At 44.6% G+C, this 144,179-nt stretch overlaps 1 protein-coding gene and 4 pseudogenes across 5 annotated transcripts in view; 4 read left to right on the top strand and 1 right to left on the bottom strand.

Moving 5' to 3' along the window:
- Nucleotides 1-4,036: 4,036 nt before the first annotated feature.
- On the bottom strand, nucleotides 4,037-33,499 carry LOC145338718 (perforin-1 pseudogene; annotated as a pseudogene). The gene is made up of 4 exons (XR_013885872.1): nucleotides 33,267-33,499; nucleotides 32,937-33,073; nucleotides 20,307-20,689; nucleotides 4,037-5,986 (listed from the first exon to the last, which is right to left on the bottom strand). The product of XR_013885872.1 is annotated as a perforin-1 pseudogene (transcript).
- Nucleotides 33,281-61,619, top strand: LOC145338719 (perforin-1 pseudogene; annotated as a pseudogene). The gene is made up of 2 exons (XR_013885873.1): nucleotides 33,281-33,321; nucleotides 59,832-61,619. The product of XR_013885873.1 is annotated as a perforin-1 pseudogene (transcript).
- A 29,466-nt stretch (nucleotides 61,620-91,085) lies between these two features.
- Nucleotides 91,086-93,104, top strand: LOC145338723 (perforin-1-like). Its single transcript, XM_080183115.1, has one exon. It carries the CDS (start codon nucleotides 91,167-91,169, stop codon nucleotides 92,958-92,960), a length of 1,794 nt encoding a protein of 597 aa, XP_080039241.1. The 5' UTR covers nucleotides 91,086-91,166; the 3' UTR covers nucleotides 92,961-93,104.
- A 16,285-nt stretch (nucleotides 93,105-109,389) lies between these two features.
- On the top strand, nucleotides 109,390-114,455 carry LOC145338722 (perforin-1 pseudogene; annotated as a pseudogene). Its single transcript, XR_013885876.1, has 2 exons — nucleotides 109,390-109,433; nucleotides 112,607-114,455. The product of XR_013885876.1 is annotated as a perforin-1 pseudogene (transcript).
- Nucleotides 114,456-124,581: 10,126 nt separating this feature from the next.
- LOC145338721 (perforin-1 pseudogene) overlaps nucleotides 124,582-144,179 on the top strand; it is a 20,424-nt pseudogene continuing 826 nt past the window's right edge. The window contains exons 1-2 of the transcript XR_013885875.1: nucleotides 124,582-124,600; nucleotides 142,563-144,179. The exon at nucleotides 142,563-144,179 is cut by the window's right edge and continues 826 nt beyond it. The product of XR_013885875.1 is annotated as a perforin-1 pseudogene (transcript). The remainder of the gene's footprint in view (nucleotides 124,601-142,562) is intronic.

Genomic DNA, 144,179 nt, shown 5'->3' on the forward strand with positions numbered 1-144,179 from the left:
GCTAAATTGTCCCTTAGTGTCCCAAAGATGTGTAGGTTAGGGGGGATTGGCCGTGCTAAATTGTCCCTTAGTGTCCAAAGATGTGTAGGTTAGGGTGGATTGGCCGTGCTAAATTGCCCCTTAGTGTCCAAAGATGTGTAGGTTAGGGGGGATTGGCCGTGCTAAATTGTCCCTTACTTTCCACAGATGTGGAGGTTCGGTTGGATGCTCCCTTCCTCCAAGCGTAACTGATTCAGAAAAGCTTTGTGCACCCACCACCCTCTCCGACTGAGCCTCCATGTGTCACCCGGGCACCCCACACAGACTAATCACACGTCATAAGAACATAAGAAATAGGAGCAGGAGTCAGCCATCTAGCCCTTCGAGCCTGCCCCGCCATTCAATAAGATCATGGCTGATCTGTCATGGCTCAGTTCCACTTTCCCGCCCTCTCCCCATAACCCTTAATCCCCTCTCTTATCAAAAACCCATCAACCCGCGTCTTAAATATATTTAGCGAGGCAGCCTCCACCACTTCAACGGGCAGAGAATTCCAGAGATTCACCACCCTTTGAGTGAAGAAGTTCCTCCTCAACTCCGTTCTAAACCGCCCCCCTTTATCTTGAGGCTGTGCCCCCTAGTCCTACTGTCCTTTCTGAGCGGGAAGAGTCTCTCCACCTCTATCCTATCCATCCCATTCATCATCTTATACGTCTCAATGAGATCTCCCCTCATTCTTCTAAACTCTAACGAGTACAAGCCCAGTCTATTCAGCCTCTCCTCATAGCTCAACCCCCTCAACTCCGGTATCAGCCTAGTAAACCTCCTCTGCACTCCCTCCAAGGCCAAAATATCCTTGCGTAAGTACTGCGCCCAAAACTGCACACAGTACTCCAGCTGCGGCCTCACCAATGCCCTATACAGCTGCAGCAAGACCTCCCTACTTTTATATTCAATCCCCCTCGCTACGAAGGCCAGCATCCCATTCGCCTTCCTGACCACCTGCTGCACCTGCAGGCTGGGTTTTTGCGACTCATGCACAAGGACCCCGAGGTCCCTCTGCACCGTCGCCTGCTGCAGTTTTTCGCCACGTAAGTAATAGTCCTTCCTACCATTATTCCTACCAAAGTGGACCACCTCACACTTGCCAACATTAAATTCCATTTGCCAGTTCCTGGCCCATTTGCCCAGCCTATCTAGATCCTTCTGCAGACTCTCCACACCCTCCGCACAATTTGCCGTTCCCCCAATCTTGGTGTCATCAGCAAATTTCGACACCATACACTCGGTTCCCTCCTCCAGATCTATATAAATGGTAAATAGCTGAGGCCCCAGCACTGACCCCTGGGGCACTCCACTAGTCACCAACCGCCAATCCAAATAGCACCCATTGAACCCCACTCTCTGCCTCCTATTTGACAACCAATCCTCTATCCACGCTAACACCCTACCCCCAACTCCATGTCCCTTGACCTTCTGCAATAACCTCTTGTGAGGTACTTTGTCAAACGCCTTCTGAAAATCCAGAAAGACCACATCCACCGGCTCTCCTCTATCCACCGCCCTAGACACATCCTCATAGAACTCCAGTAAGTTTGTCAGACACGACTTCCCTTTAACGAAACCGTGCTGCGTCTGCTCTATCAAGCAATTCCTCTCAAGATGCCTCGCTATTTCCTCCTTGATGACGGATTCTAACATTTTACCTACAACAGACATTAAACTAACCGGCCTATAATTCCCTGCCTTTTGCCTGGCACCCTTCTTAAACAACGGCATAACATTAGCCGCTTTCCAATCTTCCGGCACTTCCCCGGAATCCAGCGACGTCTGGAAAATAACCACCAAGGCATCCACTATCACCTCCTCCATTTCTTTCAGAACCCTCGGATGCATTCCATCCGGTCCCGGGGACTTGTCCACAATCAGCCCCCTCCAGTCTGTCGAGCACCACCTGTCTAGTAACAGTAATGTCATTAAGACCCTCCAGTCCTACCACCTTTCCATCTCTAACACCCGGCAAATTATTCATGTCCTCCTCCGTGAAGACAGAAACAAAAAAGTTATTCAGAACCTCAGCCATATCCCCATCCCCTACCACTAAGTCCCCCTTCTCATCCTCTAAGGGACCAACGTTCACCCTAGCCAGCCTCTTCCTTTTTATATATTTATAAAAACTCTTGCTATCCTTTTTTATATTAAGCGCTAGCCCAGCTTCATAGTTTCTCCTACCCTTCTTTATCAACTTCTTTGTCAATCTTTGTTGACATTTAAACCTCTCCCAATCCTCTTCTCGCCCACTACTCTTTGCTACTCTAAACGCCTCCGCTTTTAATTTAACACTTTCCTTCACCTCCTTCGTTATCCACGGCTTATTACCTCTCCTCCTACTATCCTTTTTGACCATCGGAATAAATTTCTGCTGAGCACCAAGAAAGATCTCCTTAAAGATCCTCCACTGCTCCTCAGCAGACCTACCTTCCAACGCGCTCCCCCAGTCCACATTCGCCAATTCTTCTCTCATCCTACCGTACTCCCCTCTGTTCAAACAAAGGACGCGTGTCCGGGAACCCACTTTCTCCTCCTCCATCTGCACCAGAAACTCCACCATACAATGATCACTCTCCCCAAGAGGATCCTTCACCGCAAGGTCCCTAATTCTACCCGCCTCATTACATAGCACCAGATCCAAGATAGCTCGTTCCCTCGTCGGCTCCAACACACACTGTTCGAGGAAACTATCCCGGCAGCGTTCCAAGAACTCCTCCTCGAGCCCACCGCGTCCAACATGGGTCGACCAATCTATATGTAGATTGAAATCCCACATAACTACGGCCGTCCCATTCCTGCACGCCGCACTTATTTGCGCGTTAACAGCCCGCCCCACCTCCAGATCATTATTTGGGGGCCTATAAATAACACCCACCAGCGTCTTCCTCCCTTTGCTGTTCCTAATCTCTACCCACAACGATTCCACTTTCTGCTCCTTGGCTCCAATATCATCCCTTGCTACTACCCTGATGCTATCCTTAATCAGCAGAGCTACACCCCCCCCCCTTTTCCCTCCTGTCTATCCTTCCTAAACACTTGATACCCCTGGACATTCAGCTCCCAGTCCCTGTCACCTTGCAGCCACGTCTCTGTAATGGCCACCAGATCATATCCATTTGTGCTGATCTGCGCCACCAGCTCATCCACTTTATTCCGAATGCTTCGTGCATTCAGGTAAAGTGCCTTCATCCCAGCCTTCACCTGGACCCTATTTGCCGTAATGCCACCAACCATACTCACGCCCCTTACTCCCTCTATTATTGGGACATCCTCGGCCTCTTCCCTTACCTGTACCCTCTCAAGTTTAGCCCCCGTAATGTCACCTACCCTCGCACCCTCCCCCCCCCTAATTAGTTTAAAGCCCTGTCTACAGTCCTCTTTACTCTATTCGCCAGCACTCTGGTCCCAACACGGTTCAGACCAACCCCATCCCGCCCGAACAGGTCCCATCTACCCCAATACTGATGCCAATGCCCCATAAATTCAAACCCATCGTCGCAGGCTAACTGCCTCTCAATTGCATTTATTGGAAAATGTAAGATTATACAGATGCAAGAGCAGTTCAGCATGCCTTCATGTTTGTCGCTGCACCGCCTGGTGTGCGGAATCCCTTGCTTTACTGTGATTCATTCAAAGCGTCTCTTTAGGTCAAAGCTTTTAGCATTGCTGCTGCGATAGGGAGCCTCCACTGGAATGCTGGTTGAGGGAGTTGGGATCCGGGCCTGGAGGAGTGTCTGGAATTGGGTGACAGACAGTTCATTCGAACCTGATTGGCCTCTGGACCGAGGCTGATCGTGGCACCTCCACCCGGGTGTCATGGGCGATTCCGGAACCCTTGACGGGGTGTTGAGACGGTTGGGGGGGATGTTTGGGGGCGGGGCGTCCCTCTGATCGACCCCATTATGAGGTGACCTGGTGACAAAGTATTGTCCTGATTTATTGTACCCGCTCCGCGGAGATCAGAAGCCAGTCTGGGGGGTGGGGAATGGGAGTTTATCTCGATCCCCTCCGGTCAAATTGAGGGGCTGGTACCTTGGGCAGGCTGGCAGTTTTGGGAAGCAAGGACCAGGATTCTCCCGGAGGCAGGATCGGGACGGAGCAGAGGGGAGCGGGCACCGCTCTTCAGTGGGTGGGGAGAGGAGAAGGAGGTGGGAGGGGAGGGGTAGCCACAAACGGGGACAGGGGGCAAAACCCCAGATCTCAGGCCAGTACGACCGAGGGAGGGGCCTCTTCCGCTGGAGGTGGAGTGGGGAAGACCGGGAGCAGGGTGGAATTGGCGGATCCCAGGTCGGGGGTAAAGGCAGGTCCGTCAGGCCGGGGTGTGTAATCCTGGCAGGTGGAACCCTTGAGGTGGGGACCACAGGTGAACGTGTAGGAGTAGGTCACCTTGCCATACTTGAGGTTACAGGTCTTCTCGTGAGTCCCGGAGAAGAGGGTCTCTTTACACTCGCCCAGCAGGTCATCCGCGCTGGTGGAGTCGCTGTCCCAGACCTCAATGATTAATCTGAGTCCATTTCCTCCCATGACCTCCCCCAAGTCCAGCTTGGTGTTCCAGGTGGGGTTGTTGTTGCCGGAGATGACCGAGGTGTGGGCTTTGGCTAGGCCGTAATTGGCAACGACATAGCCATCCGTGCCACCAAAGACGTCACCCCAGAGGTCGCGGCCTTGCTTGACCATCACCGTCAGCCTCCCGATGCCCTTCTCCTTGGGGCAGCACTGCCTGTCCACTCTCGTGTTCCCTGCACAATAGCAGGAGCAGGTCTTCCTGTCCCGCCGGAACGAGCCAGCGGGGCATTGTGTGACCGCGCAGCTCTGGGTCAGGGCGTTGGTTCTGATGTACTTGCTGATGTAGTCCCTCAGGGTATCGTAGCGGGCATCGTTGGTGGGCAGGAGGTGGTGGAGGGGCTTCAGGCCGTAACTCACCACGCCCGGCTCGATGTTCAGAGTGTCCATCCAGTGGGTGAAGGTCCTCCCAGCCCCCGGGGAGAAGATGTCGACCCGTGTGGTGGAGCCCCCAAATACTTCAATCTCCCGGTCAGAAAATACCTGGCTCATGCTCGCTTGGTGCGCCATCGAAGTGGCCAGTTCTTTGCACCGCTCATAGCCCACCGACGCGTCTATAAATCCCAACTGGACACCGGCTTCTGTCTTGAGGCAGTCCTTTACCTCCTCCACAGTGGCGCCGGAGGATACCGCCTTGCAGGTTTGTATGGCCGTCACCTCCCTGATGCGCCCGCCCAGAGTAACGTCCTGGATGAAGTGGGTGCCATAGGTTTGCACCAGGTCCTTGTACTTGGCATCGTTGTAGCCGTCCCAGGTTTTCGGCAGGACAGCCAGGGCTTGGGCAAATTCGGGACTCAGGCGTGGCTTAGTCTTCACTCGATACCGATATTTACGGCACAGGAACTCCTCTCTGGTGAAGCTGTAATGGTCCGACTTGGCCCGACTGGTGCTGAAGCCGGTCAACTTTGATTTGGACCCGCCGATCATCCAGTTGACGGTGATGCCGGGCTTGGGGGTGACCTTGAGGTCCATCTCCCAGCCGCTGGATATCATCGAGGTGGCAGACTCCAGCAGCTCTGCGGCCGAGCGGTAGAGGCGGCTGGACACATCGTGCCGGCACTGCCGCTGGACCCTCCAGTCCACCAGCGAGAGGGGCAGCCGCTGGCGGGCGCCAGAGAGCAGCTGGTTGCGGCAGAGGACGCAGCTGCCATTCGCGTTCTTCCAGGTGTTGACATCGATCACGGAGGCCGCCTTTGTCTGTAGGGTCACCATGTCGTAGCCGGACCCCGCCAGGCTGGCCCCCGGCACGTTGCGGGCATAGCGGCACTCCTCAGCATTGGCCGTGGTGCAGCCGCCAGAGACTTTTCCTGCCAGGAGGCAGAGGAGGAGAAAATGGGTGACCCAGAGTCTTGTGACTGGCACCATGGCATCGACGGCACAGCTGCAGAAAAACCTGAGAAATGGAGAGAAGATTGTTAGAGTGAGTCTCACCTTCATTGGTGCCTATTGAAGAAGGAATTTTTGAATGCTTGGCTGAGCTGCTAATTTGACCAAAAGATTCTGCTCAGCAGGGGTTGTTGCCATAGCTATTGAGGGGAATGTAAACTCCATTTTGATTTGATAATGGGCTGTTCACATAATGCTGCTTTTGCCAAGGGGTGGAGGGTGGAATATAGTCTTTGTTTTTTTTTGACAAATTTTTGAGCATCCCAATGATATCGTAGGACAAGGGTGCTGAGGACAAGCTTGTCAATGGGTCGGTGATGGGGTATTCGTGAGAATGAGATGGTGCAGGCGAGTGACAGTGCAATGGGGAGTGACTGGTGGATATTGGGAGTGAGGGGTTAAAAGTGAGAGAATGCTTTGAGAATTGTGGGGGAGGTGGTTATGGGGGAGGTACGGTAGGGGTAGTCCAGCAGAGTGAAACATGGGTAATGGGTTCTGTGGGTGGTTTGTAGAGTAGAGCAAAGAGTTCTGTCTCTCCAGGAGCCAGGCAGGGAAGAATGGCTATTGGGGATTCAGGAATATTCGGGCTGTGTGGAACCTATGAGGTGGGTAGAAGGTATAGAGGGGGCATGAGGTTTATAGATGGGTTGTCCGGGGACCTGAAATGGAAGGAGTATAACAGGGCAGTAAGGGGCTATGGCAGGGTGAGTGATGGATGGTGTCTGAGGTGAGTGGGGGGATGGTGACGGTGGAATCTTTGATTTTGATTTTATTTAAGTTTTTATTGTCACAATTTACTGAGATTCCCAGGAGTGACGTACAGACACAATCTCACAGTAAAACACCAGGTTAAAGAGCAGACACAATCTCACAGCAAAACACCAGGTTAAAGAGCAGACACAATCTCACAGTAAAACACCAGGTTAAAGAGCAGACACAATCTCACAGTAAAACACCAGGTTAAAGAGCAGACACAATCTCACAGCAAAACACCAGGTTAAAGAGCAGACACAATCTCACAGTAAAACACCAGGTTAAAGAGCAGACACAATCTCACAGTAAAACACCAGGTTAAAGAACAGACACAATCTCACAGTAAAACACCAGGTTAAAGAGCAGACACAATCTCACAGTAAACACCAGGTTAAAGAACAGACACAATCTCACAGTAAAACACCAGGTTAAAGTCCCGTGTGCGTGTTATTCTATATAAACCACCCTGAACCCCTCGATTAGATTCCAGTCTGTAACTCACTCCCGGGTATCTGATATTCTATATATAAACCACACCGAACCCCTCGATTAGATTCCAGTCTGTTGCTCACTCCCGGGTATCTGTTATTCTGTATATAAACCACCCCGAACCCCTTGATTAGATTCCAGTCTGTAACTCACTCCCGGGTATCTGTTATTCTATATATAAACCACCCCGAACCCCTCGATTAGATTCCAGTCTGTAACTCACTCCCGGGTGTCTGTTATTCTATATATAAACCACCCCGAGCCCCTCGATTAGATTCCAGTCTGTAACTCACTCCCGGGTATCTGTTATTCTATATATAAACCACCCGGAACCCCTCGATTAGATTTCAGTCTGTAACTCACTCCCGGGTATCTGTTATTCTATATATAAACCACCACCAAACCCTCGATTAGATTCCAGTCTGTAACTCACTCCCGGGTATCTGTTATTCTATATATAAACCATCCCGAACCCCTCGATTAGATTCCAGTCTGTAACTCACTCCCGGGTATCTGTTATTCTGTATATAAACCACCCCGAACCCCTCGATTAGATTCCAGTCTGTAACTCACTCCCGGGTATCTGTTATTCTATATATAAACCACCCGGAACCCCTCGATTAGATTTCAGTCTGTAACTCACTCCCGGGTATCTGTTATTCTATATATAAACCACCACCAAACCCTCGATTAGATTCCAGTCTGTAACTCACTCCCGGGTATCTGTTATTCTATATATAAACCATCCCGAACCCCTCGATTAGATTCCAGTCTGTAACTCACTCCCGGGTATCTGTTATTCTGTATATAAACCACCCCGAACCCCTCGATTAGATTCCAGTCTGTAACTCACTCCCGGGTATCTGTTATTCTATATATAAATCACCCCGAACCCCTCGATTATATTCCAGTCTGTAATTCACTCCCGGGTATCTGTTATTCTATATATAAACTGCCCAGAACCCCTCGATTAGATTCCAGTCTGTAACTCACTCCTGGGTATCTGTTATTCTATATATAAACCACCCCGAACCCCTCGATTAGATTCCAGTTTGTAACTCACTCCCAGGTATCTGTTATTCTATATATAAACCACCCCGAACCCCTCGATTAGATTCCAGTCTGTAACTCACTCCTGGGTATATGTTATTCTACATATAAACCACGCCGAACCCCTCGATATTCCAGTCCGTAACTCACACCCGGGTATCTGTAATTCTATATATAAACCACCCCGAACCCCTCAATTAGATTCCCATCTGTAACTCACTCCCAAGTATCTGTTATTCCATGCACAACCGATCCCGAACCCCTCGATTAGGTTCCAGTCTGTAACTCACTCCTGGGTATCTGTTATTCTATATATAAACCACCCCGAACCCCTCGATTAGATTCCAGTCTGTAACTCACTCCCGGGTATCTGTTATTCTATATATAAACCACCCTGAACCCCTCGATTAGATTCCAGTCTGTAACTCGCTCCCGGGTATCTTATTGTTTACATAAACCACCCCGAACCCCTCGATTAGATTCCCATCTGTAACTCACTCCCAAGTATCTGTTATTCCATGCACAACCCATCCCGAACCCCTCGATTAGGTTCCAGTCTGTAACTCACTCTTGGGTATCTGTTATTCTATATATAAACCACTCCGAACCCCTCGATTAGATTCCAGTCTGTAACTCACTCCCGGGTATCTGTTATTCTGTATATAAACCACCCCGAGCCCCTTGATTAGATTCCAGTCTGTAACTCACTCCCGGGAATCTGTTATTCTATATATACACTACCCCGAACCCCTCGATTAGATTCCAGTCTGTAACTCACTCCCGGGTATCTGTTATTCTATATATAAACTACCCCGAACCCCTTGATCAGATTCCAGTCTGGAACTCACTCCCGGGTATCTGTTATTCTATATATAAACCACCCCGAACACCTTGATTGGATTTCAGTCTGTAACTCATAAGAACATAAGAAATAGGAGCAGGAGTAGGCCATCTAGCCCCTCTAGCCTGCCCCGCCATTCAATAAGATCATGGCTGATCTGTCGTGTCTCAGTTCCACATTCCCGCCCTCTCCGCATAACCCTTAATCCCCTCGCTTATCAAAAACCCATCAACCCGCGTCTTAAATATATTTAGCGAGGCAGCCTCCACCACTTCAACGGGCAGAGAATTCCAAAGATTCACCACCCTTTGAGTGAAGAAGTTCTTCACAACTCCTTTCCAAACTGCCCCCCGCTTACCTTGAAGCTGTGTCCTCTCGTCCTACTGTCCTTTCTGAGCGGGAAGAGCCTCTCCACCTCTATTCTATCCATCCCATTCATCATCCCATTCTCAATGATATCTCCCCTCATTCTTCTAAACTCTAACGAGTACAAGCCTAGTTTATTCAGCCGCTCCTCATAGTTCAACCCCCTCAACTCCAGTATCAGCCTAGTGAACCTCCTCTGCACTCCCTCCAAGGCCAAAATATCCTTGCGTAAGTGCGGCGACCAAAACTGCACACAGTACTCCAGCTGCTGCCTCACCAGTGCCCTGTACAGTTGCAGCAAGACCTCCCTACTTTTATATTCAATCCACCTCGCTATGAAGGCCAGCATCCCATTTGCCGTCCTGACCACGTGCTGCACCTGCAGGCTGGGTTTTTGCGACTCATGCACGAGGAACCCGAGGTCCCCCTGCACCGTCGCATGCTGCAGTTTTTCGCCATGTCTGTAACTCACTCCCGGGTATATGTTATTCTATATATAAACCATGCCGAACCCCCCAATATTCCAGTCTGTAACTCACTCCCGGGTATCTGTTATTCTATATATAAACCACCCCAAACCCCTTGATTAGATTCCAGTCTTTAACTGACTCCTGGGTATCTGTTATTCGATACATAAACCACCCCGAACCCCTCGATTAGATTCCAGTCTGTAACTCACTCCCGGGAATCTGTTATTCTATATATACACTACCTCGAACCCCTTGATTAGATTCCAGTCTGTAACTCACTCCGGGGTATCTGTTATTCTATATATAAACCATCCCGAACACCTCGATTGGATTCCAGTCTGTAACTCACTCCCGGGTATCTGTTATTCTATGTATAAACCACCCCGAACCCCCCAATTAGATTCCAGTCTGTAACTCACTCCCGGATATCTGTTATTCTATCAAAAACCACCCCGAACTCCTCGATTGGATCCCAGGCTGTAACTCACTCCCGGGTACCTGTGATTTGATATATAAACCATTCCAAATCCGTCGATTAGATTCCAGTCTGTAACTCACTCCCGGGTATCTGTTATTCTGTATATAAACCACCCCGAACCCCTCGATTAGATTCCAGTCTGTAACTCACTCCCGGGTATCTGTTATTCTATATATAAACCACCCCGAACCCCTCGATTAGATTCCAGTCTGTAACTCACTCCCGGGTATCTGCTATTCTGTATCTAAACCACCCCGAATCTCTCGATTAGATTCCAGTCTGTAACTCACTCCTGGGTATCTGTTATTCGATAGATAAACCACAGTGCACCCCTCAATTAGGTTCCAGTGTGTAACTCACTGCCAGATATCTGTTATTCTGTATATAAACCACCCCGAATCTCTCAATTAGATTCCAGTCTGTAACTCACTCGTGGGTATCTATTATTCTATATGTAAACTACCCCGAACCCCTCGATTAGATTCCCATCTGTAATTCACTCCCGGGTATCTGTTATTCCATGCACAAACCATCGTGAACCCCTCGATTAGATTCCAGTCTGTAACTCACTCCCGGGTATCTGTTATTCTGTATATAAACCACCCCGAAGCCCTCGATTAGATTCCAGACTGTAGTCACTCCTGGGTATCTGTGATTCTATATATAAACCACCCTGAACTCCTCGATTAGATTCCAGTCTGTAGCTCACTCCCGGGTATCTGTTATTCTATATATAAACCAGCCTGAACCCCTCGATTAGATTCCAGTCTGTAGCTCACTACCGGGTATCTGTTATTCTATATATAAACCACCACCAAACCCTCGATTAGATTCCAGTCTGTAGCTCACTACCGGGTATCTGTTATTCTATATATAAACCAGCCTGAACCCCTCGATTAGATTCCAGTCTGTAACTCACTCCCGGGTATCTGTTATTCTATATATAAACCACCCCGAACCCCTCGATTAGATTCCAGTCTGTAACTCACTCCCGGGTATCTGTTATTCTGTATATAAACCAGCCTGAACCCCTCGATTAGATTCCAGTCTGTAACTCACTCCCGGGTATCTGTTATTCTGTACATAAACCAGCCTGAACCCCTCGATTAGATTCCAGTCTGTAACTCACTCCCGGGTATCTGTTATTCTGTATATAAACCACCCCGAACCCCTCGATTAGATTCCAGTCTGTAACTCACTCCCGGGTATCTGTTATTCTATATATAAACCACCCCGGATCCCTCGATTAGATTCCAGTCTGTAACTCACTCCCGGGTATCTGTTATTCTATATATAAACCACCCCGAACCCCTCGATTAGATTCCAGTCTGTAACTCACTCCCGGGTATCTGTTATTCTATATATAAACCACCCCGAACCCCTCGATTAGATTCCAGTCTGTAACTCACTCCCGGGTATCTGTTATTCTATATATAAACCACCCCGAACCCCTCGATTAGATTCCAGTCTGTAACTCAGTCCCGGGTATCTGGTATTTGCGTTGAGTTCCCTTTACCTCCCCACCCCTCGGCGTCCCTCACCTGAGGAAGCTTCGCACTCAGTCAGGGGGCTGGCGATCGGTGTCTGAGACACGAGGCTGTGTGATATTTATACGAACTCAATCCCTGACCACAAGACAGAGCAGATAGCAGTACTCACTCAATGATTCAGACATGTGGTGTACTTCTTAAGAGACAGAGAGAGAGAGAAAGAGAGAGAGAGAGAGACAGAGAGAGAGAGAGACAGAGAGAGAGACAGTGAGATGGAGATTTCGAGAAAGAGAAAGACAGAGAGAAACAGATGGACAGAGAGAGAGAGAGAGACAGATAGAGATTTTGAGAAAGAGAGAGAGCGAGAGACACAGAGAAACAGAGGGAGAGAGACAGAGACAGAAAGACAGAGAAAGAGAGAGGCAGAGAGACAGTCAGTGAGGAAGACAGATAGAGAGAGACAGAGGCAGGGAGAGAGAGTGAGAGAGAGAGAGAGAGAGGAAGAGAGAGACAGACAGAGATAAACAGTGAGGGGGAGAGAGAGAGAGGCAATAACAGAGAGACAGAGAGAAACAGACAGACAGTGAGAGAGACCCAGAAGGAGAGAGAGAGAGAAGGCGAGACAGAGTGAGAGAGAGAGAGAGAGAGAGACCGACAGACAAACAGATAGAGAGAGACAGTGAGAGATATGGAGAATTTGGGAGGGAGGGAGAAAGACAAAGGGTGAGAAAGAGGGGAAGAAAGAGGAGGTGAAAGCTGCCAAGCCCTATGTGCTCAGATCCAGCTGACAGCAGAACCCAAATGGACAGATGACGACACTGGGGTGTTTCGTGATTGGGAGTCAGTCAATTGGGAGGCACTGAGGCCCTTGCAATGGGCTCGAGTGCCCAGAGTCGCTCAGTGCCTCGCCAGCTCTGCAAGGGTCGCCAACCTAGCTGGTGCTAAGTGTAAGAGCCCCGAGGAACTGCCTCCACTGTTCGGAGAATGACTCGAGCTCTGAGGCGAATGGGAGTGAATTGCTGAGGGCTGTGGCACACCATGTATTGATGGCTGGAGAAACAATCACAGTCTGAAAGGCTGGAAATGAGAGGGAAAGTCTTGAGCGGGGTATAAACGTGGAGTGGAGTCCCTGTACTATCGAGATATTTGGGCTTGGAGAGTTAACATTGCTGAAATACAGTTATTTTGACCTTCAGTTAACTCTTGGACAGTAGAAGTGTTTGATGAAGACATTCGTCCTGAGTGTGACAATTACTGTTAAAGAGGATGTTAAAGATCCCGGTTAAAGAGGGATTCTCTCCGTCAGCGACTCCACTGTTAAAAAGGGAGTCTCTCTGTCAGGGACCCCTTTTAAAGAGGGAGTCTCTCCTTCAGGGACTCCTGTTAAAGAGGGAGTCTGTCCTTCAGGGACTCCTGTTGAAGAGGGAGTCTCTCCATCAGGGACTCCTGTTAAAGAAGGTGTCTCTCCGTCAGGAACACCCTGTTTAAGAGAGACTCCCTCCCTCAGGGACTCCCTGTTAAAGAGGGAGTCTCTCTGTCAGGGACCCCTGTTAAAGAGGGAGTCTCTCCGTCAGGGACTCCCTGTTAAAGACGGAGTCTCTCCGTCAGAAACTCCCCTGAAAAAGAGGGAGTCTCTCCGTCAAGGACCCCTGTTAAAGAGGGAGTCTCTCTGTCCGGGACCCCTGTTAAAGAGGGAGTCTGTCGATAACTTTGGGATCTGAGCTATCAGGAGGATGTGACAGAGTTTATGACTCATCAGTTTGCTTGATATGGGACAGAGTTGAGGTTCTGCTGACCACGGTGAGGAGGACAGATACAGTTCCAGCATCTGTATCGAGAGTGAGAAGGAGAGAGGAGGGCGAGAGCCCATGGCAAGGTGTCAACCACTCTTCTCCATTCCTCTGTCCCTCCCTCAGAGTCCACCATCCTCCCGTGCAGGAAACTGAGAGAAACCTCAGCCACCATCAGAAGCTGACAGAGACACGGATAGAGGTTTCACACATCAAATATATCTCTGCGTCAACCTATCCCTTCACTTCACACCACCGGTGCCTGCCTGGACCCCACCAGTAAGAAGTTTCACAACACCAGGTTAAAGTCCAACAGGTTTGTTTCAGAGCACAAGCCACAACTTTCGGAGAGCTTGCTGCACCGACGTCAGGTGAGTGTGAGCTGTGTTCACAAACAGGACAGAAAAAGACACAAACACATAAAGACACAGACACAAACAGAACAATGGTTGGAATGCGAGTCTTTACAGGTAAACAAGTCTCAAAGGTACAGACAGTGTGAGTGGAGAGAGGGTTAAGCAGAGGTTAAAGAGATGTGTATTGTCTCCAGACAGGACGGTGAGTGAGATTTTACAAGCCCAGGCAAGTCATGGGGGTGACAGATAGTGCGATAGGAACCCAAGGTCCCGGTTGAGACTGTCCTCATGTGCGCGGAACTTGGCTATCAGTCTCTGCTCAGCGACGCGGCGCTGTCGTGGGTTCGGAAGGCCTCCTTGGAGAACCCTGACCCAAAGGTCAGTGACGAGGGACGCTGCAATGTGCGATGGTCAGAGCTGAGGGAGTGCCGCACTGTGAGAAAGAGAGGGGACTGAGAGACACCAGTCAGTGTACAGATATCTCTCTGAGAGAGAGAGAGGGGACTGAGAGACACCAGTCAGTGTACAGATATCTCCCTGAGAGAGAGAGAGGGGACTGAGAGACACCAGTCAGTGTACAGATATCTCCCTGAGAGAGAGAGAGAGGGGACTGAGAGACACCAGTCAGTGTACAGATATCTCCCTGAGACAGAGAGAGGGGAGTGAGAGAAACCAGTAAGTGTACAGATATCTCCCTGAGAGAGAGAGAGGGGAGTGAGAGACACCAGTCAGTGTACAGATATCTCCCTGAGAGAGAGAGAGAGAGAGGGGACTGAGAGACACCAGTCAGTGTACAGAAATCTCCCTCAGAGGGAGAGAGAGGGGACTGAGAGACACCAGTCAGTGTACAGATATCTCCCTGAGAGAGAGGGGACTGAGAGACACCAGTCAGTGTACAGATATCCCCCTGAGAGAGAAAGAGGGGACTGAGAGACAGTAGCGCACATGTTTCTCCCTGAGAGAGAGCGGGAGGGGACTGATAGACACCAGTCAGTGTACAGATACCTCCGTGACAGAGAGGGAGGGGGCTGAGAGACACCAGTCAGTGTACAGATATCTCGCTGAGAGAGTGAGACGGGACTGAGAGCCACCAGTCAGTGTACAGATATCTCCCTGAGAAAGAGAGAGGGGACTGAGAGACACCAGTCAGTGTACAGATATCTCCCTGAGAGAGAGAGAGGGGACTGAGAGACACCCATCAGTGTACAGATATCTCCCTGAGAGAGAGAGAGGGGACTGAGAGACACCAGTCAGTGTACAGATATCTCCCTGAGAGAGAGAGAGGGGACTGAGAGACACCAGTCAGTGTACAGATATCTCCCTCAGAGAGAGACAGGGGACTGAGAGACACCAGTCAGTGCACAGATATCTCCCTGAGAGAGAGAGAGGGGACTGAGAGACACCAGTCAGTGTACAGATATCTCCCTGAGAGAGAGAGAGGGGACTGAGAGACACCAGTCAGTGTACAGATATCTCCCTGAGAGAGAGGGGACTGAGAGACACCAGTCAGTGTACAGATATCTCCCTGAGAGAGAGAGAGAGGACTGAGAGACACCAGTCAGTGTACAGATATCTCCCTGAGAGAGAGAGAGGGGACTGAGAGACACCAGTCAGTGTACAGACATCCCCCTGAGAGAGAGAGAGGAGACTGAGAGACACCAGTTAGTGTACAGCTATCTCCCTGAGAGAGGGGACTGAGAGACACCAGTCAGTGTACAGATATCCCCCTGAGAGAGAGAGAGGGGACTGAGAGACAGTAGCGCACATGTTTCTCCCTGAGAGAGAGCGGGAGGGGACTGATAGACACCAGTCAGTGTACAGATACCTCCGTGACAGAGAGGGAGGGGGCTGAGAGACACCAGTCAGTGTACAGATATCTCGCTGAGAGAGTGAGACGGGACTGAGAGCCACCAGTCAGTGTACAGATATCTCCCTCAGAGAGAGAGAGGGGACTAAGAGACACCAGTCAGTGTACAGATATCTCCCTGAGAGAGTGAGACGGGACTGAGAGACACCAGTCAGTGCACAGATATCTCCCTGAGAGAGAGCGGGTGAGACACACCAGTCAGTGTACAGATATCTCCCTGAGAGAGAGGGGACTGAGAGACACCAGTCAGTAGACAGATATCTCCCTGAGAGAGGGGGGTGACTGAGAGACACCAGTCAGTGTACAGATATCTCCCTGAGAGAGAGATAGAGGGGACTGATAGACACCAGTCAGTGTACAGATACCTCCCTGAGACAGAGAGAGGGGACTGAGAGACACCAGTCAGTGTACACATATCTCCCTGAGAGAGAGAGAGGGGACTGAGAGACAGCAGTGTACAGATATCTCCCTGAAAGAGAGGGAGGGGACTGAGAGACACCAGTCAGTGTACAGATACCTCCGTGAGAGAGAGGGAGGGGTGTGTGAGACACCAGTCAGTGTACAGATAACTCCCTGAGAGACGGGAGTGACTGAGAGACATGAGTCAGTGTACAGATATCTCCCTGACAGAGAGTGAGGGGACTGAGAGACACCAGTCCGTGTACAGATATCTGCCTGAGCGAGAGTGAGGGGACTGACAGACACCAGTCAGCGAACAGGTATCTCCCTGGGACAGAGAGGGGACTGAGAGACACCAGTCAGTGTACAGATATCTCCCTGAGAGACAGGGGATTGAGAGACGCCAGTCAGTGTACAGATATCCCCCTGAGAGAGAGAGAGGGGACTGAGAGACACCAGTCAGTGTACAGATATCTCCCTGAGAGAGAGAGAGAGAGGGGACTGAGAGACACCAGTCAGTGTACAGATACGTCCGTGAGAGAGAGGGAGGGGGCTGAGAGACACCAGTCAGTGTACAGATATCTCCCTGAGAGAGAGAGGGGACTGAGAGACACCAGTCAGTGAACAGATATCTGCCTGAGAGACAGAGAGAGAGGACTGAAAGACACCAGTCAGTGTACAGATTTGTCCGTGAGAGAGAGGGAGGGGGCTGGGACACACCAGTCAGTGTACAGATATCTCCCCGATAGAGTGAGAGAGGACTGAGAGACGCCAGTCAATGTGCAGATATCTCCCTGAGAGACAGAGAAAGGGGACTGAGAGACACCGGTCAGAGCACAGATATCTCCCAGAGAGAGAGAGAGAGGGGACTGAGAGACATCAGTCAGTGTACAGATATCTCCCTGAGAGAGGGAGAGGGTAAAAAGTCTGACAACACCAGGTTACAGATAGTGTGACATGAACCCAAGATCCCTGTTGAGACCGTCCTCATTTGTGCGGAACTTGGCTATCAGTCTCTGTTCAGCGACTCTGCGCTGTCGTGTGTCGTGAAGGCCGCCTTGGAGAATGCTTACCCGAAGGTCAGAGGCTGAATGCCCGTGACCACTGAAGTGTTCGCCAACAGGAAGGGAACAGTCTTGCCTGGTGACTGTCGAGCGATGTTCATTCATCCATTGTCGTAGCGTCTGCATGGTCTCCCCAATGTACCATGTCGCACTATCTGTAACCCCCGTGACTTGCCTGGGTTTGCAAAACCTCACTTCCTGTACTGTCTGGAGACAATACACATCTCTTTAAACTGTGATCAGTGCTCCTTCCACTCACATTATCAGCCACTTCAGGTCTTGAACAGCAGGTTAGGTGTAAGGATTCGCATTCTAATCAGTCATCTCTAAACTGTCTGTGCTTTATATGCTCTGTCTGAGGCCAGAACTCTCCATTCACCTGACGAAGGGGCTAACCCCGAAAGCTTGTGAGTATATTATCAAATAAATAGGTTGGACTAAAACCTGGTGTTGTCAGACTTTTTACTGTGTTTACGCCAGTCCAACGCCGGCATACCCACATCAGAAAGAGAGGGGACAGAGAGACACCAGTCAGTGTACAGATATCTCCCTGAGAAAGAGGGGACTGAGAGACACCAGTCAGTGTACAGATATCTACATAGAACATAGAACATTACAGCACAGAACAGGCCCTTCGGCCCACGATGTTGCGCCAACCAATTAAAAAGCAAAGACCCTCTCACCTTAACCAATCCCTTTCCATCCATAAACCTATCCACGGATCTCTTCAACGCCCCCAAACCAGGCGCATTTACAACTGCAGCAGGCAGGGCATTCCAATCCCTCACCACCCTCTGGGTAAAGAACCCACCCCTGACATCCGTCCTATAACCACCACCCCTTAATTTAAAGCTATGCCCCCTCGTGCTAGCTTTCTCCATCCGAGGAAAAAGGCTATCACTGTCCACCCTATCTAAACCTCTAATCATCTTATATGTTTCAATAAGGTCCCCTCTTAGCCGCCTTCTTTCTAACGAAAACAACCTCAAATCCCTCAGTCTCTCCTCATAGGACCTCCCCTCCATACCAGGCAACATCCTGGTAAACCTCCTCTGCACCCTCTCCAATGCCTCCACATCCTTCCTATAATGTGGGGACCAGAACTGCACACAATACTCCAAGTGCGGACGCACCAGAGTTTTGTACAGTTGCAACATGACGTTGCGGCTCCTAAATTCAATCCCCCTACCAATAAACGCCAAGACACCAGTCAGTGAACAGATATGTCCCTGAGAGAGTGAAATGACTGAGAGACACCAGTCAGTCTACAGATATCTCCCTGAGAGAGAGTGAGGGGACTGAGAGACACCAGTCAGAGTACAGATATCTCCCTGAGAGAGAGAGAGAGAGGGGGGGACTGAGAGACACCAGTCAGAGTACAGATATCTCCCTGAGAAAGAGAGAGGGGACTGAGAGACAGCAGTGTATAGATATCTCCCTGAGAGAGAGAGGGAGGGCACTGAGAGACACCAGTCAGTATGCAGATACCTCCGTGAGAGAGAGGGAAGGGGCTGAGAGACACCAGTCAGTGGACAGATATCCCCCTCAGAGAGAGAGAGGGGACTGGGAGACACCAGTCAGTGTACAGATATCTCCGTGAGACAGGGCGGGGTGACTGAGAGACACCAGTCAGTGTACAAATATCCCCCTGAGAGAGATAGAGGAGACTGAGAGACACCAGTCAGTGTACAGATATCCCCCTCAGAGAGAGAGAGGGGACTGAGAGACAGCAGTGCACATGTATCTCCCTGACAGAGAGAGGGAGGGGACTGAGAGACACCAGTCAGTGTACAGATACCTCCGTGAGAGAGAGGGAGGGGGCTGAGAGACGCCAGTCAGTGTACAGATATCTCCCTGAGAGAGAGAGAGGGGACTGAGAGACACCAGTCAGTGAACAGATATCTCAGTGAGAGAGAGAGAGAGGACTGAGAGACACCAGTCAGTGTACAGATATCTCCCTGAGAGAGAGAGAGGGGACTGAGAGACACCAGTTAGTGTACAGATATCTCCCTGAGAGAGAGAGAGGCGGGACTGAGAGACACCAGTCAGTGCACAGATATCTCCCTGAGAGAGAGAGGACTGAGAGACACCAGTCAGTGTACAGATATCTCCCTGAGAGAGAAAGGACTGAGAGACACCAGTCAGTGTACAGATATCTCCCTGAGAGAGTGAGACGGGACTGAGAGCCACCTGTCAGTGTACAGATCTATCCCTGAGAGAGAGAGAGGGGACTGAGAGACACAAGTCAGTGTACAGCTAGCTCCTTGAGAGAGAGGGGCTGAGAGACACCAGTCAGTGTACAGATATCTCCCTGAGAGGGAGAGAGGGGACTGAGAGACACCAGTCAGTGTACAGATACCTCCCTGAAAGAGAGAGAGGGGACTAAGAGACGCCAGACAGTGCACAGATATCTGCCTGAGAGACAGAGAGACGGGACTGAGAGACACCAGTCAGTGTACAGATATCTCCCTGAGAGAGAGAGAGAGGGTACTGAGAGACACCAGTCAGTGTACAGATATCTCCCTGAGAGACAGAGAGACGGGACTGAGAGACACCAGTCAGTGTACAGATATCTCCCTGAGAGAGAGATGGGACTGAGAGACACCAGTCAGTGTACAGATATCTCCCTGAGAGAGAGAGAGGGTACTGAGAGACATCAGTCAGTGTACAGATATCTCCCTGAGAGAGAGAGAGAGGACCGAGAGACACCAGTGAAGCAGGAAAAGGGTTGATGGATTTTGTACGTAGAATATATCACAAACATAACCCTTCGTCGTGACTGATCTCCTCAAGCTTATACTGCTCCTGGCAGTGATATAAGTTATTTGTTCATGTCTTACATGCTTTAACTCATTATTTTATGAAGACAGATAGTTTAACGTGGCTGTTATTTTGTAGACTTTGTGAATCTTACCTGTTTGTGTTAGTTGGACATCGTTACAGAGATGACACTTTCCGATACCGGCTGTTGACAGCTGCTGATGGCGGACGGCGATACCGGATTTGAACAGGAAGACTCCTGCTGGGACAGTCACGGTCACACAAGTAACTTCAAACACAGGGATGCCGTTACTCGCTGCAGAAGGGGTTTCAAATCGCGACCAGATTGAAGACTGTGTCATGACTGCAGGACTGTGATTCCTGATTAAATCTGAGGCTGTGTCACAGCCGATGAAGGAAGAATGGGAAATTTGTACGGTGACTGACACTCAGATTCCTGATGGATAAATCCCCACGTGTGTTTGTGCTTAATGAGAAATCTGGCAGTCCGTGTTTCGAACCAGTTCTCCCAAAGCTCTGGAATAAAAGGCTTCACTTTGAAATAAAAACCACAGCAATTTGACTCACTAACAGTCTCAGAGACACCGGGCGTGATTCAGATCTGACTCGGAAATCTGCTTTCAGACACCCCCAGACACACTCAGCCTGAAAAAAAATATCGTGGGTCCCATTCGCACAGTGGGTGGGGGTTAGCGCTGCCGGAACGATCGGAGCTCTGAACCGCGCACGCACAGTTAGATAATAATGTGAAAAACAAGCCATCACATCACTCCCGAGCTGCAGAAAGCGGAGAGAGCAGCCGGGGAAACAAAGGGGGAGCGATGGCCCCACCACCCCAACATCACTGTCCCCTTTATCCACCTCCCCCACTACCCACACACATCACTGTCCCCCTTATCCACCCCCCCCACTACCCACACACATCACTGTCCCCCTTATCCACCCCCCCCACTACCCACACACATCACTGTCCCCCTTATCCACCCCCCCACTACCCACACACATCACTGTCCCCCTTATCCACCCCCCCCCACTACCCACACACATCACTGTCCCCCTTATCCACCCCCCCCACTACCCACACACATCACTGTCCCCCTTATCCACCCCACACACATCACTGTCCCCCTTATCCACCCCACACACATCACTGTCCCCCTTATCCACCCCACACACATCACTGTCCCCCTTATCCACCCCACACACATCACTGTCCCCCTTATCCACCCCACACACATCACTGTCCCCCTTATCCACCCCCCCACTACCCACACACATCACTGTCCCCCTTATCCACCCCCCCCACTACCCACACACATCACTGTCCCCCTTATCCACCCCCCCACTACCCACACACATCACTGTCGCCCTTATCCACCCCCCCACTACCCACACACGTCACTGTCCCCCTTATCCACCCCCCACTACCCACACACATCACTGTCCCCCTTATCCACCCCCCCACTACCCACACACGTCACTGTCCCCCTTATCCACCCCCCACTACCCACACACATCACTGTCCCCCTTATCCACCCCCCCACTACCCACACACGTCACTGTCCCCCTTATCCACCCCCCAATACCCACACACATCACTGTCCCCCTTATCCACCCACCCACTACCCACACACATCACTGTCCCCCTTATCCACCCCCCCCCACTACCCACACACATCACTGTCCCCCTTATCCACCCCCCCCACTACCCACACACATCACTGTCCCCCTTATCCACCCCCCCCACTACCCACACACATCACTGTCCCCCTTATCCACCCCCCCCTACTACCCACACACATCACTGTCCCCCTTATCCACCCCCCCACTACCCACACACATCACTGTCCCCCTTATCCACCCCCCCATTACCCACACACATCACTGTCCCCCTTATCCACCCCCCCCCACTACCCACACACATCACTGTCCCCCTTATCCACCCCCCCACTACCCACACACATCACTGTCCCCCTTATCCACCCCCCCACTACCCACACACATCACTGTCCCCCTTATCCACCCCCCCCCACTACCCACACACATCACTGTCCCCCTTATCCACCCCCCCCTACTACCCACACACATCACTGTCCCCCTTATCCACCCCCCCCACTACCCACACACATCACTGTCCCCCTTATCCAACCCCCCCCCACTACCCACACACATCACTGTCCCCCTTATCCACCCCCCCCACTACCCACACACATCACTGTCCCCCTTATCCACCCCCCCCACTACCCACACACATCACTGTCCCCCTTATCCACCCCCCCACTACCCACACACATCACTGTCCCCCTTATCCACCCCCCCCCACTACCCACACACATCACTGTCCCCCTTATCCACCCCCCCCACTACCCACACACATCACTGTCCCCCTTATCCACCCCCCCCACTACCCACACACATCACTGTCCCCCTTATCCACCCCCCCACTACCCACACACATCACTGTCCCCCTTATCCACCCCCCCCACTACCCACACACATCACTGTCCCCCTTATCCACCCCCCCACTACCCACACACATCACTGTCCCCCTTATCCACCCCCCAATACCCACACACATCACTGTTCCCCTTATCCACCCCCCCCACTACCCACACACATCACTGTCCCCCTTATCCACCCCCCCCACTACCCACACACATCACTGTCCCCCTTATCCACCCCCCCCACTACCCACACACATCACTGTCCCCCTTATCCACACCCCCACTACCCACACACATCACTGTCCCCCTTATCCACCCCCCCATTACCCACACACATCACTGTCCCCCTTATCCACCCCCCCCACTACCCACACACATCACTGTCCCCCTTATCCACCCCCCCACTACCCACACACATCACTGTCCCCCTTATCCACCCCCCCACTACCCACACACATCACTGTCTCCCTTATCCACACCCCCCACTACCCACACACATCACTGTCCCCCTTATCCACCCCCCCCACTACCCACACACATCACTGTCCCCCTTATCCACCCCCCAATACCCACACACATCACTGTCCCCCTTATCCACCCCCCCACTACCCACACACATCACTGTCCCCCTTATCCACCCCCCCATTACCCACACACATCACTGTCCCCCTTATCCACCCCCCAATACCCACACACATCACTGTCCCCCTTATCCACCCCCCCACTACCCACACACATCACTGTCCCCCTTATCCACCCCCCAATACCCACACACATCACTGTCCCCCTTATCCACCCCCCCCACTACCCACACACATCACTGTCCCCCTTATCCACCCCCCCACTACCCACACACATCACTGTCCCCCTTATCCACCCCCCCATTACCCACACACATCACTGTCCCCCTTATCCACCCCCCAATACCCACACACATCACTGTCCCCCTTATCCACCCCCCCACTACCCACACACATCACTGTCCCCCTTATCCACCCCCCAATACCCACACACATCACTGTCCCCCTTATCCACCCCCCCCACTACCCACACACATCACTGTCCCTCTTAGCCACCCCCCCCACTACCCACACACATCACTGTCCCCCTTATCCACCCCCCCCACTACCCACACACATCACTGTCCCCCTTATCCACCCCCCCACTACCCACACACATCACTGTCCCCCTTATCCACCCCCCAATACCCACACACATCACTGTCCCCCTTATCCACCCCCCACTACCCACACACATCACTGTCCCCCTTATCCACCCCCCACTACCCACACACATCACTGTCCCCCTTATCCACCCCCCAATACCCACACACATCACTGTCCCCCTTATCCACCCCCCCACTACCCACACACATCACTGTCCCCCTTATCCACCCCCCCATTACCCACACACATCACTGTCCCCCTTATCCACCCCCCCCACTACCCACACACATCACTGTCCCCCTTATCCACCCCCCCACTACCCACACACGTCACTGTCCCCCTTATCCACCCCCCCCACTACCCACACACATCCCTGTCCCCCTTATCCACCCCCCCCACTACCCACACACATCACTGTCCCCCTTATCCACCCCCCCCCACAACCCACACACATCACTGTCCCCCTTATCCACCCCCCCACTACCCACACACATCACTGTCCCCCTTATCCACCCCCCCCACTACCCACACACATCACTGTCCCCCTTATCCACCCCCCCACTACCCACACACATCACTGTCCCCCTTATCCACCCCCCCATTACCCACACACGTCACTGTCCCCCTTATCCATCACTCCCCTGATAAAATACTGACCTCTGAGAGACAGTGAGAGAGTGACAGAGAGAGAGAGAGACAGAGAGGCAGAGACAGAGAGAGACACACACAGAGACAGAGAAAGAGAGAGACAGAGACAGAGAGAGGCACAGAGAGAGAGACAGAGACAGACAGAGAGAGAGTGATAGAGACAGAGAGAGAGAGAAATAAAGAGAGAGAAATAGAGAGACAGAGAACTAGAGAGACAGAGAGAGACACAGACAAAGCAAGACAGAGAGACAGAGAGAGAGAAAGAGAGAGACAGACAGAGAGAGAGAGATGTGTGTCTCCTGTCTGTACTCTATGAACGGTATGCTTTGTCTGTGTAGCACACAAGAAACAATACTGTTCACTGTATCCCAATACATGTGACAATAATCAATCAAATCAAATCCTTTTCCTTCTCCCCTCTGTACTCTGTGAAATGTATGCTTTGTCTGTGTAATGAACAAGAAACAATGCTTTTCACTGTATCCCAATACACGTGACAATAATAAATCAAATCAAATATTAAGCTGATCTTTCTCTACACCCTCGCTGTGATGTAACACTACATTCGGCACCCTCTCCTTTCCTTCTCTATGAACAGTATGCTTTGTCTGTGTAAGCACACAAGAAACAATACTTTTCACTATATCCCGATACATGTGACAATAATAAATCAAATCAAATCCAAATCAGTGTGTGTGTGTGTCTGTGTGTGTCAATATATGTGCGTGACAGTGTGGGTGTGTGACAGTATGTGTGCGTGTGTGTGTGAGTGTGTATGTGTGTGTCAGTATGTGTGTGTGTGTGTCAGTGTGTGTGTGTATCAATGTGTGTGTGTATCAGTGTGTGTGTGTGTCAGTGTGTGTGCATGTCAGTGTGTGTGTGTCAGTGTATGTGTGTGTGTATGTGTGTGTATATGTATGTGTGTGTGCGTCTATGTGTGTGTGTGTATGTGTGTGCCACTGGATCCCGCAGGGATCTGTTCACATTATGAATGGTTTGGGAGAGGGAACTGAATGTATTATCACCAAGTTTGCCGATGATACAAAGTTGTGTGGGAGGGTGAGCTGTGAGGAGGATACAGAGATGATTCAGTGTGATTTGGACAGGCTGAGTGTGTGGGAGATACATCATCATGTGGATCAATGTGAGGGGATCCACTGGGGGAGCAATAACAGAGAGACAGATTATTACCTGAATGGGTGTAAATTGAGAGTAAATTGAGAGAGGCGGGTACTCAGCAAGACCTCGGAGTCCTCATCCATCAGTCACTAACAGTAAGTGCGCAGGTACAGCAAGCAGTAAAGAAGGGAAATGGTCTGTAGGCCTTCAGAGCGAGAGGATTGGAGTATAGGGACAGGGATGTTTTACTGCAATTGGACAGGGTGAGGCCACACCTGGAGTATTGGGAGCAGTTTTGGTCTCCGTATCTGAGGAAGGATGTTCCTCGCTACAGTGGGAGCACAGCGAGGGGTTTCCCAGGCTGACCCCTGGGACGGCGGGTCCATCAATATGAGGAGAGACTGAGTGGGTTCGGATTATATTCACATGAATTTAGAACAGAGAGAGGGGGATCTGATAGAAACTTATCAAATTCGAACAGGGACGATTCAGAAAGAATGTTCCCCATGGTGGGGGAGTCCAGAACCGGCGGCGGGGGGGGAGGAGGTCACAGTTTGAGGATAAGGGGGTGAATCTCTTAGGGACTGAGGGTGAGGGGGAAATATCTTCACCCAGAGGGTGGGGAATGTGTGGAATTCACTCCCACAGAAAGGAGTTGGAGCCGGGGGTCACAGTTTGAGGATGAGTAACCTTCGAGTAACCCTCTCTCTTCCAGGCCCCCATTACCTCTCACCGTCCCGGGGCCCTTGGTTAACCATCTCCTGTCCCAGGCTTCGAGTGACCCTCTCTCCTCCAGGCCCCCATTAACCCTCACCGTCCCAGCCCCTCGAAGATCCCTCAGCAGCCCAGCTCCTTGGACACAGAGCCATCAGCCTTTTACCCTGAGCTCTCGGATAAATTGCTCGAAACTGCTGCCTGCTAACCAAGGCCCTGCCAACCACAAACAGCATGACAGCAACAAAAGCACAGGCCAGGGATGTCAAGAACACCAGGCAGCAGCAGGCAGCGAGCTGACACGCTGTGGGGACAGCGAGTCACACCTTGGTCAAGGCAGATAAGGGATGATCTCAGAGGCCAAGTTCCCACATCTATTCTGGGATACCTGTGAAAACACAAGGCAGCTTTGCAGCTTAGAGCAGAAAGAAAGCCTGGGGTTCCAGGCCTACTAAACTTCTGTTTGAGCCCCACAGGCGACAGGCCTCAGGCTACGCAGCAGGTCACTGAGAAACAAGCCCTTTTCTGCAGGGACGCACACAATGGTGGCAGCAACACAACGAGGCGAAAGGCCCACTCACATTCTCATGAAGGATACCAGCATTCAGAGAGACAGGGCAGTGTATCTGTACACAGGAACTGTCTCCCTGAGAGAGAGAGAGGGGACTGAGAGACACCAGTCAGTGTACAGATATCTCCCTGAGAGAGAGAGAGAGGGGACTGAAAGACACCAGTCAGTGGACAGATATCTCCCTGAGAGAGAGAGAGGGGGCTGAGAGACACCAGTCAGTGTACAGATATCTCCCTGAGAGAGAGAGAGGGGACTGAGAGACACCAGTCAGTGTACAGATATCTCCCTGAGAGAGAGAGAGAGGGGACTGAAAGACACCAGTCAGTGGACAGATATCTCCCTGAGAGAGAGAGAGGGGGCTGAGAGACACCAGTCAGTGTACAGATATCTCCCTGAGAGAGAGAGAGGGGACTGAGAGACACCAGTCAGTGTACAGATATCTCCCTGAGAGAGAGAGAGAGGGGACTGAAAGACACCAGTCAGTGTACAGATATCTCCCTGAGAGAGAGAGAGGGGACTGAGAGACACCAGTCAGTGTACAGATATCTCCCTGAGAGAGAGAGAGAGGGGACTGAAAGACACCAGTCAGTGTACAGATATCTCCCTGAGAGAGAGAGAGGACTGAGAGACACCAGTCAGTGTACAGATATCTCCCTGAGAGAGAGAGAGAGGGGACTGAGAGACACCAGTCAGTGTACAGATATCTCCCTGAGAGAGAGGGAACTGAGAGACACCAGTCAGTGTACAGATATCTCCCTGAGAGAGAGAGAGGGGACTGAAAGACACCAGTCAGTGGACAGATATCTCCCTGAGAGAGAGAGAGGGGACTGAGAGACACCAGTCAGTGTACAGATATCTCCCTGAGAGAGAGAGAGGGGGCTGAGAGACACCAGTCAGTGTACAGATATCTGCCTGAGAGAGAGAGGGGACTGAGAGACACCAGTCAGTGTACAGATATCTCCCTGAGAGAGAGAGAGAGGACTGAGAGACACCAGTCAGTGTACAGATATCTCCCTGAGAGAGAGAGGGGACTGAGAGACACCAGTCAGTGTACAGATATCTCCCTGAGAGAGAGAGAGGGGACTGAGAGACACCAGTCAGTGTACAGATATCTCCCTGAGAGAGAGAGAGAGGACTGAGAGACACCAGTCAGTGTACAGATATCACCCTGAGAGAGAGAGAGGGGACTGAGAGACACCAGTCAGTGTCCTTGGACCTGTTTCCATCTCTCTGCGCCATTAGTTCATCCACTTTGTTGCAAATGCTCCGCGGGTTAAGGCACAGAGATTTTAAGCCTGTCTTTTTAACATCATTTGCCTTGCTCCTGATCTCTTTGTCTCTCGTCCTGTGTCCTTGGTTTCTCTGCCTATCAAGTTTCTTATTCCCTGTTCTACCTTGAGAGAGGTGACTGCAGCCAGAACCTTTCCTGATGTGCTGCAGTTTCATGTGTTCACATTTACAAACTTTACAACCATTCTGACCAGCAACTGGGTTTCTGATAAGTTCTTTTGTCAGAGCTTTCTTCACAAGTGAAGATAGAGATCTGGCAGTGTTACCACTGCAGTGTTACCAAAGATTCACACCTACATGCAGACAGAATTGTCTCTTTCTATACATCACTCCATTTCATTCTGCAAAGCTCGAAACATTACAGACTGTCTGAATATCACAATTCCACACACTGGACACATTGCAGGCAGTGGGAGTGAACGGGAAGGGGATTGGGATTGTGTACAGTGGGAGTGAACGGGAAGGGGATTGGGATTGGGATTGTGAACAGTGGGAGTGAACGGGAAGGGGTTTGGGATTGGGATTGTGAACAGTGGGAGTGAACGGGAAGGGGTTTGGGATTGGGATTGTGTACAGTGGGAGTGAACGGGAAGGGGATTGGGATTGTGTACAGTGGGAGTGAACGGGAAGGGGATTGGGATTGGCATTGTGTACAGTGGGAGTGAACGGAAAGGGGTTTGGGATTGGGATTGTGTACATTGGGAGTGAACAGGAAGGGGTTTGGGATTGGGATTCTGTACAGTGGGAGTGAATGGGAATGGGTTTGGGACCATTGGGATTGTGTACAGTGGGAGTGAACGGGAAGGAGTTTGGCTCCATTGGGATTGTGTACAGTGGGAGTGAACGGGAAGGAGTTTGGCTCCATTGGGATTGTGTACAGTGGGAGTGAACAGGAAGGGGTTTGGGATTGGGATTCTGTACAGTGGGAGTGAATGGGAATGGGTTTGGGACCATTGGGATTGTGTACAGTGGGAGTGAACGGGAAGGAGTTTGGCTCCATTGGGATTGTGTACAGTGGGAGTGAACAGGAAGGGGTTTGGGATTGGGATTCTGTACAGTGGGAGTGAATGGGAATGGGTTTGGGACCATTGGTATTGTGTACAGTGGGAGGGAACGGGAAGGAGTTTGGCTCCATTGGGATTGTGTTCAGTGGGAGTGAACAGGAAGGGGTTTGGGATTGGGATTGTGTACAGTGGGAGTGAACGGGAAGGGGTTTGGGATTGGGATTGTGTACAGTGGGAGTGAACGGGAAGGGGTTTGGGATTCGGATTGTGTACAGTGGGAGTGAACAGGAAGGGGTTTGGGATTGGGATTGTGTACAGTGGGAATGAATAGGAAGGGGTTTGGGTCCATTGGGATTCTGTACAGGGGGAGTTAACGGGAAGGGGTTTTGGTCCACTGGGATTGTGTACAGTGGTAGTGAATGGGAAGGGGTTTGGGATTGGGATTGTGTAGAACATAGAACATAGAACATAGAACACTACAGCACAAACAGGCCCTTCGGCCCACGAGTTGCGCCGATCACATCAACACCTACCAATCTATAGACCTATCTATAACCCCCAATCCCATTAAACCCCATATACTCATCCAGAAGTCTTTTAAAAGATCCCAGCGAGTTCGCCTCCACCACCACTGACGGCAGCTGATTCCATTCACTCAACACCCTCTGAGTGAAAAACTTACCCCTAACATCACTTCTGTACTTTCCTCCCTGCACCTTAAATCTGTGTCCTCTCGTAGCGACCATTTCAACCCGGGGAAATAGCCTCTGAGAATCCACACTATCTATTCCTCTCATCATTTTATAAACCTCTATCAGGTCGCCTCTCAACCTTCGTCTCTCCAGGGAAAAGAGTCCCAGCTCCCTCAACCTAACTTCATAAGGCATGCCTCCCAGTCCAGGCAACACCCTTGTAAATGTCCTCTGTACCCTTTCAATCGCTTCTACGTCTTTCCTATAGTGAGGCGACCAGAACTGTGCACAGTACTCCAAATGAGGCCTGACAAGGGTCTTATAAAATTGCAGCATTACCTCCCGACTCCTAAACTCAATCCCTCGATTACAGTGGTAGTGAATGGGAAGGGGTTTGGGATTGTGTACAATGGGAGTGAACGGGAAGGGGTTTGGGATTGGGATTGTGTACAGTGGGAGTGAACGGGAAGGGGTTTGGGATTGGGGTTGTGTACAGTGGGAGTGAACGGGAAGGAGTTTGGGATTGGGGTTGTGTACAGTGGGAGTGAATGGGAAGGGGTTTGGGATTGGGGTTGTGTACAGTGGGAGTGAACGGGAAGGGGTTTGGGATTGGGATTGTGTACAGTGGGAGTGAACGGGAAGGGGTTTGGGATTGGGATTGTGTACAGCGGGAGTGAATGGGACGGGGTTTGGGATTGGGATTGTGTACAGTGGGAGTGAACGGGAAGGGGTTTGGGATTGGGATTGTGTACATTGGTACTGAATGGGAAGGGGTTTCCTTGTTTGTCTCCATGTGTGTAACTACAGACAGTTACCCATATATTCAACCAAAAAACACACCCATGAACTCAACAGACTGATCAAGACCTTTGATCCTGACCGTCAGAGCACACTCTGTGCTCTCTTCCCACGTACTCACTGCACTGGAGATCTCTACTGCCTCCCGAAGATACACAAGGCAAACACACCCGGCCGTCCCATCGTATCGGGCAATGGGGCCCTGTACGAGAACCACTCCAGCTCCACTGTACAAAGAACCCCCAGCTTTTGTTGTGACACTACGGACTTCCTACAGACACTCAGCACACATGGAGCAGTTGAACCAGAAGCACTCCTGGTCACAATGGATGTCTCCGCACTCCACACCAACATCCCCCACGACAATGGCATTGCTGCAACTGCCTCAGTTCTCAATACCGACAACTGCCAGTCTCCAGATGCAATTTTACAACTCATCCGCTTCATCCTGGACCACAATGTCATCACCTTCAACAACCAGTTCTTCAGCTAGACACACTGAACAGCCATGGGGACCAAATTCGCACCTCAATATGCCAACATCTTCATGCACAGGTTCGAACAAGACTTCTTCACCGCACAGGGCCTTCAACCGTTGCTGTACACTGGATTCATCGATGACATTTTCTTCCTTTGGCCTCATGGTGAACAATCACTGAAACAACTATATGATGATATCAACAAGTTCCACCCCACCATCAGACTCACCATGGACTATTCTCCGGAATCGGTTGCATTCCTGGGCACACGCATCTCCATCAAGGACAGTCACCTCAGCACCTCACTGTACCGCAAGCCCACAGAGAACCTCACGACACTCCACTTCTCCAGCTTCCGCCCTCAACATGTTAAAGAAGCCATCCCCTTTGGACAAGCCCACCGTATACACAGAGTCTGCTCAGATAAGGAGCATTGCAACAGACACCTTCAGACGCTGGAAGATACGCTCAGAAGAACAGGATATGGCGTTCGATTCATCGATCGACAGTTCCAACGCGCCACAGCGAAAATTCACACTGATCTCCTCAGAACACAAACACGGGTCACGGTGGACAGAGTATCCTTCGTCGTCGACTACTGCCACGGAGTGGAGAAGCTACGACATCTTCTAAAAAGCCTTCAACATATCATTGATGAAGATGAACATCTCGCCAGGGCCATCCCCACACCCACTTTTTGCCTTCAAAGAACCGCACAACCTCAAACAGACCATTGTCCGCAGCAAACTACCCAGCCTTCAGGAGAACAGTGACCACAACACCACACAACCCAGTCACAGCAACCTCTGCAAGACATGCCGGATCATCGACAAAGATGCCATCATCTCATGTGAGAACACCATCCACCAGGTACGCGGTACAAACTCTTGCAACTCAGCCAATGTTGTCTGCCTAATACACTGCAGGAAAGTATGTCCCGAGGCATGGTACACTGGGGAGACCATACAAACGCTACAACAACGGATGAACGAACACTCGACAGTCACCAGGTTCCTGTTGGCGAACACTTCAGCGGTCACGGGCATTCGGCCTCTGATCTTCGGGTAAACGTTCTCCAAGGCGGCCTTCACAACACATGGCAGCACAGAGTCGCTGAGCAGAGACTGATACCCAAGTTCCGCACATACGAGGATGGCCTCGACTGGGATCTTGGGTTCATGTCACACTATCTGTCACCCCCATGACTTGCCTGGAGTTGCAAAATCTCACTAACTGTCCGGTCTGGAGACAATACACATCTCTTTAACCTGTGCTTAACCCTCTCTCCACTCCCACTGTCTGTATCTTTGAGACTCGATTATCTGTAAAGACTCGCATTCCAACCATTATTCTGTCAGTTGAGTTTGTGTCTTTATAGAAGAACAAAGAACAAAAACAGCCCGGGAAACAGTCCCTTTGGTCCAACGAGCTCGCGCCGCCATCTTAACACCACCAGTGCCCCCCCCTCCACTCATGACCCTTGTCTAATGTTTTATGGCCATCCAGACTGAGGAAACTAATTTAGGGACAATTTATTACTGCCAATCAGCCGAATACCACATCTTTGGGGTGTGGGAGGAAACCGGAGCACCCGGAGAAAACCCACGCAAGCACAGGGAGAATGCGCAAACTCCCACAGACCCCAGCCCAAATCCATGTATCTGCACAGCAATCAGTGATAGTCACTGAGCTGTCGTCTTGCCCAGTATCTGGTCCAGTTTAGGCACAAATATGCCCCGTTTGTGAACAGAACTCCACTCACCTGATGAAGGAGGGAGCGCTCCGAAAGCGAGTGGCTTGTGCAGATGGACTTTAACTGGAGTTATGAGAATTCTTACTGTGTTAACTCCATGTCTCCAAGATTGTCCCAATCTCCCGGTCTCTCCAGGCCCTCCTGCTGTGCAGAGAAAGACTCCGATGTATCACGTGTTAACGCATTCACCCTTTGCGAAAGAGGAACCACCATCTGATATCCCTGAGTGTGAAACACACAAACATTTAATCTCACACCTCAACATACCCCAGATGGATGATTTTCACCACAACATTGGAGATCATAGTTCCCACATCAAAAACGTGGCTAACACCTTGAAAGATCGGTCACTGCAGCATCCTGGGATGCTCAGTGGTCATCAGAATGTCTGTATTAAATCCGACGCAACACGTACCTTTAGCATCTGAACATCGGAGACTGAGACGGGGAGCGCTGAACTTTCCGTGCAGGTGAGTGGTGAGATATCCCCCAGTCGAAACAGCAAAAACAGGAGAAGAGGTTTCATTAGAAGCAATTCTTAATCCACATTACACATGTTAGCAAGGCTTCAAAACAACAGACAGCACAGACAGTTCAAAAGAAATGATGAGTTACAGAACAGAATAACAGATACCTGGGAATGAGACACAGACTCAAAGCCAATCGAGGGATCAGGGAAGTTTATATATAGAATAACAGATACCCGGGAATGAGTTACAGACTGGAATCTAATCGAGGGGTTCGGGGTGGTTTATATATAGAATAACAGATACCCGGGAGTGAGTTACAGACAGGAATCTAATCGAGGGGTTCGGGGTGGTTTATATATAGAATAACAGATACCCGGGAGTGAGTTACAGACTGAAATCTAATCGAGGGGTTCGGGGTGGTTTATATATAGAATAACAGATACCCGGGAGTGAGTTACAGACTGGAATCTAATCGAGGGGTTCGGGGTGGTTTATATATAGAATAACAGATACCCCGGAGTGAGTTACAGACAGGAATCTAATTGAGGGGTTCGGGGTGGTTTATATATAGAATAACAGATACCCGGGAGTGAGTTACAGACTGGAATCAAATCGAGGGGTTCGGGGTGGTTTATATATAGAACAAATACCCGGGAGTGAGTTACAGACTGGAATCTAATCGAGGGATTCAGGGTGGTTTATATACAGAATAACAGATACCCTGGAGTGAGTGACAGACTGGAATCTAATCGAGAGGTTCGGGGTGGTTTATATACAGAATAACAGATACCCGGGAGTGAGTTACAGACTGGAATCGAATCGAGGGGTTCGGGGTGGTTTATATATAGAATAACAGATACCCGGGAGTGAGTTACAGACTGGAATCTAATCGAGGGGCTCGGGGTGGATTATATATAGAATAACAGATATCCGGGAGTGAGTTCGAGACTGGAATCTAATTGAGAGGTTCGGGGTGGTTTATATACAGAATAACAGATACCCCGGAGTGAGTAACAGACTGGAATCTACTCGAGGGGTTCGGGGTGGTTTATATATAGAATAACAGATACCCGGGAGTGAGTTACAGACTGGAATCTAATCGAGGGGTTCGGGGTGGTTTATATATAGAATAACAGATACCCGGGAGTGAGTTACAGACTGGAATCTAATCGAGGGATTCGGGGTGGTTTAAATATAGAATAACAGATACCCGGGAGTGAGTTACAGACAGGAATCTAATTGAGGGGTTCGGGGTGGTTTATATAGAGAATAACAAATACCCGGGAGTGAGTTACAGACTGGAATCAAATCGAGGGGTTCGGGGTGGTTTATATATAGAAGAACAAATACCCGGGAGTGAGTTACAGACTGGGATCTAATCGAGGGATTCAGGGTGGTTTATATACAGAATAACAGATACCCTGGAGTGAGTGACAGACTGGAATCTAATCGAGAGGTTCGGGGTGGTTTATATACAGAATAACAGATACCCGGGAGTGAGTTACAGACTGGAATCGAATCGAGGGGTTCGGGGTGGTTTATATATAGAATAACAGATACCCGGGAGTGAGTTACAGACTGGAATCTAATCGAGGGGCTCGGGGTGGATTATATATAGAATAACAGATATCCGGGAGTGAGTTCGAGACTGGAATCTAATTGAGAGGTTCGGGGTGGTTTATATACAGAATAACAGATACCCCGGAGTGAGTAACAGACTGGAATCTACTCGAGGGGTTCGGGGTGGTTTATATATAGAATAACAGATACCCGGGAGTGAGTTACAGACTGGAATCTACTCGAGGGGTTCGGGGTGGTTTATATATACAATAACAGATACGTGGGAGTGAGTTACAGACTGGAATCTAATCGAGGGGTTCGGGGTGGTTTATATACAGAATAACAGATACCCGGGAGTGAGTTACACACTGGAATCTAATCGAGAGGTTCGGGATGGTTTATATATACAATAACAGATACGTGGGAGTGAGCTACAGACTGGAACCTAATCGAGGGGTTCGGGGTGGTTGACATCGAGAAAAACAGATACCAGGGAGTGAGTTCAAAACTGGAATCCAACTGAGCAGTTCGGAGTGGTTTTTATGTAGAACAACAGATACCCGGGAGTGAGCGACAGACTGGAATTGAATCGAGGGGTTCAGGGTGGTTTATATGAAAAATGACACATACCCGGGACTGAGTAACAGACTGGAATCTAATCGAGGGGTTTGGGGTGGTTTATATATAGAATAACAGATACCCAGGGTGAGTTATACAATGGAATCTAAGCGAGGGGATTGGGGTCGTTTATATAGAGAATAACAGATAACCGGGAGTGAGCTGCAGACTGGAATTTAATCGAGAGGTTCGGGGTGGTTTATATATAGAATAACAGATACCCGGGAGTGAGATACAGACTGGAATCTAAGCGAGGGGTTCGGGATGGTTTATATATAGAACAGATACCCGGGAGTGAGTTACAGACTGGAAACTAATTGAGGGGCTCGGGTGGTTTATATATAGAATAACAGATACCTGGGAGTGAGTTACAGACTGGAATCTAATCGAGGGGTTCGGGATGGTTTATATATAGAATAACAGATACCCGGGAGTGAGTTACAGACTGGAATCTAATCGAGGGGTTCGGGATGGTTTATATATAGAATAACAGATACCCGGGAGTGAGTTACAGACTGGAATCTAATCGAGAGGTTCGGGATGGTTTATATATAGAATAACAGATACCCGGGAGTGAGTTACAGACTGGAACCGAATCAAGGGGTTCGGGACAGTTTCTATACAGAATAACAGATACCGGGGAGTGAGTCACAGACTGGAATCTAATCGAGGGATTTGGGGTGGTTTACATCGAGAATAACACATACCAGGGAGTGAGTTACAGACTGGAATCCAATCGAATAGTTCGGGGTGGTTTATTTACAGAATAACAGATACCCGGGAGTGAGTTACAGACTGGAATCTAGTCGAGGGGTTCGGGTGGTTTATCTCTAGAATAACAGATACCCGGGAGTGAGTTACAGACTGGAATCCAATCGAGGGGTTCGGGGTGGTTTAAATATAGAATAACAGATACCCAGGAGTGAGTTACAGACTGGAATCTAATCGAGGGGTTCGGGGTGGTTTATCTCTAGAATAACAGATACCCGGGAGTGAGTTACAGACTGTAATCTAATCGAGGGGTTCGGGGTGGTTTATACATAGAATAACAGATACCAGGGACTTTAACCTGGTGTTTGGCTGTGAGATTGTGTCTGCTCTTTAACCTGGTGTTTCACTGTGAGATTGTGTCTGCTCTTTAACCTGGTGTTGTACTGTGAGATTGTGTCTGCTCTTTAACCTGGTGTTTTACTGTGAGATTGTGTCTGCTCTTTAACCTGGTGTTTTACTGTGAGATTGTGTCTGCTCTTTAACCTGGTGTTTTAATGTGAGATTGTGTCTGCTCTTTAACCTGGTGTTTCACTGTGAGATTGTGTCTGCTCTTTAACCTGGTGTTTTACTGTGAGATTGTGCCTGCTCTTTAACCTGGTGTTTTACTGTGAGATTGTGTCTGCTCTTTAACCTGGTGATTTACTGTGAGATTGTGTCTGCTCTTTAACCTGGTGTTTTACTGTGAGATTGTGTCTGCTCTTTATCCTGGTGTTTTGCTGTGAGATTGTTTCTGCTCGTTAACCGGGAGCTTTACTGTGAGATTGTGTCTCTACCTCACTCCCAGGTATCTGTTATTCTTTCTATAAATCACCCTCAACCCCTTGATTAGATTCCAGTCTGTAACTCACTCCCGGATATCTGTTATTCTATGTATAAACCACCCCGAACCGCTCGATTAGATTCCAGTCTGTAACTCACTCCCGGATATCTGTTATTTCCTCTATGAACCAGCCTGAACCCCTCGATCAGATTCCAGTCTGTATCTCACTCCCGGGTATCTGTTATTCTATATATAAACCATCCCGAACCCTTCAATTAGATTCCAGTCTGTAACTCACTCCTGGATATCTGTTATTCTACGGATAAACCACCCCAAAACCCTCGATTAGATTCCAGTCTGTAACTCACTCCCGGGTATCTGTCATTCTCTATACAAACTACCCTGAACCCCTCGATTAGATTCCAGTCTGTAACTCACTCCCGGGTATCTGTTATTCTATATATAAACCACCCCGAACGCCTCGATTAGATTCCCGTCTGTAACTCACTCCAGGGTATCCGTTATTCTATATATAAACCACCCCGACCCCCTCGATTGGATTCCAGTCTGTAACTCACTCCCGGGTATCTGTTATTCTATATATAAACCACCCCGAACCCCTCGATTAGATTCCAGTCTGTAACTCACTACCAGGTATCTGTTATTCTATGTATAAAGCACCCCAAAACCCTCGATTAGATTCCAGTCTGTAACTCACTCCTGGGTATCTGTCATTCTATATATAAACCACCCCAGACCCCTCAATTAGATTCCAGTCTGTAACTCACTCCCGGGTATCTGTCATTCTATATGTAAACCACCCCGAACCCCTCGATTAGATTCCAGTCTGTAACTCACTCCTGGCTATCCGTTATTCTATATATAAACCATCCCGAACCCCTCGATTAGATTCCAGTCTGTACCTCACTCCTGGATATCTGTTATTCTATGTATAAACCACCCCAAAACTCTCGATTAGATTCCAGTCTGTAACTCACTCCCGGATATCTGTTATTCTATGTACAAACCACCCCGAACCGCTCGATTAGATTCCAGTCTGTAACTCACTCCCGGATATCTGTTATTTCCTCTATGAACCAGCCCGAACCCCTCGATTAGATTCCAGTCTGTATCTCACTCCGGATATCTGTTATTCTATATATAAACCATCCCGAACCCTTCGATTAGATTCCAGTCTGTACCTCACTCCTGGATATCTGTTATTCTATGTATAAACCACCCCAAAACCCTCGATTAGATTCCAGTCTGTAACTCACTCCCGGGTATCTGTCATTCTATATATAAACCACCCCGAACCCGTCGATTAGATTCCAGTCTGTAACTCACTCCCGGGTATCTGTTATTCTATATATAAACCACCCCGAACCCCTCGATTAGATTCCAGTCTGTAACTCACTCCCGGGTATCTGTTATTCGATATATAAACCACCCCGAACCCCTCGATTAGATTCCCGTCTGTAACTCACTCCAGGGTATCCGTTATTCTATATATAAACCACCCCGAACCCCTCGATTAGATTCCAGTGTGTAACTCACTCCCGGGTATCTGATATTCTATATATAAACCACCCCGAACCCCTCGATTAGATTCCAGTCTGTAACTCACTCCCAGGTATCTGTTATTCTATGTATAAACCACCCCAAAACCCTCGATTAGATTCCAGTCTGTAACTCACTTCCTGGTATCTGTTATCCTATATATAAACCACCCCGAACCCCTCGATTAGATTCCAGTCTGTAACTCACTCCCGGGTATCTGTTATTCTATATAAAAACCACCCCGAACCCCTCGATTTGATTCCAGTCTGTACCTCACTCCTGGATATCTGTTATTCTATGTATAAACCACCCCAAAACCCTCGATTAGATTCCAGTCTGTAACTCACTCCCGGGTATCTGTCATTCACTATACAAACTACCCTGAACCCCTCGATTAGATTCCAGTCTGTAACTCACTCCCGGGTATCTGTTATTCTATATATAAACCACCCCGAACCCCTCGATTCGATTCCAGTCTGTAACTCACTCCCAGGTATCTGTTATTCTATATATAAACCACCCCGAACCCCTCGATTAGATTCCAGTCTGTAACTCACTCCCGGGTATCTGTTATTCTATATATAAACCACCCCGAACCCCTCGATTAGATTCCAGTCTGTAACTCACTCCCGGGTATCTGTTATTCTATATATAAACCACCCCGAACCCCTCGATTAGATTCCCGTCTGTAACTCACTCCAGGGTATCCGTTATTCTATATATAAACCACCCCGAACCCCTCGATTGGATTCCAGTGTGTAACTCACTCCCGGGTATCTGTTATTCTATATATAAGCCACCCCGAACCCCTCGATTAGATTCCAGTCTGTAACTCACTCCCAGGTATCTGTTATTCTATGTATAAACCACCCCAAAACCCTCGATTAGATTCCAGTCTGTAACTCACTCCCGGGTATCTGTCATTCTATATATAAACCACCCCGAACCCCTCGATTCGATTCCAGTCTGTAACTCACTCCCGGCTATCCGTTATTCTATATATAAACCATCCCGAACCCCTCGATTAGATTCCAGTCTGTAACTCACTCCCGGGTATCTGTTATTCCATATATAAACCACCCCAAACCCCTCGATTAGATTCCAGTCTGTAACTCACTTCCTGGTATCTGTTATCCTATATATAAACCACCCCGAACCCCTCGATTAGATTCCAGTCTGTAACTCACTCCCGGGTATCTGTTATTCTATATATAAACCACCCCGAACCCCTCGATTAGATTCCAGTCTGTAACTCACTTCCTGGTATCTGTTATCCTATATATAAACCACCCCGAACCCCTCGATTAGATTCCAGTCTGTAACTCACTCCCGGGTATCTGTCATTCTCTATATAAACCACCCCGAGCGCCTTGATCAGATTCCAGTCTTAAATCACTTCCTGGTATCTGTTATTTTATATTAAACCATCTTTGTCTCTTCACTAGACACAGGTGAGGTCCCAGATGATTGGAGGATAGCAAATTTGTTCTCTTATTTAAGAAGGTTAGCAACGATAACCTGGGTAATTATAGGCCGGTGAGCTTGACGTCCGTGGTAGGGAAATTGTTGGAGAAGGTTCTTAGAGATAGGATGTATGCACACTTAGGACAGAATAATCTCACGAGCGATAGACAGCATGGTTTTGTGAGAGGGAGGTATGCCTCACAAATTTGGTTGAGTTCTTTGAAGAGGTGACAAAAACGCTTGATGAGGGAAGGGCCGTGGAGGTCGTCTATCGGGATTTTAGTCAAGCACTTGACAAAGTCCCTCGTGGCAGGTTGGTGCAAAAGGGATATAAGGTGAGGTGGCTCGATGGGTGGAGAACTGGCTTGGTATAGAAGACAGAGGGTAGCAGTGGAGGGGTCTTTTTCCGGCTGGAGGTCTGTGACTAGTGGTGTTCTAGAGGGCTCTGTACTGGGATCTCTGCTATTTGTGATCTATATAAATGATTTGGAAGAAGGTGTAACTGGTGTGATCGGTAAGTTTGCGGACGACACAAAGATGGCTGGACTTGGGGATAGTGATGAACATTGTCAGAGAATACAGCAGGGTACAGAACATAGAAAAACTACAGCAAAAACAGGCGCTTCGACCCACAAGTTGTGCCGATGACATCTCTACCTCCTAGGCTTACCTGTAACCATCAATCCTATTAAATCCCATGTACTCATCCAGAAGTCTCTTAAAAGACCCTATCGAATCCGCCTCCACCACCACCGGCGGCAGCCGATTCCACTCACCCACCACCCTCTGAGTGAAAAACTTACCCCTGACATCTCCTCTGTACCTCCTCCCCAGCACCTTAAACCTGTGTCCTCTCGTGGCAGCTGTTTCAGCCTCTGGGAATCTACTTGATCAATACCTCTTATGCACCTCTATCAGGTCACCTCTCATCCTTCGTCTCTCCAGGGAGAAAAGACCGAGCTCCCTCAACCTATCCTCATCAGGCATGCCACCCAATCCAGGCAACGTCCTTGTAAATGTAGATAGGCTGGAAAATTGGGCAGAGAAATGGCAGATGGAATTTAATCCAGATAAATGCGAAGTGATGCATTTCGGTAGAACTGATGTTTGGGGGGGTGGGAGGGAGCTGTACAATAAATGGCAGAACCATCAGGAGTATAGACACAGAGGGACCTTAGGGTGCAGGTCCATAGATCCTTGAAGGTGGCAGCGCAGGTGGAGAAGGTGGTGAAGAAGGCATGCTTGCTTTTATAGGACGGGGCACAGAATATAAAAATTGGCATGTGATGTTTCAGCGTTGGTTAGGCCACATTTAGAATCCTGCATCCAGTTCTGGTCGCCGCACTACCAGAAGGACGTGGAGAGAGTTACAGAAAAGGTTTACCAGGATGTTGCCCTGGTTATGGGGGGTCTTAGCTATGGAGGAGAGATTGGGCAAACTGAGGGGTTGGTCTCCCTGGAAAGACAGAGGATAAGGGGTGGGGGGGAGTGACCTAATAGAAGTGCATAAAATTATGAAGGGCAATAGATAGAACAAAGACGCCCTGCAAAGCAGAAAGAGTCCCTTCGGCCCATCAAGTCTACATCAACTACAATCCCACCCAGGCCCTACCCCCATTTCCCGACAAATTATACCTGCTAATCTGTCTAATCTACACATCTCAGGACACTAAGGGACAATTTAGCACGGCCAATCCACCCTAACCAGCACATCTTTGGACACTAAGGGACAATTTAGCACGGCCAATCCACCTAACCAACACCTCTTTGGACACTGAGGGACAATTTAGCACGGCCAATCCACCCTAACCTGCATATCTTTGGACACTAAGGGACAATTTAGCACGGCCAATCCACCCTAACCTACACATCTTTGGACACTAAGGAACAATTTAGCATGGCCAATCCACCCTAACCTACACATCTTTGGACACTAAGGGACAATTTAGCATGGCCAATCCACCCTAACCTACACATCTTTGGACACTGAGGGACAATTTAGCATGGTCAATCCACCCTAACCTGCACATCTTTGGACACTAAGGGACAATTTAGCACGGCCAATCCGCCCTAACCTGCACATCTTTGGAAACTAAGGGGCAATTTCACATGGCCAATCCACCCTAACCTACACATCTTTGGCTACTCAGGGACAATTTAGCACGGCCAATTCCCCCTAACCTCCACATGTCTGGACACTAAGGGTCAATTTAGCATGGCCAATCCACCTAACCGACACATCTTCGGATACTGAGGGACAATTTAGCAATGGCCAATCCACCTAACCTACACATCTTTGGGACTGTGGGAAGAAACAGAAGGACACGGAGGAAAACCACGCAGACACGGGGAGAAGTTACAGACTCCATACAGACAGTGACCCCGAGGCTGGGAATAGGGTGAACAGTGGGGAAGCGTTTTTTTACCCCACGGTCGGAGGTGACGAACACGAGGAGAGGCGGGGGTGTCACAGGTTTCAAGGTGAAGGGGAGGCGAGGTTTAACACAATATCAGAGGGGTGTATTTTACATAATAAAAATTTTATAACACTTATAATACAGGGAGATGTATTTTACAATATAATGTATTTTACACTATAATAATAATTTTATAATGTTTATAAAGCAAGGCGACGTTTTCTATAATATGATATTTTATCATGTAATAATAACTTTATCGTATTTATAATACATGGAGATGTATTTTACACAATAATATATACTTTATAATATTAGTTTTATCATGTTTATAATAGAAGAGTATGTATTTAACAATATATTACATTTCATAATGTAATAACTTTATAATATTTGTAAAACATGTGGATGTATTTTACAATATTTTATATTTCATAACATAGTAATAATTTTATAGTACTTATAATACAAGAGAATGTATTTTATAATATATCATATGTTCTAATATAAGTTTATAATATTTATAATATAAGGAGATGTATTTTATAATATAATCATAATTTTATAATATTTATAATACAGGAATGTATTTTACAAAATGTTATGTCTTATAATATACTAATTTTAGAATACTTATAATACAGGGGATGTATTTTACAACATATTACAATATATTTTATAATAAAATACTAATTTTAGAATATTGATAATACAGGGAATGTATTTTACAATATATTATAGTTTATAATCTAACAATATTACAATATTTACAATACAAGGGGACTTATTTTACAATATATTAGAACATATTTTACAATATAATAATAATTTTATAATATTTAAAATACAGGGGATGTATTTTACAATATATTGTATTTTATGATACAATAATAATATAATAATAATTTTATAATATTTGTAAAACAGGTGGATATATTTTACAATATATCATTTTATATTTTATAATAACAATTTTTTAATATTTATAATACAAGGAGTATATTTTACATTATATTTTATAAAATAATAATAATTTTGCAATATTTATAATACGGGGTTGTATTTTACAATATATTGTATTTTATACTACAATAATTTTATAATATTGATAACACAAGGGGATGTATTTATAGTATAATTTTATAATATTTATAATATGGGGATGTATTTTACATTATCTTACACATTACAATATAATAATAATTTTATAATATCTATAATACAGAGGAATGTATTTTACAGTATAATATATTATACAATGCAATAATAATTTTATAATATTTATAGTACAGGGGTGTATTTTACAATATATTAATATATCTTTATAATATAATAATAATTTTATAATATTTGTAATAGAGGGATGTATTTTACAATATATTCTATAGTATAATAATTTTATAACATTTGTAAGATAGGCGATGAATTTTACAATACATTATACTTTATAATACAATAAAGTTATAATATTTATCATAGAAAGGTATGTATTTTACAATATATTTTATAGTATAATAATTTGTTAATATTTATAATATAGGGGATATATTTTACACTATATTGTACTTTACAATGTCATGATAACTTTATAATATTTATAATACAGGGGAATGTATTTTACAATATAATAATATTATAATATTTATAATACAGGTGTGTGTATTTTACAATATGATATTTTATAGAATAATAATTGTATAATATTTACAATACAGAGGGTATATTTTACAATATATTATATTTTACAATATCGTGATAATTTTATAACACCTATAATACAGGGGAATGTATTTTACAATATTATACTTCACAATATCATAATAATTTTATAATATTTACAGTACAGGGGAATGTATTTTACAATATATTATGCTTTATAATATAGTAATAATTTTCTAATATTCATAATAGAGGGGGTGTATTTTACAATATATTATACTTTACAATATAATAATAATTTTATAATATTTATAATACATGTTGTATTTTACAATATATTACATCTGACAATATAATAATTTTAGGAGGTAAAGGAAAGTGTTAAATTAAAAGCAGATGCGTTTAGAGTAGCTAAGAGTAGTGGGCGAGAAGAGGATTGGGAGAGGTTTAAATATCAACAAAGAATGACAAAGAAGTTGATAAAGAAGGGTTGGATAAACTATGAAGCTGGGCTAGCGCTTAATATAAAAAAGGATAGTAGGAGTTTTTATGAACATATAAAAAGGAAGAGGCTGACTAAGGTGAACGTTGGACCCTTAGAGGATGAGAGGGGGGACTTAGTGGTAGGGGATGGGGAAATGGCTGAGGCCTTGAATAACTTTTTTGTTTCAGTCTTCACGGAGGAGGATGTGAATAATTTGCCGGGTCTTAGCGATGGAAAGATGGTAGGAGTGGAGAGCCTGAATGACATTATTGTTACTAGAGAGGCGGTGCTCGACAGACTGGAGGGACTGATTGTGGACAAGTCCCCAGGACCGGATGGAATGCATCCAAGGGTTCTGAAAGAAATGGCGGAGGTGATAGCGGATGCCTTGGTGATTATTTTCCAAACCTCGCTGGATTCCGGAGAAGTGCCGGAAGATTGGAAAACGGCTAATGTTACGCCGTTGTTTAAGAAGGGTGGCAGGCAAAAGGCAGAGAATTATATGCCGGTTAGTTTAACATCTGTTGTAGGAAAAATGTTAGAATCTGTGATCAATGAGAAAATAGCGAGGCATCTTGAGGAGAATTGTTTGATAGAGCAGACACAGCACAGTTTCGTTAAGGGGAAGTCGTGTCTGGCGAATTTATTGGAGTTCTATGAGGATGTGTCTAGGGCGGTGGATAGAGAAGAGCCGGTGGATGTGGCGTTTCTTGATTTTCAGAAGGCGTTTGATAAGGTGCCTCACAAGAGGTTATTACAGAAGGTCAGGGGGCATGGAGTTGGGGGTAGGGTGTTAGCGTGGACAGGGGATTGGCTGTCAAATAGGACGCAGAGAGTGGGGTTCAATGGGTGCTATTCGGATTGGCGGTTGGTGACTAGTGGAGTGCCCCAGGGGTCGGTGCTGGGGCCTCAGCTATTTGCCATTTATATAGATGATCTGGAGGAGGGAACCGAGTGTATGGTGTCGAAATTTGCTGATGACACCAAGATTGGTGGAACGGCAAATTGTGCGGAAGGTGTGGGAAATCTGCAGAAGGATCTAGATAGGCTGGGCGAATGGGCCAGGAACTGGCAAATGGAATTTAATATTGGCAAGTGTGAAGTTGTCCACTTTGGTAGGAATAATGGTAGGAAGGACTATTACTTACATGGCGAAAAACTGCAGCATGCGACGGTGCAGGGGGACCTCAGGGTCCTTGTGCATGAGTCGCAAAAACCCAGCTTGCAGGTGCAGCAGGCGGTCAGGAAGGCAAATGGGATGCTGGCCTTCATAGCGAGGGGGATTGAATATAAAAGTAGGGAGGTCTTGCTGCGGCTGTATAGGGCATTGGTGAGGCCGCAGCTGGAGTACTGTGTGCAGTTTTGGGCGCCGCACCTGCGCAAAGATATTTTGGCCTTGGAGGGAGTGCAGAGGAGGTTTACTAGGCTGATGCCGGAGTTGAGGGGGTTGAGCTATGAGGAGAGGCTGAATAAACTAGGCTTGTACTCGTTAGAGTTTAGAAGAATGAGGGGAGATCTCATTGAGACGTATAAGATGAAGAATGGGATGGATAGGATAGAGGTGGAGAGACTCTTCCCGCTCAGAAAGGACAGTAGGACTAGAGGGCACAGCCTCAAGATAAAGGGGGGGCGTTTTAGAACGGAGTTGAGGAGGAACTTCTTCACTCAAAGGGTGGTGAATCTCTGGAATTCTCTACCCGTTGAAGTGGTGGAGGCTGCCTCGCTAAATATTTTCAAGAAGCAGGTTGATGGGTTTTTGATAAGAGAGGGGATTAAGGGTTATGGGGAGAGGGCCGAAAAGTGGAACTGAGCCACAACAGATCAGCCATGATCTTACTGAATGGCGGGGCAGGCTCGAAGGGCCAGATGGCCTACTCCTGCTCCTATTTCTTATGTTCTTATGTTCTTATAGTATTTACAATACAGGGGTGTGTTTTACAATATATTTTACAATGTAATAATAATTTTATAATATTTACAATACAGCGGGGGTATTTTACAATATATTATATTTTACAATATAATAATAATTTTATAATATTTACAATACAGGGGGTGTGTTTTACAATATATTATATTTTACAATATAACAATAATTTTATAATATTTACAATACAGGGGGTGTGTTTCACAATATATTATATTTTACAATGTAATAATAATTTTATAATATTTACAATACAGGGGGTGTGTTTTACAATATATTATATTTACAATATAATAATAATTTTATAATATTTACAATACAGGGGGTGTGTTTTACAATATATTATATTTTACAATGTAATAATAACATTATAATATTTACAATACAGGGGGTGTGTTTTACAATATATTATATTTTATACTACAATAATAATTTTATAATGTTTATAATACGGGGGCGTGTTTTACAATATATTGTATTTTACAATATAGTAATAATTTTATAATATTTACAATACAGGGGATGTGTTTTACAATATATTATATTTTACAATACAATAATTTTATAATATTTACAGTACAGGGGATATGTTTTACAATATATTATATTTTATACTACAATAATAATTTAATAACATTTACAATACAGGAGGTGTGTTTTACAATATATTATATTTTATAATACAATAATAATTTTATAATATTTATAACACAGGGGTGTGTTTTACAATATATTATATTTTATAATATAATAAAAATTTTATAATATTTATAATACAGGGGGTGTGTTTTACAATATATTATATTTTATAATATAATAATAATTTTATATTATTTATAATACAGGGGGTGTATTTTACAATATATTATATGTTATAATAAAATAATAATTTTATAATATTTACAATACAGGGGGTGTATTTTACAATATATTATAATTTATAATATAATAATAATTTTATAATATTTATAATACAGGGGGTATATTTTACAATATATTTTATAATATAATAATAATTTTATAATATTTATAATAAAGGGAGTGTATTTTACAATATATTATATTTTATAATACAATAATAATTTTATAATATTTACAATACAGGGGGTGTGTTTCACAATATATTATATTTTATAATATAATAATAATTTTATAATATTTACAATACAGGGGCTGTGTTTTACAATATATTATATTTTATAATACAATAATAATTTTATAATATTTACAATACAGGGGGTGTGTTTCACAATATATTATATTTTATAATACAATAATAATTTTATAATATTTACAATACAGGGGGTGTGTTTCACAATATATTATATTTTATAAACAATAATAATTTTATAATATTTATAATACAGGGGGTGTGTTTCACAATATATTATATTTTATAATACAATAATAATTTTATAATATTTACAATACAGGGGGTGTGTTTCACAATATATTATATTTTATAATACAATAATAATTTTATAATATTTACAATACAGGGGGCGTGTTTTACAATATATTATATTTTATAATATAATAATAATTTTATAATATTTATAATACAGGGGTGTATTTTACAATATATTATATTTTATAATATAATAATAATTTTATAATATTTACAATACAGGGGGTGTGTTTTACAATATATTATATTTTATAATATAATAATTTTATAATATTTATAATACAGGGGGTGTGTTTTACAATATATTATATTTTACAATATAATAATAATTTTATAATATTTATAATACAGGGGGTGTGTTTTACAATATAATATATTTTATAATATAATAATAATTTAATAATATTTATAATACAGGGGGTGTGTTTTACAATATATTATATTTTATAATATAATAATAATTTTATAATATTTATAATACAGGGGGTGTGTTTTACAATATATTATATTTTATAATATACTAATAATTTTATAATACTTACAATACGGGGGTGTGTTTCACGATGTATTATGTTTTGTGACATAATAATAATTTTATAATACTTACGATACGGGGGCGTGTTTCACGATGTATTATATTTTATGACATAATAATAATTTTATAATACTTACGATACGGGGGCGTGTTTCACGATATATTATGTTTTATGACATAATAATAATTTTATAATACTTACGATACGGGGGCGTGTTTCACGATGTATTATGTTTTATGACATAATAATAATTTTATAATACTTACGATACGGGGGCGTGTTTCACGATGTATTATGTTTTATGACATAATAATAATTTTATAATACTTACAATACGGGGGCGTGTTTCACGATGTATTATGTTTTATGAGATAATAATAATTTTATAATACTTACAATATGGGGGCGTGTTTCACGATGTATTATATTTTATGACATAATAATAATTTTATAATACTTACAATACGGGGGCGTGTTTCACGATGTATTATATTTTATGACATAATAATAATTTTATAATACTTACAATACGGGGGCGTGTTTCACGATGTATTATATTTTATAACATAATAATTTTATAATACTTACAATACGGGGGCGCGTTTCACGATATATTGTATTTTATAACACAATAATAATTTTATAATACTTCCAATAGAGGGGGCGCGTTTCACGATATATTATATTTTATAACACAATAATAATTTTATAATACTTCCAATAGAGGGGGCGCGTTTCACGATATATTATATTTTATAACACAATAATAATTTTATAATATTTACAATACAGGGGGCGCGTTTCACGATATATTATATTTTATAACACAATAATAATTTTATAATATTTACAATACAGGGGGTGTATTTTACAATATAATAATAATTTTATAATATTTACAATACAGGGGGTGTGTTTTACAATATATTATATTTTATAATATACTAATAATTTTATAATATTTATAATACGGGGGTGTGTTTTACAATATATGATATTTTATAAGATAACAATAATTTTATAATATTTATAATACAGGGGGTGTGTTTTACAATATATTATATTTTATAATATAATAATAATTTTATAATATTTATAATACAGGGGGTGTGTTTTACAATATAATAATAATTTTATAATATTTATAATACAGGGGGTGTGTTTTACAATATATTATATTTTATAATATAATAATAATTTTATAATATTTACAATACAGGGGGTGTGTTTTACAATATAATAATAATTTTATAATATTTATAATACAGGGGGTGTGTTTTACAATATATTATATTTTATAATATAATAATAATTTTATAATATTTACAATACGGGGGTGTGTTTTACAATATATTATATTTTATAATATAATAATAATTTTATAATATTTACAATACGGGGGTGTGTTTTACAATATATTATATTTTATAATATAATAATAATTTTATAATATTTACAATACAGGGGGTGTGTTTTACAATATATTATATTTTATAATATAATAATAATTTTATAATATTTACAATACAGGGGGTGTGTTTTACAATATATTATATTTTATAATATAATAATAATTTTATAATATTTACAATACAGGGGGCGTGTTTTACAATATATTATATTTTATAATATAATAATTTTATAATATTTATAATACAGGGGGCGTGTTTTACAATATATTATATTTTATAATACAATAATAATTTTATAACATTTATAATACAGGGGGCGTGTTTCACAATATATTATATTTTATAATATAATAATAATTTTATAATACTTACAATACAGGGGGCGTGTTTTACAATATATTATATTTTATAATACAATAATAATTTTATAATACTTACAATACAGGGGGCGTGTTTTACAATATATTATATTTTATAATACAATAATAATTTTATAATATTTACAATACAGGGGGCGTGTTTTACAATATATTATATTTTATAAAATAATAATAATTTTATAATATTTACAATACAGGGGGCGTGTTTTACAATATATTATATTTTATAATATAATAATAATTTTATAATATTTACAATACAGGGCGTGTTTTACAATATATTATATTTTATAATATAATAATAATTTTATAATATTTACAATACAGGGGGCGTGTTTTACAATATATTATATTTTATAATATAATAATAATTTTATAATATTTACAACACAGGGGGCGTGTTTTACAATATATTATATTTTATAATATAATAATAATTTTATAATATTTACAACACAGGGGGCGTGTTTTACAATATATTATATTTTATAATATAATAATAATTTTATAATATTTACAACACAGGGGGCGTGTTTTACAATATATTATATTTTATAATATAATAATAATTTTATAATATTTACAACACAGGGGGCGTGTTTTACAATATATTATATTTTATAATATAATAATAATTTTATAATATTTACAACACAGGGGGCGTGTTTTACAATATATTATATTTTATAATATAATAATAATTTTATAATATTTACAACACAGGGGGCGTGTTTTACAATATATTATATTTTATAATATAATAATAATTTTATAATATTTACAACACAGGGGGCGTGTTTTACAATATATTATATTTTATAATATAATAATAATTTTATAATATTTACAACACAGGGGGCGTGTTTTACAATATATTATATTTTATAATATAATAATAATTTTATAATATTTACAACACAGGGGGCGTGTTTTACAATATATTATATTTTATAATATAATAATAATTTTATAATATTTACAACACAGGGGGCGTGTTTTACAATATATTATATTTTATAATATAATAATAATTTTATAATATTTACAACACAGGGGGCGTGTTTTACAATATATTATATTTTATAATATAATAATAATTTTATAATATTTACAACACAGGGGGCGTGTTTTACAATATATTATATTTTATAATATAATAATAATTTTATAATATTTACAACACAGGGGGCGTGTTTTACAATATATTATATTTTATAATATAATAATAATTTTATAATATTTACAACACAGGGGGCGTGTTTTACAATATATTATATTTTATAATATAATAATAATTTTATAATATTTACAACACAGGGGGCGTGTTTTACAATATATTATATTTTATAATATAATAATAATTTTATAATATTTACAACACAGGGGGCGTGTTTTACAATATATTATATTTTATAATATAATAATAATTTTATAATATTTACAACACAGGGGGCGTGTTTTACAATATATTATATTTTATAATATAATAATAATTTTATAATATTTACAACACAGGGGGCGTGTTTTACAATATATTATATTTTATAATATAATAATAATTTTATAATATTTACAACACAGGGGGCGTGTTTTACAATATATTATATTTTATAATATAATAATAATTTTATAATATTTACAACACAGGGGGCGTGTTTTACAATATATTATATTTTATAATATAATAATAATTTTATAATATTTACAACACAGGGGGCGTGTTTTACAATATATTATATTTTATAATATAATAATAATTTTATAATATTTACAACACAGGGGGCGTGTTTTACAATATATTATATTTTATAATATAATAATAATTTTATAATATTTACAACACAGGGGGCGTGTTTTACAATATATTATATTTTATAATATAATAATAATTTTATAATATTTACAACACAGGGGGCGTGTTTTACAATATATTATATTTTATAATATAATAATAATTTTATAATATTTACAACACAGGGGGCGTGTTTTACAATATATTATATTTTATAATATAATAATAATTTTATAATATTTACAACACAGGGGGCGTGTTTTACAATATATTATATTTTATAATATAATAATAATTTTATAATATTTACAACACAGGGGGCGTGTTTTACAATATATTATATTTTATAATATAATAATAATTTTATAATATTTACAACACAGGGGGCGTGTTTTACAATATATTATATTTTATAATATAATAATAATTTTATAATATTTACAACACAGGGGGCGTGTTTTACAATATATTATATTTTATAATATAATAATAATTTTATAATATTTACAACACAGGGGGCGTGTTTTACAATATATTATATTTTATAATATAATAATAATTTTATAATATTTACAACACAGGGGGCGTGTTTTACAATATATTATATTTTATAATATAATAATAATTTTATAATATTTACAACACAGGGGGCGTGTTTTACAATATATTATATTTTATAATATAATAATAATTTTATAATATTTACAACACAGGGGGCGTGTTTTACAATATATTATATTTTATAATATAATAATAATTTTATAATATTTACAACACAGGGGGCGTGTTTTACAATATATTATATTTTATAATATAATAATAATTTTATAATATTTACAACACAGGGGGCGTGTTTTACAATATATTATATTTTATAATATAATAATAATTTTATAATATTTACAACACAGGGGGCGTGTTTTACAATATATTATATTTTATAATATAATAATAATTTTATAATATTTACAACACAGGGGGCGTGTTTTACAATATATTATATTTTATAATATAATAATAATTTTATAATATTTACAACACAGGGGGCGTGTTTTACAATATATTATATTTTATAATATAATAATAATTTTATAATATTTACAACACAGGGGGCGTGTTTTACAATATATTATATTTTATAATATAATAATAATTTTATAATATTTACAACACAGGGGGCGTGTTTTACAATATATTATATTTTATAATATAATAATAATTTTATAATATTTACAACACAGGGGGCGTGTTTTACAATATATTATATTTTATAATATAATAATAATTTTATAATATTTACAACACAGGGGGCGTGTTTTACAATATATTATATTTTATAATATAATAATAATTTTATAATATTTACAACACAGGGGGCGTGTTTTACAATATATTATATTTTATAATATAATAATAATTTTATAATATTTACAACACAGGGGGCGTGTTTTACAATATATTATATTTTATAATATAATAATAATTTTATAATATTTACAACACAGGGGGCGTGTTTTACAATATATTATATTTTATAATATAATAATAATTTTATAATATTTACAACACAGGGGGCGTGTTTTACAATATATTATATTTTATAATATAATAATAATTTTATAATATTTACAACACAGGGGGCGTGTTTTACAATATATTATATTTTATAATATAATAATAATTTTATAATATTTACAACACAGGGGGCGTGTTTTACAATATATTATATTTTATAATATAATAATAATTTTATAATATTTACAACACAGGGGGCGTGTTTTACAATATATTATATTTTATAATATAATAATAATTTTATAATATTTACAACACAGGGGGCGTGTTTTACAATATATTATATTTTATAATATAATAATAATTTTATAATATTTACAACACAGGGGGCGTGTTTTACAATATATTATATTTTATAATATAATAATAATTTTATAATATTTACAACACAGGGGGCGTGTTTTACAATATATTATATTTTATAATATAATAATAATTTTATAATATTTACAACACAGGGGGCGTGTTTTACAATATATTATATTTTATAATATAATAATAATTTTATAATATTTACAACACAGGGGGCGTGTTTTACAATATATTATATTTTATAATATAATAATAATTTTATAATATTTACAACACAGGGGGCGTGTTTTACAATATATTATATTTTATAATATAATAATAATTTTATAATATTTACAACACAGGGGGCGTGTTTTACAATATATTATATTTTATAATATAATAATAATTTTATAATATTTACAACACAGGGGGCGTGTTTTACAATATATTATATTTTATAATATAATAATAATTTTATAATATTTACAACACAGGGGGCGTGTTTTACAATATATTATATTTTATAATATAATAATAATTTTATAATATTTACAACACAGGGGGCGTGTTTTACAATATATTATATTTTATAATATAATAATAATTTTATAATATTTACAACACAGGGGGCGTGTTTTACAATATATTATATTTTATAATATAATAATAATTTTATAATATTTACAACACAGGGGGCGTGTTTTACAATATATTATATTTTATAATATAATAATAATTTTATAATATTTACAACACAGGGGGCGTGTTTTACAATATATTATATTTTATAATATAATAATAATTTTATAATATTTACAACACAGGGGGCGTGTTTTACAATATATTATATTTTATAATATAATAATAATTTTATAATATTTACAACACAGGGGGCGTGTTTTACAATATATTATATTTTATAATATAATAATAATTTTATAATATTTACAACACAGGGGGCGTGTTTTACAATATATTATATTTTATAATATAATAATAATTTTATAATATTTACAACACAGGGGGCGTGTTTTACAATATATTATATTTTATAATATAATAATAATTTTATAATATTTACAACACAGGGGGCGTGTTTTACAATATATTATATTTTATAATATAATAATAATTTTATAATATTTACAACACAGGGGGCGTGTTTTACAATATATTATATTTTATAATATAATAATAATTTTATAATATTTACAACACAGGGGGCGTGTTTTACAATATATTATATTTTATAATATAATAATAATTTTATAATATTTACAACACAGGGGGCGTGTTTTACAATATATTATATTTTATAATATAATAATAATTTTATAATATTTACAACACAGGGGGCGTGTTTTACAATATATTATATTTTATAATATAATAATAATTTTATAATATTTACAACACAGGGGGCGTGTTTTACAATATATTATATTTTATAATATAATAATAATTTTATAATATTTACAACACAGGGGGCGTGTTTTACAATATATTATATTTTATAATATAATAATAATTTTATAATATTTACAACACAGGGGGCGTGTTTTACAATATATTATATTTTATAATATAATAATAATTTTATAATATTTACAACACAGGGGGCGTGTTTTACAATATATTATATTTTATAATATAATAATAATTTTATAATATTTACAACACAGGGGGCGTGTTTTACAATATATTATATTTTATAATATAATAATAATTTTATAATATTTACAACACAGGGGGCGTGTTTTACAATATACTATATTTTATAATATAATAATAATTTTATAATATTTACAACACAGGGGGCGTGTTTTACAATATACTATATTTTATAATATAATAATAATTTTATAATATTTACAACACAGGGGGCGTGTTTTACAATATACTATATTTTATAATATAATAATAATTTTATAATATTTACAACACAGGGGGCGTGTTTTACAATATACTATATTTTATAATATAATAATAATTTTATAATATTTACAACACAGGGGGCGTGTTTTACAATATACTATATTTTATAATATAATAATAATTTTATAATATTTACAACACAGGGGGCGTGTTTTACAATATACTATATTTTATAATATAATAATAATTTTATAATATTTACAACACAGGGGGCGTGTTTTACAATATACTATATTTTATAATATAATAATAATTTTATAATATTTACAACACAGGGGGCGTGTTTTACAATATACTATATTTTATAATATAATAATAATTTTATAATATTTACAACACAGGGGGCGTGTTTTACAATATATTATATTTTATAATATAATAATAATTTTATAATATTTACAACACAGGGGGCGTGTTTTACAATATATTATATTTTATAATATAATAATAATTTTATAATATTTACAACACAGGGGGCGTGTTTTACAATATATTATATTTTATAATATAATAATAATTTTATAATATTTACAACACAGGGGGCGTGTTTTACAATATATTATATTTTATAATATAATAATAATTTTATAATATTTACAACACAGGGGGCGTGTTTTACAATATATTATATTTTATAATATAATAATAATTTTATAATATTTACAATACAGGGGGCGTGTTTTACAATATATTATATTTTATAATACAATAATAATTTTATAATATTTACAACACAGGGGGCGTGTTTTACAATATATTATATTTTATAATATAATAATAATTTTATAATATTTATAATACAGGGGGCGTGTTTTACAATATAATATATTTTATAATATAATAATAATTTTATAATATTTATAATACAGGGGGCGTGTTTTACAATATATTATATTTTATAATATAATAATAATTTTATAATATTTATAACACAGGGGGCGTGTTTTACAATATATTATATTTTATAATATAATAATAATTTTATAATATTTATAACACAGGGGGCGTGTTTTACAATATATTATATTTTATAATATAATAATAATTTTATAATATTTATAATACAGGGGGTGTGTTTTACAATATATTATATTTTATAATATAATAATAATTTTATAATATTTATAATACAGGGGGTGTGTTTTACAATATATTATATTGTATAATATAATAATAATTTTATAATATTTATAATACAGGGGGTGTGTTTTACAATATATTATATTTTATAATATAATAATAATTTTATAATATTTATAATACAGGGGGTGTGTTTTACAATATATTATATTTTATAATATAATAATAATTTTATAATATTTATAATACAGGGGGTGTGTTTTACAATATATTATATTTTATAATATAATAATAATTTTATAATATTTATAATACAGGGGGTGTATTTTACAATATATTATATTTTATAATATAATAATAATTTTATAATATTTATAATACAGGGGGTGTGTTTTACACAGTGAGGGGGTGGGGGTGGGTCTGTAACGCTCTGCCAAGCAGAGGGTGGACACACTGGGATGGTTTCACACTGATCTATATAAACAGACTGGGAATGGAGGGATTATAAACACAGGCTCCAGTGGGGCCTCATCAAACACCTTCTCTCCCGGCGGGAGCCGGTTTGCTGCTGCTGCAAAATGGCGCCGGCTCCTTCCCCATCCTCACCCTGAGGAGAAGGGGGGGCGGGGAAAGGGGAGAGAAACCCGGGGATTGGACCGCTGGAGGGGGCGGACTCAGCGCTGATGGGTCCAGGCGACCGTCAATCAAACATTCGGCGCGCACATTGGTCAGCTTAGCTGTCAGTCAGCGCTGAGCGATAACCTGAATGGCAGAGGACGAATGGGCTCAGCTGTCAGTCACTGCTGAGGGAGATCCGGATTGGCGTAGCCAGAGGGCGGGCAATCGCTGATCCGTCAGGCTGTCAATCAGCAGGGACTGACGTCCGATTGGCCGAAACAGATGTCCGTCCGGAAGCCCTGAGCACCTGATTGGTGGGACTGGTGACGGGAACTGCTCTGATTGGTTTACTCGGCTGTCAGTCAGGAGGCACTCTGCAGGGGCACTTCAGTCACGCCCCGTGGAAAAGGCGCCTGAGAGAGAGAGAGAAACTCCCTGTCAGAGAGACTCCCTCTTTAACAGGGGAGTTCCTGACGGAGAGACTCCCTTCAACAGGGGTCCCTGACGGAGAGACTCCCCCTTTAACAGGGGTCCCTGACAGAGAGACTCCCTCTTTAACAGGGGAGTCCCTGACAGAGAGACTCCCTTTAACAGGGGTCACTGATGGACAGACTCCCTCTTTAACAGCGGTCCCTGACGGAGAGACTCCCACTTTAACAGGGGTCCCTGACGGAGAGACTCCCTATTTAACAGGGGTCCCTCACGGAGAGACTCCCTATTTAACAGGGGTCCCTCACGGAGAGACTCCCTCTTCAACAGGAGTCCCTGACGGAGAGACTCCCTCTTTAACAGGGGTCCCTGACAGAAAGACTCCCTCTTTAACAGGGGTCCCTGACGGAGAGACTCCCTCTTTAACAGGGGTCCCTGACGGAGAGACTCCCTCTTTAACAGCGGTCCCTGACAGAGAGACTCCCTCTTTAACATCAGTCCCTGACGGAGAGACTCCCTCTTTAACAGGAGTCCCTGACGGAGAGACTCCCTCTTTAACAGGAGTCCCTGACGGAGAGACTCCCTCTTTAACAGGAGTCCCTGACGGTGAGACTCCCTCTTTAACAGGGGTCCCTGACAGAGAGACCTCTCTTTAACAGGAGTCCCTGACGGAGAGACTCCCTCTTTAACATCAGTCCCTGATGGAGAGACTCCACTGCTTCGGCAAAAGCAGCCGACACAATCAATGACCCACCACCCCCCAGCCACCGCCCCCCCCGACCACATCCCGGACATTCTCTCTTCTTCTGTCGGGGGAAAAAGATACAAAAGTCTGAGGTCCCGTACCGACCGACTCAAGAACAGCTTCTTCCCTGCTGCTGTCAGACTTTTGAATGGACCTACCTCGCATTAAGCTGATCTTTCTCTACACCCTCGCTGTGACTGTAACACTGCATTCTGCACCCTCTCCTTTCCCCTCTGTACTCTGTGAACAGTATGCTTTCTCTATATAGCATACAAGAAACAATACTTTTCACTGTATCCCGATACACGTGACAATAATAATTAAAATCAAAATCAAAGATTCCACCGTCACCATCCCCCCACCCACCTCAGACACCATCCATCACTCACCCTGCCATAGCCCCTTATTGCCCTGTTATAGTCCTTCCATTTCAGGTCCCCGGACAACCCATCTATAAACCTCATGCCCCCTCTATACCTTCTACCCACCTCATAGGTTCCATACAGCCCGAAGATTCCTGAATCCCCAATAGCCATTCTTCCCTGCCTGGCTCCTGGAGAGACAGAACTCTTTGCTCTACTCTACACAACCACCCTCAGAACCCATTACCCATGTTTCACTCTGCAGGACTACCCCTACCGTACCTCCCCCATAACCACCTCCCCCACAATTCTCAAACCATTCCCTCACTTTTAACCCCTCACTCCCAATATCCACCCATCACTCCCCATTGCACTGTCACTCCCCTGCACCATCTCATACTCACTAATACCCCATCACCGACCCATTGACAAGCATATCCTGAGCACCCTAGTCCTACAATAACATTGGGCTGCTCAAAAATCTGTTGAAAGAAACAAAGAATATCTCACACCCTCCACCCCTTGGCAAAAACATGATTATATCAACAGCCCTTTATCAAATCAAAATGGAGTTCAGATTCCCCTTAATAGCTGTGGCAACAACCCTTGCTGAACAAAATCGTTTGGTCAAATTAGCAGCTCAGCCAAGCATTCAAAAATTTCTTCTTCAAAAGGCACCAATGAAGGTGAGACTCACTCTAACAATCTTCTCTCCATTTCTCAGGTTTTTCTGCAGCTGTGCCCTCGATGCCATGGTGCCAGTCACAAGACTCTGGGTTGCCTGTTTTCTCCTCCTCTGCCTCCTGGCAGGAAAAGTCTCCAGTGGCTGCAACACGGCCAGTGCTGGGGAGTGCCGCTACGCCCGCAACGTGCCGGGGGCCAGCCTGGCAGGGTCCGGCTACGACATGGTGACCCTACAGAGCAAAGCGGCCTCCGTGATCGATGTCAACACCTGGAGGAATGCGAATGGCAGCTGCGTCCTCTGCCGCAACCAGCTGCTCTCTGGCGCCCGCCAGCGGCTGCCCCTCTCGCTGGTGGACTGGAGGGTCCAGCAGCGATGCAGGCATGCCATGTCCAGCCGCCTCTACCGCTCGGCCGCAGAGCTGCTGAAGTCCGCCACCTCGATGATCTCCAACGGCTGGAAGATGGACCTCAGGGTGGGCCCCACCCCCGGCAACACCGTCAACTGGATGTTCGGCGGCTCCAGATCAAAGTTGACTGGCTTCAGCACCAGTCGGGCCAAGTCGGACCGTTACAGCTTCACCAGAGAGGAGTTCCTGTGCCTTAAATATCGGTATCGAGTGAAGACTAAGCCACGCCTGAGTCCCGAATTTGCCCGAGCTCTGGCTGCCCTGCCGAGAAACTGGAACGGCTACAACGATGCCAAGTACAAGCACCTGGTGCAAACCTATGGCACCCATTTCATCCAGGACGTTACTCTGGGTGGGCGCATCAGGGAGGTGACGGCCATACAAACCTGCAAGGCGGTATCCTCTGGCACCACTGTGGAGGAGGTAAAGGACTGCCTCAAGACAGAAGCTGGTGTCCAGTTGGGATTTATAGGAGTGTCGGTGGGCTATGAGCGGTGCAAAGCACTGGCCACTTCGATGGCGCACCGAGGGAGCATGAGCCAAGTATTTTCTGACCGGGAGATTGAAGTATTTGGGGGCTCCGCCACACGGGTCGACATCTTCTCCCCGGGGGCTGGGTCGGCCTTCACCCACTGGATGGACACTCTGAACACGCAGCCGGGCGTGGTGAGTTACGGCCTGAAGCCCCTCCACCACCTCCTGCCCACCAACGATGCCCGCTACCCCGTCCTGAGGGACTACATCAGCAAGTACATCAGAACCAACGCCCTGGCCCAGAGCTGCGCGGTCACACAATGCCCCGCTGGCTCGTTCCGGCGGGACAGGAAGACCTGCTCCTGCTATTGCGCGGGGGACACGAGAGTGGACAGGCAGTGCTGCCCCAAGCAGAAGGGCATCGGGAGGCTGACAGTGAGGGTCAAGCAAGGCCGCGACCTCTGGGGTGACATCTTTGGTGGCACGGATGGCTATGTTGTTGTCAAGTACAGCCAGGCCAAAGCCCACACCTCGGTCATCTCCAACAACAACAACCCCAACTGGAACACCAAGCTGGACTTGGGGGAGGTGATGGGAGGAAGTGGACGCAGATTAATCATTGAGATCTGGGACAGTGACTCCATCACCAGGGATGACCTGCTGGGCAAGTGTAAAGAGACACTACTCTCCGGGACCCACCAGAAGACCTGTTACCTCAAGTACGGCAAGGTGACCTACTCCTACACCTTCACCTGTGGTCCCCACCTCGGGGGTTCCACCTGCCAGGATTACACACCCCGGCCTGACGGACCTGCCTTTACCCCCGACCTGGGATCCGCCAATTCCACCCTGCTCCCGGTCTTCCCCACTCCACCTCCAGCGGAAGAGGCCCCTCCCTCGGTCGTACTGGCCTGAGATCTGGGGTTTTGCTCCCTGTCCCCGTTGGTGGCTACCCCTCCCCTCCCACCTTCCTCTCTCCCCACCCACTGAAGATGCCGGTGCCCGCTCCCCTCTGCTCCGTCCCGATCCTGCCTCCGGGAGAATCCTGGTCCTTGCTTCCCAAAACTGCCAGCCTGCCCAAGGTACCAGCCCCTCAATTTGACCGGAGGGGATCGAGATAAACTCCCATCCCGCCCCCCAGACTGGCTTCTGATCTCCGCGGAGCGGGTACAATAAATCAGAACAATACTTTGTCACCAGGTCACCTCAGAATGGGGTCGATCAGAGAGACACCCCGCCCCTAAACATCCCCCCCAACCGTCTCAACACCCCGTCAAGGGTTCCGGAATCGCCCATGACACCCGGGTGGAGGTGCCACGATCAGCCTCGGTCCAGAGGCCAATCAGGTTCGAATGAACTGTCTGTCACCCATTTCCAGACACTCCTCCAAGCCCGGATCCCAACTCCCTCAACCGGCATTCCAGTGGAGGCTCCCTATCGCAGCAGCAACGCTAAAAGCTTTGAGCTAAAGAGATGCTTTGAATGAATCACAGTAAAGCAAGGGATTCCGCACACCAGGCGGTGCAGCGACAAACATGAAGGCATGCTGAACTGCTCTTGCATCTGTATAATCTTACATTTTCCAATAAATGCAATTGAGAAGCATTTAGCCTGCGACGTGTGATTAGTCTGTGTGGGGTGCTCGGGGGACACATTGAGGTTCAGTCGGAGAGGTTGGTGGGTGCACAAAGCTTTTCTCAATCAGTTACGCTTGGAGTAAAGGAGCATCCACCGAACCTCCACATCTTTGGACACTAAGGGACAATTTAGCATGGCCAATCCACCCTAACCTACACATCTTTGGACACTAAGGGACAATTTAGCACGGCCAATCCACCTAACCTACACATCTTTGGACACTAAGGGACAATTTAGCACGGCCAATCCACCCTAACCTACACATCTTTGGACACTAAGGGGCAATTTAGCACGGCCAATCCACCCTAACCTACACATCTTTGGACACTAAGGGACAATTTAGCATGGCCAATCCCCACTAACCTACACATCTTTGGACACTAAGGGACAATTTAGCACGGCCAATCCACCCTAACCTACACATCTTTGGACACTAAGGGACAACTTAGCATGGCCAATCCACCCTAACCTACACATCTTTGGACACTAAGGGACAATTTATTGGGGAGGTGGATAAGGGGCACACTGATGTGTGTGGGCGGGGGGTGTGGATAAGGGGGATACACACACATCGCTGCCCCACTTACCCACCTCCCCATTACCCAGACCGAACGCCACACCTGCCCCCCTTTTCCCCCCCACCTCCATCCCCAGAGATCCATCTGATCTGACCCCCCCACCCCCACCACCAGACAACGATCTGACCCCCCCCCCACCCCCACCACCAGACAACGATCTGACCCCCCCACCCCCACCACCAGACAACGATCTGCCCTCCCTCCCCTCCTCCCCCATTCCAACCAGGCTCCAATCGAACTCCAATCGGGGGGCGGGGGGGGCGGTGATCAGTCCCAAGTGCTGCGGGACGCTGGAACCTGAAGAACAGGAAATGCTGTGAAATCTCAGCGGGTCCACCTGCGTCTGTGCAGAGAGAATAGAGCCAACACTCCGATTCTGGGTCACACTTCATCAGAGCTGAGGACAGGGACAATCCGGATGATCCTCAGCACTGTGAGGGTGAGGGCGGCTGTAACTGATAACACAGACACAGGGGCTGGAAACAGCGGCGCTGAAGGCTAGGAATGGTGCTAATAGCGGCCAAATCCAGAACAGCTTCTTCCCTGCTGCTGTCAGACTTTTGAATGGACCTACCTCGCATTAAGCTGATCTTTCTCTACCCCCTCACTGTGACTGTAACACTACATTCTGCACCCTCTCCTTTCCTTCTCTATGAACGGTATGCTTTGTCTGTACAGTGCGCAAGAAACAATACTTCTCACTGTATCCCGATACACTCAACAATAATAAATCAAATCTAATCCAACTAAGTGTGTGTCTGTGTGTGTCAGCATGTGTGTGTGTCAATGTGTGTATATGTGTGTGACAGTGTGTGTCAGTGTGTGTCTCAATGTGTGTGCACGTCAGTACTTGTCTGTGTGTATGGGTCAGTTTGTGTGCCTGTGTGTGTGTGTCAGTACGTGTCTGTCAGTGTGTGTGTGTGTGTGTCAGCGTGTGTCAACGTATGTGTTTGTGAGTGTGTCAGTGTCTGTGTGTCAGTGTGTGTTCACATCAGTATTTGTCTGTGTGTGTCAGTGTCTGTGTGTGTCCGTGTGTGCGTCAGTGTGTGTGTGTGTGTGTCAGTGTGTGTACGTGCGTTGTGTGTCAGTATGTGTATGCGTGTGTCTGTGTGTGTGTGTCTGTGTGTATATGTATGTGTGTGTGCCAGTGTGTCTGTGTGTGTATGTGTGTGCCACTGGATCCCGCAGGGATCTGTTCACATTATGAATGGTTTGGGAGAGGGAACTGAATGTATTATCACCAAATTTGCCGATGATACAAAGTTGAGTGGGAGGGTGAGCTGTGAGGAGGATACAGAGATGTTTCAGTGTGATTTGGACAGGCTGAGTGTGTGGGTATCTGTGTGGGAGATACAGCATCATGTGGATAAATGTGAGGGGATTCACTGGGGGAACAATAACAGACAGATTATTACCTGAATGGGTGTAAATTGAGAGAGGCGGATACTCAGCGAGACCTTGGAGTCCTCGAGCATCAGTCGCTGACAGTAAGCCTGCAGGTACAGCAGGAACTAACAGTTAAAATTTAGTTACGAGTCACAATAGCCTTATAGTAGCACTGCAATGAAGTTATAGTGAAATTCCCCTCGGCAGCATGCTGCGGTGCTTCTTCGGGTCAATGCACACTGACTGGTGTCTCTCAGCCCCCCCCTCTCTCACGGAGATATCTGTACACTGACTGGTGTCTCTCAGTCCCCCTCTCTCTCACGGAGATATCTGTACACTGACTGGTGTCTCTCAGTCCCCCCTCTCGCTCTCTCTCAGGGAGATATCTGTACACTGACTGGTGTCTCTCAGCCCCCCTCTCTCTCTCTCAGGGAGATATCTGTACACTGACTGGTGTCTCTCAGTCCCCTCTCTCTCTCTCTCAGGGAGATATCTGTACACTGACTGGTGTCTCTCAGTCCCCTCTCTCTCTCTCAGGGAGATATCTGTACACTGACTGGTGTCTCTCAGTCCCCTCTCTCTCTCTCAGGGAGATATCTGTACACTGACTGGTGTCTCTCAGTCCCCTCTCTCTCTCTCAGGGAGATATCTGTATACTGACTGGTGTCTCTCAGTCCCCTCTCTCTCTCTCTCAGGGAGATATCTGTACACTGACTGGTGTCTCTCAGTCCCCTCTCTCTCTCTCAGGGAGATATCTGTACACTGACTGGTGTCTCTCAGTCCCCTCTCTCTCTCTCAGGGAGATATCTGTATACTGACTGGTGTCTCTCAGTCCCCCCCCTCTCTCTCTCTCTCAGGGAGATATCTGTACACTGACTGGTGTCTCTCAGTCCCCTCTCTCTCTCAGGGAGATATCTGTACACTGACTGGTGTCTCTCAGTCCCTTCTCTCTCTCAGGGAGATATCTGTATACTGACTGGTGTCTCTCAGTCCCCCCCCTCTCTCTCTCTCTCAGGGAGATATCTGTACACTGACTGGTGTCTCTCAGTCCCCTCTCTCTCTCAGGGAGATATCTGTACACTGACTGGTGTCTCTCAGTCCCTTCTCTCTCTCAGGGAGATATCTGTACACTGACTGGTGTCTCTCAGTCCCCTCTCTCTCTCTCAGGGAGATATCTGTACACTGACTGGTGTCTCTCAGTCCCCCCTCTCTCTCTCTCTCAGGGAGATATCTGTACACTGACTGGTGTCTCTCAGTCCACTCTCTCTCTCTCAGGGAGATATCTGTATACTGATTGGTGTCCCTCAGTCCCCTCTCTCTCTCTCTCTCTCAGGGAGATATCTGTACACTGACTGGTGTCCCTCAGTCCCCCTCTCTCTCAGGGAGATATCTGTACACTGACTGGTGTCTCTCAGTCCCTTCTCTCTCTCAGGGAGATATCTGTACACTGACTGGTGTCTCTCAGTCCCCTCTCTCTCTCTCTGGGGGAGATATCTGTACACTGACTGGTGTCTCTCAGTCCCCTCTCTCTCTCTCTCTCAGGGAGATATCTGTACACTGACTGGTGTCTCTCAGTCCCCTCTCTCTCTCTCAGGGAGATATCTGTACACTGACTGGTGTCTCTCAGTCCCCTCTCTCTCTCTCAGGGAGATATCTGTACACTGACTGGTGTCTCTCAGTCCCCTCTCTCTGAGGGAGATATCTGTACACTGACTGGTGTCTCTCAGTCCCCTCTCTCTCTCTCTCAGGGAGATATCTGTACACTGACTGGTGTCTCTCAGTCCCCTCTCTCTCTCTCTCAGGGAGATATCTGTACACTGACTGGTGTCTCTCAGTCCCCTCTCTCTCTCTCTCAGGGAGATATCTGTACACTGACTGGTGTCTCTCAGGGAGACAGTTCCTGTGTACAGATACACTGCCCTGTCTCTCTGAATGCTGGTATCCTTCATGAGAATGTGAGTGGGCCTTTTGCCTGGTTGTGTTGGTGCCACCATTGTGTGTGTCCCTGCAGAAAAGGGCTTGTTTCTCAGTGACCTGCTGCGTAGCCTGAGGCCTGTCGCCTGTGGAGCTCAAAAAGAACTTTAGTAGGCCTGGAACCCCAGGCTTTCTTTCTGCTCTAAGCTGCAAAGCTGCCTTGTGTTTTTACAGGTATCCCAGAATAGATGTGGGAACTTGGCCTCTGAGATCCTCCCTTATCTGCCTTGACCGAGGTGTGACTCGCTGTCCCCCCAGCGTGTCAGCTCGCTGCCTGCTGCTGCCTGGTGTTCTTGACACCCCTGGCCTGTGCTTTTGTTGCTGTCATGCTGTTTGTGGTTGGCGGGGCCTTGGTTAGTAGGCAGCAGTTTCGAGCGATTTATCCGAGAGCTCGGGGTAAAAGGCTGATGGCCCTGTGTCCAAGGAGCTGGGCTGCTGAGGGATCTTCGAGGGGCTGAGACGGTGAGGGTTAATGGGGGCCTGGAGGAGAGAGGGTTACTTGAAGCCTGGGACAGGAAAGGGTTAAGAGGGGGGACTGAGAGACACCAGTCAGTGTACAGATATCCCCCTGAGAGAGAGAGAGGGGACTGAGAGACACCAGTCAGTGTACAGATATCTCCCTGAGAGAGAGAGAGAGGGGACTGAGAGACACCAGTCAGTGTCCTTGGACCTGTTTCCATCTCTCTGCACCGTTAGTTCATCCACTTTGTTGCAAATGCTCCGCGGGTTAAGGCACAGAGATTTTAAGCTTGTCTTTTTAACATCATTTGCCTTGCTCCTGATCTCTTTGTCTCTCGTCCTGTGTCCTTGGTTTCTCTGCCTATCAAGTTTCTTATTCCCTGTTCTACCTTGAGAGAGGTGACTGCAGCCAGAACCTTTCCTGATGTGCTGCAGTTTCATGTGTTCACATTTACAAACTTTATAACCATTCTGACCAGCAACTGGGTTTCTGATAAGTTCTTTTGTCAGAGCTTTCTTCACAAGTGAAGATAGAGATCTGGCAGTGTTACCACTGCAGTGTTACCAAAGATTCACACCTACATGTAGATAGAATTGTCTCTTTCTATACATCACTCCATTTCATTCTGCAAAGCTCGAAACATTACAGACTGTCTGAATATCACAATTCCACACACTGGACACATTGCAGGCAGTGGGAGTGAACGGGAAGGGGATTGGGATTGTGTACAGTGGGAGTGAACATGAAGGGGTTTGGGATTGGGATTGTGTACAGTGGGAGTGAACGGGAAGGGGTTTGGGATTGGGATTGTGTACAGTGGGAGTGAACGGGAAGGGGATTGGGATTGTGTACAGTGGGAGTGAACAGGAAGGGGTTTGGGATTGGGATTGTGTACAGTGGGAGTGAACGGGAAGGGGTTTGGGATTGGGATTGTGTACAATGGAAGTGAACGGGAAGAGGGTTGGGATTGGGATCGTGTACAGTGGGAGTGAATGGGAAGGGGTTTGAGATTGGGATCATGTACAGTGGGAGTGAACGGGAAGGGGTTTGGGATTGGGATTGTGTACAATGGGAGTGAATGGGAAGTGGTTTGGGATTGGGATTGTGTACAGTGGGAGTGAACGGGAAGGGGTTTGGGATTGGGATTGTGTACAGTGGGAGTGAAGGGGAAGGGGTTTGGGTCCATTGGGGTTGTGTACAGTGGTAGAGAATGGGAAGGGGTTTGGGATTGGGATTGTGTACAGTGGGAGTGAACGGGAAGGGATTTGGGATTGGGATTGCGTACAGTGGTAGAGAATGGGAAGGGGTTTGGGATTGGGATTGTGTACAGTGGGAGTGAACTGGAAGGGGATTGGGATTGGGATGGTGTACAGTGGGAGTGAACGGGAAGGGGTTTGGGTCCATTGGGATTGTGTACAGTGGGAATGAACAGGAAGGGGTTTGGGATTGGGATTGTGTGCAGTGGGAGTGAATGGGAAGGGGTTTGGGATTGGGATTGTGTACAGTGGGAGTGAACAGGAAGGGGATTGGGATTGTGTACAGTGGGAGTGAACGGGAAGGGGTTTGGGATTGGGATTGTGTACAGTGGGAGTGAACGGGAAGGGGTTTGGGATTGGGATTGTGTAGAACATAGAACATTACAGCGCAGAACAGGCCCTTCGGTCCACGATGTTGCGCCGACCAGTTAAAAAGCAATGACCCTCTAACCTAAACCAAACCCTTTCCATCCATAAACCTATCCACGGATCTCTTAAACGCCCCCAAACTAGGCGCATTTACAACTGCAGCAGGCAGGGCATTCCAATCCCTCACCACCCTCTGGGTAAAGAACCTACCCCTGACATCCGTCCTATAACTACCCCCCCTTAATTTAAAGCTATGCCCCCTCGTGCTAACTTTCTCCATCCGAGGAAAAAGGCTATCACTGTCCACCCTATCTAAACCTCTAATCATCTTATATGTTTCAATAAGGTCCCCTCTTAGCCGCCTTCTTTCGAACGAAAACAACCTCAAATCCCTCAGTCTCTCCTCATAGGACCTCCCCTCCATACCAGACAACATCCTGGTAAACCTCCTCTGCACCCTCTTCAAAGCCTCCACATCCTTCCTATAATGTGGGGACCAGAACTGCACACAATACTCCAAGTGCGGCCACACCAGAGTCTTGTACAGTTGCAACATGACGCTGCGGCTCCTAAATTCAATCCCCCTACCAATAAACGCCAAAACACTGTATGCCTTCCTAACAACCCCATCTACTTTATTCCCAACTTTCAGGGATCTATGTACACATACACCTAGATCCCTCTGTTCATCCACACTATTCAGAGTCCTACCGTTAGCCCTATACTCTACACATCTGTTATTCCTGTACAGTGGTACTGAATGGGAAGGGGTTTCCGTGTTTGTCTCCATGTGTGTAACTACAGACAATTACCCATATATTCGACCAAAAAACACACCCCTCAACTCAACAGACTGATCAAGATCTTTGATCCTGACCTTCAGAGCACACTCTGTGCTCTCTTCCCATGTACTCACTGCATTGGAGATCTCTACTGCCTCCAGAAGATACACAAGGCAAACACACCCGGCCGTCCCATCGTATCGGGCAATGGGGCCCTGTACGAGAACCACTCCAGCTCCACTGTACAAAGAACCCCCAGCTTTTGTCGTGACACTACGGACTTCCTACAGACACTCAGCACACATGGAGCAGTTGAACCAGAAGCACTCCTGGTCACAATGGATGTCTCCGCACTCTACACCAACATCCCTCACGACAATGGCATTGCTGCAACTGCCTCAGTTCTCAATACCGACAACTGCCAGTCTCCAGATGCAATTTTACAACTCATCCGCTTCATCCTGGACCACAATGTCATCACCTTCAACAACCAGTTCTTCAGCTAGACACACTGAACAGCCATGGGGACCAAATTTGCACCTCAATATGCCAACATCTTCATGCACAGGTTCGAACAAGACTTCTTCACAGCACAGGGCCTTCAACTGTTGCTATACACTGGATTCATCGATGAGATTTTCTTCCTTTGGACTCATGGTGAACAATCACTGAAACAACTATATGGTGATATCAACAAGTTCCACCCCACCATCAGACTCACCATGGACTACTCTCCGGAATCAGTTGCATTCCTGGGCACACGCATCTCCATCAAGGACGGTCACCTCAGCACCTCACTGTACCGCAAGCCCATCCGGGTCAGGCAACTCGAGGGGCGTCAGGAAGATGTATTTCTGGTCAGGGAAAACGAGGATGGCTAGGAACCATGAGCAGGAAGAGGTCCCAAGGGCTGAAGAGCAGGAAGGGTGGACGACTGTTCGGAGGAAAAAGAGGAAGAAGAAGAGTAGTCAGGGTCCCCCGGCCTCCCCAGTGGCCCCCCAAGATTCGTCGACAGGGGCACAGAAAGATAGGCAGGAGGGCCAGACGGACTTAGAGGGACAGAAGGGGGCTGGCAAGGTGATAGTGGTAGGGGATGGGAGGGTCCAAGGTATTGATAGGAGGTTCTGTGGGCAGAGGCGTGACTCCAGGATGGTGGTCTGCCTCCCTGGAGCAGGGGTAAGGTACGTAACAGAAAGGGTAGAGGGAATTTTGAAAGGGGAGGGGACCTAGGCAGAGGTCATAGTACACGTAGGGGAGGGGGACATAGGAAGGAGGAGTAGGGTAGAGGTCCGTAGGCAATTTAGGGAGTTGGGGTCCAAACTAAAGAGCAGGACCTCCAGGGTGGCACTCTCTGGGTTGCTGCCTAGTACCAGCAGGGCAAAGAATGACGAGATCATGCAGCTGAATGCATGGTTGAGGGATTGGTGTAGGGTAGAGGGCTTTACTTTTGTGGACCACTGGGAGGTATTTATGAGAGAAGGGCAACTGTACAGGAGGGGTGGGGAGAATTTGAATGGGAGGGGAACTAGTGTCTTAGCGGGGAGGTTAGCTGGGGTGTTTAGGAATGGTTTAAACTAATAGGGAGGGGGGGTGGGGATGTGGCTGGGATAGAGTCGGGTGAAAGGAAAATTATCAGGGAGAAGGTGGTTCCGAGGGACACTGGTGGGTTGAACTGTGTCTGTTTCAATGCTAGGAGTGTGACAGGAAAAACGGATGAGCTTAGGGCCTTGATGTTTGTGAGGAAGTTAGATGTGGTGGCTGTAACGGGGACGTGGTTACGAGAAGGGCAGGACTGGCAGCTGAATGTTCCTGGGTATAAGTGTTTTAGGTGTGACAGAGGAGGGTTGAAGAGAGGTGGAGGGGTGGCACTGTTAGTAAAGGAAAACATCACAGTAGTGCAGAGGGAGGACAATATGGAAGAGATAGGGATTGAGTCACTGTGGGTGGAGTTGAGGAATAAAAAGGGAGAGATTACGATGCTAGGGGTGTATTATAGGCCACCCCACAGCCCGAGGTCAGTGGAGGAAGGCATTTGCAGGGGCATTTTGGACAGGTGCGGGAAGAATAGGGTGGTTGTAGTGGGTGACTTTAATCTTCCTGGAGTGGATTGGAGGGGGCCTAGAGCTGGGGGTACAGAGGGAGAGGAGTTTGTGAAATCTGTTTTGGAAGGTTCTCTAGAGCAGTATGTAACTAGTCCGACTAGGGGAGGGGCTATACTGGATTTAGTGTTGGGTAATGAGCCGGGGCAGGTGGTTGAGGTAGAGGCAGGCGAACATTTGGCTAACAGTGACCACAAGTCCGTCTACTTTAGGATAAAAATGGAAAGGGATGAGTGTCGGCCAAACGGGAGTGTGCTGAACTGGGGAAAGGCGAGCTATACCCGGATTAGGAGGGAGCTGCAGGACACTGATTGGGAGGGACTATTAGCTGGCAAGTCCACGGTTGGCAAGTGGGAGGCTTTTAAGGGCAAAATGAAAATGTTGCAGGAGAGGTATGTTCCGGTTAAGCGGAAGGATGGGAAAGGTGGGATTAGAGAGCCGTGGATTACAGGGGGTATTGAAGACTTGGTCAGGAAGAAGAGGGAGGCGTATATTAGGTCGAAACAACTGGGTATGGAGAGTGCGCTGGAGGAATATAGAGAGAGTATGAGGGAGCTAAAAAGGGGAATTAGAAGGGCGAAGAGAGGGCATGAAATGGCTTTGGCTGGTAGGATTAAGGAAAATCCAAAGGCATTTTATTCCCATATTAGGAGCAAGAGAGTAGTTAGAGGGAAAATTGGTCCTCTTAGGGACAAAAGTGGGGAATTATGTATTGAGTCGGAGGAAATGGGGGAGCTCCTGAATGAATACTTTGCGTCGGTATTCACGAAGGAGAGGGGTTCGGTAGCGTGCGGTCTCTTGGAGGGAGCTGTGGATCAGTTGCAGGAAATATCTATTACGAGGGAGGAAGTGCTAGGGCTTTTAGGTAGCGTAAGGATGGATAAAGCTCCGGGGCCTGATGGTATTTATCCCAGGCTGCTTAGGGAGGTGAAAGATGAAATTGCTGGGCCTCTGGCGCAAATCTTTGTCTCTTCTTTGGACACGGGTGAGGTCCCAGAAGACTGGAGGGTAGCAAATGTGGTACCGCTGTTTAAAAAGGGTAGTAGGGATAACCCTGGAAATTATAGGCCAGTGAGTTTGACATCGGTGGTAGGGAAATTAATGGAAAAAAATACTTAGGAGTAGGATGTATGAGCATTTGGAGCGTTGCGATCTGATTAGGGATACGCAACATGGCTTTGTTAGAGGGAGGTCTTGCCTTACGAATCTGGTAGAATTCTTTGAGGAGGTGACAAAAACGGTTGACGGTGGGAGAGCCGTTGATGTCGTCTATATGGATTTCAGTAAGGCGTTTGACAAAGTCCCTCATGGTAGGCTGGTAAAAAAGGTTAAGGCACATGGGATACGAGGTCAGGTAGCTAGGTGGATTGAGAACTGGCTGGGTAATAGGAGACAGAGGGTAGTTGTTGAGGGGACCTTTTCGGGCTGGAGGCCAGTGACCAGTGGTGTGCCGCAGAGCTCAGTACTGGGACCTCTCCTCTTTGTAGTATACATAAACGACTTGGAAGAGAGCGTAAGTGGTGTGATCAGCAAGTTTGCGGATGACACCAAGATGGCAGGGTTGGCGGATACTGAGGTGGAATGTCAGGTGATACAACAGGATACAGATAGGTTGGTGCATTGGGCAGATAGGTGGCAGATGGAATTTAATCCTGACAAATGCGAGGTGATGCATTTTGGAAGGAATAATGCAGAGAGGAGCTATGTGATAAAAGGTCGACAGATTAGGAGTATAGAGATACAGAGGGACCTGGGAGTGCAGGTTCACAAGTCTATGAAGGTTGCGACACAAGTGGAGAAGGTTGTTAGGAAGGCTTATGGAATGCTAGCCTTTATAGGAAGGGGTATAGAGTATAAAAGCTGCCGTCTAATGCTTCAGTTGTACAGAACGTTGGTTAGACCGCATTTGGAGTACTGCGTCCAGTTCTGGTCACCTTACTACCGGAAGGACGTGGAGTCTCTGGAGAGGGTGCAGAGGAGGTTTACCAGGATGTTGCCTGGCATGGAGGGACTGGGTTACGAGGAAAGGTTGGAGAAACTGGGACTTTTCTCCTTGGAAAGACGGAGATTGAGGGGGGACATGATAGAGGTATATAAGATACTGAAGGGAATAGATAGAGTCAATAGTGATAGGCTGCTCCCGAGACTGGGTACAAATACGAGAGGTCATGATTTAAGGGTGAGGGGGGAGAGGTATAATTTGGATGTGACAGGAAGGTTCTTTACGCAGAGGGTAGTGGGGGTATGGAACGCGCTACCGAGTAGGGTGGTGGAGGCAGGAACGTTGGACTCGTTTAAGGTTCAATTAGACAGACACATGAGTGAAACGAGGATGGAGGGTTATAGTAGGGGCTATTAAATAAGGTCAGAGCCTCGGGAGACACTGGAAATGCAGGCTTGTAAGTTAACGTTTTTGTCTTTTTATTCCGCAGGTGGAGGTCCACCTCGTTGTCAAACGAGGGGCATGCACACGGTGGGTCGTGCGTGGGCTGCTCTTGGAGGTTCCGGGAGTGGCCTAGTACTTCGTGTCGGTATGTGTGCTTGATCCTGGACCGGTAGACGGGCGCCGCAACAGCTCGGTGACTAGCACTGCTGGCTGTGCAAATACATGGATTTGGGCCTGTGTCTGTGGGAGTTTGTGCATTCTCCCTGTGGTTGCGTGGGTTTCCTCCGGGCGCTCCGGTTTCCTCCCACACCCCAAAGATGTGCTCTTAGGCTGATTGGTTTACCAAATTGACACTATTCTCCCCTGAATCTGGCTAAGTTAGGGGTTCCATTCGTAGACATGCAGGGTAGAATAGGTGTAGGGTGATGCGGCGGCGCGGGCTCGTTGGGCCGAAGGGCCTGTTTCCCGTGCTGGGTTGTTCTTTGTTCGAGACCATTGTCCGCAGCAAACTACCCAGCCTTCAGGAGAACAGTGACCACAACACCACACAACCCTGCCACAGCAACCTCTGCAAGACATGCCGGATCATTGAAAAGGATACCATCACCTCATGTGAGAACACCATCCAAGGTACACGGTAAATACTCTTGCAACTCGGCCAACATTGTCTACCTGATACGCTGCAGGAAAGGATGTCCCGAGGCATGGTACACTGGGGAGACCATGCAGACGCTACGACAACGGATGAATGAACACTGAAGGCAAGACTGTTCCCTTCCCGTTGGCAAACACTTCAGCGGTCACGGGCATTCGGCCTCTGATCTTCGGGTAAACGTTCACCAAGGCGGCCTTCACGACACATGATAGCGTAGAGTTGCTGAGCAGAGACTGATAGCCAAGTTCCGCACACACGAGGACGGTCTCGACTGGGATCTTGGGTTCATGTCACACTATCTGTAACCCTGGAGTTATCTGGACTTGCCTGGAGTTGCAAAATCTCACTAACTGACCTGTCTGGAGACAATACACATCTCTTTAACCTGTGCTTAACCCTCTCTCCACTCACACTGTCTGTACCTTTGAGACTTGATTACCTGTAAAGACTCGCATTCCAACCATTATTCTGTAAGTTGAGTTTGTGTCTTTATATGCCCTGTTTTGTGATCAGAACTCCCACTCACCTGATGAAGGAGGGAGCACTTCGAAAGCTAGTGGCTTGTGCAGATGGACTTTAACCTGGAGTTATGAGAATTCTTACTGTGTTAACTCCATGTCTCCAAGATTGTCCCAATCTCCCGGTCTCTCCAGGCCCTCCTGCTGTGCAGAGAAAGACTCCGATGTATCACGTGTTAACGCATTCACCCTTTGCGAAAGAGGAACCACCATCAGACATCCCTGAGTGTGAAACACACAAACAGTTAATCTCACACCTCAACATACCCCAGATGGACCATTTTCACCACAACATTGGCGATCTTAGTTCCCACATCAAAAACGTGGCTAACACCTTGAAAGATTGGTCACTGCAGCATCCTGGGATGCTCAGTGGTCATCAGAATGTCTGTATTAAATCCGACGCAACACGTACCTTTAGCATCTGAACATCGGAGACTGAGACGGAGAGCGCTGAACTTTCCATGCAAGTGAGTGGTGAGATATCCCCAGGTCGAAACAGCAAAGACAGGGGAAGGGGTTTCTTTAGAAGCAATTCTTAATCCACATTACACATGTTAGCAAGGCTTCAAAACAACAGACAGCACAGACAGTTCAAAAGAAATGATGAATTACAGAACAGAATAACAGATACCTGGGAATGAGACACAGACTCAAAGCCAATCGAGGAGTTCAGGGAAGTTTATATATAGAATAACAGATACCCGGGAATGAGTTACAGACTGGAATCTAATCGAGGGGTTCGGGGTGGTTTATATATAGAATACCAGAAACACAAGAGTGAGTTACAGACTGGAATCTAATCGAGGGGCTCGGGGTGGTTTATATATAGAATAACAGATACCCGGGAGTGAGTTACAGACTGGAATCTAATCGAGGGGTTCAGGGTGGTTTATATATAGAATAACAGATACCCGGGAGTGAGTTACACACTGGAATCTGATCGAGGGGTTCGGGGTGGTTTATATCTAGAATAACAGACACCAGGGAGTGAGTGACAGACTGGAATCTCATCGAGGGGTTCGGGGTGGTTTATATATAGAATAACAGGTACCCGGGACTGAGATGCAGACTGGAATACAATCGAGGAGTTCGGGGTGGTTTATATATAGAATAACAGATGCCAGGGAGTGAGTTACATACTGGAATCGAATCGAGAGGTTCGGGGTGGTTTAAAAATAGAATAACAGATAGCCAGGAGTGCATTACAGACTGGAATCCAACTGAGGAGTTTGGGGTGGTATATATATAGAATAACAGATACCTGGGAGTGAGTTACAGACTGGAATCTAATCGAGGGGTTCGGGGTAGTTTATATATAGAATAACAGATACCCGGGAGTGAGTTACAGACTGGAATCTAATCAAGAGGTTCAGGGTGGTTTACCTACACAATAACAGACACCCGGAAGTGAGTTACAGACTGGAATCTAATCGAGGGGTTCGGGGTGGTTTATATATAGAATAACAGATACCCGGGAGTGAGTTACAGACTGGAATCTAATCGAGGGGTTCGGAGTGGTTTATATATAGAATAATAGATACCCGGGAGCGAGTTACAGACTGGAATCTAATCGAGGGGTTCGGGGTGGTTTACATATAGAATAACAGATACCCGGGAGTGAGTTACAGACTGGAATCTAATCGAGGGGTTCGGGGTGGTTTATATATAGAATAACAGATACCCGGGAGTGAGTTACAGACTGGAATCTAATCGAGGGGTTCGGGGTGGTTTATATATAGAATAACAGATACCCAGGAGTGAGTTACAGACTGGAATCTAATCAAGGGGTTCGGGATGGTTTATATATAGAATAACAGATACCCGGGAGTGAGTTACAGACTGGAATCTAATCGAGGGGTTCAGGGTGGTTTATATATAGAATAACAGATACCCGGGAGTGAGTTACACACTGGAATCTGATCGAGGGGTTCGGGGTGGTTTATATCTAGAATAACAGACACCAGGGAGTGAGTGACAGACTGGAATCTCATCGAGGGGTTCGGGGTGGTTTATATATAGAATAACAGGTACCCGGGACTGAGATGCAGACTGGAATACAATCGAGGAGTTCGGGGTGGTTTATATATAGAATAACAGATGCCAGGGAGTGAGTTACATACTGGAATCGAATCGAGAGGTTCGGGGTGGTTTAAAAATAGAATAACAGATAGCCAGGAGTGCATTACAGACTGGAATCCAACTGAGGAGTTTGGGGTGGTATATATATAGAATAACAGATACCTGGGAGTGAGTTACAGACTGGAATCTAATCGAGGGGTTCGGGGTAGTTTATATATAGAATAACAGATACCCGGGAGTGAGTTACAGACTGGAATCTAATCAAGAGGTTCAGGGTGGTTTACCTACACAATAACAGACACCCGGAAGTGAGTTACAGACTGGAATCTAATCGAGGGGTTCGGGGTGGTTTATATATAGAATAACAGATACCCGGGAGTGAGTTACAGACTGGAATCTAATCGAGGGGTTCGGAGTGGTTTATATATAGAATAATAGATACCCGGGAGCGAGTTACAGACTGGAATCTAATCGAGGGGTTCGGGGTGGTTTACATATAGAATAACAGATACCCGGGAGTGAGTTACAGACTGGAATCTAATCGAGGGGTTCGGGGTGGTTTATATATAGAATAACAGATACCCGGGAGTGAGTTACAGACTGGAATCTAATCGAGGGGTTCGGGGTGGTTTATATATAGAATAACAGATACCCAGGAGTGAGTTACAGACTGGAATCTAATCTAGGGGTTCGGGATGGTTTATATATAGAATAACAGATACCCGGGAGTGAGTTACAGACTGGAATCTAATCGAGGGGTTCGGCGTGGTTTATATATAGAATAACAGATACCCGGGAGTGAGTTACAGACTGGAATCTAATCGAGGGGTTCGGGGTGGTTTATATACAGAATAACAGATACCCGGGAGTGAGTTACAGACTGGAATCTAATTGAGGGGTTCGGGGTGGTTTATATATAGAATAACAGATACCTGGGAGTGAGTTACAGACTGGAATCTAATCGAGGGGTTCGGGGTGGTTTATATATAGAATAACAGATACCTGGGAGTGAGTTACAGACTGGAATCTCATCGAGGGGTTTGGGGTGGTTTATATATAGAATAACAGATATCCGGGAGTGAGTTACAGACTGGAATCTAATCGAGGGGTTCGGGGTGGTTTATATGTAGAATAACAGATACACGGGAGTGAGTTACAGACTGGAATCTAATCGAGAGGTTCGGGATGGTTTATATATAGAATAACAGATACACGGGAGTGAGTTACAGACTGGAATCTCATCGAGGGGTTCGGGGTAGTTTATATAGAATAACAGATACCCGGGAGTGAGTTACAGACTGGAATCTAATCGAGGGGTTCGGGGTGGTTTATATAGAATAACAGATACCCGGGAGTGAGTTACAGACTGGAATCTAATCGAGGGTTTGGGGTGGTTTATATATAGAATAACAGATACCCGGGAGTGAGTTACAGACTGGAATCTAATCGAGGGGTTCGGGGTGGTTTATATATAGAATAACAGATACACGGGAGTGAGTTACAGACTGGAATCTAATCAAGGGGTTCGGGGTGGTTTATATATAGAATAACAGATACCCAGGACTTTAACCTGATGTTTTACTGTGAGATTGTGTCTGCTCTTTAACCTGGTGTTTGGCTGTGAGATTGTGTCTGCTCTTTAACCTGGTGCTTTGCTGTGAGATTGTGTCTGCTCTTTAACCTGGTGTTTTACTGTGAGATTGTGTCTGCTCTTTAACCTGGTGTTTTGCTGTGAGATTGTGTCTGCTCTTTAACCTGGTGTTTTACTGTGAGATTGTGTCTGCTCTTTAACCTGGTGTTTTACTGTGAGATTGTGTCTGCTCTTTAACCTGGTGTTTTGCTGTGAGATTGTGTCTGCTCTTTAACCTGGTGTTTTACTGTGAGATTGTGTCTGCTCTTTAACCTGGTGTTTTGCTGTGAGATTGTGTCTGCTCTTTAACCTGGTGTTTTGCTGTGAGATTGTGTCTGCTCTTTAACCTGGTGTTTTACTGTGAGATTGTGTCTGCTCTTTAACCTGGTGTTTTGCTGTGAGATTGTGTCTGCTCTTTAACCTGGTGTTTTGCTGTGAGATTGTGTCTGCTCTTTAACCTGGTGTTTTACTGTGAGATTGTGTCTGCTCTTTAACCTGGTGTTTTGCTGTGAGATTGTGTCTGCTCTTTAACCTGGTGTTTTACTGTGAGATTGTGTCTGCTCTTCAACCTGGTGTTTTACTGTGAGATTGTGTCTGCTCTTTACCCCGAACTCCTCGATTGGATTCCAGTCTGTAACTCACTCCCTGGTATCTGTTATTCTATATATAAACCCCCCCGAACCCCTCGATCAGATTCCAGTCTGTAACTCACTCCCGGGTATCTGTTATTCTATATATAAACCACCCCGAATCCCTCGATTAGATTCCAGTCTGTAACTCATTCCCGGGTATCTGTTATTCTGTATATAAACCACCCTGAACCCCTCGATTAGATTCCAGTCTGTAACTCACTCCCGGGTATCTGTTATTCTGTATATAAACCATCCCCGAACCCCTCGATTAGATTCCAGTCTGTAACTCACTCCCGGGTATCTGTTATTCTATATATAAACCACCCCGAATCCCTCGATTAGATTCCAGTCTGTAACTCATTCCCGGGTATCTGTTATTCTGTATATAAACCACCCCGAACCCCTCGATTAGATTCCAGTCTGTAACTCACTCCCGGGTATCTGTTATTCTGTATATAAACCACCCCGAACCCCTCGATTAGATTCCAGTCTGTAACTCACTCCCTGGTATCTGTTATTCTATATATAAACCACCCCGAACCCCTCGATTAGATTCCAGTCTGTAACTCACTCCCGGGTATCTGTTATTCTATATATAAACCACCCGAACCCCTCGATTAGATTCCAGTCTGTAACTCACTCCCAGGTATCTGTTATTCTATATATAAACCACCCCAAACCCCTCGATTAGATTCCAGTCTGTAACTCACTCCCGGGTATCTGTTATTCTATATATAAACCACCCCAAACCCCTCGATTAGATTCCAGTCTGTAACTCACTCCCGGGTATCTGTTATTCTATATATAAACCACCCCGAACCCCTCGATTAGATTCCAGTCTGTAACTCACTCCCGGGTATCTGTTATTCTATATATACACTACCCCGAACCCCACGATTAGATTCCAGTCTGTAACTCACTCCCGGGTACCTGTTATTTTATATATAAACCAGCCTGAACCCCTCGATTCGATTCCAGTCTGTAACTCACTCCCGGGTATCTGTCATTCTATATATAAACCATCCCGAACCCCTCGATTAGATTCCAGTCTGTAACTCACTCCCGGGTATCTGTTATTCTATATATAAACCACCCTGAACCCCTCGATTAGATTCCAGTCTGTAACTCACTCCCGGGTATCTGTTATTCTATATATAAACCACCCTGAACCCCTCGATTAGATTCCAGTCTGTAACTCACTCCCGGGTATCTGTTATTCTATATATAAACCACCCCGAACCCCTCGATTAGATTGTTATTCTATATATAAACCACCCTGAACCCCTCGATTAGATTTCAGTCTGTAACTCACTCCCGGGTATCTGTTATTCTATATATAAACCACCCCGAACCCCTCGATTAGATTCCAGTCTGTAACTCACTCCCGGGTATCTGTTATTCTGTATATAAACCACCCCGAACCCCTCGATTAAATTCCAGTCTGTAACTCACTCCCGGGTATCTGTTATTCTGTATATAAACCACCCCGAACCCCTCGATTAGATTCCAGTCTGTAACTCACTCCCGGGTATCTGTCATTCTCTATATAAACCACCCCAAGCGCCTTGATCAGATTCCAGTCTTAACTCACTTCCTGGTATCTGTTATTTTATATTAAACCATCTTTGTCTCTTCACTGGACACAGGTGAGGTATTGGAAGATAGCAAATTTGTTCTCTTATTTAAGAAGGTTAGCAACGATAACCTGGGTAATTATAGGCCGGTGAGCTTGACGTCTGTGGTATGGAAATTGTTGGAGAAGATTCTTAGAGATCGGATGTATGCATACTTAGGACGGAATAATCTCACTAACGATAGACAGCATGGTTTTGTGAGAGGGAGGTCAAGCCTCACAAATTTGGTTAAGTTCTTTGAGGAGGTGACAAAAACGATTGACGAGGGAAGGGCCGTGGATGTCGTCTATAGGGATTTTAGTCAAGCATTTGACAAAGTCCCTCATGGCAGGTTGGTGCAAAAGGGATATAAGGTGAGGTGGCTCGATGGGTGGAGAACTGGCTTGGTATAGAAGACAGAGGGTAGCAGTGGAGGGGTCTTCTTCCGGCTGGAGGTCTGTGACTAGTGGTGTTCTACAGGGCTCTGTACTGGGACCTCTGCTATTTGTCATCTATATAAATGATGTGGAAGAAGGTGTAACTGGTGGGATCGGTAAGTTTGCGGACGACACAAAGATGGCTGGACTTGGGGATAGTGATGAACATTGTCAGAGAATACAGCAGGGTACAGAACATAGAAAAACTACAGCAAAAACAGGCGCTTCAACCAACAAGTTGTGCCGATGATATCTCTACCTACTAGGCTGTTTGCTGGAGCAGACGAATGAAGGAGCAGAGAGACAGATAAGAAATTACCTGTTAAAAACCTGTTTAAGCAAAAGATATTTTGGCCTTGGAGGGAGTGCAGAGGAGGTTTACTAGGCTGATACCGGAGTTGAGGGGGTTGAGCTATGAGGAGAGGCTAAATAAACTAGGCTTGTACTCGTTGGACTTTAGAAGAATGAGGGGAGATCTCATTGAGATGTATAAGATGATGAATGGGATGGATAGGATAGAGGTGGAGAGACTCTTCCCGCTCAAAAAAGACAGTAGGACTAGGGGGCACAGCCTCAAGATAAAGGGGGGGCGGTTTAGAACGGAGTTGAGGAGGAACTTCTTCACTCAAAGGGTGGTGAATCTCTGGAATTCTCTGCCCGTTGAAGTGGTGGAGGCTGCCTCGCTAAATATTTTTAAGAAGCGGGTTGATGGGTTTTTGATAAGAGAGGGGATTAAGGGTTATGGGGAGAGGGCGGGAAGGTGGAACTGAGCCACGACAGATCAGCCATGATCTTATTGAATGGCGGGGCAGGCTCGAAGAGCTGGATGGCCTACTCCTGCTCCTATTTCTTATGTTCTTAAACAAGTTTAAAGCACTTTGTAGTAAGAACTTACCTTGTAGAACTGTTTAAATCATTTAAAAGCATTTTTGCGGGCTTTTTGTATTTACCGCTTTAAGAATTCTAAGGGAGTGGATAGCAGGGAGTTGTGGGGGAGCAGGCTTTAAAACAGCGCCAGGTTTAAAAGGAGGCCTGGTGTAGACAGCGGGCAGCGTCGGAGTGGGCAGCGGAGTGAGAGGGAAGCAGAGTGAGCTATTCGGGCTTAGGATCAAAAGGGCTGGGGAGAAAAAGGGCCAGGTAAATTCGTGTTGAAATTTTCAATACTACTACAGTGATGTGTTGTTTCTGTATGATGTGGGAGCTGGTGGACCCCAGGGTCCTTCCCGGTGACCATGTCTGCAGTAAGTGCTGGTTGCTGGAGGAGCTCCAGCTCAAGGTGGATGAGCTGGCCTCTGAGCTACAGACACTGAGGCTCATCAGGGGGAGAGAGGGTGCCATTGTCAATGGGGTGCAAGTGACATCCACCCCCCCTAGACTGGCTAACTCTAAGGGTCAGGAACAAGAGGGGGCTGCTGAGAGGAGGAAGGGGGGTGGGGAGCAGAGGCCTCAGCCTCTCAATCTGCATAACAGGTTTGAGGTTCTTGCTTCCAGTCTGGACGAGAACGAGGGAGGTGAGGTCGGTGAGCAAACTGCACACAATACAGTGATGCAGCAGGGCATAGGCAAGGAGAAGGTGAAAAGGAACGTGGTAGTAATTGGGGATAGTGGGGTGAAGGGTATTGACACTGTCCTTTGTCGCAATGACAAAGTGCACAGAAGGGTGTGTTGTCTGCCTGGTGCTCGGGTACGGGATGTCGCATCTGGGCTGCAGAGGAACCTGGAACGGGAGGGTGAGAATCCGGTCGTTGTGGTACATGTGGGTGCCAACGACGTAGGCAAAATGCGAACTGAGGATCTGGGGAGGGAGTATGAGAAGCTGGGAATGGAATTAAAAAGTAGAACCGACAAGGTGGTTATCTCTGGGCTACTGCCTGAACCGAGTGCAGACAGGCGTAAGGTTGATAGGATTAAGGAAGTGAATGGGTGGCTCAGGGATTGGTGTGGGAGGAATGGGTTTGAATTTATGGGACATTGGCATCAGTATTGGGGTAGGTGGGACCTGTTTGGGCGGGATGGGGTTGGTCTGAACCGTGTTGGGACCAGAGTCCTGGCGAATCGTGTAAATAGGACTGTAGACAGGGCTTTAAACTAATTGGGGGGGGAGGGTGCGAGGGTAGGTGACATTACGGGGCCTAAAGTTAAGGAGAGGGTACAGGTAAGGGAAGAGGCCGAGGATGTCCCAATAATAGAGGGAGTAGGGGGCGTGAGTATGGTTGGTGGCGTTCCGGCAAATAGGGTCCAGGTGAAGGCTGGGATGAAGGCACTTTATCTGAATGCACGAAGCATTCGGAATAAAGTGGATGAGCTGGTGGCGCAGATCAGCACTAATGGATATGATCTGGTGGCCATTACAGAGACGTGGCTGCAAGGTGACAGGGACTGGGAGCTGAATGTCCAGGGGTATCAAGTGTTTAGGAAGGATAGGCAGGAGGGAAAAGGGGGTAGCTCTGCTGATTAAGAATAGCATCAGGGTGGTAGTAAGGGATGATATTGGAGCCAAAGAGCAGAAAGTGGAATCGTTGTGGGTGGAGATTAGGAACAGCAAAGGGAGGAAGACCGCTGGTGGGTGTCGTCTATAGGCCCCCGAATAATGATCTGGAGATGGGGCGGGCTGTTAACGCGCAAATAAGTGCAGCGTGCAGGAATGGGACGGCCGTAGTTATGGGAGATTTCAATCTACATATTGATTGGTCGACCCATGTTGGACGCGGGGGGCTCGAGGAAGAGTTCTTGGAATGCTGCCGGGATAGTTTCCTCGAACAGTGTGTGTTGGAGCCGACGAGGGAGTGAGCTGTCTTGGATCTGGTGTTATGTAATGAGGAGGGTAGAATTAGGGACCTTGCGGTGAAGGATCCTCTTGGGGAGAGTGATCATTGTATGGTGGAGTTTCTGGTGCAGATGGAGGAGGAGAAAGTGGGTTCCCGGACACGCGTCCATTGTTTGAACAGAGGGGAGTACGGTAGGGTGAGAGAAGAATTGGCGAATGTTGACTGGGGGGGCGCGTTGGAAGGTAGGTCTGCTGAGGAGCAGTGGAGGATCTTTAAGGAGATCTTTCTTGGTGCTCAGCAGAAATTTATTCCGATGGTCAAAAAGGATAGTAGGAGGAGAGGTAATAAGCCGTGGATAACGAAGGAGGTGAAGGAAAGTGTTAAATTAAAAGCGGAGACGTTTAGAATAGCTAAGAGTAGTGGGCGAGAAGAGGATTGGGAGAGGTTTAAATGTCAACAAAGATTGACAAAGAAGTTGATAAAGAAGGGTAGGAGAAACTATGAAGCTGGGCTAGCGCTTAATATAAAAAAGGATAGCAAGAGTTTTTATAAATATATAAAAAGGAAGAGGCTGGCTAGGGTGAACGTTGGACCCTTAGAGGATGAGAAGGGGGACTTAGTGGTAGGGGATGGGGATATGGCTGAGGTCCTGAATAACTTTTTTGTTTCGGTCTTCACGGAGGAGGACGTGAATAATTTGCCGGGTGTTAGCGATGGAAAGGTGGTAGGACTGGAGGGTCTCAGTGACATTATTGTTACTAGAGAGGCGGTGCTCAACAGACTGGAGGGACTGATTGTGGACAAGTCCCCAGGACCGGATGGAATGCATCCGAGGGTTCTGAAAGAAGTGGCGAAGTGATAGTGGATGCCTTGGTGGTTATTTTCCAAACGTCACTGGATTCCGGGGAAGCGCCGGAAGATTGGAAAACGGTTAATGTTACGCCGTTGTTTAAGAAGGGTGGCAGGCAAAAGGCAGGGAATTATAGGCCGGTTAGTTTAACATCTGTTGTAGGTAAAATGTTAGAATCTGTCATCAAGGAGGAAATAGCAAGGCATCTTGAGGGGAATAGCTTGATAGAGCAGACGCAGCACGGTTTCGTTAAGGGGAAGTCATGTCTGACGAATTTACTGGAGTTCTATGAGGATGTGTCTAGGGTGGTGGATAGAGGAGAGCTGGTGGATGTGGTCTTTCTTGATTTTCAGAAGGCGTTGGACAAAGTACCTCACAAGAGGTTATTGCAGAAGGTAAGGGGGCATGGGGTTGGGGGTAGGGTGTTAGCGTGGATGGAGGATTGGTTGTCAAATAGGAGTCATGATGTGGGTATGCCAGCGTTGGACTGGCGTAAACACAGTAAAAAGTCTGACAACACCAGGTTTTAGTCCAACCTATTTATTTGATAATAGACTCACAAGCTTTCGGGGTTAGCCCCTTCGTCAGGTGAATGGAGAGTTCTGGCCTCAGACAGAGCATATAAAGCACAGCTCTAAATTATCTGTGCTTTATGTGCTCTGTCTGAGGCCAGAACTCTCCATTCACCTGACAAAGGGGCTAACCCCGAAAGCTTGTGAGTCTATTATCAAATAAATAGGTTGGACTAAAACCTGGTGTTGTCAGACTTTTTACTGTGTCAAATAGGAGGCAGAGAGTGGGGGTCAATGGGTGCTATTCAGATTGGCGGTTGGTGACTAGTGGAGTGCCCCAGGGGTCGGTGCTGGGGCCTCAGCTATTTACCATTTATATAGATGATCTGGAGGAGGGAACCGAGTGTATGGTGTCGAAATTTGCTGATGACACCAAGATTGGTGGAACGGCAAATTGCGCGGAGGGTGTGGAGAGTCTGCAGAAGGATCTAGATAGGCTGGGCGAATGGGCCAGGAACTGGCAAATGGAATTTAATGTTGGCAAGTGCGAGGTGGTCTACTTTGGTAGGAATAATGGTAGGAAGGATTATTACTTACGTGGCAAAAAACTGCAGCAGGCGACGGTGCAGAGGGACCTCGGGGTCCTTGTGCATGAGTCACAAAAACTCAGCCTGCAAGTGCAGCAGGTGGTCAGGAAGGCAAATGGGATGCTGGCCTTCATAGCGAGGGGGATTGAATATAAAAGTAGGGAGGTCTTGCTGCGGCTATATAGGGCATTGGTGACGCCGCAGCTGGAGTACTGTGTGCAGTTTTGGGCGCCGTACTTACGCAAGGATATTTTGGCCTTGGAGGGAGTGCAGAAGAGGTTTACTCGGCTGATGCTGGAGTTGAGGGGGTTGAGCTATGAGGAAAGGCTGAATAAACTAGGCTTGTACTCGTTAGAGTTTAGAAGAATGAGGGGAGATCTCATTGAGACATATAAGATGATGAATGGGATGGATAGGATAGAGGTGGAGAGACTCTTCCCGCTCAGAAAAGACAGTAGGACTAGTGGGCACAGCCTCAAGATAAAGGGGGGGGCGGTTTAGAACGGAGTTGAGGAGGAACTTCTTCATTCAAAGGGTGGTGAATCTCTGGAATTCTCTGCCTGTTGAAGTGGTGGAGGCTGCCTCGCTCAATATATTTAAGGTGCGGGTTGATCGGTTTTTGATAGGCAAGGGGATTAAGGGTTATGGGGAGAGGGCGGGAATGTGGAACTGAGCCACGACAGATCAGCCAATGATCTTATTGAATGGCAGGGCAGGCTCGAAGGGCTAGATGGCCTACTCCTGCTCCTATTTCTTATGTTCTTACCTGTAACCATCAATCCTATTAAATCCCATGTACTCATCCAGAAGTCTCTTAAATGACCCTATCGAATCTGCCTCCACCACCACCGACGGCAGCCGATTCCACTCACCCACCACCCTCTGAGTGAAAAACTTACCCCTGACATCTCCTCTGTACCTCCTCCCCAGCACCTTAAACCTGTGTCCTCTCGTGGCAGCTGTTTCAGCCTCTGGGAAAAAGCCTCTGGGAATCCACTCGATCAATACCTCTTATACACCTCTATCAGGTCACCTCTCATCCTTCGTCTCTCCAGGGAGAAAAGACCGAGCTCCCTCAACCTATCCTCATCAGGCATGCCACCCAATCCAGGCAACGTCCTTGTAAATGTAGATAGGCTGGAAAATTGGGCAGAGAAATGGAACTTAATCCAGATAAATGCGAAGTGATGCATTTCGGTAGAACTGATGTTTGGGGGGGTGGGAGGGAGCTGTACAATAAATGGCAGAACCATCAAGAGTATAGACACAGAGGGACCTGAGGGTGCAGGTCCATAGATCCTTGAAGGTGGCAGCGCAGGTGGAGAAGGTGGTGAAGAAGGCATGCTTGCCTTTATAGGACGGGGCACAGAGTATAAAAATTGGCATATGATGTTTCAGCGTTGGTTAGGCCACATTTAGAATACTGCGTCCAGTTCTGGTCGCCGCACTACCAGAAGGACGTGGAGAGAGTTACAGAAAAGGTTTACCAGGATGTTGCCCTGGTTATGGAGGGTCTTAGCTATGGAGGAGAGATTGGGCAAACTGGGGGGTTGTTCTCCCTGGAAAGACGGAAGATGCGGGGGGGTGGCGGCTGGTGGCGGGGGTGACCTCATAGAGGTGTATAAAATTATGAAGGGCAATAGATAGAACAAAGAAACCCTACAAGCAGAAAGAGGCCCTTCAGCGCATCGAGTCTGCATCAACTACAATCCCACCCTGGCCCTACCCCCATATCCCGACAAGTTATTCCTGCTAATCCAACTAATCTACACATCTCAGGACACTAAGGGACAATTTAGCATGGCCAATCCACCCTAACCTACACATCTTTGGACACTAAGGGGCAATTTAGCATGGCCAATCTACCTAACCTGCACATCTTTGGGACACTAGGGGGCAATTTAGCATGGCCAATCCACCCTAACCTACACATCTTTGGACACTAAGGGGCAATTTAGCATGGCCAATCCACCCTAACCTACACATCTTTGGACACTAAGGGGCAATTTAGCATGGCCAATCTACCTAACCTGCACATCTTTGGGACACTAAGGGAAAATTCAGCATGGCCAATCCACCCTAACCTACACATCTTTGGACACTAAGGGGCAATTTAGCATGGCCAATCCACCCTAACCTACACATCTTTGGACACTAAGGGGCAATTTAGCATGGCCAATCCACCCTAACCTACACATCTTTGGACACTAAGGGGCAATTTAGCATGGCCAATCTACCTAACCTGCACATCTTTGGGACACTAAGGGAAAATTCAGCATGGCCAATCCACCCTAACCTACACATCTTTGGACACTAAGGGGCAATTTAGCATGGCCAATCCACCCTAACCTACACATCTTTGGACACTAAGGGGCAATTTAGCATGGCCAATCCACCCTAACCTACACATCTTTGGACACTAAGGGGCAATTTAGCATGGCCAATCTACCTAACCTGCACATCTTTGGGACACTGAGGGAAAATTCAGCATGGCCAATCCACCCTAACCTACACATCTTTGGGACAGTGGGAGGAAACCAGAGCACCCGGAGGAAACCCACGCAGACACAAGGAGAAGGTGCAGACTCCGCACAGACAGTGGACCCAAGGCCGGGAATAGGGTGAACAGTGGGGAAGCGTTTTTTTCTCCCAAGGTCGGAGGTGACAAGCACGAGGAGGGGGGTTGGGTCACAGGTTTCAAGGAGACGAGGAGGCGAGGTTTAACACAATATCTGAGGGATGTATTTTAAATAATAATTCTATAATACTTACCATACAGGGAGATTATTTTACAATATATTATATTTTATAATTATAATAAAAAATTTATAATATTTATAATAGAAAGAAATGTCTTTTGCAATATATTTTATAATATAATAATAATTTTACAACATTTATAATACAGGGGGTGTATTTTACAATATATTAGAATTTATTTTACAATCCAATAATAATTTTATATTTATAATACAGGGGGATGTATCTTGCAATATATTACATTTCATAATGTAATAATTTTATAATATTTATAATACAGGGGGTGTGTTTTCCAATATATTATATTTTATAATACAATAATAATTTTATAATATTTATAATACAGGGGGATGTATTTTACAATTTATTATAATGTATTTTATAATAGAATAATAATTTTATAATATTTATAATACATTTTATATATTTATAGTGCGGGGTATGTGTTTTACAATATATTGTATTTTATAACATAGTAATAATTTTATAATATCTAATATAAGGGGTTGTATTTTACAATGTATAATATTTTATAATATAGTAATAATTTTAAAATATTTATAAGAGATGGGATGTATTTTAGAATGTATTATAATGTATTTTACAATATAATAATAATTTTATAATATTTATAATACAGGAGGTATACTTTACAACATAATATATTTTACATAATAATTTTATAATATTTATAACACAAGGGTGTATTTTATAAAATATTATATTTCATAATATAGTTTTGTAATATTTATAATACAAGGAAATGTATTTTACAATACATTATATTTTGTAGTATAATAATTTTATAACGTATAATACGGAGCATGTGTTTTACAAATATTATATTTTATAGGACAATAATTTTATAATATTTATACTACAGGGATGTATTTTACACTATTATGCTTTATAATAAATCAATAATTTCATAATATTTATAATACAAGAGGATGTATTTTACAAAACATTATATTTTATAGCATAATAATTTTATAATGTTTATAATGCGGGGATGTATTTTACAACATTTTATAATATATTTTGAAGTAATAATTTTATAATGTTCATAACAATATATTATATTTTATAATATAATAACATTTGATAATGTTTACAATACAGGGGCTGTATTTTACAATATATCATATTTTATAACAAAAATTTTATAATATTTATAATACAGTGGGTGTATTTTACAATATATTATATTTTATAACAATAATAATTTCATAATATTTATAATACAGGTGCTGTATTTTACAATAAATTATATTTTATAATAATAATTTTAAAATATTTATAATACAAGGGGTGTATATTACAATATATTTTATAATTTAATAATTTTATAGTATTTATAATACAGGGGGTGTATTTTATAATATATTATATTCCATAATTTAATAATACTTTTATAATATTTATAATACAGGGGGTGTATTTTACAATATAGTATATTTTGTAACATAATAATTTTATAATGTTTATAATACAGGGGGTGTACTTTACAATATACTATATGTTACAACATAATAATAATTTTATAATATTTATAATACAGGGGGTGTATTTTACAATATATGTTACAACATAATAATTTTATATTTATAATACGGGGGTGTATTTTACAATATATTTTATGTTACAACATAATAATTTTATAATATTTATAATACAGGTTGCGTATTTTACAATATATTATACTTTATAATACAATACTAATTTTATAAAATTTATAATACAGTGGGTGTGCTTTACAATATGTTATATTTTACAATATAATAATAATTTTATAATATTTATGATACAGGGGGAGTGTTTTACAATATGTTATATTTTACAATATAATAATAATTTTAAAATATTTATAAAAGGGGGGGTGTATTTTACAATGTACTATGTTTTATAATATAATAATAATTTTATAATATTTATAATACAGGCGGTGTATTTTACACTATAATATATTTTATAACATAATAATTTTATAATATTAATATAGGGCGTATATTTTACAACATATTTTATAATATAATGATTTTATAATATTTATAATACAGGGGATGTATTTTACAATATATTATATTTTATAATGTAAGAATAATTTTATAATATTTATAATACGGGGGTGTATTTTACAATATATTTTATTTTATAATGTAATAATAATTTTATAATATTTATAATACAGGGGGTGTGTTTTACAATATATTATATTTTATAATGTAATAATAATTTTATAACATTTATAATACAGGGGGTGTATTTTACAATATATGTCATGTGTACACTAGTCGTACAATAACATTGGGCTGCTCAAAAATCTGTCAAAAGAAACAAAGAATATCTCACACCCTCCACCCATTGGCAAAAACATGATTATATCAACAGCCCCTGATCAAATCCAAATGGAGTTCAGATTCCCCTTAATAGCTGTGGCAACAACCCCTGCTGAGCAGAATCTTTTGGTCAAATTAGCAGCTCAGCCAAGCATTCAAGAATTCCTTCTTCAAAAGGCACCAATGAAGGTGAGACTCACTCTAACAATCTTCTCTCCATTTCTCAGGTTTTTCTGCAGCTGTGCCCTCGATGCCATGGTTCCAGTCACAAGACTCTGGGTTGCCCGTTTTCTCCTCCTCTGCCTCCTGGCAGGAAAAGTCTCCAGCGGCTGTAACACGGCCAGTGCTGAGGAGTGCTGCAATACCCGCAACGTGCCGGGGGCCAGCCTGGCAGGGTCCGGCTACGACGTGGTGACCCTACAGAGCAAGACGGCCTCCGTGATCGATGTCAACACCTGGAGGAACGCGAATGGCAGCTGCGTCCTCTGCCGCAACCAGCTGCTCTCTGGCACCCGCCAGCGGCTGCCCCTCTCACTGGTGGACTGGAGGGTCCAGCCACGATGCAGACATGCCATGTCCAGCCGCATCTACCGCTCGGCCGCAGAGCTGCTGAAGTCCGCCACCTCGATGATCTTCAACGGCTGGAAGATGGACCTCAAGGTGGGCCCCACCCTCGGCACCGCCCGGATGTTCGGCGGGTCCAGATCAAAGTTGACTGGCTTCAGCACCAGTCGGGCCAAGTTGGACCGTTACAGCTTCACCAGACAGGAGTTCCTGTGCCGTAAATATCGGTATCGAGTGAAGACTAAGCCACGCCTGAGTCCCGAATTTGCCCGAGCCCTGGCTGTCCTGCCGAAAACATGGAACAACAAAAACGATGCCAAGTACAAGCACCTGGTGCAAACCTATGGCACCCACTTCATCCAGGACGTTACTCTGGGCGGGCGCATCAGGGAGGTGACGGCCATACAAACCTGCAAGGCAGTATTCTCCGGCACCACCATTGAGCAGATAAGCGACTGCCTCAAGACAGAAGCCGGTGTCCAAGTGGGATTTACACGAGCGTCGGTGCGCTATCGGCGCTGCAAAGCACTGGCCACTTCGATGGTGCACCGAGCGAGCATGAGCCAGGTATTTTCTGACCGGGAGATTGAAGTATTTGGGGGCTCCACCACACGGGTTGACATCTTCTCCCCGAGGGCTGGGAGGGCCTTCACCCACTGGATGGACACTCTGAACACGCAGCCGGGTGTGGTGAGTTACGGCCTGAAGCCCCTCCACCACCTCCTGCCCACCAACGATGCCCGATACGCCATCCTGAGGGACTACATCAGCATGTACATCAGAACCAACGCCCTGGCCCAGAGCTGCGCGGTCACACACTGCCCCGCTGGCTCGTTCCGGCGGGACAGGAAGACCTGCTCCTGCTATTGCGCGGGGGACACGAGAGTGGACAGGCAGTGCTGCCCCAAGAAGAAGGGCATCGGGAGGCTGACGGTGACGGTCAAGCAAGGCCGCGACCTCTGGGGTGACATCTTTGGTGGGACGGATGGCTATGTCATTGTCAAGTACGGCCAGGCCAAAGCCCAGACCTCGGTCATCTCCAACAACAACAACCCCAACTGGTACACCAAGCTGGACTTGGGGGAGGTCATTGGAGGAAATGGACGCAGATTAATAATCCAGGTCTGGGACAGTGACTCCATCACCAGGGATGACCTGCTGGGCGAGTGTAAAGAGACCCTCTTCTCCAGGACCCACCAGAAGACCTGTTACCTCAAGTACGGCAAGGTGACCTACTCCTACACCTTCACCTGTGGTCCCCACCTCGGGGGTTCCACCTGCCAGTATTACACACCCCGGCCTGACGGACCTGCCTTTACCCCCGACCTGGGATCCGCCAATTTCACCCTGCTCCCGGTCTTCCCCTCTCCACCTCCAGCGGAAGAGGCCCCTCCCTCGGTCGTACTGGCCTGAGATCTGGGGTTTTGCCCCCTATCCCCGTTTATGGCTACCCCTCCCCTCACCCACCTCCTTCTCCTCTCCCCACCCACTGAAGATGCCGGTCCCCGCTCCCCTCTGCTCCGTCCCGATCCTGCCTCCGGGAGAATCCTGGTCCTTGCTTCCCAAAAACACCAGGCTGCCCAAGGTACCAGCCCCTCTCCCATCACCGCCCCCCCCCCCCCCCCCCCAGGACTGGCTTCTGATCTCCGCGGAGCGGGTACAATAAATCAGAACAATACTTTGTCACCAGGTCACCTCAGAATGGGGTCGATCAGAGAGACACCCCCGCCCCCAAACATCCCCCCCAACCGTCTCAACACCCCGTCAAGGGTTCCAGAATCGCCCATGACACCCGGGTGGAGGTGTCACGATCAGCCTCAGTCCAGAGGCCAATCAGGTCCGAATGAACTGTCTGTCACCCAATTCCAGACACTCCTCCAGGCCTGGATCCCAACTCCCTCAACCGGCATTCCAGTGGAGGCTCCCTATCGCAGCAGCAATGCTGAAAGCTTTGACCTAAAGAGATGCTTTGAATGAATCACAGTAAAGCAAGGGATTCCGCACACCAGGCGGTGCAGCGACAAACATGAAGGCTTGCTGAACTGCTCTTGCATCTGTATAATCTTACATTTTCCAATAAATGCAATTGAGAAGCATTTAGCCTGCGACGTGTGATTAGTCTGTGTGGGGTGCTCGGGGGACACATTGAGGCTCAGTCGGAGAGGTTGGTGGGTGCACAAAGCTTTTCTCAATCAGTTACGCTTGGAGGAAGGGAGCATCCACCAAACCTACACATCTTTGGACACTAAGGGGCAATTTAGCATGGCCAATCCACCCTAACCTACACATCTTTGGACACTGAGGGACAATTTAGCATGGCCAATCCACCCTAACCTACACATCTTTGGACACTAAGGGGCAATTTAGCATGGCCAGTCCACCCTAACCTACACATCTTTGGACACTAAGGGACAATTTAGCATGGCCAATCCACCCTAACCTACACATCTTTGGGACACTAAGGGGACAATTTAGCATGGCCAATCCCCATAACCTACATATCTTTGGACACTAAGGGGCTATTTATTGGGGGGGGTGGATAAGGGGGACAGTGATGCGTGTGGGTAGTGGGGGGGTGTGGTAAAGGGGATACACACACATCACTGCCCCACTTACCCACCTCCCCATTACCCAGACCGAACGCTACACCTGCCCCCCTTTTCCCCCCACCGATCGCCCGCAGAGTGGCAGCGGACCCCCCCCCCCCCCACCTCCATCCCCAGAGATCCATCTGATCTGCCTCCCTCCTTCCCCACCCCTAGACAACGATCTGGCCTGACTACCGCCCGACAACAAACGTGCCTCTCTCCCAACCCCCCCAGAGAATGGTCTGGCCTCACACCCCCCACTCCCCTCCAGAAGAACATCTGAACCACCTCCTCCCCGACCCCCACCACCAGACAATGATCTGACCCTCACCACCAGACAACGATCTGACCCCCCCAAAACCCCACCACCAGACAATGATCTGACCCCCCCAAAACCCCACCACCAGACAACGATCTGACCGCCCCACCCCCACCACCAGACAACGATCTGACCTCCCCCCACCCCCACCCCCAGGCAACGATCTGACCCCCCCACCACCAGACAACGATCTGACCCCCCCACCCCCACCACCAGACAACGATCTGCCCTCCCTCTCCTCCTCCCCCATTCCAACCAGGCTCCAATCGAACTCCAATCGGGGGGGCGGGGGGGGCGGTGATCAGTACCAAGTGCTGCGGGACGCTGGAACCTGAAGAACAGGAAATGCTGTGAAATGATCTGGAGGAGGGAACCGAGTGTAGGGTGTCGAAATTTGCTGATGACACCAAGATTGGGGGAAAGGCAAATTGTGCGGAGGGTGTGGAGAGTCTGCAGAAGGATCTAGATAGGCTGGGCGAATGGGCCAGGAAATGGCAAATGGAATTTAATGTTGGCAAGTGTGAGGTGGTCCACTTTGGTAGGAAGAATGGTAGGAAGGACTATTACTTACGTGGCGAAAAACTGCAGCAGGCGACGGTGCAGAGGGACCTCGGGGTCCTTGTGCATGAGTCGCAAAAACCCAGCCTGCAGGTGCAGCAGGTGGTCAGGAAGGCGAATGGGATGCTGGCCTTCATAGCGAGGGGGATTGAATATAAAAGTAGGGAGGTCTTGCTGCAGCTGTATAGGGCATTGGTGAGGCCGCAGCTGGAGTACTGTGTGCAGTTTTGGGCGCCGCACCTGCGCAAAGATATTTTGGCCTTGGAGGGAGTGCAGAGGAGGTTTACTAGGCTGATGCCGGAGTTGAGGGGGTTGAGCTATGAGGAGAGGCTGAATAAACTAGGCTTGTACTCGTTAGAGTTTAGAAGAATGAGGGGAGATCTCATTGAGACGTATAAGATGATGAATGGGATGGATAGGATAGAGGTGGAAAGACTCTTCCCGCTCAAAAAAGACAGTAGGACTAGGGGGCACAGCCTCAAGATAAAGGGGGGGCGGTTCAGAACGGAGTTGAGGAGGAACTTCTTCACTCAAAGGGTGGTGAATCTCTGGAATTCTCTGCCCGTTGAAGTGGTGGAGGCTGCCTCGCTAAATATTTTTAAGAAGCGGGTTGATGGGTTTTTGATAAGAGAAGGGATTAAGGGTTATGGGGAGAGGGCGGGAAAGTGGAACTGAGCCACGACAGATCAGCCATGATCTTATTGAATGGCGGGGCAGGCTCGAAGGGCCAGATGGCCTACTTCTGCTCCTATTTCTTATGTTCTTATGTTCTTATGTTCTTATTATCTCAGCGGGTCCACCTGCGTCTGTGCGGAGAGAATAGAGCCAACGCTCCGATTCTGGGTCACACTTCATCAGAGCTGAGGACAGGGACAATCCGGATGATCCTCAGCACTGTGAGGGTGAGGGCGGCTGTAACTGATAACACAGACACAGGGGCTGGAAACAGCGGCACTGAAGGCTAGGAATGGTGCTAATAGCGGCCAAATCCAGAACAGCTTCTTCCCTGCTGCTGTCAGACTTTTGAATGGACCTACCTCGCATTAAGCTGATCTTTCTCTACACCCTCGCTGTGACTGTAACACTACATTCTGCACCCTCTCCTTTCCTTCTCTATGAACGGTATGCTTTGTCTGTATAGCGCGCAAGAAACAATACTTTTCACTGTATCCCAATACACTCGACAATAATAAATCAAATCTAATCCAACTAAGTGTGTGTCTGTGTGTGTCAGCATGTGTGTGTGTGTCAATGTGTGTATATGTGTGTGACAGTGTGTGTGTGTCAGTGTGTGTGTCAATGTGTGTGCACGTCAGTACTTGTTTGTGTGTGTGTGGGTCAGTGTGTGTGCGTGTGTGTGTCAGTATGTGTGTGTCAGTATGTGTGTGTCAGTGTCTGTGTGTGTGTGTCAGCATGTGTGTGTGTATCAGTGTGTGTCAACGTGTGTATGTGTGTCAGTGTCTGTGTGTCAGTGTGTGTGCACATCAGTATTTGTGTGTGTGTCAGTGTCTGTCTGTGTCTGTGTGTCAGTGCGTGTGTGTGTCAGTGTGTGTACGTGTATGTATGTGTGTCAGTGTATGGCCAGAACTCTCCATTCACCTGACGAAGAGGCAGTCCCCTCGAAAGCTTGTGAGTATATTATCAAATAAATAGGTTGGACTAAAACCTGGTGTTGTCAGACTTTTTACTGTGTCAGTGTATGTGTCAGTGCGTATGTGCGTGTCAGTGTGCGTGTGTCAGTATATGTGTGTCGGTGGCAGTGTGTGTGTGTGTGTATTTGTGTGTCAGTGTGTGTGTGTATCAATGTGTGTGTGTCAGTGTGTGTGTGTCAGTCTGTGTGTGTATATGTGTGTCTGTGTGTGTGTCCCTGTGTGTGTGTGTGTCAGTGTGTGTGTCTGTGTGTGTCAGTGTGTGTGTGTGTGTCAGTGTGTGTATGTCTGCATATGTGTGTGTGTCAGAGTGTTTGTGTCAGTGTGTGTGTCAGTGTGTGTGTGTATGTGTGTGTGTGTCTGTGTGTGCGTGTGTGCCACTGGATCCTGCAGGGATCTGTTCACATTATGAATGGTTTGGGAGAGGGAACTGAATGTATTATCACCAAATTTGCCGATGATATAAAGTTGTGTGGGAGGGTGAGCTGTGAGGAGGATACAGAGATGATTCAGTGTGATTTGGACAGGCTGAGTGTGTGGGAGATACAGCATCATGTGGATAAATGTGAGGGGATTCACTGGGGGAGCAATAATAGAGACAGATTATTACCTGAATGGGTGTAAATTGAGAGAGGCGGGTACTCAGCGAGACCTTGGAGTCCTCGAGCATCAGTCGCTGACAGGAAGCCTGCAGGTACAGCAGGAACTAACAGTTAAAATTTATTTACTAGTCACAAGTACGCTGACAATAACACTGCAATGAAGTTACAGTGAAATTCCCCTCGTCACCATGCTGCGGTGCCTGTTCGGGTCAATGCACACTGACTGGTGTCTCTCAGTCCTCTCACTCTCTCTCAGGGAGATATTTGTACACTGACTGGTGTCTCTCAGTCCCCTCTCTCTCTCTCAGGGAGATATCTGTACACTGACTGCTGTCTCTCAGTCCTCTCTCTCAGGGAGATATCTGTACACTGACTGGTGTCTCTCAGTCCTCTCTCTCTCTCAGGGAGATATCTGTACACTGACTGGTGTCTCTCAGTCCCCTCTCTCTCTCTCTCTCTCAGGGAGATATGTGTCCCCACACAGATGGACTTCAACTTGGATAAATGTGTAGTGGTCCATTTTGGTAGGTCCAATGGGATGAAGGAGAACAATATCAAGGGTAGGAATCTTAGCAGTGTCGAAGAGCAGAAGGACCTTGGGGTCCGGGTCCACAGGACTCTTAAATCGGCCTCACAGGTGGAGGATGTGGTAAAGAAGGCATATGGTGTATTAATCGAGGGATTGAGTTTAGGAGTCGGGAGATAATGTTGCAGCTTTGTAAGACCCTTGTCAGACTCCACTTGGAGTACTGTGCGTAGTTTTGGTTGCCTCACTACAGGAAGGATGTGGAAGCTAATGAGAGGGTGCAGAGGAGATTTACAAGGATGTTGCCTAGATTGGGAGGCATGCCTCATGAGGATAGGTTGAGGGAGCTCGGTGTCTTCTCCCTGGAGAGACGAAAGATGAGAGGTAACCTGATAGAGGTTTATAAAATGTTGAGAGGTATAGATAGGATGGATTCTCAGAGGCTGAAATGGTCGCTACGAGAGGGACACAGGTTTAAGGTGCTGGGGAGCAGGTACAGAGGAGGTGTTAGGGGTAAGTTTTTCACTCAGAGGGTGGTGAGTGAGTGGAATTGGCTGCCGTCGGTGGTGGTGGAGGCGAACTCGCTGGGGTCTTTTAAGAGACTTCTGGATGAGTACATGGGATTTAATGGGATTGGGAGTTACAGACAGTTCTATGGCCAGGTAGCTACGGATATGATTGGCGCAACTTGTGGGCCGAAGGGCCTATTTGTGCTGTAGTGTTCTATGTTCTATGTACTAAACTTCTCTAAATGTTCGTGAATCCTGTCCCTCAGAATCCTCTCCATCAGCTTACCAACCACTGAGGTCAGACTCACCGGTCTGTAGTTTCCCAGTCTATCCCTGTTCCCTTTCTTGAAAACAGGAACCACATCCGCAATCTTCCAATCCTCCGGAACCACTCCCGTCTCCATCGACGACGCAAAGATCATTGCCAGGGGCTCTGCAATCACTCCCTCACCTCCCACAGTAACCTGGGGTACACCCCATCCGGCCCTGGCTACTTATCTATTTTGATAGAATTTAAAAGTTCCAACACATCCGCTTTCTTAATATGTCTTTTCAGTCTGCCGCAAACCTGTAGTACAACATCCCAGATCATTTTCCACTGTGAATACCGAGGCAAAGTACTCATTAAGCACCTCCACCATTTCTTCTGGTTCCACACAGACTTTTCCCCCTTCACCTTTTATAGGTCCAATCCCTTCACTTCTCATCCTTATACTCTTCACATATTTGTAGAACGCCTTGGGGTATTCCTTAATCTTACCCGCCAAGGCCTTCTCATGACCCCTTCTGGCTCTCCTAATTTCCTTTTTAAGCTCCTTTCTACAAACCGTAGACTCCTCTAGATCCTTAACATCTCCTAGCTCCCTGAACCTTTTGTACGCCTGACTAGGTTCATCACAACCTTCGTGCACCACGGTTCCCGCGACCTACTAAAACTTCCCTGTCCCAAAGAACAAAGAACAACACAGCACAGGAAACAGGCCCTTCGGCCCAACAAGCCCGCGCTACCATTTTAACATTGTGAGTGCCCTCTTCAACCTATGACCTTTGTCTACGCCTACTGGACTTCACAGTAAAGGAATTATAACCAGATTGACGGAAGACTAATTTAGGGACAATTTGTTATACCAATCAGCCTAAGAGCGTTTTTGGGGTGTGGGAGGAAACCGGAGCACCCGGAGAAAACCCGCGCAAGCACAGGGAGAATGTGCCAACTCCCACAGACACCGACCCAAATCCATGTATCCGCACAGCTGACAGTGACAGTCACTGAGCTGTCGTGTTGCCTGTCAGTTGGTCCAGTTTAAGCGTACACTAACGACGTGAAGCACGAGGCAACTCTTGAAACAACATCCAAGAGCAGCCCTCGCACGACCCACCACGTGTCTGCACCTTGTTGGACAACAAGGCGGACCGAATCTCTTGTGGATGTAAAAAAAAGACATCAGTCAACATACACAACTTATACAGACATTCACAGAATCCCCAAAACCTCAAACACAAGACAGGTGAGCCATAAAATATGTCGGTCGGTCCATAGGAATCTATTGATTCCCAGGAACGTCCCAAGGCTCTTGATCCTTATTTAGAACAACCTTTTGTATCCCTCCATCTCTAGTCCGCTCATGTGCCTATCTAGGTAAGCCTTAAATAACTCTAGCGTGCCTGCCTCCACCACCCTACTTGGCAGTGCATTCCAGGCCCCCACAACCCTCTGTGTGAAAAACCTCCAACATCTGAGTTATTCCTCATCCCTCTCACCCTAAGCCCGTGGCCCCTCGTAATTTTCGTGTCCAACCTGGGAAAAAGCTTACCTCTGTTCACTCTATCTATACCCTTCATAATCTTATGCGCCTCTATTAGATCTCCCCTCCTTCTCCGTCTTTCTAGGGAGAACAGCCCCAATTTGCCCAATCTCTCCTCATACCCCAGTCCTTCCATACCAGGCAGCATCCTGGTAAACCTCCTCTGCACTCTCTCCAGGGTCTCCACATCCTTCCGGTAGTAAGGCGACCAGAACCAGACGCAGTGCTCCAAATGCAGTCTAACCAACGTTCTGTACAACTGCAACTTTAGACGCCAGCTTGTGTACCCTATGCCCCTCCCTATAAAGGCAAGCATACAATATGCCTTCTTCGCCACCTTCTCCACCTTGTACTGCCACCTTCAAGGACTTGTGTACTTGCACCCCAAGATCCTTCTGTGTTTCTATACTCTTAATAGACCTACCATTTATCGCGTAACTCCCCCCTACATTATTTCTTCCAAAATGCATCACCTCGGATTTATTTGGATTAAATTCCAGCCGCCATTTCTCTGCCCAATATACCAGCCTATCTGTATCCTGTTGTATTGCCTGACACTGCTCATTACTATCAGCAAGTCCAGCCATCTTCGTGTCATCTGCAAACTTGCTGATTGCACCAGTTACTCCCTCTTCCAAGTCATTTATGTATATTACAAATAGCAAAGGTCCCAGTACTGAGCCCTGCGGCACACCACTAGTCACAGATCTCCAGCTAGAAAAAGACCCTTCCACTACTACTCTCCGTCTCCTGTTACCAAGCCAGTTCTCAATCCATCTAGATACCTGTCCTTGTATCCCATGAGCCTTAACCTTTTCCACCAACCTACCATGAGTGACTTTGTCAAACGCCTTACTGAAATCCATATCGACGACATCCACGGCTCGTCCTTCGTCAACTGTTTTTGTCACCTCCTCAAAAAATTCTACCAGATTCGTAAGGCAAGACTTCCCCTAAACAAAGCCATGCTGCGTATCCCTAATCAAATCGCAACACTCTAAATGCGTATACATCCTATCTCTAAGAATCCTCTCCAACAACTTTCCTACCACTAACGTCAAACTCACCAGCCTATAATTACCCGGGTTATCCCTACTACCCTTTTTAAACAATGGTACCACGTTCGCTATCCTCCTGTCCTCTGGGACCTCACCTGTGTCCAAAGAAGAGACAAAGATTTGCCTCAGAGGCCCAGCAATTTCATCTCTCGTCTCCCTAAGCAGCCTAGGATAAATGCCATCAGGCCCTGGAGATTTATTAGTTTTAATACTACCTAAAAACCCTCACACTTCCTCCCTCGTAATGGATATTTCCTCCAACGGGTCTAAAACTCCCTCTAAGACAGTACCAGACATCAAGTCCCTCTCCTTCGTCAATACTGGCGCAAAGTATTCATTCAGGATCTCCCCCATTCCCTCAGGCTCTAAGCATAGTTCCTCTCCTCTGTCCCTAAGAGGACCAATTTTTTCTCTTTTGTTCCTAACATAAGAGTAAAATGCCTTTGGACTTTCCTTAATCATGTCTGCCAAGACCATTTCGTGCCCCCTTTTCACCCTTCTAACTCCCCGTTTGAGTTCCCTCCTACTCTCTCTGTATTCCTCCAAAGTTCTCTCCGTTCCCAGTTGTCTCATCAGAACGTTGTCGTGCAGAGCTCCGGACAAACATTCCTTGAAAATCCGCCACCTTCCTTCAGTACTTTTCCCCAAGGACACCACCTTCCAATTTACTCGTCCAATTGTCTGCCTGATGTCTTCATATTTCCCCTTACTCCTGACAAACACCTTCCCAGCCTGCCTGATCCTATCTCTTTCCAATGCTATCGTGAAGGCGATAGAATTATGATCACCATCCCCGAGATGCTCTCCCACCGAGAGATCCGTCACCTGTCCTGGTTCAGTAGCCAATACCAGATCAAGTACAGCCTCTCCTCTCGTAGGCTTATCCACGTGCTGTGTCAGGAAACCCTCCTGAACACACCTAACAAACTCCTCCCCATCCAAACCCCTTACCCTAGGGATATTCCAGTCGATGTTTGAGAAATTAAAGTCTCCCATCACGACAACTCTGTTATTACTATATCTCTCTAGGATCTGTTTCCCTATCTGCACCTCAACTTTCCTGTCACTATTGGGCGGCCTATAGAAATCACGCAGCAGAGTTATTGACCCTTTGCTGTTTCTAACTTCCACCCACAGAAACTCCGTAGACAATCCCTCCACAGCATCCACCTTCTCTGCAGCCATGACACTGTCCCTGATCAACAGTGCCACTCCGCCACCTCTTTTGCCTCCCTCCCTGTCCTTCCTGAAACATCCGAATCCCCGCATCTGAAGTACCCAGTCCTGTCCCTGAGACATCCAAGTCTCTGGAATGGCCACCACATCACATTCCCAAACAGCAATCCACCCCCTAAGCTCATCCACTTTATTCACTACACTCCTGGCCTTAAAATAGACACACCTCAGACCCTCGGTCTGGGCACTTCCCTTCTCCATTACCCGTCTAACCTCCCTCTCATACTGTCTACAGTCCTTCTCTACCTGGGAGCTAACCTCCTCACTCTCAGTCACCTCACCTCTATTCCCTCCCCACAAACTTTCTAGCTTAAAGGCCCCCAGTCCCCTGCTCCAGTCCCTCAGCCACGCATTCATCCTGATTATACTCATAACATAATAATAATTTTATAATATTTATAATCTAGGGGGATGTATTTTACAATATGTTATCATATATTTAGTAATATAATAATAATTTTATAATATTTAAAATATGGGGAAGTATTTTACAACATGTTATAATATATTTTAAAACATTATAATAATTTTACTATATTTGTAATGGAAAGGGACGTATCTTACAATATATTACAATACATTTGTAATAATAATTTGATAATATTTATAATACAGTGATGTATTTTACAATATATTTTATCATATAATAATTATTTTATAATATTTTTAATAGAGGGATGTATTCTGCAAAATATGTAATATAATAATTTTCTATTTATAATAATGGGGGATGTATTTTACAATACATTATATTTTATAACATAATAATAATTTTATAATATTTATAAAAGAGGGATATATTTTACAATATATTATGATAAATTTTATAAAATAATAATTTTACATTATTTATAATACAGGAGGTGTATTTTATAATATACTATAATATATCTTATAATACAATAATTTTATATTTATAATATAAGAGGATGCATTTTACAATATATTTTATAATATAATAATTCTATAATATTTATAAAATAAGGTGCATTTTACAATATATTATATTTACAATATAGTAATAATATTTTAATATTTATGATACGGGGATATATTTTACAATATATCATACTATATTTTACAATATAATAAGTTTATAATATTTATAATAGAAGATGTATTTTACAATATATTATAATATAGTTAATAATGTAATAATAATTTTATAATACTTACAATACAAGGAGATGCATTTTGCAATATATTTTATAATAATAATTTTATAATATTTATAATGCTGGGGTATATTTTGCAATATATTGAATTGTATTTTGTAATATAATAATTTTATAATGTTTACATAAAGCGGATGTGTTTTACAATATATTATAATATATTTTACAATATAATAATAATTTTATAATATTTATAATACAAGCTGATGTATTTTACAATATATTACATTTTATAATAATAGTTTTATACTATTTATAATACGGGGGATGTATTTTACAATATATGTTATAAATTAATAATAATTTTATAATATTTATACAGAGGGTGTATTTTACATTATAGTATAATATATTTTATAATATAATTATTATATAATATTTATAACATAAGGGGATGCATTTTACAATATATATTTTATAACAATAATCATTTTATAATATTTATATGACGGGGTGTATGTTACAATATATTATATTTTATAATATAATAATAATTTTATAATATTTATAATACAGGGGGTGTATGTTACAATATATCATAATATATTTTATAATATACTAATAATTTTACAATATTTATAATACAGGGGGTGTATTTTACAGTACATTATATTTTATAATATAATAATATTTTTATAATATTTATAATACGGGGGTGTATTTTACAATATATTATATCTTACAACATAATAATAATTTTATAATATTTTTAGCACAGGGGATGTATTTTACATATATTGAAATGTATTTTTCAATGTAATACTTTCACAATGTTTATAATAAAGGTGATGTGTTTTACAGTATAATATGTTTTATAATATAATAATTTCATAATATTTATAATAGTGTGTGTATTTTACAATATATTTTATATAACAATAATTTTATAACATTTATAATACGGGGATGTATTTTACAATGTATTATACTTTATAATATAATAATTTTATAATATTTATAATACAGGGGTGTATTTTACAATATATTATATTTTATAAGATAATAATTTTATAATATTTATAATACGGGGGTGTGTTTTACAATATATTATAATTTATAATATAATAATAATTTTATAATATTTATAATACAGGGGTGTATTTTACAATATATTGTATTTTGTAAGATAATAATTTTATAATATTTATAATATGGGGGTGTGTTTTACAATATATTATATTTTATAAGATAATAATAATTTTATAATATTTATACTACGGGAGATGTAATTTAAAATATTATATATTTTATAATATAATAATAATTTTATAATATTTATAATACAGTTGGGTGTATTTTACAATATCAATTACAATACAATAATTTTATAATATTTGTAATACGGGGATGTATTTTACAATATAGGTTACAATACAATAATTTTAAAAGATTTATAATACAGGGGGATGTATTTTACAATATATTATAGTTCATAATATAATAATAATTTTATAATATTTATAATACAGGGGGATGTATTTTACAATATATTATATTTTATAGTATAATAATAATTTTATAATATTTATAATACAGGGGGTGTATTTTACAATATATTATATTTTATAATATAATAATAATTTTATAATATTTATAATACAGGGGGTGTGGTTTACACAGTGAGGGGGTGGGGGTGGGTCTGTAACGCCCTGCCAAGCAGAGGGTGGACACACTGGGATGGTTTCACACTGATCTACATAAACAGACTGGGAATGGAGGGATTATAAACACAGGCTCCAGTGGGGCCTCATCAAACACCTTGTCTCCTGGCCAGGGGAAGGGGGGTGATTTTATACTATTTATAATACAGGAGGACGTATTTTACAATATATTATAATATATTTTATAACATAAAAATAATTTTATAATACTTATAACACAGGGGGGTGTATTTTATAATATATTATCATATATTTTATAATATAATAATAATTTTATAACATAGTACAAGGGGATGTATTTTACAGTATATTTTATGATATAATTTTACAATATTTATAATACAGGGAGACGTATTTTACAAGATACCATATTTTATAATAATAATTTTACAATACTTATACTACAGGGGGATGTACTTTATAATATATTATGAATATTACGTTATTATTATATTCATAATACAGGGGATGTATTTTACAATTAATAATAATATATTTTATAATATAATAATAATTTTACAATATTAATACTACAGGGGATGTATTTTACAATATATTACAATATATTTGAAAATATAATAATAATTTTTTAATATTTATAATACAGGGGGATGTATTTTACAATATATTGTAATATATTTTATAATGTAATAATAATTTTATACTATTTATAATACAGTGAATGTATTTTACAATATATGATGATATGTCTTATAATAATAATTCTATACTATTTATAATAGAGGGTGTAATTTACAAAATATTATTATATATTTTATAATATAATTTTATAATATTTCTTCTACGGGGTGCGTATTTTACAATATATTATAGTATATTTCTAGACATAACAATAATATCATAGCATTTATAATACAGGGGACGTATTTTATAATATATTGTAATATATTTTATAATAATAACTATAATATTTCTAATAGTGTATTTTGTATTTTATGAAATTATTATATTATAAAATATATTGCAATATATTATAATATATTATGTAATACTTTTATATAATATTGTAATATATTATGTATTATAATACATTTTATATATTGTAATATATTACAATATTATATTACAATAGATTATATAATACATAAAAATAATTTTACAATACTTATAATACAGGGTGTGTATTTTACAACATATTGTAATGTATTATAAAATATTCATTATTTGGGGGATGTATTTTACAATATGTTATAAATTTTATAATAAAATAATTTTATAACATTTCTAATACAGTGGGATGTATTTTACAACATATTATATTACATTTTATAATATAATAATGTTATAATATTTCTAATACGGGGATGCATTTTACGATGTTATATTTTAAAATATAATAATTGTATCTTTTTTTACACGGGTTGTATATTAAAATATATTATATTTCAGGATATTTATAATACTGGGTAATTTATTATACAATATATTACATAATGTTTTATAATATAACAATAATTTTATAATATTTATAATACAGGGGATGTATTTCACATACAATACGGGGGGTGTGTTTTACAATATATTATATTTTATAATATAATAATAATTTTATAATATTTACAATACAGGGGGGTGTTTACAATATATTATATTTTATAATATAATAATAATTTTATAATATTTATAATAGAGGGGGTGTGTTTTACAATACATTATATTTTATAATATAATAATAATTTTATAATATTTACAATAGAGGGGGCGTGTTTTACAATACATTATATTTTATAATACAATAATAATTTTATAATATTTACAATACGGGGGGCGTGTTTTACAATACATTATATTTTATAATACAATAATAATTTTATAATATTTACAACACGGGGGGCGTGTTTTACAATATATTATATTTTATAATACAATAATAATTTTATAATATTTATAATACAGGGGGTGTGTTTTACAATATATTATATTTTATAATATAATAATAATTTTATAATATTTATAATACAGGGGGCGTGTTTTACAATATATTATATTTTATAATATAATAATAATTTTATAATATTTACAACACGGGGGGCGTGTTTTACAATATATTATATTTTATAATAGAATAATAATTTTATAATATTTATAATACAGGGGGTGTGTTTTACAATATATTATATTTTATAATATAATAATAATTTTATAATATTTACAATACAGGGGGTGTATTTTACAATATATTATATTTTATAATATAATAATAGTTTTATAATATTTATAATACAGGGGGCGTGTTTTACAATATATTATATTTTATATAATAATAATTTTATAATATTTATAATACAGGGGGCGTGTTTTACAATATATTATATTTTATAATATAATAATTTTACAATATTTATAATACAGGGGGCATGTTTTACAATATATTATATTTTATAATATAATAATAATTTTATAATATTTATAATACAGGGGGCGTGTTTTACAATATATTATATTTTATAATATAATAATAATTTTATAATATTTATAATACAGGGGGTGTGTTTTACAATATATTATATTTTATAATATAATAATAATTTTATAATATTTATAACACAGGGGGTGTGTTTTACAATATATTATATTTTATAATATAATAATAATTTTATAATATTTATAACACAGGGGGTGTGTTTTACAATATATTATATTTTATAATGTAATAATAATTTTATAATATTTACAATACAGGGGGCGTGTTTTACAATATATTATATTTTATAATGTAATAATAATTTTATAATATTTATAATACAGGGGGCGTGTTTTACAATATATTATATTTTATAATATAATAATAATTTTATAATATTTATAATACAGGGGGCGTGTTTTACAATATATTATATTTTATAATGTAATAATAATTTTATAATATTTATAATACAGGGGGCGTGTTTTACAATATATTATATTTTATAATATAATAATAATTTTATAATATTTATAATACAGGGGGCGTGTTTTACAATATATTATATTTTATATAATAATAATTTTATAATATTTACAATACAGGGGGTGTGTTTTACAATATATTATATTTTATAATATAATAATAATTTTATAATATTTATAATACAGGGGGTGTGTTTTACAATATATTATATTTTATAATATAATAATAATTTTATAATATTTACAATACAGGGGGTGTGTTTTACAATATATTATATTTTATATAATAATAATTTTATAATATTTATAATACAGGGGGTGTGTTTTACAATATATTATATTTTATAATATAATAATAATTTTATAATATTTACAATACAGGGGGTGTGTTTTACAATATATTATATTTTATATAATAATAATTTTATAATATTTACAATACAGGGGGTGTGTTTTACAATATATTATATTTTATAATATAATAATAATTTTATAATATTTATAATACAGGGGGTGTGTTTTACAATATATTATATTTTATAATATAATAATAATTTTATAATATTTACAATACAGGGGGCGTGTTTTACAATATATTATATTTTATAATATAATAATAATTTTATAATATTTATAATACAGGGGGTGTGTTTTACACAGTGAGGGGGTGGGGGTGGGTCTGTAACGCCCTGCCAAGCAGAGGGTGGACACACTGGGATGGTTTCACACTGATCTATATAAACAGACTGGGAATGGAGGGATTATAAACACAGGCTCCAGTGGGGCCTCATCAAACACCTTCTCTCCCGGCGGGAGCCGGTTTGCTGCTGCTGCAAAATGGCGCCGGCTCCTTCCCCATCCTCACCCTGAGGAGAAGGGGGGGCGGGGAAAGGGGAGAGAAACCCGGGGATTGGACCGCTGGAGGGGGCGGACTCAGCGCTGATGGGTCTATCCGACCGTCAATCAAATGATCGCTGCGCAGAATGGCCAGCTGAGCTGTCAGTCAGCGCTGAGCGATAACCTCAATGACGTAAGAGGAATGGGCTGGCCGTGCAGTGAACTGGTCAGCTCAGCTGTCAGTCACCGCTGAGGGAGATCCGGATTGGTTTAGCCAGAGGGCGGGCAATCGCTGAATGGTTAGGCGAACTGTCAATCAGCAGGGGCTGAAGTCCAATTGGCTGAAGCAGCTATCCGTCCGGAAGCCGTGAGGACCTCACTGGTGCACTGGTGACGGGCCCTGCTCTGATTGGTTTACTCGGCTGTCAGTCAGAAGGCTCTCTGCAGGGGCACGTCAGTAACGCCCCGTGGAAAAGGCGCCACAGAGAGAGAAACTCCCTGACAGAGAGACTCCCTTTTGAACAAGGGAGTCCCGAACAGAGAGACTCAATCTTTAACAGGGGAGTCCCTAACAGAGAGACTCCCTCTTTAACAAGTGTCCCTGACAGAGAGAATTCCTCTTTAACAGGGGAGTCCCTGTCAGAGAAATTCCCTCTTTAACAGGGGAGTCCCTGACAGAGAGACTCCCGCTTTAACAGGAGTCTCTGACAGAGAGAATTCCTCTTTAACAGGGGAGTCCCTGACAGAGAGACTCCCGCTTTAACAGGAGTCTCTGACAGAGAGAATTCCTCTTTAACAGGGGAGTCCCTGACAGAGAGACTCCCTCTCTAACAGGGGAGACCCTGACGGAGAGACTCCCTCTTAAACAGCAGAGTCCCTGACGGAGAGACTCCCTCTTAAACAGTGGAGTCCCTGACGGAGAGACTCCCTCTTTAACAGGGGTCCCTGATGGAGAGACTCCCTCTTTAACAGGGGAGTCCCTGACAGAGAGACTCCCTCTTTATCAGGGGTCCCTGACGGAGAGACTCCCTCTTTAACAGGGGAGTCCCTGACGGAGAGATTCCCTCTTTAACAGGGGAGTCCCTGACAGAGAGACTCCCGCTTTAACAGGGGTCCTGGACGGAGAGACTCCATCTTTAACAGGAGTCCTTGACAGAGAGACTCCCGCTTCAAGATAAAGGGGGGGCGGTTTAGAACGGAGTTGAGGAGGAACTTCTTCACTCAAAGGGTGGTGAATCTCTGGAATTCTCTGCCCGTTGAAGTGGTGGAGGCTGCCTCGCTAAATATTTTTAAGACGCGGGTTGATGGGTTTTTGATAAGAGAGGGGATTAAGGGTTATGGGGAGAGGGCGGGAATGTGGAACTGAGCCACAACAGATCAGCCATGATCTTATTGAATGGCGGGGCAGGCTCAAAGGGCTAGTTGGCCTACTCCTGCTCCTATTTCTTATGTTCTTATGAGAGACCCCCGCTTTAACAGGGGTCCTTGACGGACAGACTCTGTCTTTAACAGGAGTCCTTGACAGAGAGACTCCCGCTTTAACAGGAATCCCTGATGGAGAGACTCCTTCTTTAACAGGTTTCCGACGGAGAGACTCCCTCTTTAACAGGGGTCCCTGACGGAGAGACTCCCTCTTTAACAGGAATCCCTGACGGAGAGACTCCTTCTTTAACAGGTGTCCCTGACAGACAGACTCCCTCTTTAACAGGTGAGTCCCTGACAGACAGACTCCCAACAGGGGAGTCCGTGACGGAGAGACTCCCTCTTGAACAGGGGTCCCTGACAGAGAGACTCCCTCTTTAACAAGGGTCCCTGACGGAGAGACTCCCTCTTTAACAGGGGAGTCCCTGACAGAGAGACTCCCTTCTTAACAGGAGTCCCTGACAGAGAGACTCCCTCTTTAACAGGGGTCCCTGACAGAGAGACTCCCTCTTGAACAGGAGTCCCTGATGGAGACACTCCCTCTTTAACAGGAATCCCTGACAGAGAGACTCCCTCTTCAAGAGGGGTCCCTGACAGAGAGACTCGCTCTCAAACAGGAGTCCCTGATGGAAAGACTCCCTCTTTAACAGGGAAGTCCCTGACAGAGAGACTCCCTCTTTAAAAGGGGTCCCTGACGGAGAGACTCCCTCTTCAACAGGGGTCCCTGGCGGAGAGACTCTTTAACAGGGGTCCCTGACAGAGAGACTCCCTCTTGAACAGGAGTCCCTGACGGAGAGACTTCCTCTTTAACAGGGGTCCCTGACAGAGAGACTCCCTCTTGAACAGGAGTCCCTGACGGAGACACTCCCTCTTTAACAGGAATCCCTGACGGAGAGACTCCCTCTTTAACAGGTGTCCCTGACGGAGAGACTCCCTCTTGAACAGGAGTCCCTGACGGAGAGACTCCCTCTTTAACATCAGTCCCTGACAGAGAGACTCCCTCTTTACCAGGGGAGTCCCTGACGGAGAGACTCCTTCTTTAACAGGAGTCCCTGACGGAGAGACTCCCTCTTTAACATCAGTCCCTGATGGAGAGACTCCACTGCTTCGGCAAAAGCAGCCGGCATAATCAATGATCCACCCCCGCCCCCCACCCCGGACATTCTCTCTCCTTCCGTCAGGAAAAAGATACAAAAGTCTGAGGTCCCGTACCGACCGACTCAAGAACAGCTTCTTCCCTGCTGCTGTCAGACTTTTGAATGGACCTACCTCGCATTAAGCTGATCTTTCTCTACACCCTCACTGTGATCGTAACACTACATTCTGCACCCTCTCCTTTCCTTCTCCCCTCTGTACTCTATGAACAGTATGCTTTGTCGGTATACTGCACAAGAAATAATACTTTTCACAGTATCCCGATACACGTGACAATAATAATTAAAATCAAAATCAAAGATTCCACCGTCACCATCCCCCCACCCACCTCAGACACCATCCATCACTCACCCTGCCATAGCCCCTTACTGCCCTGTTATACTCCTTCCATTTCAGGTCCCCGGACAACCCATCTATAAACCTCATGCCCCCTCTATACCTTCTACCCACCTCATAGGTTCCATACAGCCCGAAGGTTCCTGAATCCCCAATAGCCATTCTTCCCTGCCTGGCTCCTGGAGAGACAGAACTCTTTGCTCTACTCTACACAACCACCCTCAGAACCCATTACCCATGTTTCACTCTGCTGGATTACCCCTACCGTACCTCCCCCATAACCACCTCCCCCACAATTCTCAAACCATTCTCTCACTTTTAACCCCTCACTCCCAATATCCACCAGTCACTCCCCATTGCACTGTCACTCCCCCGCACCATCTCATACTCACTAATACCACATCACCTACCCATTGACAAGCTTGTCCTCAGCACCCTCGTCCTACAATAACATTGGGATGCTCAAAAATCTGTCAAAAAAAAAACAAAGACTATATTACACCCTCCACCCCTTGGCAAAAACAGCATTTTATGAACTGCCCATTATTAAATCAAAATGGAGTTCAGGTTCCCCTTAATAGCTGTGGCAACAACCCTGCTGAGCAGAATCTTTTGGTCAAATTAGCAGCTCAGCCAAGCATTCAAAAATTCCTTCTTCAAAAGGCATCAGTGAAGGTGAGACTCACTCTAACAATCTTCTCTCCATTTCTCAGGTTTTTCTGCAGCTGTGCCCTCGATGCCATGGTGCCAGTCACAAGACTCTGGGTCACCCATTTTCTCCTCCTCTGCCTCCTGGCAGGAAATGTCTCCGGCAGCTGCAACACGGCCAGTGCTGGGGAGTGCCGCTATGCCAGCAACGTGCCGGGGGCCAGCCTGGCAGGGTCCGGCTACGACGTGGTGACCCCACAGAGCAAAGCGGCCTCCGTGATCGATGTCAACACCTGGAGGAACACGAATGGCAGCTGCGTCCTCTGCCGCAACCAGCTGCTCTCTGGCGCCCGCCAGCGGCTGCCCCTCTCGCTGGTGGACTGGAGGGTCCAGCGGCAGTGCCGGCACGATGTGTCCAGCCGCCTCTACCGCTCGGCCGCAGAGCTGCTGGAGTCCGCCACCTCGATGATCTCCAGCGGCTGGGAGATGGAACTCAAGGTGAGCCCCACCCCCGACATCTCCGTCAACTGGATGTTCGGCGGGTCCAGATCAAAGTTGACCGGCTTCAGCACCAGTCGGGCCAAGTCGGACCGTTACAGCTTCACCAGAGAGGAGTTCCTGTGCCGTAAATATCGGTATCGAGTGAAGACTCAGCCACGCCTGAGTCCCGAATTTGCCCGAGCTCTGGCTGCCCTGCCGAAAACCTGGAACGGCTACAACGATGCCAAGTACAAGCGCCTGGTGCAAACCTATGGCACCCATTTCATCCAGGACGTTACTCTGGGTGGGCGCATCAGGGAGGTGACGGCCATACAAACCTGCAAGGCGGTATCCTCTGGCACCACTGTGGAGAAGGTAAAGGACTGCCTCAAGACAGAAGCTGGTGTCCAGTTGGGATTTATAGGAGTGTCGGTGAGCTATGAGTGGTGCAAAGAACTGGCCACTTCGATGGCGCACCGAGCGAGCATGAGCCAGGTATTTTCTGACCGGGAGATTGAAGTATTTGGGGGCTCCGCCACACGGGTCGACATCTTCTCCCCGGGGGCTGGGTCGGCCTTCACCCACTGGATGGACACTCTGAACACACAGCCGGGCGTGGTAAGTTATGGCCTGAAGCCCCTCCACCACCTCCTGCCCACCAATGATGCCCGCTACCCCGTCCTGAGGGACTACATCAGCAAGTACATCAGAACCAACGCCCTGGCCCAGAGCTGCGCGGTCACACAATGCCCCGCTGGCTCGTTCCGGCGGGACAGGAAGACCTGCTCCTGCTATTGCGCGGGGGACACGAGAGTGGACAGGCAGTGCTGCCCCAAGGAAAAGGGCATCGGGAGGCTGACGGTGACGGTCAAGCAAGGCCGCGACCTCTGGGGTGATATCTTTGGTAACACGGATGGCTATGTCATTGTCAAGTACGGCCAGGCCAAAGCCCAGACCACGGTCATCTCCAACAACAACAACCCCAACTGGAACACCAAGCTGGACTTGGGGGAGGTCACTGGAGGAAATGGACTCAGATTAATAATCCAGGTCTGGGACAGCGAGTCCATCGTCAGGGATGACCTGCTGGGCGAGTGTAAAGAGACCCTCTTCTCCGGGACCCACCAGAAGACCTGTTACCTCAAGTACGGCAAGGTGACCTACTCCTACACCTTCACCTGTGGTCCCCACCTCGGGGGTTCCACCTGCCAGGATTACACACCCCGGCCTGACGGACCTACCTTTACCCCCGACCTGGGATCCGCCAATTCCACCCTGCTCCCGGTCTTCCCCACTCCACCTCCAGTGGAAGAGGCCCCTCCCTCGGTCGTACTGGCCTGAGATCTGGGGTTTTGCCCCCTGTCCCCGTTGGTGGCTACCCCTCCCCTCCCACCTTCCTCTCCTCTCCCCACCCACGGAAGATGCCAGTTCCCGCTCCCCTCTGCTCCGTCCCGATCCTGCCTCCGGGAGAATCCTGGTCCTTGCTTCCCAAAACTGCCAGCCTGCCCAAGGTACCAGCCCCTCAATTTGACCGGAGGGGATCGAGATAAATTCCCATCCCCCCCCCCAGACTGGCTTCTGATCTCCGCGGAGCGGGTACAATAAATCAGAACAATACTTTGTCACCAGGTCACCTCAGAATGGGGTCGATCAGAGAGACACCCCCGCCCCTAAACATCCCCCCCCAACCGTCTCAACACCCCGTCAAGGGTTCCGGAATCGCCCATGACACCTGGGTGGAGGTGCCACGATCAGCCTCGGTCCAGAGGCCAATCAGGTTCGAATGAACTGTCTGTCACCCAATTCCAGACACTCCTCCAGGCCCGGATCCCAACTCCCTCAACCGGCATTCCAGTGGAGGCTCCCTATCGCAGCAGCAACGCTAAAAGCTTTGAGCTAAAGAGATGCTTTGAATGAATCACAGTAAAGCAAGGGATTCCGCACACCAGGCGGTGCAGCGACAAACATGAAGGCATGCTGAACTGCTCTTGCATCTGTATAATCTTACATTTTCCAATAAATGCAATTGAGAAGCATTTAGCCTGTGACGTGTGATTAGTCTGTGTGGGGTGCTCGGGGGACACATGGAGGCTCAGTCGGAGAGGTTGGTGGGTGCACAAAGCTTTTCTCAATCAGTTATGCTTGGAGGAAAGGAGCATCCACCAAACCTACACATCTTTGGACACTAAGGGGCAATTTAGCACGGCCAATCCACCCTAACCTACACATCTCTGGACACTAAGGGACAATTTAGCATGGCCAATCCACCTAACCTGCACATCTTTGGATACTAAGGGACAATTTAGCATGGCCAATCCACCTAACCTGCACATCTTTGGACACTAAGGGACAATTTAGCATGGCCAATCCACCTAACCTGCACATCTTTGGACACTAAGGGACAATTTAGCATGGCCAATCCACCTAACCTGCACATCTTTGGACACTAAGGGACAATTTAGCATGGCCAATCCACCTAACCTGCACATCTTTGGACACTAAGGGACAATTTAGCATGGCCAATCCACCTAACCTGCACATCTTTGGATACTAAGGGACAATTTAGCATGGCCAATCCACCTAACCTGCACATCTTTGGACACTAAGGGACAATTTAGCATGGCCAATCCACCCTAACCTACACATCTTTGGACTCTAAGGGACAATTTAGCACGGCCAATCCCCCCTAACCTACACATCTTTGGATACTAAGGGACAATTTAGCATGGCCAATCCACCCTAACCTGCACATCTTTGGATACTAAGGGACAATTTAGCATGGCCAATCCACCCTAACCTACACATCTTTGGACTCTAAGGGACAATTTAGCACGGCCAATCCCCCCTAACCTACTCATCTTTGGGCACTGAGGGCCAATTTTAGCATGGCCAATCTTCCACCTGCACTTCTTCAGACACTAAGGGACAATTTATTGGGGGGGGGGTGGTTAAGGGGAACAGTGATGTGCGTGGGTAGTGGGGGGGTGTGGATAAGGAGGATCCACACACATCACTGCCCTACTTACCCACCTCCCCATTACCCAGACCAAACCCCACCCCTGCCCCCCATTTCCTCCCAGCGATCGCCTGCAGAGTGGCAGCGGACCCCCCCACCTCCATCCCCAGAGATCCATCTAATCTGCCTCCCTCCTCCCCCCACCCCTAGACAACGATCTGGCCTCACTACCGCCCGAGAACAAACATGCCTCACTCCCGACCCCCCCCAGAGAATGGTCTGGCCTCACATCCCCTCCCCTCCAGAACAACATCTGAACCGCCTCCTCCCCCACCCCCACCACCAGCCAACGATCTGACCTCCCCCGAAACCACCACCAGACAACAATCTGACCCCCCACACCCTGACCACCACACAATGATCTGACCCCCCCCCCCCAACCTCACCACCAGACAATGATCTGCACTCACTCACCTCTTTCCCCACACCAACCAGAGAACGATCTGACCCCCTCCATCCCAACCACCAGAGAACGATCTGACCCCCTCCATCGCCACCACCAGAGATGGTGTCTCTGAATCCTTTTTCTCTGTAAAAAGTCTGACACACCAGGTTTTAGTCCAACCGATTTATTTACCACATCATCCTTTTTCTCTCTCAGAGAGATATGTTTCCACTGATGGATGTCTCTCACTCTCTCTCTTTCTCTCTATCAGAGCGATCTGTACACTGACTGGTGTCTCTCAGTCCCCTCTCTCTCAGGGAGATATCTGTACACTGACTGGTGTCTCTCAGTCCCCTCTCTCTCAGGGAGATATCTGTACACTGACTGGTGTCTCTCAGTCCTCTCTCTCTCTCTCAGGGAGATATCTGTACACTGACTGGTGTCTCTCAGTCCCCTCTCTCTCTCTCTCAGGGAGATATCTGTACACTGACTGGTGTCTCTCAGTCCTCTCTCTCCCTCAGGGAGGTATCTGTACACTGACTGGTGGCTCTCAGTCTCCCCTCTCTCAGGGAGACAGTTGGTGTGTACAGATACACTGCCCTGTCTCTCTGAATGCTGGTATCCTTCATGAGAATGTGAGTGGGCCTTTTGCCTGGTTATGTTGGTGTCACCATTGTGTGTGTCCCTGCAGAAAAGGGCTTGTTTCTCAGTGACCTGCTGCGTAGCCTGAGGCCTGTCGCCTGTGGGGCTCAAACAGAAGTTTAGTAGGCCTGGAACCCCAGGCTTTCTTTCTGCTCTAAGCTGCAAAGCTGCCTTGTGTTTTCACAGGTGCTCCCAGAATAGATGTGGGAACTTGGCCTCTGAGATCCTCCCTTCTCTGCCTTGACCAAGGTGTGACTCGCTGTCCCCACAGCGTGTCAGCTCACTGCCTGCAGCTGCCTGGTGTTCTTGACACCCCTGGCCTGTGCTTTTGTTGCTGTCGTGCTGTTTGTGGTTGGCGGGGCCTTGGTTAGCAGGCAGCAGTTTCGAGCGATTTCTCCAAGAGCTCGGGGTAAAAGGCTGATAGACCTGTGTGCAAGGAGCTGGGCTGCTGAGGGCTCTTCGAGGGGCTGAGACGGTGAGGGTTAATGGAGGGCTGGAGGAGAGAGGGTCACTCGAAGCCTGGGACAGGAAAGGGTTAAGAGGGGGGACTGAGAGACACCAGTCAGTGTACAGATATCCCCCTGAGAGAGAGAGGGGACTGAGAGACACCAGTCAGTGTACAGATATCTCCCTGAGCGAGAGAGAGGGGGGACTGAGAGACACCAGTCAGTGTACAGATATCCCCCTGAGAGAGAGAGGGGACTGAGAGACACCAGTCAGTGTACAGATATCTCCCTGAGCGAGAGAGAGGGGGGACTGAGAGACACCAGTCAGTGTACAGATATCTCCCTGAGAGAGAGAGAGGGGACTGAGAGACACCAGTCAGTGTACAGATATCTCCCTGAGAGAGAGAGAGGGGACTGAGAGACACCAGTCAGTGTACAGATATCTCCCTGAGAGACAGAGGGGACTGAGAGACACCAGTCAGTGTACAGATATCTCCCTGAGAGAGAGAGAGAGGGGACTGAGAGACACCAGTCAGTGTACAGATATCTCCCTGAGAGAGAGAGAGAGGGGACTGAGAGACACCAGTCAGTGTACAGATATCTTGCTGAGAGAGAGAGAGAGGGGACTGAGAGACACCAGTCAGTGTACAGATATCTCCCTGAGAGAGAGAGAGGGGACTGTGAGACACCAGTCAGTGTACAGATATCACCCTGAGAGAGAGAGAGAGGGGACTGAGAGACACCAGTCAGTGTACAGATATCTCCCTGAGAGAGAGAGAGAGGGGACTGAGAGACACCAGTCAGTGTACAGATATCTCCCTGAGAGAGAGAGAGGGGACTGTGAGACACCAGTCAGTGTACAGATATCACCCTGAGAGAGAGAGAGAGACGGGACTGAGAGACACCAGTCAGTGTACAGATATCTCCCTGAGAGAGAGAGAGACGGGACTGAGAGACACCAGTCAGTGTACAGATATCTCCCTGAGAGAGAGAGAGAGAGAAGGGACTGAGAGACACCAGGTAGTGTACAGATATCTCCCTGAGCGACAGACAGGGGACTGAGATGCACCAGTCAGTGTACAGATATCTCCCTGAGCGAGAGAGAGGGGGGACTGAGAGACACCAGTCAGTGTACAGATATCTCCCTGAGAGAGAGAGAGGGGACTGAAAGACACCAGTCAGTGTACAGATATCTCCCTGAGAGAGAGAGAGGGGACTGAGAGACACCAGTCAGTGTACAGATATCTCCCTGAGAGAGAGAGAGGGGACTGAGAGACACCAGTCAGTGTACAGATATCTCCCTGAGAGAGAGAGAGGGGACTGAGAGACACCAGTCAGTGTACAGATATCTCCCTGAGAGAGAGAGAGAGAGAGAGAGAGGGGGGACTGAGAGACACCAGTCAGTGTACAGATATCTCCCTGAGAGAGAGAGAGGGGACTGAGAGACACCAGTCAGTGTACAGATATCTCCCTGAGAGAGAGAGAGAGAGGGGACTGAGAGACACCAGTCAGTGTACAGATATCTCCCTGAGAGAGAGAGAGGGGACTGAGAGACACCAGTCAGTGTACAGATATCTCCCTGAGAGAGAGAGAGGGGACTGAGAGACACCAGTCAGTGTACAGATATCTCCCTGAGAGACAGAGAGGGGACTGAGAGACACCAGTCAGTGTACAGATATCTCCCTGAGAGAGCGGGGACTGAGAGACACCAGTCAGTGTACAGATATCTCCCTGAGAGAGAGAGAGAGAGGACTGAGAGACACCAGTCAGTGTACAGATATCTCCCTGAGAGAGACAGAGGGGACTGAGAGACACCAGTCAGTGTACAGATATCTCCCTGAGAGAGCGGGGACTGAGAGACACCAGTCAGTGTACAGATATCTCCCTGAGAGAGAGAGAGAGAGAGAGGACTGAGAGACACCAGTCAGTGTACAGATATCTCCCTGAGAGAGAGAGAGGGGACTGAGAGACACCAGTCAGTGTACAGATATCTCCCTGAGAGAGGGGACTGAGAGACACCAGTCAGTGTACAGATATCTCCCTGAGAGAGAGAGAGGGGACTGAGAGACACCAGTCAGTGTACAGATATCTCCCTGAGAGAGGGGACTGAGAGACACCAGGCAGTGTACAGATATCTCCCTGAGAGAGAGAGAGAGGGGACTGAGAGACACCAGTCAGTGTACAGATATCTCCCTGAGAGAGAGAGAGGGGGGACTGAGAGACACCAGTCAGTGTACAGATATCTCCCTGAGAGAGAGAGAGGGGACTGAGAGACACCAGTCAGTGTACAGATATCTCCCTGAGAGAGAGAGAGAGGGGACTGAGAGACACCAGTCAGTGTCCTTGGACCTGTTTCCATCTCTCTGCACCGTTAGTTCATCCTCTTTGTTGCAAATGCTCCGCGGGTTAAGGCACAGAGATTTTAAGCTTGTCTTTTTAACATCATTTGCCTTGCTCCTGATCTCTTTGTCTCTCGTCCTGTGTCCTTGGTTTCTCTGCCTATCAAGTTTCTTATTCCCTGTTCTACCTTGAGAGAGGTGACTGCAGCCAGAACCTTTCCTGATGTGCTGCAGTTTCATGTGTTCACATTTACAAACTTTACAACCATTCTGACCAGCAACTGGGTTTCTGATAAGTTCTTTTGTCAGAGCTTTCTTCACAAGTGAAGATAGAGATCTGGCAGTGTTACCACTGCAGTGTTACCAAAGATTCACACGGACATGTAGATAGAATTGTCTCTTTCTATACATCACTCCATTTCATTCTGCAAAGCTCGAAACATTACAGACTGTCTGAATATCACAATTCCACACACTGGACACATTGCAGGCAGTGGGAGTGAACGGGAAGGGGATTGGGTTTGGGATTGTGTACAGTGGGAGTGAACGGGAAAGGGATTGGGATTGTGTACAGTGGGAGTGAACGGGAAGGGGATTGGGATTGTGCGCAGTGGGAGTGAACGGGAAGGGGTTTGGGATTGGGATTGTGTGCAGTGGGAGTGAACAGGAAGGGGTTTGGGATTGGGATTGTGTGCAGTGGGAGTGAACGGGAAGGGGTTTGGGATTGGGATTGTGTACAGTGGGAGTGAACGGGAAGGGGTTTGGGATTGGGATTGTGTGCAGTGGGAGTGAACAGGAAGGGGTTTGGGATTGGGATTGTGTGCAGTGGGAGTGAACGGGAAGGGGTTTGGGATTGGGATTGTGTACAGTGGGAGTGAACGGGAAGGGGTTTGGGATTGGGATTGTGTACAGTGGGAGTGAACGGGAAGGGGTTTGGGATTGGGATTGTGTACAATGGGAGTGAACAGGAAGGGGTTTGGGATTGGGATTGTGTACAGTGGGAGTGAACGGGAAGGGGTTTGGATCCACTGGGGTTGTGTACAGTGGGAATGAACGGGAAGAGGTTTGGGATTGGGAGTGTGTACAGTGGGAGTGAATGGGAAGGAGTTTGGGATGGGATTGTGTACAGTGGGAGTGAATGGGAAGGGGTTTGGGATTGGGATTGTGTACAATGGACTGAACGGGAAGGGGTTTCGGTCCATTGGGATTGTGTACAGTGGGGGTGAACGGGAAGGGTTTGAGTCCATTGGGATTGTGTACAGTGGGAATGAACAGGAAGGGGTTTGGGATTGGGATTGTGTCCAGTGGGAGTGAACAGGAAGGGGTTTGGGATTGGAATTGTGTACAGTGGGAGTGACTGGGAAGGGGTTTGGGTCCATTGGGATTGTGTACAGTGGGACTGAACGGGAAGGGATTTGGGATTGGGATCGCATACAGTGGGAGTGAAGAGGAAGGGGTTTGGGATTGGGATTGTGTACAGTGGGAGTGAACGGGAAGGGATTTGGGATTGGGATTGTGTACAACGGAGTGAATGGGAAGGGGTTTGGGTCCATTGGCATTGTGTACAATGGAGTGAACGGGAAGGGGTTTGGGATTGGGATTGTGTACAGTGGGAGTGAATGGGAAGGGGTTTGGATCCATTGGGATTGTGTACAATGGAGTGAACGGGAAGGGGTTTGGGATTGGGATTGTGTACAGTGGGAGTGAATGGGAAGGGGTTTGGGTCCATTGGGATTGTGTACAGTGGGAGTCAGTGGGAAGGGGTTTGGGATTGGGATTGTGTACAGTGGGAGTGAACAGGAAGGGGTTTGGGATTGGGATTGTGTACAGTGGGAGTGAACGGGAAGGGGATTGGCTCCATTGGGATTGTGTACAGTGGGAGTGAACGGGAAAGGGTTTCGGATTGGGATTGTGTACAGTGGGAGAGAATGGGAAGGGGTTTGGTTCCAGTGGGATTGTGTACAGTGGGAGTGAATGGGAAGGGGTTTGGGTCCATTGGGAATGTGTACAGTGGGAGTGAATGGGAAGGGGTGTGGTTCCATTGGGATTGTGTACAGTGGTAGTGAATGGGAAGGCGTTTGGGATTGGGATTGTGTACAGTGGGGGTGAACGGGAAGGGGTTTGAGATTGGGATTGTGTCCAGTGGGAGTGAACGGGAAGGGTTTTGGAATTGGGATTGTGTACAGTGGGAGTGAACGGGAAGGGGTTTGAGATTGGGATTGTGTACAGTGGGAGTGAACGGGAAGGGGTTTGGGTCCATTGGGATCGTGTACAGGGGGAGTGAACGGGAAGGGGTTTGGGTCCACTGGGTTTGTGTACAGTGGTACTCAATGGGAAGGGGTTTGGGATTGGGATTGTGTACAGTAGTAGTGAATGGGAAGGGGTTTCCTTGTTTATCTCCATGTGTGTAACTACAGACAGTTACCCATATATTCGACCAAAAAACACACCCATGAGCTCAACAGACTGATCAAGACCTTTGATCCGGACCTTCAGAGCACACTCTGTGCTCTCTTCCCACGTACTCACTGCATTGGAGATCTGCCTCCCAAAGATACACAAGGCAAACACACCCGGCCGTCCCATCGTATCGGGCAATGGGGCCCTGTACGAGAACCTCTCCAGCTCCACTGTACAAAGACCCCCAGAGTTTGTCGTGACACTACGGACTTCCTACAGACACTCTGCACACATGGAGCAGTTGAACCAGAAGTATTCCTGGTCACAATGATGTCTCTGCACTCTACACCAACATCCCCCACGACAATGGCATTGCTGCAACTGCCTCAGTACTCAATACCGACAACTGCCAGTCTCCAGATGCAATTTTACAACTCATCCGCTTCATCCTGGACCACAATGTCATCACCTTCAACAACCAGTTCTACAGCTAGACACACTGAACAGCCATGGGGACCAAATTCGCACCTCAATATGCCAACATCTTCATGCACAGGTTCGAACAAGACTTCTTCACCGCACAGGGCCTTCAACCGTTGCTGTACACTAGATACATTGATGAGATTTTCTTCCTTTGGACTCATGGTGAACAATCACTGAAACAACTATATGATGATACCAACAAGTTCCACCCTACCATCAGACTCACCATGGACTACTCTCCGGAATCGGTTGCATTCTTGGACACACGCATCTCCATTAAGGACGGTTTCCTCAGCACCTCACGATACCACAAGCCCACTGACAATCTCACGATGCTCCACTTCTCCAGCTTCCACCCTAAACATGTTAAAGAAGCCATCCCCTTTGGACAAGCCCTCCGAATACACAGGGTCTGCTCAGAGGAGGAGGATCGCAACAGACACTTTCAGACGCTGAAAGATGCCCTCATAAGAACAGGATATGGAGCTCGACTCATCGATCGACAGTTCTGACGCGCCACAGCGAAAAACTGCACCAACCTCCTCAGAAGACAAACACAGGACACGGTGGACAGAGTATCCTTCGTTGTCCAGTACTTCCCCAGAGTGGAGAAGCTACGACATCTTCTCCAGAGTCTTCAACATATTGATGGAGACGAACATCTCGCCAGGGCCATCCCCACACCCCCACTTCTTGCCTTCAAACAACTGCACAACCTCATCCAGACCACTGTTCGCAGCAAACTACCCAGCCTTCAGGAGAACAGTGACCACAACACCACACAACCCTGCCACAGCAACCTCTGCAAGACATGCCGGATCATCGAAAAGGATACCATCACCTCACGTGACAACATCATCCACATACTCTGGCAACTCGGCCAACGTTGTCTTCCTGATACGCTGCAGGAAAGGATGTCCTGAGGCATGGTACATTGGGGAGACCATACAGACGCGACAACAACGGATGAATGAACACTGCTCGACAATCACCAGGCAAGACTGTTCCCTTCCTGTTGGCGAACACTTCAGCGGTCATGGGCATTTGAGCTCTGATCTTCGGGTAAACGGTCTCCAAGACGGCCTTCACGACACACGACAGCACAGAGTCGCTGAGCAGAGACTGATAGCCAAGTTCCGCACACACGAGGATGGCCTCGACTGGGATCTTGGGTTCATGTCACACTGTCTGTAACCCCAAAACTTGCCTGGAGTTGCAAAACCTCACTAACTGTCCTGTCTGGAGACAATACACATCTCTTTAACCTGTGCTGAACCCTCTCTCCACTCACACTGTCTGTACCTTTGAGGCTTGATGACCTGTAAAGACTCACATTCCAACCATTATTCTGTAAGTTGAGTTTGTGTCTTTATACGCCCTGTTTTGTGATCAGAACTCCCACTCACCTGATGAAGGAGCAGCACTCCGAAAGCAAGTGGGTTCTGTTACCAAATAAATCTGTTGGACTTTGACCTGGTGTTATGTGAATTCTTAGTGCGTTAACTCCATGAGACCAAGGTTGTCCCAATCTCCCGGTCTCTCCAGGCCCTCCTGCTGTGCAGAGAAAGACTCCGATGTATCACGTGTTAACACATTCACTCTTTGCAAAAGAGGAACCACCATCAGACATCCCTGAGTGTGAAACACACAAACATTTAATCTCACACCTCAACACACCCCAGATGGAAGATATTCACTAAAAATTGGCAATCTTAGTTCCCACATCAAAAACGTGACTAACACCTTCAAAGGGCGGTCAGTGCAGCATCCTGGGATGCTCAGTGGACTTCATTAAATCTTACGCAACAAGTACCTTTAGCATCTGAACATCGGAGACTGAGACGGGGAGCGCTGAACTTTCCGTGCAGGTGAGTGGTGAGATATCCCCCAGTTCGAAACAGCAGAAGCAGGAGAAGAGGTATCACTGGAAGCAATTCTTAATCCACATTACACATGTTAGCAAGGCTTCAAAACCACAGACAGCACAGACAGTTCAAAAGAAATGATGAGTTACAGAACAGAATAACAGATACCTGGGAATGAGACACAGACTGGAATCGAATCGAGGGGTTCGGGGTGGTTCATATGTAGAATAACAGATACCCGGGAGTGAGTTACAGACTGGAATCTAATCAAGGGGTTCGGGGTGGTTGATATATAGAATAACAGATACCCGGGAGTGAGTTACAGACTGGAATCTAATCGAGGTGTTCGGGATGGTTTATATATAGAATAACAGATACCCGGGAGTGAGTTACAGACTGGAATCTAATCGAGGGGTTCGGGGTCGTTTATATACAGAATAACAGATACGCGGGAGTCAGTTACAGACTGGACTCTAATCGAGGGGTTCAGGGTGGGTTATATACAGAATAACAGGTACCCAGGAGAGAGTTACAGACTGGAATCTACTCGAGGGGTTCGGGGTGGTTTATATATAGAATAACAGAAACATGAGAATGAGTTACAGACTGAAATCTAATCGAGGGGTTTGGGGTGATTCAGATCGAGAATAACAGATACCAAGGAGTGAGTTACAGACTGGAATCTCATCGAGGAGTTCGGGGTGGTTGATATATAGAATAACAGACACATTCGATTGAGTTACAGACTGGAATCTAATCGAGGGGTTCGGGGTGGTTTATATATAGAATAACAGAAACACGGGAGTGAGTTACAGACTGGAATCTTATCGACGGGTTCGGGGCGGTTTACATATAGAATAACAGAAACACGAGAGTGAGTTACAGACTGAAATCTAATCGAGGGGTTTGGGGTGATTCAGATCGAGAATAACAGATACCAAGGAGTGAGTTACAGACCGGAATCTCATCGAGGAGTTCGGAGTGGTTGATATATAGAATAACAGACACATTCGATTGAGTTACAGACCGGAATCTAATCGAGGGGTTCGGGGTGGTTTATATATAGAATAACAGATACCCGGGAGTGAGTTACAGACTGGAATCTAATCCACCCCGAACTCCTCGATTAGATTCCAGGCTGTAAGTCACTCCCCGGTATCTATTATTCTGAATATAAACCACCCCGAACCCCTCGATTAGATTCCAGTCTGTAACTCACTCCCATGTATCTGGTATTCTACATATAAAACATCCCGAACCCCTCGATTAGATTCCAGTCTGTAACTCACACTCGGGAATCTGTTATTCTATATATAAACCACCCCGAACCCCTCGATCAGATTCCAGTCTGTAACACACTCCCATGTATCTGTGATTCGATATATAAAACATCCCGAACCCCTCGATTAGATTCCAGTCTGTAACTCACTCCTGGGTATCTGTTATTCTGTATATAAACCAACCCGAACCCCTCGATTAGATTCCAGCCTGTAACTCACTCCCGGGGTTTGGGGTGGTTTATATTTTCAATAACAGATACCCGGGAGTGAGTTACAGACTGGAATCTAATCAAAGGGTTCGGGGGTGGTTTATATACAGAATTACAGATACCCGGGAGTGAGTTACAGACTGGAATCTAATCGAGGGGTTTGGGGTGGTTTATATATAGAATAACAGATACCCGGGAGTGAGTTACAGACTGGATTCTAATCGAGGGGTTTGGGGTGGTTTATATATAGAATGACAGATACCCAAGAGTGAGTTACAGACTGGAATCTAATCGAGGGGTTCAGGGTGGTTTATATATCGAATAAGACACCCGGAAGTGAGTTCCAGACTGGAATCTCATTGAGAGGTTCAGGGTGGTTTATATATAGAATAACAGATACCCGGGAGTCAGTTACAGACAGGAATCTAATCGAGGGGTTCGGGGTGGTTTCTATACAGAATAACAGATACCCGGGAGTGAGTTACAGCCTGGAATCTAATCGAGGAGTTCGGGGTGGTTTATATATACAATAACAGATGCCCGGGAGTGAGTTATAGACTGGAATCTAATCGAGAGGTTCGGGGTGGTTTATGTATCGAATAACACATACTCAGGAGTGAGTTACAGACAGGAATCTAATCGAGGGGTTTGGGGTGCTTTATATCCAGAATATCAGAGACCAAGGACTTTAACCTGGTGTTTTGCTGTGAGATTGTGTCTGCTCTTTAACCTGGTGTTTTACTGTGAGATTGTGTCTGCTCTTTAACCTGGTGTTTTACTGTCAGATTGTGTCTGCTCTTTAACCTTGTGTTTTACTGTGAGATTGTGTCTGCTCTTTAACCTGGTGTTTTACTGTGAGATTGTGTCTGCTCTTTAACCTGGTGTTTTGCTGTGAGATTGTGTCTGCTCTTTAACGTGGTGTTTACTGTGAGATTGTGTCTGCTCTTTAACCTGGTGTTTTACTGTGAGATTGTGTCTGCTCTTTAACCTGGTGTTTTGCTGTGAGATTGTGTCTGCTCTTTAACCTGGTGCTTACTGTGAGATTGTGTCTGCTCTTTAACCTGGTGTTTTGCTGTGAGATTGTGTCTGCTCTTTAACCTGGTGTTTTGCTGTGAGATTGTGTCTGCTCTTTAACCTGGTGTTTTGCTGTGAGATTGTGTCTGCTCTTTAACCTGGTGTTTTGCTGTGAGATTGTGTCTGCTCTTTAACCTGGTGTTTTGCTGTGAGATTGTGTCTGCTCTTTAACCTGGTGTTTTACTGTGAGATTGTGTCTGCTCTTTAACCTGGTGTTTTGCTGTGAGATTGTGTATGCTCTTTAACCTGGTGTTTTGCTGTGAGATTGTGTCTGCTCTTTAACCTGGTGTTTACTGTGAGATTGTGTCTGCTCTTTAACCTGGTGTTTACTGTGAGATTGTGTCTGCTCTTTAACCTGGTGTTTTACTGTGAGATTGTGTCTGCTCTTTAACCTGGTGTTTACTGTGAGATTGTGTATGCTCTTTAACCTGGTGTTTACTGTGAGATTGTGTCTGCTCTTTAACCTGGTGTTTTACTGTGAGATTGTGTCTGCTCTTTAATGTGGTGTTTTGCTGGGAGATTGTGTCGGCTCTTTAATGTGGTGTTTTACTGTGAGATTGTGTCTGCTTTTTAACCTGGTGTTTTACTGTGAGATTGTGTCTGCTCTTTAACCTGGTGTTTTACTGTGAGATTGTGTCTGATCTTTAACCTGGTGTTTTGCTGTGAGATTGTGTCTGCTCTTTAACCTGGTGTTTTACTGTGAGATTGTGTCTGATCTTTAACCTGGTGTTTTGCTGTGAGATTGTGTCTGCTCTTTAACCTGGTGTTTTACTGTGAGATTGTGTCTGATCTTTAACCTGGTGTTTTGCTGTGAGATTGTGTCTGCTCTTTAACCTGGTGTTTTACTGTGAGATTGTGTCTGCTCTTTAACCTGGTGTTTTACTGTGAGATTGTGTCTGCTCTTTAACCTGGTGTTTTACTGTCAGATTGTTTCTGCTCTTTAACCTGGTGTTTTACTGTGAGATTGTGTCTGCTCTTTAACCTGGTGTTTTACTGTGAGATTCTGTCTGCTCTTTAATGTGGTGTTTTACTGCGAGATTGTGTCTGATCTTTAACCTGGTGTTTTGCTGTGAGATTCTGTCTGCTCTTTAATGTGGTGTTTTACTGTGAGATTGTGCCTGCTCTTTAACCTGGTGTTTTACTGTGAGATTGTGTCTGATCTTTAACCTGGTGTTTTACTGTGAGATTGTGTCTGCTCTTTAACCTGGTGTTTTACTGTCAGATTGTTTCTGCTCTTTAACCTGGTGTTTTACTGTGAGATTGTGTCTGCTCTTTAACCTGGTGTTTTACTGTGAGATTCTGTCTGCTCTTTAATGTGGTGTTTTACTGCGAGATTGTGTCTGATCTTTAACCTGGTGTTTTGCTGTGAGATTCTGTCTGCTCTTTAATGTGGTGTTTTACTGTGAGATTGTGCCTGCTCTTTAACCTGGTGTTTTACTGTGAGATTGTGTCTGATCTTTAACCTGGTGTTTTACTGTGAGATTGTGTCTGCTCTTTAACCTGGTGTTTTACTGTGAGATTGTGTCTGCTCGTTAACCTGGTGTTTTACTGTGAGATTGTGTATGCTCTTTAACCTGGTGTTTTACTGTGAGATTGTGTCTGCTCTTTAACCTGGTGTTTACTGTGAGATTGTGTCTGTTCTTTAACCTGGTGTTTTACTGTGAGATTGTGTCTGCTCGTTAACCTGGTGTTTTACTGTGAGATTGTGTATGCTCTTTAACCTGGTGTTTTACTGTGAGATTGTGTCTGCTCGTTAACCTGGTGTTTTACTGTGAGATTGTGTATGCTCTTTAACCTGGTGTTTTACTGTGAGATTGTGTCTGCTCTTTAACCTGGTGTTTTACTGTGAGATTGTGTCTGCTCGTTAACCTGGTGTTTTACTGTGAGATTGTGTCTGCTCTTTAACCTGGTGTTTTACTGTGAGATTGTGTCTGCTCTTTAACCTGGTGATTTACTGTGAGATTGTGTCTGCTCTTTAACCTGGTGTTTACTGTGAGATTGTGTCTGCTCTTTAACCTGGTGTTTTACTGTGAGATTGTGTCTGCTCTTTAACCTGGTGTTTTACTGTGAGATTGTGTCTGCTCTTTAACCTGGTGTTTACTGTGAGATTGTGTCTGCTCTTTAACCTGGTGTTTTACTGTGAGATTGTGTCTGCTCTTTAACCTGGTGTTTTACTGTGAGATTGTGTCTGCTCTTTAACCTGGTGCTTTACAGTGAGATTGTGTCTGTTCTTTAACCTGGTGTTTTACTGTGAGATTGTGTCTGCTCTTTAACCTGGTGTTTACTGTGAGATTGTGTCTGCTCTTTAACCTGGTGTTTTACTGTGAGATTGTGTCTGCTCTTTAACCTGGTGTTTTACTGTGAGATTGTGTCTGCTCTTTAACCTGGTGCTTTACAGTGAGATTGTGTCTGTTCTTTAACCTGGGGTTTAACTGTGAGATTGTGTCTGCTCTTTAACCTGGTGTTTTACTGTGAGATTGTGTCTGCTCTGTCACCTGGTGTTTTACTGTGAGATTGTGTCTGCTCATTAATCTGGTGTTTTACTGTGAGATTGTGTCTGCTCTTTAACCTGGTGTTTTGCTGTGAGATTGTGTCTGCTCTTTAACCTGGTGTTTTACTGTGAGATTCTGTCTGCACTTTAACCTGGTGTTTTACTGTGAGATTGTGTCTGCTCTTTAACCTGGTGTTTTACTGTGAAATTGTGTCTGCTCTTTAACCTGGTGTTTTACTGTGAGATTGTGTCTGCTCATTAACCTGCTGTTTTACTGTGAGATTGTGTCTGCTCTTTAACCTGGTGTTTTACTGTGAGATTGTGTGTGCTCTTTAACCTGCTGTTTTACTGTGAGATTGTGTCTGCCCTTTAACCTGGTGTTTTACTGTGAGATTGTGTCTGCTCTTTAACCTGGTGTTTTGCTGTGAGATTGTGTCTGCTCTTTAACCTGGTGTTTTACTGTGAGATTGTGTCTGCTCTTTAACCTGGTGTTTTACTGTGAGATTGTGTCTGCTCTTTAACCTGGTGTTTTACTGTGAGATTGTGCCTGCTCTTTAACCTGGTGTTTTACTGTCAGATTGTGTCTGCTCTTTAACCTGGTGTTTTACTGTGAGATTATGTCTGCTCTTTAACGTGGTGTTTTACTGTCAGATTGTGTCTGCTCTTTAACCTGGTGTTTTACTGTGAGATTGTGTCTGCTCTTTAACCTGGTGTTTTACTGTGAGATTATGTCTGCCCTGTCACCTGGTGTTTTACTGTGAGATTGTGTGCGCTCTTTAACCTGGTGTTTTACTGTGAGATTATGTCTGCTCTTTAACCTGGTGTTTTACTGTGAGATTGTGTCGGATCTTTATCCTGGTGTTTTACTGTGAGATTGTGTCTGCTCTTTAATCTGGTGTTTTACTGTGAGATTGTGTCTGCTCTTTAACCCGGTGTTTTACTGTGAGATTGTGTCTGCTCGTTAACCTGGTCTTTTACTCTGAGACTGGGTCTGCTCTTTAACCTGGTGTTTACTGTGGGATTGTGTCTGCTCCTTAACCTGGTGTTTTACTGTGAGATTGTGTCTGCTCTTTAACCTGGTGTTTTACTGTGAGATTGTGTCTGCTCTTTAACCTGGTTTTTTGGTGTGAGATTGTGTCTGCTCTTTAACCTGGTGTTTTACTGTGAGATTATGTCTGCTCTGTCACCTGGTGTTTTACTGTGAGATTGTGTGTGCTCTTGAACCTGGTGTTTTACTGTGAGATTCTGTCTGCTCTTTATCCTGGAGTTTTACTGTGAGATTGTGTCGGATCGTTAATCTGGTGGTTTAATGTGAGATTGTGTCTGCTCTTTAACCTGGTGTTTTACTGTGAGATTGTGTCTGCTCTCTAACCTGGTGTTTTTCTGTGAGATTGTGTCTGCTCTTTAACCTGGTGTTTTAATGTGAGATTCTGTCTGCTCTTTAACCTGGAGTTTTACTGTGAGATTGTGTCTGCTCTTTAACCTGGTGTTTTACTGTGAGATTGTGTCTGCTCTTTAACCTGGTGTTTTACTGTGAGATTGTGTCTGCTCGTGAACCTGGTGCTTTACTGTGAGATTGTGTCTGTTCTTTAACCTGGTGTTTTACTGTGAGATTGTGTCTGCTCTTTAACCTGGTGTTTTACTGTGAGATTGTGTCTGCTCTTTAACCTGGTGTTTCACTGTGAGATTGTGTCTGCTCTTTAATATGGTGTTTTACTGTGAGATTGTGTCTGCTCTTTAACCTGGTGTTTAACTGTGAGATTGCGTCTGCTCTTTAACCTGCTGTTTTACTGTGAGATTGTGTCTGCTCGTTTACCTGCTGTTTTGCTGTGAGATTGTGTCTGATCTTTAACCTGGTGTTTTACTGTGAGATTGTGTCTCTTCTTTAACCTGGTGTTTACTGTGAGATTGTGTCTGCTCTTTAATCTGGTGTTTTACTGTGAGATTGTGTCTGCTCTTTAACCTGGTGTTTTACTGTGAGATTGTGTCTGCTCTTTAACCTGGTGTTTTACTGTGAGATTGTGTGTGCTCTTTAACCTGGTGGTTTACTGTGAGATTGTGTCTGCTCTTTATCCTGGTGTTTTACTGTGAGATTGTGTCGGATCTTTAATCTGGTGGTTTACTGTGAGATTGTGTCTGCTCTTTAACCTGCTGTTTTACTGTGAGATTGTGTCTGCTCTTTAATCTGGTGTTTTACTGTGAGATTGTGTCTGCTCTTTAACCTGGTGTTTTACTGTGAGATTGTGTCTGCTCTGTCACCTGGTGTTTTACTGTGAGATTGTGTCTGCTCTTTAACCTGGTGTTTACTGTGAGATTGTGTCTGCTCTTTAACCTGGTGTTTTACTGTGAGATTTTGTCTGCACTTTAACCTGTTGTTTTACTGTGAGATTGTGTCTGCTCTTTAACCTGGTGTTTTACTGTGAGATTGTGTCTGTTCTTTAACCTGGTGTTTACTGTGAGATTGTGTCTGCTCTTTAACCTGGTGTTTTACTGTGAGATTGTGTCTGCTCTTTAATCAGGTATTTTGCTGTGAGTTTGTCCCTGCTCTTTAACCTGGTGCTTTACTGTGAGATTGTGTCTGTTCTTTAACCTGGGGTTTAACTGTGAGATTGTGTCTGCTCTTTAACCTGGTGTTTTGCTGTGAGATTGTGCCTGCTCTTTAATCTGGTGTTTTCCTGTGAGATTGTGTCTGCTCTTTAACCTGGTGTTTTGCTGTGAGATTGTGCCTGCTCTTTAATCTGGTGTTTTGCTGTGAGATTGTGTGTGCTCTTTAACCTGGTGTTTTACTGTGAGATTGTGTCTGCTCTTTAACCTGGTGTTTTACTGTGAAATTGTGTCTGCTCTTTAACCTGGTGTTTTACTGTGAGATTGTGTGTGCTCTTTAACCTGTTTTTTTACTGTGAGATTGTGTCTGCTCTTTAACCTGCTGTTTTATTGTGAGATTGTGTCTGCTCTTTAACCTGGTGTTTTACTGTGAGATTGTGTCTGCTCTTTAATCTGGTGTTTACTGTGAGATTGTGTCTGCTCTTTAACCTGGTGTTTTGCTGTGAGATTGTGTCTGCTCTTTAACCTGGTGTTTTGCTGTGAGATTGTGTCTGCTCTTTAACCTGGTGTTTACTGTGAGATTGTGTCTGCTCTTTAACCTGGTGTTTTACTGTGAGATTGTGTCTGCTCTTTAATCTGGTGTTTTACTGTGAGATTGTGTCTGCTCTTTAACCTGGTGTTTTGCTGTGAGATTGTGTCTGCTCTTTAACCTGGTGTTTTACTGTGAAATTGTGTCTGCTCTTTAACCTGGTGTTTTACTGTGAGATTGTGCCTGCTCTTTAATCTGGTGTTTTACTGTGAGATTGTGTCTGCTCTTTAACCTGGTGTTTACTGTGAGATTGTGTCTGCTCTTTAAACTGGTGTTTTACTGTGAGATTGTGTCTGCTCTTTAACCTGGTGTTTAGTGTGAGATTGTGTCTGCTCTTTAACCTGGTGTTTTACTGTGAGATTGTGTCTGCTCTTTAACCTGGTGTTTTGCTGTGAGATTGTGTCTGCTCTTTAACCTGGTGTTTTACTGTGAGATTGTGTCTGCTCTTTAACCTGGTGTTTTATTGTGAGATTGTGTCTGCTCTTTAACCTGGTGTTTTACTGTGAGATTGTGTCTGCTCTTTAACCTGGTGTTTTACTGTGAGATTGTGTCTGCTCTTTAACCTGGTGTTTTACTGTGAGATTGTGTCTGCTCTTTAACCTGGTGTTTTACTGTGAGATTGTGTCTGCTCTTTAACCTGCTGTTTTGCTGTGAGATTGTGTCTGCTCTTTAACCTGGTGTTTTGCTGTGAGATTGTGCCTGCTCTTTAATCTGGTGTTTTACTGTGAGATTGTGTCTGCTCTTTAACCTGGTGTTTACTGTGAGATTGTGTCTGCTCTTTAACCTGGTGTTTCACTGTGAGATTGTGTCTGCTCTTTAACCTGGTGTTTTACTGTGAGATTGTGTCTGCTCTTTAACCTGGTGTTTTACTGTGAGATTGTGTCTGCTCTTTAACCTGGTGTTTACTGTGAGATTGTGTCTGCTCTTTAACCTGGTGTTTCACTGTGAGATTGTGTCTGCTCTTTAACCTGGTGTTTTACTGTGAGATTGTGTCTGCTCTTTAACCTGGTGTTTACTGTGAGATTGTGTCTGCTCTTTAACCTGGTGTTTCACTGTGAGATTGTGTCTGCTCTTTAACCTGGTGTTTTACTGTGAGATTGTGTCTGCTCTTTAACCTGGTGTTTTACTGTGAGATTGTGTCTGCTCTTTAACCTGGTGTTTTGCTGTGAGATTGTGTCTGCTCTTTAACCTGGTGTTTTACTGTGAGATTGTGTCTGCTCTTTAACCTGGTGTTTACTGTGAGATTGTGTCTGTTCTTTAACCTGGTGTTTTACTGTGAGATTGTGTCTGTTCTTTAACCTGGTGTTTTACTGAGAGATTGTGTCCGTTCTTTAACCTGGTGTTTTACTGTGAGATTGTGTCTGCTCTTTAACCTGGTGTTTAACTGTGAGATTGTGTCTGCTCTTTAACCTGGTGTTTAACTGTGAGATTGTGTCTGTTCTTTAAACTGGGGTTTAACTGTGAGATTGTGTCTGCTCTTTAATATGGTGTTTTACTGTGAGATTGTGTCTGATCTATGACCTGCTGTTTTCCTGTGAGATTGTGTCTGCTCTTTAACCTGGTGTTTTACTGTGAGATTGTGTCTGCTCATTAATCTGGTGTTTTCCTGTGAGATTGTGTCTGCTCTTTAACCTGGTGTTTTACTGTGAGATTGTGTGTGCTCTTTAACCTGGTTTTTTACAGTGAGATTGTGTCTGCTCTTTAACCTGCTGTTTTATTGTGAGATTGTGTCTGCTCTTTAACCTGGTGTTTTACTGTGAGATTGTGTCTGCTCTTTAACCTGGTGTTTTACTGTGAGATTGTGTCTGCTCTTTAACCTGGTGTTTTACTGTGAGATTGTGTCTGCTCTTTAATCTGGTGTTTTACTGTGAGATTGTGTCTGCTCTTTAACCTGGTGTTTTGCTGTGAGATTGTGTCTGCTCTTTAACCTGGTGTTTTACTGTGAAATTGTGTCTGCTCTTTAACCTGGTGTTTTACTGTGAGATTGTGTCTGCTCTTTAACCTGCTGTTTTACTGTGAGATTGTGTCTGCTCTTTAACCTGGTGTTTTACTGTGAGATTGTGTCTGCCCTTTAACCTGGTGTTTTACTGTGAGATTGTGTCTGCTCTTTAACCTGGTGTTTTACTGTGAGATTGTGTCTGCTCTTTAACCTGGTGTTTTACTGTGAGATTGTGTCTGCCCTTTAACCTGGTGTTTTACTGTGAGATTGTGTCTGCTCTTTAACCTGGTGTTTAGTGTGAGATTGTGTCTGCTCTTTAACCTGGTGTTTTACTGTGAGATTGTGTCTGCTGTTTAACCTGGTGTTTTACTGTGAGATTGTGTCTGCTCTTTAACCTGGTGTTTACTGTGAGATTGTGTCTGCTCTTTAACCTGGTGCTTACTGTGAGATTGTGTCTGCTCTTTAACCTGGTGTTTTACTGTCAGATTGTGTCTGCTCTTTAACCTGGTGTTTTACTGTGAGATTATGTCTGCTCTTTAACGTGGTGTTTTACTGTGAGATTATGTCTGCTCTGTCACCTGGTGTTTTACTGTGAGATTGTGTGCGCTCTTTAACCTGGTGTTTTACTGTGAGATTGTGTCTGTTCTTTATACTGGTGTTTCACTGTGAGATTATGTCTGCTCTTTAACCTGGTGTTTTACTGTGAGATTGTTTCTGTTCTTTATCCTGGTGTTTTACTGTGAGATTGTGTCTGCTCTTTAATCTGGTGTTTTACTGTGAGATTGTGTCTGCTCTTTAACCCGGTGTTTTACTGTGAGATTGTGTCTGCTCGTTAACCTGGTCTTTTACTCTGAGACTGTGTCTGCTCTTTAACCTGGTGTTTACAGTGGGATTGTGTCTGCTCCTTAACCTGGTGTTTTACTGTGAGATTGTGTCTGCTCTTTAACCTGGTGTTTTACTGTGAGATTGTGTGTGCTCTTTAACCTGGTTTTTTGGTGTGAGATTGTGTCTGCTCTTTCACCTGGTGTTTTACTGTGAGATTATGTCTGCTCTGTCACCTGGTGTTTTACTGTGAGATTGTGTGTGCTCTTGAACCTGGTGTTTTACTGTGAGATTCTGTCTGCTCTTTATCCTGGTGTTTTACTGTGAGATTGTGTCGGATCGTTAATCTGGTGGTTTAATGTGAGATTGTGTCTGCTCTTTAACCTGGTGTTTTACTGTGAGATTGTGTCTGCTCTCTAACCTGGTGTTTTTCTGTGAGATTGTGTCTGCTCTTTAGCCTGGTGTTTTAATGTGAGATTCTGTCTGCTCTTTAACCTGGTGTTTTACTGTGAGATTGTGTCTGCTCTTTAACCTGGTGTTTTACTGTGAGATTGTGTCTGCTCGTTAACCTGGTGCTTTACTGTGAGATTGTGTCTGTTCTTTAACCTGGTGTTTTACTGTGAGATTGTGTCTGCTCTTTAACCTGGTGTTTTACTGTGAGATTGTGTCTGCTCTTTAACCTGGTGTTTTACTGTGAGATTGTGTCTGCTCTTTAACCTGGTGTTTTACTGTGAGATTGTGTCTGCTCTTTAACCTGGTGTTTTACTGTGAGATTGTGTCTGCTCTTTAACCTGGTGTTTAACTGTGAGATTGTGTCTGCTCTTTAACCTGGTGTTTCACTGTGAGATTGTGTCTGCTCTTTAACCTGGTGTTTTACTGTGAGATTGTGTCTGCTCTTTAACCTGGTGTTTTACTGTGAGATTGTGTCTGCTCTTTAATCTGGTGTTTTACTGTGAGATTGTGTCTGCTCTTTAACCTGGTGTTTTGCTGTGAGATTGTGTCTGCTCTTTAACCTGGTGTTTTACTGTGAAATTGTGTCTGCTCTTTAACCTGGTGTTTTACTGTGAGATTGTGTCTGCTCTTTAACCTGGTGTTTTACTGTGAAATTGTGTCTGCTCTTTAACCTGGTGTTTTACTGTGAGATTGTGTCTGCTCTTTAACCTGGTGTTTTACTGTGAGATTGTGTGTGCTCTTTAACCTGGTTTTTTGGTGTGAGATTGTGTCTGCTCTTTCACCTGGTGTTTTACTGTGAGATTATGTCTGCTCTGTCACCTGGTGTTTTACTGTGAGATTGTGTCTGCTCTTTAACCTGGTGTTTTACTGTGAGATTGTGTGTGCTCTTTAACCTGGTTTTTTGGTGTGAGATTGTGTCTGCTCTTTCACCTGGTGTTTTACTGTGAGATTATGTCTGCTCTGTCACCTGGTGTTTTACTGTGAGATTGTGTCTGCTCTGTCACCTGGTGTTTTACTGTGAGATTGTGTGTGCTCTTGAACCTGGTGTTTTACTGTGAGATTCTGTCTGCTCTTTATCCTGGTGTTTTACTGTGAGATTGTGTCGGATCGTTAATCTGGTGGTTTAATGTGAGATTGTGTCTGCTCTTTAACCTGGTGTTTTACTGTGAGATTGTGTCTGCTCTCTAACCTGGTGTTTTTCTGTGAGATTGTGTCTGCTCTTTAACCTGGTGTTTTAATGTGAGATTCTGTCTGCTCTTTAACCTGGTGTTTTACTGTGAGATTGTGTCTGCTCTTTAACCTGGTGTTTTACTGTGAGATTGTGTCTGCTCGTTAACCTGGTGCTTTACTGTGAGATTGTGTCTGTTCTTTAACCTGGTGTTTTACTGTGAGATTGTGTCTGCTCTTTAACCTGGTGTTTTACTGTGAGATTGTGTCTGCTCTTTAACCTGGTGTTTTACTGTGAGATTGTGTCTGCTCTTTAATATGGTGTTTTACTGTGAGATTGTTTCTGCTCTTTAACCTGGTGTTTAACTGTGAGATTGTGTCTGCTCTTTAACCTGCTGTTTTACTGTGAGATTGTGTCTGCTCGTTTACCTGCTGTTTTGCTGTGAGATTGTGTCTGATCTTTAACCTGTTGTTTTACTGTGAGATTGTGTCTCTTCTTTAACCTGGTGTTTACTGTGAGATTGTGTCTGCTCTTTAATCTGGTGTTTTACTGTGAGATTGTGTCTGCTCTTTAACCTGGTGTTTTACTATGAGATTGTGTCTGCTCTTTATCCTGGTGTTTTACTGTGAGATTGTGTCGGATCTTTAATCTGGTGGTTTACTGTGAGATTGTGTCTGCTCTTTAACCTGCTGTTTTACTGTGAGATTGTGTCTGCTCTTTAATCTGGTGTTTTACTGTGAGATTGTGTCTGCTCTTTAACCTGGTGTTTTACTGTGAGATTGTGTCTGCTCTGTCACCTGGTGTTTTACTGTGAGATTGTGTCTGCTCTTTAACCTGGTGTTTACTGTGAGATTGTGTCTGCTCTTTAACCTGGTGTTTTACTGTGAGATTGTGTCTGCACTTTAACCTGTTGTTTTACTGTGAGATTGTGTCTGCTCTTTAACCTGGTGTTTTACTGTGAGATTGTGTCTGCTCTTTAATCAGGTATTTTGCTGTGAGTTTGTCCCAGCTCTTTAACCTGGTGCTTTACTGTGAGATTGTGTCTGTTCTTTAACCTGGGGTTTAACTGTGAGATTGTGTCTGCTCTTTAACCTGGTGTTTTCCTGTGAGATTGTGTCTGCTCTTTAACCTGGTGTTTTACTGTGAGATTGTGTCTGCTCGTTTACCTGGTGTTTTGCTGTGAGATTGTGTCTGCTCTTTACCCTGGTGTTTTGCTGTGAGATTGTGTCTGCTCTTTACCCTGGTGTTTTACTGTGAGATTGTGTCTGCTCTTTAACCTGGTGTTTTACTGTGAGATTGTGTCTGCTCGTTTACCTGGTGTTTTGCTGTGAGATTGTGTCTGCTCTTGAACCTGGTGTTTTACTGTGAGATTGTGTCTGCTCTTTAACCTGGTGTTTTACTGTGAGATTGTGTCTGCTCGTTTACCTGGTGTTTTGCTGTCAGATTGTGTCTGCTCTTTAACCTGGTGTTTTGCTGTGAGATTGTGTCTGCTCTTTAACCTGGTGTTTTACTGTGAGATTGTGTCTGTAACTCACTCCCGGGTACCTGTTATTCTATATATAAACCACCCCAAACCCCTCGATTAGATTCCAGTCTGTAACTCACTCCAGGTTATCTGTTATGGTATGAATAAACCACCCCGAACCCCTCGAGTTGATTCCACTATGTAACTCACTCCTGGGTATCTGTTATTCGATATATAAACCACCCCGAACCCCTCGATTAGATTCCAGTCTGTAACTCACTCCAGGTTATCTGTTATGCTATGAATAAACCACACCGAACCCCTCGAGTTGATTCCACTATGTAACTCACTCCCGGGTTTTTGTTATTCTATATATAAACCACCCTGAACCCCTTGATTAGATTCCAGTCTGTAACTCACTCCCGGGTATCTGTTATTCTATATATAAACCACCCTGAATCCCTCGATTAGATTCCAGTCTGTAACTCACTCCCGGGTATCTGTTATTCTATATATAAACCACCCCGAACCCCTCGATTAGATTCCAGTCTGTAACTCACTCCCGGGTATCTGTTATTCTATATATAAACCACCCCGAACCCCTCGATTAGATTCCAGTCTGTAACTCACTCCCGGGTATCTGTTATTCTATATATAAACCACCCCGAACCCCTCGATTAGATTCCAGTCTGTAACTCACTCCCAGGTATCTGTTATTCTGTATATAAACCACCCCAAACCCCTCGATTAGATTCCAGTCTGTAACTCACTTCCTGGTATCTGTTATTTTATATTAAACCATCTTTGTCTCTTCACTGGACACAGGTGAGGTCCCAGATGATTGGAGGATAGCAAATTTGTTCTCTTATTTAAGAAGGTTAGCAACGATAACCTGGGTAATTATACGCCGGTGAGCTTGACGTCCGTGGTAGGGAAATTGTCGGAGGAGATTCTTAGAGATAGGATGTATGCACACTTAGGACAGAATAATCTCACTAGCGATAGACAGCATGGTTTTGTGAGAGGGAGGTATGCCTCACAAATTTGGTTGAGTTCTTTGAGGAGGTGACAAAAACGATTGACGAGGGAAGGGCCGTGGATGTCGTCTATAGGGATTTTAGTCAAGCATTTGACAAAATCCCTCGTGGCAGGTTGGTGCAAAAGGGATAAAAGGTGAGGTGGCTCGATGGGTGGAGAACTGGCTTGGCCATAGAAGACAGAGGGTAGCAGTGGAGGGGTCTTTTTCCAGCTGGAGGTCTGTGACTAGTGGTGTTCTACAGGGCTCTGGACTGGGACCTCTGCTATTTGTCATCTATATAATTGATGGGGAAGAAGGTGTAACTGGTGTGATCGGTAAGTTTGCGGACAACACAAAGATGGCTGGACTTGGGGATAGTGATGAACATTGTCAGAGAATACAGCAGGGTACAGAACATAGAAAAACTACAGCAAAAACAGGCGCTTCGACCCACAAGTTGCGGCGATGATATCTCCACCTACTCGCCTTACCTGTAACCATCAATCCTATTAAATCCCATGTACTCATCCAGAAGTCTCTTGAAAGACCCTATCGAATCCGCCTCCACCACCACCGGCGGCAGCCGATTCCACTCACCCACCACCCTCTGAGTGAAAAACTTACCCCTGACATCTCCTCTGTACCTCCTCCCCAGCACCTTAAACCTGTGTCCTCTCGTGGCAGCTGTTTCAGCCTCTGGGAAAAAGCCTCTGGGAATCCACTCGATCAATACCTCTTATACACCTCTATCAGGTCACCTCTCATCCTTCGTCTCTCCAGGGAGAAAAGACCGAGCTCCCTCAACCTATCCTCATCAGGCATGCCACCCAATCCAGGCAACGTCCTTGTAAATGTAGATAGGCTGGAAAATTGGGCAGAGAAATGGAATTTAATCCAGATAAATGCGAAGTGATGCATTTCGGTAGAACTGATGTTTGGGGGGGTGGGAGGGAGCTATACAATAAATGGCAGAACCATCAAGAGTATAGACACACAGAGGGACCTGAGGGTGCAGGTTGCAGCTGTACAGGGCATTGGTGAGGCCGCAGCTGGAGTACTGTGTGCAGTTTTGGGCGCCGTACTTACGCAAGGATATTTTGGCCTTGTAGGGAGTGCAGAGGAGGTTTACTAGGCTGATACCGGAGTTGAGGGGGTTGAGCTATGAGGAGAGGCTGAATAAACTAGGCTTGTACTCATTAGAGTTTAGAAGAATGAGGGGAGATCTCATTGAGACGTATAAGATGATGAATGGGATGGATAGGATAGAGGTGGAGAGACTCTTCTCACTCAGAAAGGACAGTAGGACTAGAGGGCACAGCCTCAAGATAAAGGGGGTGCGGTTTAGAACGGAGTTGAGGAGGAACTTCTTCACTCAAAGGGTGGTGAATCTCTGGAATTCTCTGCCCGTTGAAGTGGTGGAGGCTGCCTCGCTAAATATTTTTAAGACGCGGGTTGATGGGTTTTTGATAAGAGAGGGGATTAAGGGTTATGGGGAGAGGGCGGGAATGTGGAACTGAGGCACGACAGATCAGCCATGTTTTTAACAGGGGTCCCTGACAAAGAGACTCCCTCTTGAACAGGAGTCCCTGATGGAGAGACTCCCTCTTTAACAGGAGTCCCTGACGGAGAGACTCCCTCTTTAACAGGAGTCCCTGACGGAGAGACTCCCTCTTTAACAGGGGTTCCTGACGGAGAGACTCCCTCTTTAACAGGGGTCCCTGACAGAGACTCCGTCTTTAACAGGGGTCCCTGACAGAGAGACTCCGTCTTTAACATCAGTCCCTGATGGAGAGACTCCACTGCCTCAGCAAAAGCAGCCGGCACAATCAGTGACTCCCCCACCGCCACCTCCCCACTACCCGCCCCCCACCCCAGACATTCTCTCTCCTTCCATCGGGGAAAAAGATACAAAAGTCTGAGGTCCCGTACCGACCGACTCAAGAACAGCTTCTTCCCTGCTGCCGTCAGACTTTTGAATGGACCTACCTCGCATTAAGCTGATCTTTCTCTACACCCTCGCTGTGACTGTAACACTGCATTCTGCACCCTCTCCTTTCCCCTCTGTACTCTATGAACAGTATGCTTTCTCTATATAGCATGCAAGAAACAATACTTTTCACTGTATCCCGATACACGTGACAATAATAATTAAAATCAAAATCAAAGATTCCACCGTCACCATCCCCCCACCCACCTCAGACACCATCCATCACTCACCCTGCCATAGCCCCTTATTGCCCTGTTATACTCCTTCCATTTCAGGTCCCCGGACAACCCATCTATAAACCTCATGCCCCGTCTATACCTTCTACCCACCTCATAGGTTCCATACAGCCCGAATATTCCTGAATCCCCAATAGCCATTCTTCCCTGCCTGGCTCCTGGAGAGAGAGAACTCTTTGCTCTACTCTACACAACCACCCTCAGAACCCATTACCCATGTTTCACTCTGCTGGATTACCCCTACCGTACCTCCCCCATAACCACCTCCCCCACAATTCTCAAACCATTCTCTCACTTTTAACCCCTCACTCCCAATATCCACCAGTCACTCCCCATTGCACTGTCACTCCCCCGCACCATCTCATACTCACTAATACCCCATCACCGACCCATTGACAAGCATGTCATGTGTACACTAGTCCTACAATAACATTGGGCTGCTCAAAAATCTGTCAAAAGAAACAAAGAGTATCTCACACCCTCCACCCATTGGCAAAAACATGATTATATCAACAGCCCATTATTAAATCAAAATGGAGTTCAGATTCCCCTTAATAGCTGTGGCCACAACCCTGCTGAGCAGAATCTTTTGGTCAAATTAGCAGCTCAGCCAAGCATTCAAGAATTCCTTCTTCAAAAGGCACCAATGAAGGTGACACTCACTCTAACAATCTTCTCTCCATTTCTCAGGTTTTTCTGCAGCTGTGCCCTCGATGCCATGGTGCCAGTCACAAGACTCTGGGTTGCCCGTTTTCTCCTCCTCTGCCTCCTGGCAGGAAAAGTCTCCAGTGGCTGCAACACGGCCAGTGCTCAGGAGTGCCGCTATGCCAGCAACGTGCCGGGGGCCAGCCTGGCGGGGTCCGGCTACGACGTGGTGACCCTACAGAGCAAAGCGGCCTCCGTGATCGATGTCAACACCTGGAGGAACGCGAATGGCAGCTGCGTCCTCTGCCGCAACCAGCTGCTCTCTGGCGCCCGCCAGCGGCTGCCCCTCTCGCTGGTGGACTGGAGGGTCCAGCGGCAGTGCCGACATGCCATGTCCAGCCGCCTCTACCGCTCGGCCGCAGAGCTGCTGGAGTCCGCCACCTCGATGATCTCCAACGGCTGGAAGATGGACCTCAAGGTGAGCCCCAAGCCCGGCATCACCGTCAACCGGATGTTGGACGGGTCCAGATCAAAGTTGACCGGCTTCAGCACCAGTCGGGCCAAGTCGGACCATTACAGCTTCACCAGCCAGGAGTTCCTGTGCCGTAAATATCGGTATCGAGTGAAGACTCAGCCACGCCTGAGTTCCGAATTTGCCCGAGCCCTGGATGCCCTGCCGAAAACCTGGAACAACAAAAACGATGCCAAGTACAAGAGCCTGGTGCAAACCTATGGCACCCATTTCATCCAGGACGTTACTCTGGGCGGGCGCATCAGGGAGGTAACGGCCATACAAACCTGCAAGGCGGTATCCTCTGGCACCACTGTGGAGGAGGTAAAGGACTGCCTCAAGACAGAAGCCGGTGTCCAGTTGGGATTTATAGGAGTGTCGGTGGGCTATGAGCGGTGCAAAGAACTGGCCACTTCGATGGTGCACCGAGCGAGCATGAGCCAGGTATTTTCTGACCGGGAGATTGAAGTATTTGGGGGCTCCACCACACGGGTCGACATCTTCTCCCCGGGGGCTGGGTCGGCCTTCACCCACTGGATGGACACTCTGAACACGCAGCCGGGCGTGGTGAGTTACGGCCTGAAGCCCCTCCACCACCTCCTGCCCACCAACGATGCCCGCTACCCCGTCCTGAGGGACTACATCAGCAAGTACATCAGAACCAACGCCCTGGCCCAGAGCTGCGCGGTCACACAATGCCCCGCTGGCTCGTTCCGGCGGGACAGGAAGACCTGCTCCTGCTATTGCGCGGGGGGCACGAGAGTGGACAGGCAGTGCTGCCCCAAGAAGAAGGGCATCGGGAGGCTGACGGTGATGGTCAAGCAAGGCCGCGACCTCTGGGGTGATATCTTTGGTAACACGGATGGCTATGTCATTGTCAAGTACGGCCAGGCCAAAGCCCAGACCACGGTCATCTACGACAACAACAACCCCAACTGGTACACCAAGGTGGACTTTGGGGAGGTCATGGGAGGAAGTGGACGCAGATTAATAATCCAGGTCTGGGACAGCGAGTCCATCACCAGGGATGACCTGCTGGGCGAGTGTAAAGAGACCCTCTTCTCCGGGACCCATGAGAAGACCTGTTATCTCAAGTACGGCAAGGTGACCTACTCCTACACCTTCACCTGTGGTCCCCACCTCGGGGGTTC

Source organism: Carcharhinus amblyrhynchos, unplaced genomic scaffold (assembly GCF_965287045.1).
Source record: "Carcharhinus amblyrhynchos unplaced genomic scaffold, sCarAmb.v2.hapA chromosome_153, whole genome shotgun sequence".
In the NCBI taxonomy this organism is placed as follows: domain Eukaryota; kingdom Metazoa; phylum Chordata; class Chondrichthyes; order Carcharhiniformes; family Carcharhinidae; genus Carcharhinus; species Carcharhinus amblyrhynchos.

What these genes read in the sequence shown, in the direction of transcription:
- LOC145338723 (XM_080183115.1), top strand. Translation starts at nt 91,167, where the DNA reads ATGAAGGTGAGACTCACTCTAACAATCTTCTCTCCATTTCTCAGGTTT.